At 38.8% G+C, this 144,179-nt stretch overlaps 25 non-coding genes across 25 annotated transcripts; 24 read left to right on the top strand and 1 right to left on the bottom strand.

Moving 5' to 3' along the window:
- Positions 1 to 7,744: 7,744 nt before the first annotated feature.
- On the top strand, positions 7,745 to 7,818 carry TRNAN-AUU (transfer RNA asparagine (anticodon AUU)). Its single transcript has one exon. It is a non-coding gene; the product is annotated as a tRNA-Asn (tRNA).
- A 33,130-nt stretch (positions 7,819 to 40,948) lies between these two features.
- LOC134951667 (U1 spliceosomal RNA) lies at positions 40,949 to 41,115 on the bottom strand. Its single transcript, XR_010184365.1, has one exon. It is a non-coding gene; the product is annotated as a U1 spliceosomal RNA (small nuclear RNA).
- An 11,508-nt stretch (positions 41,116 to 52,623) lies between these two features.
- On the top strand, positions 52,624 to 52,697 carry TRNAS-ACU (transfer RNA serine (anticodon ACU)). Its single transcript has one exon. It is a non-coding gene; the product is annotated as a tRNA-Ser (tRNA).
- A 6,910-nt stretch (positions 52,698 to 59,607) lies between these two features.
- TRNAS-ACU (transfer RNA serine (anticodon ACU)) lies at positions 59,608 to 59,681 on the top strand. Its single transcript has one exon. It is a non-coding gene; the product is annotated as a tRNA-Ser (tRNA).
- Positions 59,682 to 60,775: 1,094 nt separating this feature from the next.
- TRNAS-ACU (transfer RNA serine (anticodon ACU)) lies at positions 60,776 to 60,849 on the top strand. The gene has a single exon. It is a non-coding gene; the product is annotated as a tRNA-Ser (tRNA).
- A 1,096-nt stretch (positions 60,850 to 61,945) lies between these two features.
- TRNAS-ACU (transfer RNA serine (anticodon ACU)) lies at positions 61,946 to 62,019 on the top strand. Its single transcript has one exon. It is a non-coding gene; the product is annotated as a tRNA-Ser (tRNA).
- Positions 62,020 to 65,454: 3,435 nt separating this feature from the next.
- Positions 65,455 to 65,528, top strand: TRNAS-ACU (transfer RNA serine (anticodon ACU)). The gene has a single exon. It is a non-coding gene; the product is annotated as a tRNA-Ser (tRNA).
- A 3,439-nt stretch (positions 65,529 to 68,967) lies between these two features.
- TRNAS-ACU (transfer RNA serine (anticodon ACU)) lies at positions 68,968 to 69,041 on the top strand. The gene has a single exon. It is a non-coding gene; the product is annotated as a tRNA-Ser (tRNA).
- A 2,261-nt stretch (positions 69,042 to 71,302) lies between these two features.
- On the top strand, positions 71,303 to 71,376 carry TRNAS-ACU (transfer RNA serine (anticodon ACU)). Its single transcript has one exon. It is a non-coding gene; the product is annotated as a tRNA-Ser (tRNA).
- Positions 71,377 to 74,810: 3,434 nt separating this feature from the next.
- Positions 74,811 to 74,884, top strand: TRNAS-ACU (transfer RNA serine (anticodon ACU)). The gene has a single exon. It is a non-coding gene; the product is annotated as a tRNA-Ser (tRNA).
- Positions 74,885 to 75,980: 1,096 nt separating this feature from the next.
- On the top strand, positions 75,981 to 76,054 carry TRNAS-ACU (transfer RNA serine (anticodon ACU)). Its single transcript has one exon. It is a non-coding gene; the product is annotated as a tRNA-Ser (tRNA).
- Positions 76,055 to 79,488: 3,434 nt separating this feature from the next.
- TRNAS-ACU (transfer RNA serine (anticodon ACU)) lies at positions 79,489 to 79,562 on the top strand. The gene has a single exon. It is a non-coding gene; the product is annotated as a tRNA-Ser (tRNA).
- A 3,434-nt stretch (positions 79,563 to 82,996) lies between these two features.
- On the top strand, positions 82,997 to 83,070 carry TRNAS-ACU (transfer RNA serine (anticodon ACU)). Its single transcript has one exon. It is a non-coding gene; the product is annotated as a tRNA-Ser (tRNA).
- Positions 83,071 to 85,336: 2,266 nt separating this feature from the next.
- Positions 85,337 to 85,410, top strand: TRNAS-ACU (transfer RNA serine (anticodon ACU)). Its single transcript has one exon. It is a non-coding gene; the product is annotated as a tRNA-Ser (tRNA).
- Positions 85,411 to 87,676: 2,266 nt separating this feature from the next.
- Positions 87,677 to 87,750, top strand: TRNAS-ACU (transfer RNA serine (anticodon ACU)). The gene has a single exon. It is a non-coding gene; the product is annotated as a tRNA-Ser (tRNA).
- A 2,266-nt stretch (positions 87,751 to 90,016) lies between these two features.
- On the top strand, positions 90,017 to 90,090 carry TRNAS-ACU (transfer RNA serine (anticodon ACU)). Its single transcript has one exon. It is a non-coding gene; the product is annotated as a tRNA-Ser (tRNA).
- Positions 90,091 to 95,864: 5,774 nt separating this feature from the next.
- TRNAS-ACU (transfer RNA serine (anticodon ACU)) lies at positions 95,865 to 95,938 on the top strand. The gene has a single exon. It is a non-coding gene; the product is annotated as a tRNA-Ser (tRNA).
- Positions 95,939 to 98,204: 2,266 nt separating this feature from the next.
- Positions 98,205 to 98,278, top strand: TRNAS-ACU (transfer RNA serine (anticodon ACU)). The gene has a single exon. It is a non-coding gene; the product is annotated as a tRNA-Ser (tRNA).
- A 2,266-nt stretch (positions 98,279 to 100,544) lies between these two features.
- TRNAS-ACU (transfer RNA serine (anticodon ACU)) lies at positions 100,545 to 100,618 on the top strand. The gene has a single exon. It is a non-coding gene; the product is annotated as a tRNA-Ser (tRNA).
- A 2,266-nt stretch (positions 100,619 to 102,884) lies between these two features.
- Positions 102,885 to 102,958, top strand: TRNAS-ACU (transfer RNA serine (anticodon ACU)). Its single transcript has one exon. It is a non-coding gene; the product is annotated as a tRNA-Ser (tRNA).
- A 5,774-nt stretch (positions 102,959 to 108,732) lies between these two features.
- TRNAS-ACU (transfer RNA serine (anticodon ACU)) lies at positions 108,733 to 108,806 on the top strand. Its single transcript has one exon. It is a non-coding gene; the product is annotated as a tRNA-Ser (tRNA).
- Positions 108,807 to 113,412: 4,606 nt separating this feature from the next.
- On the top strand, positions 113,413 to 113,486 carry TRNAS-ACU (transfer RNA serine (anticodon ACU)). The gene has a single exon. It is a non-coding gene; the product is annotated as a tRNA-Ser (tRNA).
- A 2,266-nt stretch (positions 113,487 to 115,752) lies between these two features.
- On the top strand, positions 115,753 to 115,826 carry TRNAS-ACU (transfer RNA serine (anticodon ACU)). The gene has a single exon. It is a non-coding gene; the product is annotated as a tRNA-Ser (tRNA).
- Positions 115,827 to 119,259: 3,433 nt separating this feature from the next.
- Positions 119,260 to 119,333, top strand: TRNAS-ACU (transfer RNA serine (anticodon ACU)). Its single transcript has one exon. It is a non-coding gene; the product is annotated as a tRNA-Ser (tRNA).
- A 12,783-nt stretch (positions 119,334 to 132,116) lies between these two features.
- Positions 132,117 to 132,190, top strand: TRNAS-ACU (transfer RNA serine (anticodon ACU)). Its single transcript has one exon. It is a non-coding gene; the product is annotated as a tRNA-Ser (tRNA).
- The last annotated feature ends 11,989 nt before the right edge of the window (positions 132,191 to 144,179 follow it).

Raw genomic sequence — 144,179 nt, forward strand, 5'->3', positions numbered from 1 at the left:
CCAGGCAGGAGAGGACTCGTCAGAATTGCCAGTGACATGGCCTGCAGGACTATTGGCATTCCTGGGGAAGGAGGAAATTGACACTGAGGGAGTTGGTGGGGTGGTTTGCGTGAGCTTGGTTACAAGAGGAAGGGATTTACTGGTCAGTGGACTGCTTCCGCTGTCACCCAAAGTTTTTGAACTTGTCACTGACTTATTATGAATGCGCTGCAGGTGACGTATAAGGGAGGATGTTCCGAGGTGGTTAACGTCCTTACCCCTACTTATTACAGCTTGACAAAGGGAACACACGGCTTGACACCTGTTGTCCGCATTTCTGTTGAAATAGTTCCACACCGAAGAGCTGATTTTTTTGGTATTTTCACCAGGCATGTCAACGGCCATATTCCTCCCACGGACAACAGGTGTCTCCCCTGGTGCCTGACTTAAACAAACCACCTCACCATCAGAATCCTCCTGGTCAATTTCCTCCCCAGCGCCAGCAACACCCATATCCTCCTCATCCTGGTGTACTTCAACACTGACATCTTCAATCTGACTATCAGGAACTGGACTGCGGGTGCTCCTTCCAGCACTTGCAGGGGGCGTGCAAATGGTGGAAGGCGCATGCTCTTCACGTCCAGTGTTGGGAAGGTCAGGCATCGCAACCGACACAATTGGACTCTCCTTGTGGATTTGGGATTTCGAAGAACGCACAGTTCTTTGCGGTGCTACTGCTTTTGCCAGCTTGAGTCTTTTCATTTTTCTAGCGAGAGGCTGAGTGCCTCCATCCTCATGTGAAGCTGAACCACTAGCCATGAACATAGGCCAGGGCCTCAGCCGTTCCTTGCCACTCCGTGTGGTAAATGGCATATTGGCAAGTTTACGCTTCTCCTCCGACAATTTTATTTTAGGTTTTGGAGTCCTTTTTTTACTGATATTTGGTGTTTTGGATTTGACATGCTCTGTACTATGACATTGGGCATCGGCCTTGGCAGACGACGTTGCTGGCATTTCATCGTCTCGGCCATGACTAGTGGCAGCAGCTTCAGCACGAGGTGGAAGTGGATCTTGATCTTTCCCTAATTTTGGAACCTCAACATTTTTGTTCTCCATATTTTAATAGGCACAACTAAAAGGCACCTCAGGTAAACAATGGAGATGGATGGATACTAGTATACAATTATGGACGGACTGCCGAGTGCCGACACAGAGGTAGCTACAGCCGTGAACTACCGTACTGTGTCTGCTGCTAATATAGACTGGTTGATAAAGAGATGTCGTAGTATGTATGTATGAAGAAGAAAGAAAAAAAAACCACGGTTAGGTGGTATACAATTATGGACGGACTGCCGAGTGCCGACACAGAGGTAGCCACAGCCGTGAACTACCGTACTGTACTGTGTCTGCTGCTAATATAGACTGGTTGATAAAGAGATGTCGTAGTATGTATGTATAAAGAAGAAAGAAAAAAAAAACACGGTTAGGTGGTATACAATTATGGACGGACTGCCGAGTGCCGACACAGAGGTAGCCACAGCCGTGAACTACCGTACTGTACTGTGTCTGCTGCTAATATAGACTGGTTGATAAAGAGATGTCGTAGTATGTATGTATGAAGAAGAAAGAAAAAAAAACACGGTTAGGTGGTATACAATTATGGACGGACTGCCGAGTTCCGACACAGAGGTAGCCACAGCCGTGAACTACCGTACTGTACTGTGTCTGCTGCTAATATAGACTGGTTGATAAAGAGATGTAGTAGTATGTATGTATAAAGAAGAAAGAAAAAAAAACCACGGGTAGGTGGTATACAATTATGGATGGACTGCCGAGTGCCGACACAGAGGTAGCTACAGCCGTGAACTACCGTACTGTGTCTGCTGCGACTGGATGATAAATAATGATATAAAAAATATATATATATCACTACTGCAGCCGGACAGGTATATATATTATATAATGACGGACCTGCTGGACACTGTCTGTCAGCAGAATGAGTTTTTTATAGAATAAAAAAAAAAACACCACACAAGTGAAGTCACACGACGAGTGTTTAACTTTTTCAGGCAATCACAATATAGTATACTACTAACTATACTGGTGGTCAGTGTGGTCAGGTCACTGGTCAGTCACACTGGCAGTGGCACTCCTGCAGCAAAAGTGTGCACTGTTTAATTTTAATATAATATGTACTCCTGGCTCCTGCTATAACCTATAACTGGCACTGCAGTGCTCCCCAGTCTCCCCCACAATTATAAGCTGTGTGAGCTGAGCACAGTCAGATATATAATATATATATACATAGATGATGCAGCACACTGGGCTGAGCAGTGCACACAGATATGGTATGTGACTGTCTTGTACTCCTGGCTCCTGCTATAACCTATAACTGGCACTGCAGTGCTCCCCAGTCTCCCCCACAATTATAAGCTGTGTGAGCTGAGCACAGTCAGATATATATACATAGATGATGCAGGCATGCAGCACACTGGGCTGAGCAGTGCACACAGATATGGTATGTGACTGAGTCACTGTGTGTACCGTTTTTTTCAGGCAGAGAACGGATATATTAAATAAAACAACTGCACTGCTGGTGGTCACTGTGGTCAGTCACTAAACTCTGCACTCTCTTCTACAGTATCAGCCTCAGGTCAATCTCTCTCTCTCTCTCCTAATCTAAATGGAGAGGACGCCAGCCACGTCCTCTCCCTATCAATCTCAATGCACGTGTGAAAATGGCGGCGACGCGCGGCTCCTTATATAGAATCCGAGTCTCGCGAGAATCCTTCAGCGTCATGATGACGTTCGGGCGCGCTCGGGTTAACCGAGCAAGGCGGGAAGATCCGAGTCGCTCGGACCCGTGAAAAAAAACATGAAGTTCGTGCGGGTTCGGATTCAGAGAAACCGAACCCGCTCATCTCTACTATAAACCAAAAGGTTGGTGGTTCAATCCCACCCAGGGACGTAATTGACCTTGTTATCAGATTTTGGTGATCTTTAAGTAGACAAGTCAAAATTTCAAACCCCCTCTTATGGTGTAGGGTACCTGGCCTTCTCTGATGTAATCAGAGTTAGATTTGATTCAGTGATTTTATAAAAACAGCTAGGAAGCACAATTTAGCAGTGGGTTGCAGAGAAAAAGAAATATGCTGGCAAAAAAATCCAATTGAGTGATTAAACAGCTCTTCATTTTCTGGCTTTATTTTTATGCTAACAAATTTGTTCTCTGAAAAGTGTCCACAAAGCCAAGTCTCTGATTAACACCTTTGTAAGGATGGTTTTTCACCTATTACTAAATTAAACTTGCTTCATTGGAAAGGCAGCAAGATGCATCCTCATTTCAATGTCTACTGAAATAATACAGGTTGACACCAGGAAACATTAACGCCACTGCATCCTTGCTGCTTTCTCATGTGGAAGTCTGTTTAATGTGAAAACAAGGTGATATCTAATTAGCACACAGGTAAGGAATTAAGAAAATCTTTATTTAAGGGTGAAAATGATTCTCACAAAATCGTTGCCCCAATGCATCATTGAAATTCAAGCTGGAAAGATGATTTTAATATATCACTTGTACATTTTGTATTGCTCTTCTGGTGACAATGTAGTTTGTTTTTGTCAATTACCATTTTAATAATAGGGTAAAGAAAATTAAGTGGATTTTTAAAAGAAAACAATACTTTCAATATACTATTAAAACAAATTAAAATGGTAAAAGTTATTGTACTTTAATGAAAAATAAAAGAGCAAAAATATCAATCCCAGTTTTGGATTACTTTAATTAACAAAAAAAATGCATATAGCAGAGGATAGTTTTAATCTGCCTACCTCTGGGTTATGGGCCCAGCATGCTTCCATTGCAATACTCTGCTGCACATGTAAGTGCAAGAGATCCTGAAGCACTCACTCATCATGGGAAAGTACCAATGTGTTTCTTCGTTGGTGGATGGAAGAAACATCTTACAAAAACTCTCCAGATTATTGACTTTTTAAAGTTTTTCTAGGAAACGTTTTAGATGAATGCTTATTAGCCTTTGTCAGTATGTACTTTTGCAAAGTGTCTCTGTGGCGCAATCAGTTAGTGTGTACGGCTATAAACCAAAAGGTTGGTGGTTCAATCCCACCCAGGGACGTAATTGACCTTGTTATCAGATTTTGGTGATCTTTAAGTAGACAAGTCAAAATTTCAAATCCCTTCTTATGGTGTAGGGCAGACATTCCCAACCGCGGTCCTCAAGGCACACCAACAGTGCAGGTTTTAGTGATATCCAGGCTTCAGTACAGATGGTTAAATCAAAATAACTGAGGTACTAATTAAGTCACCTGTGCTGAAGCCTGGATATCACTAAAACCAGGACTGTTAGTGTGCCTTGAGGACCGAGGTTGGGAAACACTGGTGTAGGGTACCTGGCCTTCTCTGATGTAATCAGAGTTAGATTTGATTCAGTGATTTTATAAAAACAGCTAGGAAGCACAATTTAGCAATGGGTTGCAGAGAACAAAAATATGCTGGCAGAAAAATCCAATTGAGTGATTAAACAGCTCTTCATTTTCAGCCTTTATTTTTATGCTAACAAATTTGTTCTCTAAAAAGTGTCCACAAAGCCAAGTCTCTGATTAACACCGTTGTAGGGATGGTTTTTCACCTATAACTAAATTAAACTTGCTTCATTGGAAAGGCAGCAAGATGCATCCTCATTTCAATTTCTACTGAAATAATACAGGTTGACACCAGGAAACATTAACGCCACTGCATCCTTGCTGCTTTCTCATGTGGAAGTCTGTTTAATGTGAAAACAAGGTGATATCTAATTAGCACACAGGTAAGGAATTAAGAAAATCTTTATTTAAGGGTGAAGATGTTTCTCACAAAATCGTTGCCCCAATGCATCATTGAAATTCAAGCTGGAAAGATGATTTTAATATATCACTTGTACATTTTGTATTGCTCTTCTGGTGACAATGTAGTTTGTTTTTGTCAATTACCCTTTTAATAATAGGGTAAAGAAAATTAAGTGGATTTTTTAAAGAAAACTATACTGTCAATATACTATTAAAACAAATTAAAATGGTAAAAGTTATTGTACTTTAAGTAAAAATAAAAGAGCAAAAATATCAATCCCAGTTTTGATTACTTAAATTAACAAAAAAAAATGCATATAGCAAAGGATAGTTTCAATCTGCCTACCTCTGGGTTATGGGCCCAGCATGCTTCCATTGCAGTACTCTGCTGCACATGTAAGTGCAAGAGATCCTGAAGCACTCAGTCATCATGGGAAAGTACCAATGTGTTTCTTCGTTGGTTGATGGAAGAAACATCTTACAAAAACTCTCCAGATTATTGACTTTTTAAAGTTTTTCTAGGAAACGTTCTAGATGTATGCTTATTAGACTTTGTCAGTATGTACTTTTTGCAAAGTGTCTCTGTGGCGCAATCGGTTAGTGTGTCCGGCTACTAACCAAAAGGTTGGTGGTTCAATTCCAACCAGGGACGTAATTGACCTTGTTATCAGATTTTGGTGATCTTTAAGTAGACAAGTCAAAATTTCAAACCCCCTGTTATGGTGTAGGGTACCTGGCCTTCTCTGATGTAATCAGAGTTAGATTTGATTCAGTGATTTTATAAAAACAGCTAGGAAGCACACTTTAGCAGTGGGTTGCAGAGAAAAAGAAATATGCTGGCAAAAAAAATCCAATTGAGTGATTAAACAGCTCTTCATTTTCTGGCTTTATTTTTATGCTAACAAATTTGTTCTTTGAAAAGTGTCCACAAAGCCAAGTCTCTGATTAACACCTTTGTAGGGATGGTTTTTCACCTATTACTAAATTAAACTTGCTTCATTGGAAAGGCAGCAAGATACATCCTCATTTCAATGTCTACTGAAATAATACAGGTTGACACCAGGAAACATTAACGCCACTGTGTCCTTGCTGCTTTCTCATGTGGAAGTCTGTTTAATGTGAAAACAAGGTGATATCTAATTAGCACACAGGTAAGGAATTAAGAAAATCTTTATTTAAGGGTGAAGATGTTTCTCACAAAATCGTTGCCCCAATGCATCATTGAAATTCAAGCTGGAAAGATGATTTTAATATATCACTTGTACATTTTGTATTGCTCTTCTGGTGACAATGTAGTTTGTTTTTGTCAATTACCATTTTAATAAAAGGGTAAAGAAAATTAAGTGGATTTTTTAAAGAAAACAATACTGTCAATATACTATTAAAACAAATTAAAATGGTAAAAGTTATTGTACTTTAAGTAAAAATAAAAGAGCCAAAATATCAATCCCAGTTTTGGATTACTTTAATTAACAAAAAAAATGCATATAGCAGAGGATAGTTTCAATCTGCCTACCGCTGGGTTATGGGCCCAGCATGCTTCCATTGCAGTACTCTGCTGCACATGTAAGTGCAAGAGATCATGAAGCACTCACTCATCATGGGAAAGTACCAATGTGTTTCTTCGTTGGTTGATGGAAGAAACATCTTACAAAAACTCTCCAGATTATTGACTTTTTAAAGTTTTTCTAGGAAACGTTTTAGATGAATGCTTATTAGCCTTTGTCAGTATGGACTTTTGCAAAGTGTCACTGTGGCGCAATCAGTTAGTGTGCACGGCTATTAACCAAAAGGTTGGTGGTTCAATCCCACCCAGGGACGTAATTGACCTTGTTATCAGATTTTGGTGATCTTTAAGTAGACAAGTCAAAATTTCAAACCCCCTCTTATGGTGTAGGGTACCTGGCCTTCTCTGATGTAATCAGAGTTAGATTTGATTCAGTGATTTTATAAAAACAGATAGGAAGCACAATTTAGCAGTGGGTTGCAGAGAAAAAGAAATATGCTGGCAAAAAAAACCCAATTGAGTGATTTAAACAGCTCTTCATTTTCTGGCTTTATTTTTATGCTAACAAATTTGTTCTCTGAAAAGTGTCCACAAAGCCAAGTCTCTGATTAACACCTTTGTAGGGATGGTTTTTCACCTATTACTAAATTAAACTTGCTTCATTGGAAAGGCAGCAAGATGCATCTTCATTTCAATGTCTACTGAAATAATACAGGTTGACACCAGGAAACATTACCGCCACTGCATCCTTGCTGCTTTCTCATGTAGAAGTCTGTTTAATGTGAAAACAAGGTGATATCTAATTAGCACACAGGTAAGGGATTAAGAAAATCTTTATTTAAGGGTGAAAATGTTTCTCACAAAATCGTTGCCCCAATGCATCATTGAAATTCAAGCTGGAAAGATGATTTTAATATATCACTTGTACATTTTGTATTGCTCTTCTGGTGACAATGTAGTTTGTTTTTGTCAATTACCATTTTATTAATAGGGTAAAGAAAATTAAGTGGATTTTTTAAAGAAAACAATACTGTCAATATACTATTAAAACAAATTAAAATGGTAAAAGTTATTGTACTTTAAGTAAAAATAAAAGAACCAAAATATCAATCCCAGTTTTGGATTACTTTACTTAACAAAAAAAAAATGCATATAGCAGAGGATAGTTTCAATCTGCCTACCTCTGGGTTATGGGCCCAGCATGCTTCCATTGCAGTACTCTGCTGCACATGTAAGTGCAATAGATCATGAAGCACTCACTCATCATGGGAAAGTACCAATGTGTTTCTTCATTGGTTGATGGAAGAAACATCTTACAAAAACTCTCCAGATTATTGACTTTTTAAAGTTTTTCTAGGAAACGTTCTAGATAAATGCTTATTAGCCTTTGTCAGTATGTACTTTTTGCAAAGTGTCTCTGTGGCGCAATCGGTTAGTGTGTTTGGCTATTAACCAAAAGGTTGGTGGTTCAATCCCACCCAGGGACGTAATTGACCTTGTGGTCAGATTTTGGTGATCTTTAAGTAGACAAGTCAAAATTTCAAACCCCCTGTTATGGTGTAGGGTACCTGGCCTTCTCTGATGTAATCAGAGTTAGATTTGATTCAGTGATTTTATAAAAACAGCTAGGAAGCACAATTTAGCAGTGGGTTGCAGAGAAAAAGAAATATGCTGGCAAAAAAATCCAATTGAGTGATTAAACAGCTCTTCATTTTCTGGCTTTACTTTTATGCTAACAAAGTTGTTCTCTGAAAAGTGTCCACAAAGCCAAGTCTCTGATTAACACCTTTGTAGGGATGGTTTTTCACCTATTACTAAATTAAACTTGCTTCATTGGAAAGGCAGCAAGAAACACTAGACTAATTGGAGGTGCGCCCTAAAGCAAATTACAATGTTAGGATTAGGGGGTTCGGAAAGACCTCTAGTGTATACTGTCACGATCCGGGTATCTGGACGCCATAACTTACCTTTCAGATGCCTCCTAAGGCTGGCTCAGCGCTCCAGGACCGGATCCCATCTGTTATTCTGATGTCCCCATTCCTGCCTCCTCTCCTGTCACTCTGAGACGCTGTCACAGCGGCGCCATGTTACATCTTGAATGGCATCTCCTGCGGCCTCCGCCGCCGTCCCTGAGTTTCTGCATGCAGGATGTCAGAGTGGCGCTTATGTCAGCCGCGGCCTCCGCTGTTGCCCGCGTGGTTCAAATGTGCACTCATCAGTCTGGCGTCTCCTGTTTACTGTTGCCGGCGCCGCCATTGCTGTTAAAGTTCCCACATGGATTATCAAACCAATCTTCCCTCCAAGTGTCTGCATGGGCGCAGCCATGTTGGATTCTGTCACCTGTTCATTTCCACCAATCCGCTGTTTCCATTGTAATCTGCATAATTGCCTAGCCAATCCCTTCCTTGCTGCAGGTATAAGTATTCTGTGCCTGAGCAAGGAAGGCGTCAGTGATTTGGTTGTCAAACCTAGTTCCAGTTTGTCTCTCTCCCGTGGTTGTTTTCCAGGTTCCAGTTACCATCTCCAAACCTCCACTAAAGAGACCCGCTCTAGTCTACCACCTGCGGTGCAGCCTGACTCTCCAGTCCTCTGGGACTCATCTGTTTCCAGTTACAGATTTACCTGCTTCCAGCCTAGCTTCCAGCAGAGATCAGCTCTTCTTAAAGTGCCGGTATCATTTCCGCAGATTACCACTCACCACCGGCACTATTATTTCACCGCTCTCAAACTCCATATATCAATCATATTTCATCGCTCTCAAGCTTCATTTATTATTTGGCTGGTTCCATCCAGCAATCCACTCCGTGCTTACATCAGTCTGGTTTCAGCCAGTACCCACAGCAGCCATTTTATCCACAGCAGCCCAGCTTTTCCTGGAACACCAGCTAGTATGATCCTGGGCTATCTCCATTGCTACAGTCGGGCCTGGTAAGGACTTTCCAACTAGAAGATAATAAGAACTGTCTCATACTACCAGAGCCCTGTGGTCCTTGTCCTCCTGTAGTACCCAGGAACTGTATTATTTCTCTGCTGATTTTATGTTTCTCTTTTATTACTGCTGTGATGCATGGAGTTTGTCAAAATAAACATCATTGACTTTTATCCTGGTTGTCGTGGGCACGCCTTCGGGCAATTCTTCTACATTTAACTTACATGTCCAGGGGTCTGATACAACCTCCCAGGTTCCACTACACCTCAGCCCCTACAACTGAGGCTGCCTCCAGTCAGCTCAGGCCCTCAGTTGTGACATATACACTGTATATACATTTTAAGATAGGAAGGTACAAATTACATATTCACATTGCATCTATGGGCTGGATTCAAATGTCCCTTTCCTCCCTCAATCGTGCCCGTCAGCAGCTATTCTATTCTATATAAGGAGCCACGAGTCGCCGCCATTTTCACTTGTGCATTGGAGATGATAGGGAGAGGACGTGCAGCGTTTTCTCAGTTTCTGTGTTCAGTGTGCTGCAAATATCTGTGCTCAGTGTGCTTGCAAATATCTGTGCTCAGTGTGCTGAAAATATCTACGTTCTCTGCCTGAAAAATGCTCCATATCTGTGCTGCATTGTATTATATAGTATGAGGACAGGGCAAAATTTTGCTGACCACCAGTATATAATATATAGCAGTACGGTACAGTAGGCCACTGCTCTACCTACCTCTGTGTCGTCAAGTATACTATCCATCCATACCTGTGGTGTATTTTAGTAGTTGTGCGCAGTATATATAGTAGGAGGACAGGGCAGAATTTTGCTGACCACCAGTATATAATATATAGCAATACGGTACAATAGGCCACTGCTCTACCTACCTCTGTGTCGTCAAGTATACTATCCATCCATACCTGTGGTGTATTTTAGTAGTTGTGCGCACTATATATAGTAGGAGGACAGTGCAAAATTTTGCTGACCACCAGACTTCTACTTAAGTCCAATGGTGTAGGATGTGCAAAGCTGTTTGGCTGTGCATTTATTGATCTAAGCATGCATTTTTATCAAAGCGTGATAAAATTGACACATAACGCAGCGTTCAATCAGCGTTAATTTATCTTCAGCTGATATGGATTGTGAATTGACGTTTCTTCTCTTCTTGTCACCTACAGGTAATTACAATTGACTACAACCACCAATCTATTCTGCTGCACTATATCTATATATGCAAAGCTAATTCTGCTGGGTAATGCAAATTGAAACATTATTGCATAGTATGTGATTTTGAAGTACTTTTTTAAAGTTTTGAATGATATAGACCCAGTTTAATTTTTGTGGAATGCCTGGTTGTAGCTTTTAAGGTAATTTATTGCCTGGCATTTGAGGGGGTGGGGTGTGGTTACAGATTTAAATTATTGGTTTCACTTGTAATAGTCTTCTACTTAAGTCCAATGGTGTAGGCTGTGCAAAGCCATTTGGCTGTGCATTTATTGATCTAAGCGTGCATTTTTATAAAAGCGTGATAAAATTGACACATAACAGCAGTGTTCAATTAGCGTTCAATCGAAGTGAAAAAGAAGGAAAACAGAAGCACACCAATCTAACAAAACAAAGAAAACTGAAGAACTAATAACAAATGTGAGTCACTTACTCCTCAGATCACTCACCTCCTGATTGTTGCATCTGATTACATAGCACAGAACTACCTTACTTGGACATTTCATAAACCATCCATTTCACCTACAAATGCCTGTATCTGTATTATTGTAATTTTGTTTTTTAAGCACAGCTGCACCAATGCAATTTTACCTGCAAACACTTAAAACATCTAACATAATTACCATTGCTTCTTAAACCTCTCACAATCCTTTCATTTCTTACACTCCAAATACATTTCTGCACCCACTTTATCTACGCTTTTGACTCATTTCATACTAAATTGAGCCTACACTGCTTTTCTCACCTGCATTTCTACAATTCTTCTGCTCGGATTCCCTTACAGTCTCCTCTCCTACTTCCACTTTCCCTCAACCTATTTACCTTCTTAACACTATGTGAATGCTTTCTTATACTCCCCACATCACTCAGTGTCTACCTAATAATGTATCTTTATCCTTCCCCCCCCAGTCTCCTCCACCTCCTCCTCTGTCTCCCCTCCATCCCTCTGTTTCCTTCCCCCACCTTTCCTGTTACCCCACTTTCATTCACCTCTGCCCCATGGTCCTGCTACCCCACAACTCAGCCCTGCTCCCTCTCTCCCTTCCCTGTCACCTCCCCACACCCCCATCCACATCACACTGACCTCCCTCCCTGCCCACCTCCTGCAGTTTCCCCTCCTATCTCAGGCACCCGTACCATCACTACTCTCTCATCCCTGCCCTCAAAGTTAATCCCACCTCATCGCTACAGCAACCCTGAAAATCTAATTCACATCTCTCCCACAAACTCATACCCCCTATCCTGTGCCCTCTGGAATGCCAGATCCGTTTGTAACAAACTGGTCCCCACTCATGACCTTTTCATTTCCAACTCCCTACACCTACTAGCCATTACTGAAACTTGGATTACGCCCTCTGACACTACTTCTGCTGCTGCTCTCTCTGCTGGGGGCCTTACATTCACACACACCCCCCGACCTGGGGGTCGCCATGGGGGTGGTGTTGGGGTCCTTTTACCTTCTAGTTACTCCTACCAACTCATACCACCAGAACCATCCCTTATATTATCTACATTTGAGGTCCACTCCATATGTCTCTTCCAACCAGTCCATCTTAGAGTAGCTGTCATTTACCGCCCCCCTGGCACTGCTTCCAAATTCATCGACAACTTTGCTTCCTGGCTTCCTCACTTCCTCTCTTCTGACATTCCCACCATTATCCTAGGCGATTTCAACATCCCTATTGACATCCCCACACAATCCCCTGCCTCTAAACTCCTTAACCTCACCTCTTCACTTGGTCTCTCCCAGTGGACCTCCTCACCCTCCCATGTGAATGGGAGCTCACTGGATCTGGTCTTCACTCACCGCTGTGATATTTCTGATTTTTCCAACTCCCCATTTCCCCTCTCTGACCACCACCTGCTCTCCTTCAACCTATCTCTCTCGACTTCCCCATCTCAACCTCCTAAGGCTACCATCACTAAGCGTAACATTGAAGCTATTGACACCACATTCCTTTCCTCCCTGTTTGACTCACTTCTCTCTCCTATTCTCTCTCTCTCTCATGCCCTGAACAAGCCACTTCCACATACAATGCTTCCCTTACTTCTGCTCTTGACTCTGTTGCTCCACCAACCACTGTTCACCCTCGCAAATTAACACCTCAACCCTGGCACACCAAATGCACCAGATATCTGCAAAAATGCTCACGTACTGCTGAGCGACACTGGAGGAAATCACGCTCTAAGGCAGACTTCCTCCATTTCAAACTTATGCTCTCATCCTTCAGTGCTGCCCTTTCTCTTGCTAAACAGTCATACTTCAAGAACCTCATCTCCTCCCAGTCTTCCAACCCCCGGCGCCTCTTTGCCACTCTCAACTCACTCATCTGCCCACCTCCACCTCGTCTCCCTTCCTCACTCTCTGCTCTTGACTTTGCCACTTACTTCACATCCAAAATTGACTCCATACGTCAGGACATCACATCACACCAGACTATCAGTAACCAGCCTTCTCCCATCCCTTACCAACCCTCCCCATCCCTCGCACCAACTCTGTCATCTTTCTCCCATGCATCTGGAGAGGAAGTCATGGCCCTCATTCGTTCCTGTCCCCTCACCACCTCCCCACTTGACCCTATCCCCTCCCGCCTCCTCTGCCACATCTCTTCTTCTGCTTGTTCCCATCTTTCCCACCTTCTCAATCTCTCCCTCTCATCAGGCACTGTCCCCTCTGCCTTCAAGCACGCTCTCATCTCTCCTATTCTTAAAAAAACCTACCCTTGATCCAAACACTCTCTCCAACTACCGACCCATCTCTCTTCTCCCTTTTGCCTCCAAACTCCTTGAGCGTATTGTCTACAACCGCCTTACTTCCTTTCTTTCCTCACACTCACTGCTTGACCCATTCCAGTCTGGCTTCCGTCCTCTCCACTCCACTGAAACTGCCCTTACAAAAGTATGCAATGACCTCCATGCTGCTAAATCTAAGGGACACTACTCTCTACTTATTCTACTTGATCTCTCTGCTGCTTTTGACACTGTGGACCATCCTCTCCTACTGCAAATCCTTCACTCCATTGGTCTGCGTAACACTGCCCTCTCTTGGTTGTCGTCCTACCTTTCTGACCGTTCATTCTCTGTCTCCTCTCATGACTCCACCTCCCCCTCACTTCCACTAACTGTAGGGGTACCCCAAGGTTCTGTCCTTGGTCCTCTTCTCTCTTTATACGTCCTCACTAGGTAAGCTCATTAGTTCTTTTGGTTTCCAATATCATCTCTATGCTGATGACACTCAAATCTATCTTTCCTCTCCAGACCTCTCCCCTACTCTCCTCACTCGTATCTCCAACTGTCTCTCTGCTATCTCTTCCTGGATGTCCCAGCGCTTTCTTAAACTTAACATGTCTAAGACCGAGCTGATCATCTTCCCTCCCTCCCGCATAACCTCACCTCCTACAATCTCATTATCTATTGATGGCACTACTATCTCCTCTACCCCCCAAGTGCGCTGTCTTGGAGTAATCCTTGACTCCTCCCTCTCCTTCAAACCACACATTCAGCACCTCTCACAAACCTGCCATTTTCATCTAAAAAATATTTCCAGGATCAGACCCTTTCTGACCCAGGATGCTACTAAGACTCTTATCCACTCACTGGTCATCTCCAGACTGGACTACTGTAATCTCCTCCTGACTGGCATTCCTGACAAATACCTCTCTCCACTCCAATCTATCCTCAATGCTGCTGCCCGGCTCATTTTCCTCACCAAATGCACTACGTCCACCTCTCCTCTCTTACTAGTCCTTCACTGGCTCCCCTTCCCTTTCAGAATCCATTTCAAGCTTCTCACACTTGCTTACAAAACCCTCACCCACTCCTCTCCCATCTACATCTCTGATCTTATCTCGCTTTACACTCCCACCGGTCCTCTTCGCTCTGCTAATGCACACCGACTCTCCTGCCTACGGATTACTTCCTCCCACTCCTACCTCCAAGATTTTTCACGTGCTGCACCACTTCTCTGGAATTCCCTACCTCTCCCCCTCAGACTCTCCACCTCTCTACAAAACTTCAAATGGGCTCTCAAGACCCACTTCTTCACCAAACCCAGCCAAATCTCATCCTAAACCTCTGTTCCACGCTCTCTATGTACCCCATCTGTCTCACCCCTGTCTGTCTACCCCTCCCCTTTAGAATGTAAGCTCTCATGAGCTGGGCCCTCTTCCCTCATGTGCTTACTCTTTTCTTACTTTAATAATCTTCAGCTGCACCAAATCCAGCAGTCTTCTGCCACCTGATACTTATTCCAGTGTCATCTGCTGATGTAGCTATGTTTATTTACCCTGTACTTGTCCTATATTGTCATCAACTGTAAGTTGCTGTTTTCCTGTTTGATTATTTGTTTATGTACTCTGTAATTTGGTGCTGCGGAACCCTTGTGGCGCCATATAAATAAAGGATAATAATAATAAATAATATAATATATAGCAGTACGGTACAGTAGGCCACTGCTCTACCTACCTCTGTGTCGTCAAGTATACTATCCATCCATACCTGTGGTGCATTTTAGAAATAAAACATATCTCGGCAGAGCAATCTATGGCCCTCATTCCGAGTTGATCGGTCGCAAGGCGAATTTAGCAGAGTTACACACGCTAAGCCGCCGCCTACTGGGAGTGAATCTTAGCTTCTTAAAATTGCGACCGATGTATTCGCAATATTGCGATTACTAACTACTTAGCAGTTTCAGAGTAGCTTCAGACTTACTCTGCCTGTGCGATCAGTTCAGTGCTTGTCGTTCCTGGTTGACGTCACAAACACACCCAGCGTTCGCCCAGGCACTCCCACCGTTTCTCCGGCCACTCCTGCGTTTTTTCCGGAAACGGTAGCGTTTTCAGCCACACGCCCCTGAAACGCCGTGTTTCCGCCCAGTAACACCCATTTCCTGTCAATCACATTACGTTCGCCGGAGCGATGAAAAAGCCGTGAGTAAAATTACTTTCTACATAGCAAAGTTACTTGGCGCAGTCGCAGTGCGAACATTGCGCATGCGTACTAAGCGGATTTTCATTGCGATGCGATGAAAAATACCGAGCGAACAACTCGGAATGAGGGCCTATATATCCATCATTTTTCAGACAGCAACAGTGGGTATTGTAATAGTCACCCAATCCATCACTTTTATAGGGTTACATGCATCCACATGCTACAGCCTGTCTCAATAATTTTACTGTCACAGTGTGTGTGTTTGTGTTTTTATTTGGGTATTTTTTGTTGTTGTAGAACTACAGGTACCAGCGAGCCCGTTATTTCCCCGCCTGCTGGTACTTGAGGTTCTCCAAGTACCAGCAAGTGGGGGAGGCTTGCTGGGCCTTGTAGTTCCACAACAAAAAAACAATATTCTTTTTTTACACATATGGCTATCAGCCCGGCACCCACCACCCAGGGGTGCTGGGGACAGCCTCGGGCTTCACCCCTGGCCCTTGGGTGCCTCGAGGGGAGGAACCTCTTGATTTAAGGGATCCCCACTCCTCCAGGGAACCCCGGCCAGGGGTGACTAGTTGGAGGGGTAATGCCAGGGCCGCAGGGACCTACATAAAAGTGTCCCCTGGCTGTGGCATTATCTCTCTGGCTAGTGGAGCCCGGTGCTGGTTTTAAAAATATGGGGGACCCCTACATATTTTGTCCCACGTATTTTTGGAACCAGGACCCGTCTAAGAGCCCGGTGCTGGTTGTCTAAATACGGGGAACCTCTGTCCAATTTTTCCCCCAGTATTTAAATAACCAGGACCGGCTCAAAGAGGCTGGTTATACTAAGGAGGGGGGACCTCACACATTTTTTTTAACCCATTCAGACCCTTCTCCTTTAAGTTAATGGAAGCCCTGGACAACAAAATTGCATTCATGTCCTCCTCCCTCACCCTTCCCAGTCCCAAACACTCATTTTTTTTCTTAAAAAATTTATAATATATCACAAGAACAATGAGCAGGCAGGCAGCGGGCATTGGCGGCATCGGACTGAGATAGAAATTAGTGGTGGAGGGCTGGGTCAGTTGATTGTGGGAGAGTTTGTAAGCCATTGGCGGTGGCAGTGGGTATCGGCTCAGAGGCAGTAGCGGGCATTGGCTAAGGGTCATCGGCAGGATTCGGCGGACATTATGGCTGTAGTGCCTCACTAGCCACTGACCTCACCGCACGCCACTGTGGGACAGATGTAACATGCAGAGAGAGGTAGATTTTGGGAGAAGGAATGTCCTAGCATAACTGTTAATTGCAGTGTAATACTGTAATTCAACTGTGCAGCATTTGTGGCTAAATGTCAAAGAAGCCAGTATTTACCCTGCATGCAAAACAATAAATGTATTTGCACATACCTCCCAACTAACCCAATTTTTGCAGGACAGTCACTTTTTTTGGGAATGTCCAGCTAACCCAAATAACCCCCCCCCCCCAGTGTCCCATAGTCATGGGGAAGGGGGGGGGGGGTGGAAGGCTCCCTGTAGCTTGTTGCTCTGCAAATATGCACATTGTGGGTAATTCAGACCTGATCGCTAGGGTGTGTTTTTTGCATCCCTGTGATCAGGTGGTTGCCGCCTACAGCGGAAGGGAAAATTTGCTGTGCAGGTGTGTGATCACATGTGCACAAGAGCTGCACAGCTCAGCACTTACTCAGCCATTGAGGTGACGTCACAAATCCTCCCACAAAACGCCGGGTCCCTCCAGTGTTTTTCCGGACACTCCCTAGAAACATTCAGTTGCCACCCACACAAACACCCTCTTCTTGTCAATCTTCTTGTGCACCTACGCATTGTGGCGCATACGCATGTGCAGTGCAGACCTGATTGCCCGCTGGGTGAAAATAAATTGAAGCGATCTGGTCTGAATAAGCCCCAATGTCTATTCACGGGAGACAGAGGGGCTGGGGCATGGTCAGCAGCTCACAGAGCACCTATAATGAGAAAAATGGGAGACATGGCTCATGATCGCGATATACCTGCGAAGGTACGCCCTCTATTGATTGACAGGCAGAGGCATTCGCATTTTCTGCGGGGCACCCGGAGAAAATGTAGGCACATGCACAGGATGGACCCTGCGTATATGCCCCCATCCTCTTCATAGTTTTTGGGGTTGGAACGAGCAGTGTGAAAACATCAATCGATGGGGGTAATTCCAAGTTGATCGCAGCAGGAATTTTGTTAGCAGTTGGGCAAAACCATGTGCACTGCATTTACGAACAGATGATTTTTTATATAAATTTTAAAATGTTAGTAAATGTGTGTTTTTTTCAACCTGGAAGCCCAACATCGATTAAGATCGATCTTAAATAGACCCCTGGGTTTTAAGGATAACCATGGTTGAGTCCAATAATTAATTCACATTGACTGAAGTTCTAATTAAGTAGTGATGTGCACCGGAAATTTTTCGGGTTTTGGTTTTGGGTTCGGTTCCGCGGCCGTGTTTTGGGTTCGGACGCGTTTTGGCAAAACCTCACCGAAATTTTTTTGTCGGATTCGGGTGTGTTTTGGATTCGGGTGTTTTTTTCAAAAAACCCTAAAAAACAGCTTAAATCATAGAATTTGGGGGTCATTTTGATCCCATAGTATTATTAACCTCAATAACCATAATTTCCACTCATTTTCAGTCTTTTTTGAACACCTCACACCTCACAATATTATTTTAATTGGTATTTGGTACCGGGGACACAGTACCTCAATCAAGTCTATAGTTGGCTCTGAAATCAGCATTAAACTGGATCCACACTTAGATTATCTGTCCAATTTTTTTTCTAGTTGAAACAAAATTATGCTAATATGTGGCAGCAAATGACAATTGACCATTTGCTCCCAAACACTGGAAAACATCCAAAAATGGTCATTTAGATAAATTGGTTAAATCCATTTCATTTAGCTAATTTATCCAAACTACCTTTATTGTATCTTTGTGGGTGAATGATGTGTGGGTCAGTGTTGAGGGTGGTGGAGGAGATGGGTAATAGGCACAGCAGGGTGTGGACAGTCAAATAGTGTGCTTAGAGGTGCAGATAAATAGGGATATCTAATAATTCACCCACTATTCTATAGAATTATTAGATATCCCTATTTATCTGCATTACTCACCTAACACTCAGCATTTATCTACATGCTGATGCTATTCATAGCACTTAGCTTGCAAGTATTTTACCCATAAGGAGACACATTAGATGTTCCCTCTCTTTTCATTGTAGACGTCCCCAGCAACCATACTGTACTATACTACAACAGGAATAATTACTGTGGGGGATTATACCATTTGATCTGGAATAAAGGGAAAATATTGTGGAAAGAGTGCTGTAAGTGTATGATATGTAGAACTATTGCCAGGTTCTGACATTTGTCAAGTGAATTACTAATATACATTCAACTAATATTACATAGTGTCCAGTAATTCAGTATCAGACTAATCGATATAGTCAATTTGGATCAATAATAAAGACACAACACAGGTAGCGAACCTTGATATTAATAAATGTATTTCCATTTATTATATATGGTAATTACATTATACAAACTTATTGTACTTTATTTCGTGTTTAGACAATTTTAACAAATTTATTAAAAGTTAATTTTTAAATCATCATTTGTGCGCCAGCAAAAGAGACATTCTTTTCTCTTCTCCTTTCCTGCATAACATTACTTGTCTCTGGTAGCACCCCCGAACGTCCTACAATTAATATTTAATATAACTGATGGACATTTATTGGGGCCTCTTCATACAAATATTTAGAATTTAATAGCTGGTGCAAAACACATCCCCTTCCCCCCATTCCCTGTATATCTGGATTCACCAAGGAAATGCTGATACTGACTCCAAGAAGAAAGGGAGTCTCTTCCCTATGAAGGTGAAGCCTTGTTTGGCGACGGCCTAGTTAATTTGATCTCGGCAGCTCCCGCAGGTAAGTCAACCTTCTTGCACTATGTTCCCTCTCAACGGATAAAGACGCATCATTATCTGATGCAGTCATTTCGGCCCAATAGATATGCAAGAAGTTAAGATTCCCCTTTCTTTGCAGGTAGAGGAAGGAGAAGAGGGAAGAGGTCTGTAGCCTCTTCAAGATTGCAGGAGCAGAGATTGTCCTCTGCTTCTGCCAAATCCACTGCATGACGCTAGGGCTTTCTTGCAGGAGCCCGCACCAGTGGGGGCACGTCTAAAACTCTTCAGTCAGTTCTGGATTCATTCGGACCTGGACTCGTGGGTTTTATAAATAGTGTCCCAAGGGTACAAACTGGGGTTTTAAGACGTTCCCCCTCACCGATTGTTCAAATCAGCCTTAGTCAGCAGGGAGAAGGTTTTTATTCAAGCCGCTTCGTGGTCCCGAAGCCGGACGGCTCAGTCAGACCAATCTGAAATCTGAAATCCCTCAATTTCTACCTAAAGAAATTCAATTTCAAGATGGAATCTCTCATGGTAGTGATCTCCAGTCTGGAGGAAGGAGATTTCATGGTTTTGGTAAACTTAAAGGATGCCTACTTACATGTTCCCATTTAGCCACTGCATCAAGCTACCTGAGGTTTGCAATTCAGGATTGTCATTACTAATTTCAGACGTTGCCATTTGGTCTGTCCGCGGCTCCGAGGATTTTCACCAGGGTGATGGCGGAAATGATGGTTCTCCTTTGCAAGCAAGGAGTCACAATTATCCCGTACTTGGATGTTCTCCTGATAAAGGCGAGATCCAGGGACCAGTTGGTGCAAAACATTGCACTCTCCCTGACAGTTCTTCAACAACATGGTTGGCTCCTAAACTTGCCAAAATCGCAGTTGGTCCCAATGACGCGGTTGTTGTTTTTGGGAGTGATACTGGACACAGAAGAGGTTTTCCTCCAGTGGAAAGGCTATGGAGATCCAGAGTCTGGTCAAACAAATTCTGAAACCAGCAAGAGTGTTAATCCATCAATGCATTCGGTTGCTGGGGAAAATGGTTTTGGCCTACGAGGCCATTCAGTTTGGCAGGTTCCATGCCAGAGTGTTCCAGTGGGACCTGTTGGACAAGTGGTCCGGATCCCACTTACACATGCACCGGAGGATAATCCTGTCTTCCAAGACCAGAATCTCACTCCATTGGTGGCTGCACAGTTCTCACCTCCTAGAGGGGCGATGGTTCGGGATCCAGGACTGGATCCTAGGGACCACGGATGCAACCCTTTCGAGGTGGGGAGCAGTCACACAGGGGGAAAACGTCCAAGGAAGATGGTCAAGTCAGGAAAGTTGTCTCCACATAAATGTTCTGGAGTTAAGGGCCATTTAATAACAGCAGACACAGTACACACTGGGACGGGTGCCCAGCATCCTCTACGGACTAAGAGAAAAGGATTTACCGGTAGGTATTAAAATTCTAGTTTCTCTAATGTCCTAGAGTATGCTGGGGACTCCGTAAGGACTATGGGGATAGACGGGCTCCGCAGGAGACATGGGCACTTTAAGAAAGACTTTAGTTCTGGGTGTGCACTGGCTCCTCCCTCTATGCCCCTCCTCCATACCTCAGTTTGATACTGTGCCCAGTTGAGACTGGGTGCTTTTCAGGAGCTCTCCTGAGCTTTCTGACAGAAAGTATTTTGTTAGGTTTTTAATTTTCAGGGAGCACTGCTGGCAACAGACTCCCTGCATCGAGGGACTGAGGGGAGAGAAGCAGCCCTACTCTCTGAGTTGCAAGGTCCTGCTTCTTAGGCTACTGGACACCATTAGCTCCAGAAGGATTGGTACGCAGGATCTCACCCTCGCCGTCCGTCCCAGAGCCGCGCCGCCGTCCCCCTTGCAGATTCAGAAGATAGAAGCAGGGTGAGTATGAGAAGAAAAGAAGACTTCAGAGGCGGCAGAAGAGTTCATAATCTTCACTGAGTTAACGCACAGCACTGCAGCTGTGCACCATTGCTCCCATACACCTCACATACTCCGGTCACTGTAAGGGTGCAGGGCGCAGGGGGGGCGCCCTGGGCAGCAATATAAACCTCTTTTTGGCAAAAATATAACATATATACAGCTGGGCACTGTATATGTATGAGCCCCTGCCAATTTTACAGTTTAAGCGGGACAGAAGCCCGCCGCCGAGGGGGCGGGGCTTCTCCCTCAGCACTCACCAGCGCCATTTTTTCTCCACAGCACCGCTGAGAGGAAGCTGCCCGGACTCTCCCCTGCTTATACCATGGTAGACAAGAGGGTTGAAAAGAGAGGGGGGGCACATAATTCGGCGCAAATGACATACAGCAGCGCTACTGGACAAACATTATGTTACTGTGTTATTCCTGGGTTATATAGCGCTGGGGTGTGTGCTGGCATACTCTCTCTCTCTGTCTCTCCAATGGGCCTTGTGGGGAAACTGTCTTCAGAAAAAGCATTCCCTGTGTGTGTGTGGTGTGTCGGTACACGTGTGTCGACATGTCTGAGGAAGAAGGCTATATTAGAGAGGAGCGGGAGCAAATGAATGTGGTGTCTCCGCCGACACCTGATTGGATGGATATGTGGAATGTTTTAAATGCTAGTGTAAACTCATTGCACAAAAGATTAGACAAGGCTGAAGCTTTGGGACAGTCAGGGTCTCAACCCATCCCTGATCCTATGTCGCAGGGACTGTCAGGGTCTCATAAGTGCCCACTATCCCAGATTGTTGACACAGATACCGACACGGATTCTGACTCCAGTGTCGATTACGTTGATGCAAAGTTACAGCCAAAATTGGCAAAATCCATTCGATATAGGATTATGGCAATAAAAGATGTTTTGCACATCACAGAGGAACCCCCTGTCCCTGACAAGAGGGTACATATGTACAAGGGAAAGAAGCCTGAGGTAACCTTTCCCCCCTCACACGAGCTGAACGAGTTATGTGAAAAAGCTTGGGAATCTCCAGATAAAAGACTGCAGATTTCCAAAAGGATTCTTATGGCGTATCCTTTCCCATCAACGGATAGGTTACGATGGGAATCCTCCCCTAGGATGGACAAAGCATTAACACGCACAGCTACAGCTGGAAAATCAAATTTTTTACCTTATGTTCCCTCACAGCATAAGAAAGCTCTGCATTATCAAATGCAGTCCTTTCGGTCACAAAGAAACAAGAAAGTGCGAGGTGCGTCCTTTCTTGCCAGAGGTAGGGGCAGAGGAAAAAAGATGCACAACACAGCTAGCTCCCAGGAACAGAAGTCCTCCCCGGCCTCTACAAAATCTACTGCATGACGCTGGGGCTCCACTGGCGGAGTCCGGCCCATGTGATGTCATGCAGCCGCTCTGACCACGCCTCCTGTTTCTCCGTTGCCGACCCAATATTGAAAACCCTGCCCCCGCACCGCTCCATCTCCGACTTGGAAATGGAGTGTTGTTGACCCCCCTCCCCCCCCCCTGCACCGATTGACAGGCAGAGGCGATCGCATTATCTGCAGGCGGATGCGTATGCTCTTAGCAATTTTTGCAGTTGGATTGCTTATTGCGATTGCAATCCAACCTGAATCAGGCCCTATTACCTATCACAATGCACTGCGGGTAGTACAAAATGGGGTTAATATAGGAGAAAAACCCCCAGAGCTGTGCTCCTTAACTGTCCCTGGTGGCTAGTGGAGCAGCTGCCCAGTAATCAGTGTCCACGCCAGTGCGCACACGGCCCGCCCCCTACAGCCACGCTGGATCACGGTATAAAGTGGGCACAGAAGCCCCTTACCACCCTTTCATCAGCGGCCTCGTGATCCCGGAGGGCGGTGTGTGTGTGACTGACCTTAGGAAGAAACCGGAGCCTCCGCTGCAGTGACCCAGCAACCGGGGCACTGGAGTATACTGTGCCGCTGGGAGTGATGGAGCTGCAGTAAATATGTCTATTAGACCTAGCCTGCTGCAGCCCTTGTAGATTCTTATTAAAAAAGTTCTTCTTTTCTTGTCAAAATTAATAGCTAAGAATAGGCTGCCTGAGGCAGCCCCCTGTTAAGTGGCCTGCTACTGAAGGCACCAACTACAAACTGAGCTCCCTGTTCATGGAAGCGAGGTTATAGAGGAGGGGGCGCTGAGTATCTTGTGAACAGTCAAAAGCTTTGAGCTTGTTGGTGCCTCAGATCAAGATCCTACTCTACACCCCAATATGAATCCTTGTGGAGTCCAGTGTACCCCACAGAAGAAAAAAATGTGTCACAACCATTGGCAGCAACATAAGAATAGCTGCTGATGGGCACAATTGAGAAAGGAAGGGGGGAAAACATTTGAATCCAGCACATATATGTAATTCGAATATGTAATTTGTACCTTCCTACTTTAAAATGTAATGGATGAACCTCACCCTGTGAGAACTATCTTCATGATCAAGAGATCTCATATGCAAGATAAGTATGTGTTGGGATAGGGCTGTGGAGGGCGGCTGCTCGGGCACACCCCCGTCAAGTTAAGGAGATTCAACTGAGGAAGCACAAGGGAACTCTCATCTGGGGACAACAACTGCAGGGAGAACACATTTTCAGATGAATGTGGGAGGGCAGAAGGCTGCCTAATACTGAAGCACCCCCAAACAACAAACCAAAAGCATCAACTAGTGCAAGCATTCCTGGGGGAAGGCCTGCAGCAGATGGATCCAATAACAGCTCCAGAGTTGCTCTACAAGACAAGTAAAAGGGTGTGAGCCCTGCAGCACCACCTGTACTTTGCATACACACATATAGGACAGCATCTCTTATATGCCCCAGGGTCAATAAAATAGTATCCTTATCTAGGGTATCCATCCCCTCAGATAAGGTATCCGTCCATGCTGCTACAGCACTACACACCCAGGCCGACGCAATTGCCGGTCTGAGTAAGGTACCCGAATGTGTATAAATGGACTTCAGGGTTATCTCCTGTTTGCGGTCAGCAGACTCTTTGAGGGTAGCCGTATCCTGGGACGGGAGGGCTACCTTCTTGGATAAGCGTGTTAATGCTTTGTCCACCCTAGGGGAGGATTCCCATCTTAACCTATCCATTGATGGGAAAGGATACGCCATAAGAATCCTTTTGGAAATCTGCAGTCTTTTATCTGGAGATTCCCAGGCTTTTTCACATAACTCGTTCAGCTCGTGTGAGGGGGGAAAGGTTACCTCAGGCTTCTTTCCCTTGTACTTATGTACCCTCTTGTCAGGGACAGGGGGTTCCTCTGTGATGTGCAAAACATCTTTTATTGCCATAATCCTATATCGAATGGATTTTGCCAATTTTGGCTGTAACTTTGCATCATCGTAATCGACACTGGAGTCAGAATCCGTGTCAGTATCTGTGTCAACAATCTGGGATAGTGGGCGCTTATGAGACCCTGACAGTCCCTGCGACATAGGATCAGGCATGGGTTGAGACCCTGACTGTCCCGAAGCTTCAGCCTTGTCTAATCTTTTGTGCACTGAGTTTACACTAGCATTTAAAACATTCCACATATCCATCCAATCAGCTGTCGCAGAGACACCACATTAATTTGCTCCCGCTCCTCTCTAATATAGCCTTCTTCCTCAGACATGTCGACACACATGTACCGACACACCACACACACAGGGAATGCTTTTTCTGAAAACAGTTTCCCCACAAGGCCCTTTGGAGAGACAGAGAGAGAGAGTATGCCAGCACACACCCCAGCGCTATATAACCCAGGAATAACACAGTAACTTAATGTTTGCCCAGTAGTGCTGCTGTATGTAATTTGCGCCGAATTATGTGCCCCCCCCCTCTTTTCAACCCTCTTGTCTACCGTGGTTTCAGCAGGCGAGAGTCTGGGGAGCTGCCTCAGCGGTGCTGTGGAGAAAAAATGGCGCTGGTGAGTGCTGAGGGAGAAGCCCCGCCCCCTCGGCGGCGGGCTTCTGTCCCGCTTAAACTGTAAAATTGGCGGGGGCTCATACATATATACAGTGCTCAGCTGTATATATGTTATATTTTTGGCAAAAAGAGGTTTATATTGCTGCCCAGGGCGCCCTGCACCCTTACAGTGACCAGAGTATGTGAGGTGTATGGGAGCAATGGCGCACAGCTGCAGTGCTGTGCGTTACTTCAGTGAAGATCATGAAGTCTTCTGCCACCGCTGAAGTCTCTTTTCTTCTCATACTCACCCGGCTTCTATCTTCCGGCTCTGCGAGGGGGACGGCGGCGCGGCTCTGGGACGGACGGCGAGGGTGAGATCCTGCGTACCAATCCCGCTGGAGCTAATGGTGTCCAGTAGCCTAAGAAGCAGGACCTTGCAACTCAGAGAGTAGGGCTGCTTCTCTCCCCTCAGTCCCTCGATGCAGGGAGTCTGTTGCCAGCAGTGCTCCCTGAAAATTAAAAACCTAACAAAATACTTTCTGTCAGAAAGCTCAGGAGAGCTCCTGAAAAGCACACAGTTTCCACTGGGCACAGTATCAAACTGAGGTATGGAGGAGGGGCATAGAGGGAGGAGCCACTGCACACCCAGAACTAAAGTCTTTCTTAAAGTGCCCATGTCTCCTGCGGAGCCCGTCTATCCCCATGGTCCTTACAGAGTCCCCAGCATCCTCTAGGACGTTAGAGAAAATAGGATTTTAATACCTACCGGTAAATCCTTTTCTCTTAGTCCGTAGAGGATGCAGGGCACCCGTCCCAGTGCGTACTGTGTCTGCAGTTATTAAATGGCCCTTAACTCCAGAACATTTATGTGGAGACAACTTTCCCGACTTGACCATCTTCCTTGGATGTTTTCCCCCTGTGTGACTGCTCCCCAGCCTCGGAGGGTTGCATCCGTGGTCCCTAGGATCCAGTCCTGGATCCCGAACCATCGCCCCTCTAGGAGGTGAGAACTGTGCAGCCGCCAATGGAGTGATATTCTGGTCTTGGAAGATAGGATTATCCTCCGGTGCATGTGTAGGTGGGATCCGGACCACTTGTCCAACAGGTCCCACTGGAACACTCTAGCATGGAACCTGCCAAACTGAATGGCCTCGTAGGCCGCAACCATCTTCCCCAGCAACCGAATGCATTGATGGATTAACACTCTTGCTGGTTTCAGAATTTGTTTGACCAGACTCTGGATCTCCATAGCCTTTCCACTGGAAGAAAACCTCTTCTGTGTCCAGTATCACTCCCAAAAACAACAACCGCGTCATTGGGACCAACTGCGATTTTGGCAAGTTTAGGAGCCAACCATGTTGTTGAAGAACTGTCAGGGAGAGTGCAATGTTTTGCAACAACTGGTCCCTGGATCTCGCCTTTATCAAGAGATCATCCAAGTACGGGATAATTGTGACTCCTTGCTTGCGAAGGAGAACCATCATTTCCGCCATCACCCTGGTGAAAATCCTCGGAGCCGTGGACAGACCAAACGGCAACGTCTGAAATTGGTAATGACAATACTGAATTGCAAACCTCAGGTAGCTTGATGCAGTGGCTAAACGGAACATGTAAGTAGGCATCCTTATGTCTACCAAAACCATGAAATCTCCTTCCTCCGGACTGGAGATCCCTACCCTGAGAGATTCCATCTTGAAATTGAATTTCTTTAGGTAGAAATTGAGGGATTTCAGATTGGTCTGACTGAGCCTTCCGGCTTCGGGACCACGAAGAGGCTTGAATAAAAGCCTTCTCCCTGCTGACTAAGGCCGATTTGAACAATCGGTGAGGGGGAACGTCTTGAAACCCCAGTTTGTACCCTTGGGACACTATTTGTAAAACCCACGAGTCCAGGTCCAAATTAATCCAGAACTGACTGAAGTGTTTTAGACGTGCCCCCACTGGTGTGGGCTCCTGCAAGAGAGCCCCAGCGTCATGCAGTGGATTTGGCAGAAGCAGAGGACGATCTCTGCTCCTGCGATCTTGAAGAGGCTACAGACCTCTTCCCTCTTCTCCTTCCTCTACCTGCAAAGAAAGGGGAATCTTAACTTCTTGCATATCTATTGGGCCAAAATGACTGCGTTAGATAATGATGAGTCTTCATCCGTTGAGAGGGAACATAGGGCAAGAAGGTTGACTTACCTGCGGGAGCTGCCGAGATCAAATTAACTAGGCCGTCGCCAAACAAGGCTTCACCTTCATAGGGAAGAGACTCCCTTTCTTCTTGGAGTCAGCATCAGCATTCCCTTGGTGAATCCACAATGCCCTCCTATCCGAGACTGCCATGAAATTGGCCCGTGAACTCAAGAGTCCTATATCCCTTGCAGTCGTAAGTATGCTGCAGTGTCCTTGATATGATCCAACGTAAGGAGCATCCCATGTCTCCAGGATATCTATATCGGATGACAAGGTATTCGACCAATTCTTGAATACTACTACTCACCCATGCGCATGTAATGGCAGGTCTAAGTAATGTACCCGTGGTTACATAACTAGAAATAATGTAGCTTCCTGCATACGATCCGCTGGATTTGTGACAGGGCCCCATGCAGAACAGGGGGTGATTCCCACTTTATTCTGTCCGCGGCAGGAAATGAATAAACAACCGGAAACCTTTTGGGGATTTGAAACCATCTTGTCGAGCTGGCCCAGACTTTCTCAAACAGAGATGGAGGAACGTTACATCAGCTTTCATTATATATCTATATATACATACATATAGACCCCTTTGTCAGGAACAGCAGGGTCCTCAGTGATGTTAATATGTCCTTAATATCCACAATCATGTACTGAATGCTCCTTGCCAATATTGGATCTAATCAGGAAATATTATGGTCGACATAGGAATCAGTATCCGAGTCAGTATCAGTGTGTAGTAACTGGGCAAAATAACATTTTTGCGGGGCCTGAGGGAAAAGAAGCATAGCCATGAACATCACATCTTTTCTCTACGTCTGTGTCTGGGACACAGATTTATCCAACCTCACTCTGATATTACTGAAACTTTCACCCAGTCAGTTATTGGTGGTGCCAACAGGGCCACCATCATATGTCTGCATTCCTAATATAGTTTCCTCTTGGGAAAAACATTCAGCCACCGACATGTTGACACACATGTACCAAGTACCCACAGACACATCGGCTTATGGGGGATAGACCTACAGTAAATCTGTCAGAGGGACAGATGGGATTTTTCAGCTCACAACCCAGCATCAAAAGTACACAGTCTGGGAAATAATAAACTCTATAGTGATAGACTTGTAACGCTCTATAGATGTGCTGGTGAGGTGAGGAAGAAGCCCCGCCGCTGTAATGGCACGCTTCTGTCCCGCTCAGAAACAAATAATTAATTACGCTGGTGGGGTAAGGACAGTGCCCAGGCACTAATGTCCACTTTTGCCAGCCTTTTGTGAGGAATTTATGCTGCCCAGGGTGCCCCCCCCCCCCCAACGCCCTGCACCCTGCAGTGCCTGTGTTTGTGTGGGAACATGGCGCACAGCATTCCGCTCGCTGCGTGGTACCTCAGAATGCCATCTGTTCTTCTGCTACTCGCCTGTCTTCTGACTTCTGGCTCTGTAAGGGGGTGATGGCAGGCTACGGGAGTGGGCATCTAGGCGTACCCAGCGATCAGCACCCTCAGGAGCTAATGGTGTCCTGTCAGCCAGAAGTAGAGCCATTGAACTCACTAGAAGTTGGTCATACTTCTCTCCCCTAAGTCCCACGAAGCAGGGAGACTGTTGCCAGCAGCCTCCCTGAAAATAAGAAAAACTAACATAAGTCTTTTCAGAGAAACTCAGTAGAGCTCCCCTGTAGTGCATCCAGTCTCACTGGGCACAATTCTAAAACTGGAGTCTGGAGGAGGGGCATAGAGGGAGGAGACAGTTCACACCCTTTGAAAGTCTTAAAGTGCCCATGTCTCCTGCGGATCCCGTCTATACCCCATGGTTCTTAATGTGATCCCAGCATCCTCTAGGACGTATGAGAAAACAAATAACGCACACACGAGGAGAGAACAAAGGAAGCTATAAGGAGGGGAGGGGAGGGGGGGGTAAGGTAAGGTAGTAAAGGCATATTGGATAAACTACAACCTTATACATATTCATTAATGTACCAGTAGTTAGAAGTAGAAGAGCTCTAACAGAAACCACAAAGCTTATCTAAAGCCACACCACACTGGATATGCCCAATCTCATTTGATCTTTGAAGCAAAGCAGTATTGGACTTTGTTACTACCAAGCAGTCTCCCATCCATGTATTATCAGATTCTTTAGGTGTTTTTAAACTACCAACACCCTTTTCTTGGTACATTTAATTTTTACATGTATTCTTTTATGTACCAGAAGTTAGAAGTAGAAAAGCTCTAACAGAAACCACCAGCTCATCTACAGCCACAGCACACTGGATTTGCCCAATCTCTCCTGATCATGGAAGCTGAGCAGTGTTGGTCCTGGTTTTAGTACTTGGATGGGAGACCACCAGGAAATACCAGGAGCTGTGTGTATTTTTACAATACCAACACCGTTCTCTTGATGCATTCCATTTTGAAACATTGGGGCAGATCTATTAAGCCTGGTGAACTGATAAAGTGCAAGGTGATAAAGTACCAGCCAGTCAGCTCCTAACTGTCATTTTTCAAACCCAGCCTGTGACATGGCAATTAGGTACTTTATCACCATGCAAATTATCATTCCACCAGGTTTAATAAATCGGCCGCTTATTCATTTATGTACTAGTAGTTAGAAGTAGAAGAACTCTAACAGAAACCACTAAGCTCATCTACAGCCACACCACACTGTATATGCCCAATATCACCTGATCTTAGGCCTGGTTTGTTCTTGGATGTGAGACCACCTGGGAATACCAGGTGCTGTAGGTAGTTTTATACTACCAACACCGTTCTCTTGATGCATTCTATTTTGAAACTTATTCATTGATGTAGAAGTTAGAAACAGCAAAAATCATCTACAGCCGCATCGCACTGGATATGTCCAATCTCATCTGATGTTGGAAGCTAAGCAGTGTTGTGCCTGGTTAGTTTTTGGATTTCAGGTCCTGCCTTCTGGTTTGGCCACGGCACCTCGGAAATTCACCAAGGTCATGGCCGTGATGACGACCCTTCACCATCGGTGGACCAGGGAGGAATCTCTCCTCCCGATAAACATTCTGGAATTGCGGGCAGTGTTCAATTCATTGATACTGGCCCTGCCTCTAGTACAGAACAGGCCTGTTCAAGTACAATCGGACAACGCCACCACGGTAGTGTACACAAATCATCAAGTCGGCACTCGAAACTGCATGGCAAAGCTGGAAGTATAAAAAAATCCTCAGTTGGGTAGAACGTCATCTGCCAGCAATATCGGCAGTGTTCATTCCCGGAGTCCTCAACTGGGAAGCGGATTTCCTCAGTCGTCAGGACGTTCACGCTGGAGAGTGGAGAGGCTGCAGCAGAAATATCTGCACTGGTGTCAGTAGGTGACTGAGGCAGGGATGACTGGGAGATAGTGGGTGACTGAAGCATGTATGAGTGGGATATAGTGGGTGACTGAAGCCGGGGTGACTGGGAGATAGTGGGTGACTGATGCAGGGGTGACAGTGATAGTGGGTGACTTAGGCAGGGGTGACAGGGAGATAGTGGGTTACTGAGGGAGGGGTGATAGGAAGGGGTTGGGTAAGTATGGGAAGAAAGTGGGTGACAGGGATAATAAATGAATAAGGCAGGGATGATAGGGAGATAGTGGATGACTGTGGCAGGGGTGACAGGGACAGTAAGAGACTGAGGCAGGGGTCGCAGGTATAGTGGTTGACTGAGGCAGCGGTGACTGGGAGATAGTGGGTAACTGAGGCAGGGGTGACAGGGAAAGTGTGCGACTCAGGCAGGGGTGATAGGGAGATAGTGGGCAGCATATCTCTGCCTCACTGCAGCAGCACATTCCTGCTTCACTGACAGCAGCACATCCCTGCAACGTTGACAGCAACACATCCCTGCAACATTGACGGCAGCACATCCCTGCCTCATTGACGGCAGCACATCCCTGCCTCACTTATAGCAGCACATCCCTGCCTCGCTGACAGCAGCACATCACTGCCTCGCTGACAGCAGCACATCACTGCTTCACTGACAGCAGCACATCACTGCTTCACTGACAGCAGAACATCCCTGCCTCACTGGCAGCAGCACATCCCTGCTTTACTGACAGCTGTATATAGGGCCTAATTAAGACCTGATCCCTGCTGTGCATATTCACACAACAGGAGATCAGGTCTGAAGTGCGTGTGTGCTGGTGCCACAGTGCACCGGCACATGCCAGAGATGCGATCAGCATCTCTGCCCAGTGAGCGCCTCTGCCTGATTGACAGGTAGAGGCGGTCACTGGGCAGGAGGAGTCGGGCCAGCGGCGTTGTGCCGCCATTTTGGGAGCACAGTCAGGACAACGCAGACATGACCGGACCGTATGGGGGCGGGGCCGTGACGGCTGTGTGACCCGGACAGCAACAGGCCTTATTTACTAAAATCTCAGATAAATTTTATGGCATTTATGTGCAGTCTAGTTTGCACAGTTGATAGAGTGTTGATCTTGCACTATCAATGTAAGCCTCACATAGGTTTGATACACATGTAAGTTTGTTTTTATTTTACTACATTGTGGTTTGTGGCTCTATACCATGTAATGCATGTCTTTTAACAGTAGTCAAGTCTTCCAATGTGCTTGTTAGTGAAACCCAATACATAGCTTTATTTTATTTTGTTTCTTCAAATATTACATAGTAACATAGTAACATAGTATCTGAGGTTGAAAAAAGACAATTGTCCATCGAGTTCAACCTATTTGTGGTGTCCTATGCATGATGATTTTACTAAAATGTCTGACTGATGCTGCTGTCAGCCATTGCATTTTATCCCTATTTATAGTAATTATAATGCATGACTATGCACCATACCCCTGGATATCCTTATCCAATAGGAATTTATCTAACCCATTCTTAAAGGTGTTGACAGATTCCGCCATTACAACTCCCTCGGGCAGGGAATTCCAAACACGTATTGTCCTTACCGTGAAAAAGCCTTTACGCTGTATTGTGCGGAATCTCCTCTCCTCTAACCTGAGCGAGTGTCCACGAGTCCTCTGTGTTGATCTAACCAGAAACAGGTCCCGCGCAAGCTCTGTGTATTGTCCCCTTATATATTTGTAGATGTTGATCATATCCCCTCTTAGTCTCCGCTTTTCCAATGTAAACATGCCTAGTCTTTCAAGCCTTTCCTTGTATTCCATCATCTCCATGCCCTTAATTAGTTTGGTCGCCCTCCTCTGTACCTTTTCAAGCTCCAGGATATCCTTTTTGTAGTACGGTGCCCAGAACTGTACACAGTATTCAAGGTGTGGCCTCACTAGTGATTTATATAACGGGAGTATAATACTCTCGTCCCTAGCATCAATACCCCGTTTTATGCATGCTAATATCTTATTAGCCTTCTTTGCTGCAGTCCTACTTTGGGTACTACTGCTTAGCTTGCTATCTATGAGGACACCTAAGTCCTTTTCCAGTACAGAATCCCCTAATTTTACCCCATTTAGTAGGTAGGCATATGTCTTATAACTTTTTTTTTCAATATATAAACATTTTTATTATAAGATTTTCAATGACACAAGTACATCCAAGTTGCAGATTATGGATTGTGAAGGACAAATCAACCATATAAACAATTTAAGCAATTTAAATTGCATGCAGGTAGTAGAATATCAAACTCCTTGGATGAAAGTTGGTCGTAATAAACTAGGATAGAAAAGAATAAAGTAGAAAATAAGATTTTAAACCTACCGGTAAATCTTTTTCTCGTAGTCCGTAGAGGATGCTGGGGACTCCGTAAGGACCATGGGGATAGACGGGCTCCGCAGGAGACATGGGCACTTTAAGAAAGACTTTAGTTCTGGGTGTGCACTGGCTCCTCCCTCTATGCCCCTCTATGCCACAGTTAGAGAAACTGTGCCCAGAGGAGACTGGCAGTATGAGGAAAGGATTTTGTTAATCCAGGGCAAGATTCATACCAGCCACACCAATCACACCGTATAACTTGTGATAAACTACCCAGTTATGAGTACGAAAAAACAACATACTGTAGCATCAGTGCAGGATTGATGCAACTCTAACATAACCCTTATTGAAGCAATAACTATATACAAGTATTGCAGAAGTAGTCCGCACTTGGGACGGTCACCCAGCATCCTCTACGGACTACGAGAAAAAGATTTACCGGTAGGTTTAAAATCTTATTTTCTCTAACATCCTAGAGGATGCTGGGGACTCCGTAAGGACCATGGGGATTATACCAAAGCTCCAAAACGGGCGGGAGAGTGCGGATGACTCTGCAGCACCGATTGAGCAAACATGAGTTCCTCCTCAGCCAGGGTATCAAACTTATAGTATTTTGAAAAGGTGTTTGAACCTGACCAAGTAGCAGCTCGACACAGCTGTAGTGCCGAGACCCCTCGGGCAGCCGCCCAAGAAGAGCCCACTTTCCTCGTGGAATGAGCCTAGACCGATTTCGGTAACTGCAATCCAGCCATAGAATGCGCTTGCTGAATCGTGTTACAAATCCAGCGAGCAATAGCCTGCTTTGAAGCAGGGGCACCAATCTTGTTGGTTGCATACAGGACAAACAGCGCTTCAGTTTTCCTGACTCTAGCCGTCCTGGCCACGTAAATCTTCAAAGCCCTGACCACATCAAGTAACTCGGAATCCTCCAAGTCACGCGTAGCCAAAGGCACCACAATAGGTTGGTTCATGTGAAAAGATGAGACCACTTTTGGTAGGAATTGAGGACGGGTCCGCAATTCCGCTCTATCCACATGGTACACCAAATATGGGCTTTTATGTGACAAAGCCGCTAATTCCGACACTCGCCTAGCCGAAGCCAAGGCTAATAACATGACCACCTTCCATGTAAGATATTTTAACTCCACCGTTTTAAGTGGTTCAAACCAGTGTGATTTTAGAAAACTTAACACCACGTTAAGGTCCCAAGGTGCCACCGGAGGCACAAAAGGAGGCTGAATATGCAGCACTCCTTTTACAAAAGTCTGAACTTCTGGAAGAGAAACCAATTCTTTTTGAAAGAAAATGGATAAGGCCAAAATCTGGACCTTAATAGAGCCTAATTTTAGGCCCAAATTCACTCCAGTTTGTAGGAAGTGAAGGAAACGGCCCAGATGGAATTCTTCCGTAGGAGCATTCCTGGCCTCACACCAAGAAACATAATTTCACCATATACGGTGTAATGTTTTGACGTTACATCCTTCCTAGCCTTTATCAGCGTAGGGATGACCTCAACCGGAATGCCTTTCACTGCTAGGATCCGGCATTCAACCGCCATGCCGTCAAACGCAGCCGCGGTAAGTCTTGGAACAGACAGGGCCCCTGATGCAACAGGTCCTGTCTTAGAGGAAGAGGCCACGGATCTTCTGTGAGCATTTCCTGCAGATCCGGATACCAGGTCCTCCGTGGCCAATCTGGAACAATGAGGATTGTTCTCACTCCTCTTTGTCTTATTATCCTTAACACCTTGGGTATGAGAGGAAGAGGAGGAAATACATAGACCGGCCGGAACACCCACGGTGTCACTAGGGTGTCTACAGCTACTGCCTGAGGGTCTCTTGACCTTGCGCAATACCTCTGTAGCTTTTTGTTGAGCCGGGACGCCATCATGTCTATCTGTGGCAGTTCCCACCGACTTGTAATCTGTGCAAAGACTTCCTGATGAAGTCCCCACTCTCCCGGATGTAGGTCGTGTCTGCTGAGGAAGTCTGCTTCCCAGTTGTCCACTCCCAGAATGAACACTGCTGACAGTGCGCTTGCGTGATTCTCCACCCAGCGAAGAATTCTGGTGGCTTGTGCCATCGCCACTCTGCTCCTTGTGCCGCCTTGGCGGTTTACATGAGCCACTGCGGTGACGTTGTCTGACTGGATCAGAACCGGTTGGTCGCGAAGTAAGGTCTCCGCTTGACATAGGGCATTGTATATGGCCCCTAGTTTCAGGATGTTGATGTGAAGACAAGTCTCTTGACTTGACCAAAGACCTTGGATATTTCTTCCCTGTGTGACTGCTCCCCAACCTTGGAGGCTTGCCTCTGTGGTCACCAGGATCCAGTCCTGAATGCCGAATCTGCGTCTGCCGAATGGAATGGCTTCGTATGATGCCACCATCTTTCCCAGGACTCGAGTGCAGTGATGCACTGACACAAGTTTTGGTTTCAATAGGTTCCTGACAAGAGTCATGAGTTCCTGGGCCTTTCCTATCGGGAGATAAACTCTCTTCTGGTCTGTGTCCAGAATCATGCCCAAGAAAGACAGACGAGTCGTAGAAACCAACTGCGACTTTGGGATATTGAAAATCCAGCCGTGTTGCTGTAACACTTTCAGTGAAAGTGATACGCTGTTCAGCAACTGCTCTCTTGATTTCGCTTTTATGAGATCGCTCAAGTACGGGATAATTGTGACACCTTGCTTACGCAGGAGAACCATCATTTCCGCCATTACCTTGGTGAAAATTCTCTGGGCCGTGGAGAGACCAAACAGCAACGTCTGAAATTGGCAATGACAGTCCTGTACCGCAAATCTGAGGTACGCCTGATGAGATGGATAAATGGGGACATGAAGGTATGCATCCTGTACACAAATGCGGACAACAGGTGTCAAGCCGTGTGTTGCCTTTGTCAAGCTGTAATAAGTAGGGGTAAGGACGTTAACCACCTCAGAACATCCTCCCTTATACGTCACCTGCAGCGCATTAATCATAAGTCAGTGACAAGTTCAAAAACTTTGGATGACAGCGGAAGCAGTCCACTGACCACTAAATCCCTTCCTCTTGTAACCAAGCTCCTGCAAACCACACCACCAACTCCCTCAGTGTCAATTTCCTCCTTAGACAGGAAAGCCAATAGTCCTGTAGGCCATGTCACTGGCAAGTCTGACGAGTCCTCTCCTGCCTGGGATTCCTCCGATGCATCCTTGAGTGTAACGCCTACTGCTGCTGGCGCTGCTGTTGTTGCTGCTGGGAGTCGATCGTCATCCCAGAGGGGAAGTCGGAAGACCACTTGTACTACTTCCAGTAGGCAATTGACTGTCCAACAGTCCTTTGCGAGGAAGATGAAATATCACAGCAGTCATCCTGCTGCAAAGCGGATAACTCAGGTCTTGTCAGCCTGGGTGGTGAGAAACGTGGTTCCGGTATCCATCGTTAATTCAGAGGCAACTAGAGACTTGATTGAGGTACTGTGTCCCCGGTACCAAATGCCATCTAGGTTCCATTTCTCTAGGCAGGCGATACCGAAAATGTACACAGACCTCAGAAAAAGAGTCACCAGTGTCCTAAAAAATGCAGTTGTACCCAAGGTCCACTAGTCCACATGTCCGTGGTTAAGTGGAGCAGGGCAGACTCAGGACTATATGACTGTGACAGCCCACTGGGTAGATGTATTGCCTCCCGCAGCAAGAACAGCAGCGGCGGCACCAGTAGCAGCATCTCGCAAATGCCAACTTGTTCCTAGGCAGACTACGCTTTGTATCACCGCTTTCCATAAGAGGCACACAGCTGACAACCTCTTACGGAAACTGAGGAACATCATCGCAGAATGGCTTACCCCAATTGGACTCTCCTGGGGATTTGTGACATCGGACAATGCCACCAATATTGTGCGTGCATTACATCTGGGCAAATTCCAGCACGTCCCATGTTTTGCATATACATTGAATTTGGTGGTGCAGAATTATTTTAAAAAACGACAGGGGCGTGCAAGAGATGCTGTCGGTGGCCCGAAGAATTGCGGGCCACTTTCTGCATTCAGCCACCGCGTGCCGAAGACTGGAGCACCACCAAACATTCCTGCACCTGCCCTGCCATCCTCTGAAGCAAGAGGTGGTAACGAGGTGGAATTCAACCCTCTATATGCTTCAGAGGATGGAGGAGCAGCAAAAGGCCATTCAAGCCTATACATCTACCCACGATATAGACAAAGGAGGGGGAATGCACCTGACTCAAGCGCAGTGGAGAATGATTTCAACGTTGTGTAAGGTTCTGCAACCCTTTGAACTTGCCACACGTGAAGTCAGTTCAGACACTGCCAGGCTTTTGCAGAAGAAGCTGGAGACATTGAAGGAGGAGCTAAAACAGAGCGATTCCGCTAGGCATGTGGGACTTGTGGATGGAGCCCTTAATTCGCTTAACCAGGATTCAATCTGTTGAAATCAGAGCAATACATTTTGGCCACCGTGCTCGATCCTAGATTTAAAACCTACATTGTATCTCTCTTTCCGGCAGACACAAGTCTGCAGAGGTTCAAAGACCTGCTGGTGAGAAAATTGTCAAGTCAAGCGGAACGTGACCCGTCAACAGCTCCTTCTTCACATTCTCTCGCAACTGGGGGTGCAAGGAAAAGGCTAAGAATTCCGAGCCCACCCGCTGGCGGTGATGCAGGGCAGTTTGGAGTGAGTGCTGACATCTGGTCCGGACTGAAGGACCTGGCAACGATTACTGACATGTCGTCTACTGTCACTACATATGATTCTGTCACCTTTGAAAGAATGGTGGAGGATTATATGAGTGACCGCATCCAGGTAGGCACGTCAGACAGTCCGTATGTATACTGGCAGGAAAAAGAGGCAATTTGGAGGCCCTTGCACAAACTGGCTTTATTCTACCTAAGTTGCCCTCCCTCCAGTGTGTACTCCAAAAGAGTGTTTAGTGCAGCCGCTCACCTTGTCAGCAATCGGCGTACGAGGTTACTTCCAGAAAATGTGGAGAAGATGATGATCATCAAAATGAATTATAATCAATTCCTCCGTGGAGACATTTACCAGCAATTGCCTCCAGAAAGTACACAGGGATCTGAGATGGTGGATTCCAGTGGGGACGAATTGATAATATGTGAGGGGGGCGATGTACACAGTGAAAGGGGTGAGGAATCGGAGGATGATGAGGTGGACATCTTGCCTCTGTAGAGCCAGTTTGTGCAAGGAGAGATTGATTGCTTCTTTTTTGGTGGGGACCCAAACCAACCAGTCATTTCAGTCAGCCGTGTGGCAGACCCTGTTGCTGAAATGATGGGTTCGTCAATGTTTTTCTTTTCAATCTAAGCCCCTGCAGTTTTCTGTAAGAATCTGCTTCGCTATGATGATCAACAAGTCACAAGGGCAAACACTCAGGGCTGGAGGTGTAGATCTTAGGACCAGCTGCTACAAGCATGGCAAAGGTGTCACTATCATTGGTGACACCCAGAGAGGCAGCGAGGGAGATTGTAATGCAGTGCGCGCAGATAAGCAGCGCAATGGTAAAAAGGAGGCATGGTCTCATAGGTAGGGGTGTGGCCTGTTTTCCTGAATCTCCATTTTGTTGCTCCGGGTATCCCGGGGGTTGAGTGCTGCACCCGGGGACTAGTGTGTGAGTGGTGCTGGCTCCTGCACAGTGACAGAAACTGGGTGTTGCACGTAATGTTACAGTGAAACACCCATATTCTGTCACTGAAGAGGAGCCGGCACTTTGGTGTCACCCCCCTTGGCGGGTGACACTCGGGTGTGGGCCGCAACCCCGTTGTGATGCCACTGACCCATGGGAAGCTTTACGTGGCTTACCCATGTGTTAGTAGCCCCAAGCATCTTTTGTGTTAGTCCCTGAAGAAAAACTTCAAATATTTACAAATACATTTTGTAATCAATGGGCCTAATTCAGTAAGGATTGCAAATTCTGCTAAGTAACAGAATTTGCAATCCTTTGGTTCGCATGCTGGGGCCACCCAGCATGCCGCCTCCCTTCTTGACCACGCTGAAATTGCAGTCTCAGTGCAGTTCAGCGTGATCATAAAAAATGGGTTAGCCTCCTGTTGGTGCAGACTGTATGTGTGCGCAGGAAGCCGCCACCATTTTTGTGATCGCAGCTGCTGCATGTGATGTCATGCAGCAGCTCTGACCACGCCTCCTGTTTCTCCGTTGCCGACCCCATTTTGTAGCCCTGCCCATGCACCGCTCCATCTCCGACTTGGAAATGGATTGTTGCTGCCCCTTCCCCCCAGCACCGATTGACAGTCAGAAGCGATCGCATTATCTGCGGGGTGCCGCAGAAAATGCAGGCGCATGCGTATGCTCTTAGCAATTTTTGCAGTTGGATTGCTTATTGCGATTGCAATCCAACCTGAATCAGGCTCTATTACCTATCACAATGCACTGCGGGTAGTACAAAATGGGGTTAATATAAGAGAAAACCCCCCCAGAGCTGTGCTCCTTAACTGTCCCTGGTGGCTAGTGGAGCGGCTGCCCAGTAATCAGTGTCCACGCCAGTGCGCACATGGCCCACCCCCTACAGCCACGCTGGATCACGGTATAGTGTGGGCACAGAAGTCCCTTACCTCCCTTTCATCAGCGGCCTCGTGATCCCGGAGGGCGGTGTGTGTGTGACTGACCTTAGGAAGAAACCGGAGCCTCCGCTGCAGTGACCCAGCAACCAGGGCACGGGAGTATACTGCGCCGCTGGGAGTGATGGAGCTGTAGTAAAGATGTCTATTAGACCTAACCTGCTGCAGCCGTTGTAGATTCTTATAAAAAAAAGTTCTTCTTTTCTTGTCAAAATTAATAGCTAAGAATAGGCTGCCTGAGGCAGCCCCCTGTTAAGTGGCCTGCTACTGAAGGCACCAACTACAAACTGAGCTCCCTGTTCATGGAAGCGAGGTTATAGAGCAGGGGGCGCTGAGCATCTTGGGAACAGTCAAAAGCTTTGAGCCTGTTGGTGCCTCAGATCAAGATCCTACTCTACACCCCAATGTGAATCCTTGTGGAGTCCAGTGTACCCCACAGAAGAAATGAATGTGTCACACCCATTGGCAGCAACATTAGAATAGCTGCTGATGGGCACAATTGAGAAAGGAAGGGGGGAAAACATTTGAATCCAGCACATATATGTAATTTGAATATGTAATTTGTACCTTCCTACTTTAAAATGTAATGGATGAACCTCACCCTGTGAGAACTATCTTCATGATCAAGAGATCTCATACGCAAGAAAAGCATGTGTTGGGATAGGGCTGTGGAGGGCGGCTGCTCGAGCACACCCCCGTCAAGTTAAGGAGATTCAACTGAGGAAGCACAAGGGAACTCTTGTCTGGGGACAACAACTGCAGGGAGACCACATCTTTTCAGATGAAAATGAGAGGGCGGAAGGCTGCCTAATACTGAAGCACCCTCAAACATCAAACCATATGCAACAACTAGTACAAGCATTCCTGGGGAAAGGTCTGCAGCAGACGGATTTGCATACGGTGATGTCATCCAAGCAGTGGGCCAAAGTTGGCTGGAACCCTCATCTGCATATGAAAAGAGAAAAGGGGCGCTTGGATGACCCCTAGTTCGCATTGAACACCCCCCACCCTCCTTTGGTGTGGGGCTCATGTTGGCCATGCCCCAGCCCCTGAAGCATTCAAGCTGATTTCTTGCAGCAGCTGGGCACTGTAACAGCTCCAGAGCTGCTCTGTAAGGCAAATAAAAGGGTGTGGGCCCTGCAACACCACCTGTAGTTCGCATTGTGCGTTGGAAGGCACAAAGTAAGCAGACGGGAGAAGTCAGGATAGTGCGCAAGGGCATAGAAGGGAGGGGCTCAAGAAAAGAGAAGTGGAAACAGACAGCAAACTAGGCGGGAGAGTGACCTGAGACAATGAGATCTAAATTATACCAGAGCCAACCAGGGGAAAGCACAAATGCAGTCCCCCCCCCCTACCACAAATTATGCAGTCGAGATTCCCACATTTGGGGAAATCACAGAGGTCAGCATACCCAGAATGCAATGAATGAACCTCACCCTGGGAAAACAATCTTCATGACCATGGAATCACCTAAGCAAAATAAGTATGATTTGAGATAGGGCTGGGGAGGGCCGCTGCTCAGGCACACCTCCGTCAAGTAAAGGAGATTCAACTGAGGCAGCACAAGGGAACTCTCATCTGGGGACAACAACTGCAGGGAGAACACATTTTCAGACGAATGTGTGAGGGAAGAAGGCTGCCTAATACTGAAGCACCCCCCAAACAACAAACCAAATGCAACAACTAGTGCAAGCATTCCTGGGGGAAGGCCTGCAGCAGATGGATTCGCATATGGTGATGTCATCCAAGCAATGGGTATAGTTGGCTGCAACCCTCGTCTGCATATGAAAAGAGAAAATGGTCACGCAGGGCATGGCGGCCTTTGTGGGGTTGCGCTTGGATGACCCCTAGATCGCTTTATACACCCCCATCAGTGTGGGGCTCATGTTGGCCATGCCCCAGCCCCTGAAGCATTCAAGCTGATTTCTTGCAGCAGCTGGACCCAGTAACAGCTCCAGAGTTGCTCTAAAAGACAAGTAAAAGGGTGTGAGCCATGCAGCACCACCTGTAGTTTGCATACACACATATATAGGACAGCATCTCTTATATGCCCCAGGGGCAATAAAATAGTATCCTTATCTAGAGTATCCGTCCATGCCGCTACAGCACTACACATACACACCCAGGCTGACGCAATTGCCGGTCTGAGTAAGGTACCTGAATGTGTATAAATGGACTTCAGGGTAATCTCCTGTTTGCGGTCAGCAGACTCTTTGAGGGTAGCCGTATCCTGGGACGGGAGGGCTAACTTCTTGGATAAGCGTGTTAATGCTTTGTCCACCCAAGGGGAGGATTCCCATCGTAACCTATCCGTTGATGGGAAAGGATACGCCATAAGAATCCTTTTGGAAATCTGCAGGAGATTCCCAAGCTTTTTCACATAACTCGTTCAGCTCGTGTGAGGGGAAAAGGTTACCTCAGGCTTCTTTCCCTTGTACATATGTACCCTCTTGTCAGGGATAGGGGGCTCCTCTGTGATGTGCAAAACATCTTTTATTGCCATAATCATATATCAAATGTATTTTGCCAATTTTGGCTGTAACTTTGCATCATCGTAATCGACACTGGAGTCAGAATCCGTGTCGGTATCTGTGTCAACAATCTGGATAGTGGGCACTTATGAGACCCTGACAGTCCCTGCGACATAGGATCAGGCATGGGTTGAGACCCTGACTGTCCCAAAGCTTCAGCCTTGTCTAATCTTTTGTGCAATGAGTTTACACTAGCATTTAAAACATTCCACATATCCATCCAATCAGGTGTCGGCGGAGACACCACATTCATTTGCTCCCGCTCCTCTCTAATATAGCCTTCTTCCTCAGACATGTCGACACACGCGTACCGACACACCACACACACAGGGAATGCTTTTACTGAAGACATTTCCCCCACAAGGCCCTTTGCCAAAGCTGGCCCTAACCAATATGATGCCCTAGGCAAGATTTTGCCTGGTGCCCCCTAGCACCACCGCTGGTTCCGCCTCTGACCTTGCACCTCTTTCCCAGCACCATCAACCCTCACCCATAACAGTACTTATTTTGGTGTTTGTACCCCCTATATTTTAAACAGGAACAGTTCGCACATTTGGCGCACAGTCCAAAAAGGGGTGTGTTTTTGCTGGCAATGGGCATGTCCACACAATAGTACCCCCAATTAAAATTCCGCCACACAGTACTGCAATTTTATTCACATTTGATCACGCGATAGTGTCCATAATTCACATTACATCCCACAGTAGTATTACTTTACCTTATAAACGTTACTTCTCACAGTAGTGCTCCGTATTCACATTACATCACACTGAATTGCTCCTTATTTACATTACACCACACCCTATTGCTCTTTATTCACATTAGACGACACAGTAAATGCCCTTTCTATACGCAACGCTACATATTAGAGCACCTTATACACATAATGCCACACATTAGTAATGCATTTATACACATAATTCCACACAGTAATGCCCCTTACACATATGAGACACATCACTAATGTCCTTATAAACATAATGCGTCTTACACATTATGACAACCTTTATTAATGCCCTTTTACACATAATGGCCCTCATTCCGAGTTGTTAGCTCGCAAGCTGCTTTTAGCAGCATTGCACACGTTAAGCCGCCGCCTACTGGGAGTGAATCTTAGCTTATCAAAATTGCGAACGAAAGATTAGCAGAATTGCGAATAGACACTTCTTAGCAGTTTCTGAGTAGCTCCAGACTTACTCGACAACTGTGATCAGTTCAGTCAGTTTCGTTCCTGGTTTGACGTCACAAACACACCCAGTGTTCGCCCAGACACTCCCCCGTTTCTTCAGACACTCCCGCGTTTTACCCAGAAACGGCAGCGTTTTTTCACACACACCCATAAAACGGACAGTTTCCGCCCAGAAACACCCACTTCCTGTCAATCACACTACGATCAGCAGAACAAAGAAAAAACCTTGTAATGCCGTGAGTAAAATACCTAACTGCATAGCAAATTTACTTTGCGCAGTCGCAGAGCGAACATTGCGCATGCGCAATTAGCGGAAAATCGCTGCGATGCGAAGAAAATTACCGAGCGAACAACTCGGAATGACCACCCTTGCGCATGCGCAATTAGCGGAAAATCGCTGCGATGCGAAGAAAATTACAGAGCGAACAACTCGGAATGACCACCAATGTCCCTTACACATATGCCGCACATTATTAATGCCCTTATACACATAATGACACACATAGTGCCCCTTACACATATGTTGCACATTATTAATGCATTTTTACATGACACACATAATGCTCCTTACTCATATTCCGAACACTACTGCACAATCAACCCACTCACATGCACACAGCACTCACACTGCCACTAACACTGTGACCTCTGCCTCTGCTTGGATACAGATGTGTCCTCATAAATCTTGCCTCAATGCTAACGTTGGGGCACCTTTTTTTTATTAAAATGCATCTTATTTGCATTGCTATGTTGTTAGGATGCACACGCAGCTTCTGCCGATTAAAATGATATGCAGCACGCCTATATACTGTGTGAGACTGTGGCTGTATCTGCATATGAAATGCTACACACAGAATATAGGCATGCCGCATATCATTTTAATCAGCAGAAGTTGCTGATGCCCCTAGGCATATCAAATGCCCTAGGCAATTGCCTAGTTTGCCTATGCCTATGGCCGGCTCTGCCCTTTGGAGAGACAGAGAGAGAGTATGCCAGCACATACCCCAGCGCTATATAACCCAGGAATAGCACAGTAACTTAATGTTTGCACAGTAGCGCTGCTGTAAGTAATTTGCGCCAAATTATGTGCCCCCCCCCTCTCTTTTCAACCCTCTTGTCTACCGTGGTATAAGCAGGGGAGAGTCCGGGGAGCTTCCTCTCAGCGGTGCTGTGGAGAAAAAATGGCGCTGGTGAGTGCTGAGGGAGAAGCCCCGCCCCCTCGGCGGCGGGCTTCTGTCCTGCTTAAACTGTACAATTGGCGGGGGCTCATACATATATACAGTGCCCAGCTGTATATATGTTATATTTCTGCCAAAAAGAGGTTTATATTGCAGCCCAGGGCGCCCCCCCTGCGCCCTGCACCCTTACAGTGACCGGAGTATGTGAGGTGTATGGGAGCAATGGCGCACAGCTGCAGTGCTGTGCGTTACCTCAATGAAGATCATGAAGTCCTCTGCCGCCTCTGAAGTCTTCTTTTCTTCTCATACTCACCCGGCTTCTATCTTCCGGCTCTGCGAGCGGGACGGCGGCGCGGCTCTGGGACGGACGGCGAGGGTGAGATCCTGCGTACCAATCCCTTTGGAGCTAATCCCTTTGGAGCTAATGGTGTCCAGTAGCTTAAGAAGCAGGACCTTGCAACTCGGAGAGTAGGGCTGCTTCTCTCCCCTCAGTCCCTCGATGCAGGGAGTCTGTTGCCAGCAGTGCTCCCTGAAAATTAAAAACCTAACAAAATACTTTCTGTCAGAAAGCTCAGGAGAGCTCCTGAAAAGCACCCAGTCTCCACTGGGCACAGTATCAAACTGAGGTATGGAGGAGGGGCATAGAGGGAGGAGCCAGTGCACACCCAGAACTAAAGTCTTTCTTAAAGTGCCCATGTCTCCTGCAGAGCCGTCTATCCCCATGTTCCTTACGGAGTCCCCAGCATCCTCTAGGACGTTAGAGAAAATAGGATTTTAATACCTACAGGTAAATCCTTTTCTCTTATTCCGTAGAGGATGCTGGGCACCCGTCCCAGTGCGTACTGTGTCTGCAGTTATTAAATGGCCCTTAACTCCAGAACATTTATGTGGAGACAACTTTCCCGACTTGACCATCTTCCTTGGACGTTTTCCCCCTGTGTGACTGCTCCCCAGCCTCGGAGGGTTGCATCCATGGTCCCTAGGATCCAGTCCTGGATCCCGAACCTTCGCCCCTCTAGGAGGTGAGAACTGTGCAGCCACCAATGGAGTGAGATTCTGGTCTTGGAAGACAGGATTATCCTCCGGTGCGTGTGTAGGTGGGATCCGGACCACTTGTCCAACAGGTCCCACTGGAACACTCTGGCATGGAACCAGCCAAACTGAATGGGCTCGTAGGCCGCAACCATCTTACCCAGCAACCAAATGCATTGATGGATTAACACTCTTGCTGGTTTCAGAATTTGTTTGACCAGACTCTGGATCTCCAGAGCCTTTCCACTGGAAGAAAACCTCTTCTGTGTCCAGTATCACTCCCAAAAACAACAACCGCGTCATTGGGACCAACTGCGATTTTGGCAAGTTTAGGAGCCAACTATGTTGTTGAAGAACTGTCAGGGAGAGTGCAATGTTTTGCACTAACTGGTCCCTGGATTTCGCCTTTATCAAAAGATCATCCAAGTACGGGATAATTGTTACTCCTTGCTTGCGATCACCCTGGTGAAAATCCTCAGAGCCGTGGACAGACCAAACGGCAATGTCTGAAATTGGTAATGACAATACTGAATTGCAAACCTCAGGTAGCTTGATGCAGAGGCTAAATGGGAACATGTAAGTAGGCATCCTTTATGTCTACCAAAACCATGAAATCTCCTTCCTCCGGACTGGAGATCACTGCACTGAGAGATTCCATCTTGAAATTTAATTTCCTTACGTAGAAATTGAGGGATTTCAGATTTCAGATTGGTCTGACTGAGCTGTCCGGCTTAGGGACCACGAAGAGGCTTGAATAAAAACCTGCTCCCTGCTGACTAAAGCCGATTTGAACAATCGGTGAGGGGGAACGTCTTGAAACCCCAGTTTGTACCCTTGGGACACTATTTGTAAAACACACGAGTCCATGTCCGAATGAATCCAGAACTGACTGAAGAGTTTTAGACGTGCCCCCACTGGTGCGGGCTCCTGCAAGAGAGCCCCAGCGTCATGCGGTGGATTTGGCAGAAGCAGAGGATGATCTCTGCTCCTGCGATCTTGAAGAGGATGCAGACCTCTTCCCTCTTCTCCTTCCTCTACCTGCAAAGAAAGGGGAATCTTAACTTCTTGCATATCTATTGGGCCGAAATGACTGCATCAGATAATGATGCGTCTTCATCCGTTGGGAGGGAACATAGGGCAAGAAGGTTGACTTACCTGCGGGAGCTGCCGAGATCAAATTAACTAGGCAGTCACCAAACAACGCTTCACCTTCATAGGGAAGGGACTCCCTTTCTTCTTGGAGTCAGCATCAGCATTCTCTTGGTGAATCCACAATGCCCTCCTATCCGAGACTGCCATGAAATTGGCCCGTGAACTCAAGAGTCCTATATCCCTTGCAGTCTCACGTAAGTATGCTGCAGTGTCCTTGATATGATACAACGTAAGGAGTATCCCATCTCTCCAAGGTATCTATATCGGATGACAAGGTATTCGACCAATTCTTGAATACTACTACTCACCCATGCACATGTAATGGCAGGTCTAAGTAATGTACCCTTGGTTACATAACTAGAAATAATGTAGCTTCCTGCATACGATCCGCTGGATTTGTGACAGGGCCCCGTGCAGAACAGGGGGTGACTCCCACTTTATTCTGTCCGCGGCGGGAAATGAATAAACAACCAGAATCCTTTTGGGGATTTGAAACCATCTTGTCGAGCTGGCCCAGACTTTCTCAAACAGAGATGGAGGAACGTTACATCAGCTTTCATTATATATCTATATATACATACATATATACCCCTTTGTCAGGAACAGCAGGGTCTTCAGTGATTTTAATATGTCCTTAATATCCACAATCATGTACTGAATGCTCCTTGCCAATATTGGATCTAATCAGGAAACATTATGGTCGACATAGGAATCAGTATCCGTGTCAGTATCAGTGTGTAGTAACTGGGCAAAATAACATTTTTGCGACTCCGCGGGGCATGAGGGAAAAGAAACATAGCCATGAACATCACATCTATTCTCTACGTCTGTGTCTGGGACACAGATTTATCCAACCTTACTCTGATATTACTGAAACTTTTACCCAGTCAGTTATTGGTGGTGCCAACAGGGCCACCATCATATGTCTGCATTCCTGATATAGTTTCCTCTTGGGAAAAACATTCAGCCATCGACATGTTGACACACATGTACCAAGTACCCACAGACACATCGGCTTATGGGGGACAGACCGTCAGTAAATCTGTCAGAGGGACACAGAGGATTTTTCAGCTCACAATCCAGCGCCAAAAGTACACAGTCTGGGAAATAATAAACTCTATAGTGATAGACTTGTAATGCTCTAAAGATGTTCTGGTGAGGTGAGGAAGAAGCCCCGCTACTGTAATGGCGCGTATCTGTCCTGCTCAGAAATAATTAATTACGCTAGCGGGGTAAGGACAGTGCCCAGGCACTAATGTCCACTTTTTCCAGCCTTTTGTGAGGAATTTATGCTGCCCAGGGTGCCCCCCCCCCCCCGTGCCCTGCACCCTGCAGTGCCTGTGTTTGTGTGGGAGCATGGCGCGCAGCGTTCCGCTCGCTGCTCGGTACCTCAGAATGCCATCACTGGAGAAGAAGTCTTCTGTTCTTCTGCTACTCACCTGTCTTCTGGCTCTGTAAGGGGGTGACGGCAGGCTGCGGGAGTGTGCATCTAGGCGTACCCAGCGATCATCACCCTCAGGAGCTAATGGTGTCCTGTCAGCCTGAAGCAGAGCTATTGAACTCACTAGAAGTTGGTCATACTTCTCTCCCCTAAGTCCCACGAAGCAGGGAGACTGTTGCCAGCAGCCTCCCTGAAAATAAAAAAAACTAACAAGTCTTTTCAGAGAAACTCAGTAGAGCTCCCCTGTAGTGCATCCAGTATCACTGCGCACAATACTAAAACTGGAGTCTGGAGGAGGGGCATAGAGGGAGGAGACAGTTCACACCCTTTGAAAGTCTTAAAGTGCCCATGTCTCCTGTGGATCCAGTCTATACCCCAAGGTTCTTAATGTGACCCCAGCATCATCTAGGACGTATGAGAAAACAAATAACGCACACATGAGGAGGAGAGAACTAAGGAAGCTATAAGGAGAAGAGGGGAGGGGGGGTTGAAAGGTAAGGTAGTAAAGGCATATTGGATAAACTACAACCTTATACATATTCATTAATGTACCAGTAGTTAGAAGTAGAAGAGCTCTAACAGAAACCACAAAGCTTATCTAAAGCCACACCACACTGGATATGCCCAATCTCATTTGATTTTTGAAGCAAAGCAGTATTGGACTTTGTTAATACATGGATGGGAGACTGCTTGGTAGTATCAGATTCTTTAGGTGTTTTTAAACTACCAACACCATTTTCTTGGTACATTCAATTTTTACATGTATTCTTTTATGTACCAGAAGTTAGAAGTAGAAGAGCTGTAATAAAAACCACCAGCTCATCTACAGCCACAGCACACTGGATTTGCCCAATCTCTCCTGATCATGGAAGCTGAGCAGTGTTGGTCCTGGTTTTAGTACTTGGATGGGAGACCACCAGGAAATACCAGGAGCTGTGTGTATTTTTACAATACTAACACCGTTCTCTTGATGCATTCCATTTTGAAACATTGGGGCAGATCTATTAAGCCTGGTGAACTGATAAAGTGCAAGGTGATAAAGTACCAGCCAGTCAGCTCCTAACTGTCATTTTTCAAACCCAGCCTGTGACATGGCAATTAGGAGCTGATTGGCTGGTACTTTATCACCATGCAAATTATCATTTCACCAGGTTTAATAAATCGTCCGCTTACTCATTTATGTACGAGTAGTTAGAAGTAGAAGAACTCTAACAGAAACCACTAAGCTCATCTACAGCCACACCACACTGTATATGCCCAATATCACCTGATTTTAGGCCTGGTTTGTTCTTGGATGTGAGACCACCTGGGAATACCAGGTGCTGTAGGTAGTTTTATACTACCAACAACGTTCTCTTGATGCATTCTATTTTGAAACTTATTCATTGATGTACCAGTAGTTAGAAGTAGAAGTTAGAAACAGCAAAAATCATCTACAGCCGCATCACACTGGATATGTCCAATCTCATCTGATGTTGGAAGCTAAGCAGTGTTGTGCCTGGTTAGTTTTTGGATTTCAGGTCCTGCCTTCTGGTTTGGCCACGGCACCTCGGAAATTCACCAAGGTCATGGCCGTGATGACGACCCTTCACCATCGGTGGACCAGGGAGGAATCTCTCCTCCCGATAAACATTCTGGAATTGCAGGCAGTGTTCAATTCATTGACACTGGCCCTGCCTCTAGTACAGAACAGGCCTGTTCAAGTACAATCGGACAACGCCACCACGGTAGTGTACACAAATCATCAAGGCGGCACTCGAAATTGCATAGCAAAGCTGGAAGTATCAAAAATCCTCAGTTGGGTAGAACGTCATCTGCCAGCAATATCGGCAGTGTTCATTCCCGGAGTCCTCAACTGGGAAGCGGATTTCCTCAGTCGTCAGGACGTTCACGCTGGAGAGTGGAGAGGCCGCAGCAGAAATGTCTGCACTGGTGTCAGTAGGTGACTGAGGCAGGGATGACTGGGAGATAGTGGGTGACTGAAGCATGTATGAGTGGGAGATAGTGGGTGACTGAGGCCGGGGTGACAGAGATAGTGGGTGACTAAAGCAGGGGTGACTGGTATAGTGGGTGACTGAGGCAGGGGTCGCAGGTATAGTGGTTAACTGAGGCAGCGGTGACTGGGAGATAGTGGGTAACTGGGGCAGGGGTGACAGGGAAAGTGTGTGACTCAGGCAGGGGTGATAGGGAGATAGTGGGCAGCAGATCACTGCCTTGCTGACAGCAGCACATCCCTGCTTCACTGACAGCAGCACATCCCTGCCTCACTTATAGCAGCACATCCCTGCCTTACTGACAGCAGCAGATCACTGCCTCACTGACAGCAGCAGATCACTGCTTCACTGACAGCAGCACATCCCTGTCTCACTGGCAGCAGCAGATCCCTGCCTCACTGGCAGCAGCAGATCCCTGCCTCACTGGCAGCAGCAGATCCCTGCCTTACTGACAGCTGTATATAGGGCCTAATTCAGACCTGATCTCTGCTGTGCATATTCACACAACAGGAGATCAGGTCTGAAGTGTGTGTGTGTGCTGGTGCCGCAGTGCACCGGCACATGCCAGAGATGCGATCAGCATCTCTGCCCAGTGAGCGCCTCTGCCAACACATACTTATCTTGCATATGAGATCTCTTGATCATAAAGATAGTTCTCACAGGGTGAGGTTCATCCATTATATTTTAAAGTAGGAAGGTACAAATTACATATTCAAATTACATATATGTGCTGGATTCAAATGTTTTCCCCCCTTCCTTTCTCAATTGTGCCCATCAGCAGCTATTCTAATGTTGCTGCCAATGGGTGTGACACATTCATTTCTTCTGTGGGGTACACTGGACTCCACAAGGATTCACATTGGGGTGTAGAGTAGGATCTTGATCTGAGGCACCAACAGGCTCAAAGCTTTTGACTGTTCCCAAGATGCTCAGCGCCCCCTGCTCTATAACCTCGCTTCCATGAACAGGGAGCTCAGTTTGTAGTTGGTGCCTTCAGTAGCAGGCCACTTAACAGGGGGCTGCCTCAGGCAGCCTATTCTTAGCTATTAATTTTGACAAGAAAAGAAGAACTTTTTTTATAAGAATCTCCAAGGGCTGCAGCAGGCTAGGTCTAATAGACATCTTTACTGCAGCTCCATCACTCCCAGCGGCGCAGTATACTCCCGTGCCCTGGTTGCTGGGTCACTGCAGCGGAGGCTCCGGTTTCTTCCTAAGGTCAGTCACACACACACCGCCCTCCGGGATCACGAGGCCGCTGATGAAAGGGAGGTAAGGGGCTTCTGTGCCCACACTATACCGAGATCCAGCGTGGCTGTAGGGGGCGGGCCGTGTGCGCACTGGCGTGGACACTGATTACTGGGCAGCCGCTCCACTAGCCACCAGGGACAGTTAAGGAGCACAGCTCTGGGGGTTTTTCTCCTATATTAACCCCATTTTGTACTACCTGCACTGCATTGTGATAGGTAATAGAGCCTGATTCAGGTTGGATTGTAATCGCAAAGAGCTGCGCATTGGAAAATTCAGGGCTATGCCGTGTAGATGATGGCCTAACAGGAGGCTTTAAAATTTTCTTTCTAGTGTCCTTCGTTTGGTATTTTAAAGCCTCCTGTTAGGCCATCATCTACACGGCATAGCCCTGAATTTTCCAATGCGCAGCTCTTTGCAAAAGAGAGATATTGGCAAGGAAAAGCTGTCTTGTACCTTTGCATTTTTCTCCCAAACGAAGGACACTAGAAAGAAAATTTTAAAGCCTCCTGTTAGGCCATCATCTACACGGCATAGCCCTGAATTTTCCAATGCGCAGCTCTTTGCAAAAGAGAGATATTGGCAAGGAAAAGCTGTCTTGTACCATTGGATTTTTCTCCCAAACGAAGGACACTAGAAAGAAAATTTTAAAGCCTCCTGTTAGTGCTTCATCTACACGGTATAGCCCTGAATTTTCCAATGCGTAGCTCTTTGCAAAAGAGAGATATTGGCAAGGAAAAGCTGTCTTGTACCTTTGCATTTTTCTCCCAAACAAATGTAGTTTGTTTTTGTCAATTACCATTTTAATAATAGGGTAAAAAAAATTAAGTAGATTTTTGAAAGAAAACAATACTGTCAATATACTATTAAAACAAATTAAAATGGTAAAAGTTATTGTACTTTAAGAAAACATAAAAGAGCTAACATATCAATCCCAGTTTTGGATTACTTTAATTAACAAAAAAAATGCATATAGCAGAGGATAGTTTCAATCTGCCTACCTCTGGGTAATGGGCCCAGCATGCTTCCATTGCAGTACTCTGCTGCACATGTAAGTGCAAGAGATCCTAAAGCACTCACTCATCATGGGAAAGTACCAATGTGTTTCTTCGTTGGTTGATGGAAGAAACATCTTAAAAAAACTCTCCAGATTATTGACTTTTTAAAGTTTTTCTAGGAAAAGTTTTAGATGTATGCTTATTAGCCTTTGTCAGTAGGTACTTTTTGCGAAGTGTCTCTGTGGCGCAATCGGTTAGTGTGTCCGGCTACTAACCAAAAGGTTGGTGGTTCAATCCCACCCAGGGACGTAATTGACCTTGTTATCAGATTTTGGTGATCTTTAAGTAGACAAGTCAAAATTTCAAACCCCCTGTTATGGTGTAGGGTACCTGGCCTTTTCTGATGTAATCAGAGTTAGATTTGATTCAGTGATTTAATAAAAACAGCTAGGAAGCACAATTTAGCAGTGGGTTGCAGAGAAAAAGAAATATGCTGGCAAAAAAAATCCAATTGAGTGATTAAACAGCTCTTCATTTTCTGGCTTTATTTTTATACTAACAAATTTGTTCTCTGAAAAGTGTCCACAAAGCCAAGTCTCTGATTAACACCTTTGTAGGGATGGTTTTTCACCTATTACTAAATTAAATTTGCTTCATTGGAAAGGCAGCAAGATGCATCCTCATTTCAATGTCTACTGAAATAATACGGGTTGACACCAGGAAACATTAACGCCACTGCATCCTTGCTGCTTTCTCATGTAGAAGTCTGTTTAATGTGAAAACAAGGTGATATCTAATTAGCACACAGGTAAGGAATTAAGAAAATCTTTATTTAAGGGTGAAGATGTTTCTCACAAAATCGTTGCCCCAATGCATCATTGAAATTCAAGCTGGAAAGATGATTTTAATATATCACTTGTACATTTTGTATTGCTCTTCTGGTGACAATGTAGTTTGTTTTTGTCAATTACCCTTTTAATAATAGGGTAAAGAAAATGAAGTGGATTTTTTAAAGAAAACTATACTGTCAATATACTATTAAAACAAATTAAAATGGTAAAAGTTATTGTACTTTAAGTAAAAATAAAAGAGCAAAAATATCAATCCCAGTTTTGATTACTTAAATTAACAAAAAAAAATGCATATAGCAAAGGATAGTTTCAATCTGCCTACCTCTGGGTTATGGGCCCAGCATGCTTCCATTGCAGTACTCTGCTGCACATGTAAGTGCAAGAGATCCTGAAGCACTCACTCATCATGGGAAAGTACCAATGTGTTTCTTCATTGGTTGATGGAAGAAACATCTTACAAAAACTCTCCAGATTATTGACTTTTTAAAGTTTTTCTAGGAAACGTTCTAGATGTATGCTTATTAGACTTTGTCAGTATATACTTTTTGCAAAGTGTCTCTGTGGCGCAATCGGTTAGTGTGTCCGGCTACTAACCAAAAGGTTAGTGGTTCAATCCCAACCAGGGATGTAATTGACCTTGTTTACAGGTTTTGGTGATCTTTAAGTAGACAAGTCAAAATTTCAAACCCCCTGTTATGGTGTAGGGTACCTGGCCTTCTCTGATGTAATCAGAGTTAGATTTGATTCAGTGATTTTATAAAAACAGCTAGGAAGCACAATTTAGCAGTGGGTTGCAGAGAAAAAGAAATATGCTGGCAAAAAAAATCCAATTGAGTGATTAAACAGCTCTTCATTTTCTGGCTTTATTTTTATGCTAACAAATTTGTTCTTTGAAAAGTGTCCACAAAGCCAAGTCTCTGATTAACACCTTTGTAGGGATGGTTTTTCACCTATTACTAAATTAAACTTGCTTCATTGGAAAGGCAGCAAGATGCATCCTCATTTCAATGTCTACTGAAATAATACAGGTTGACACCAGGAAACATTAACGCCACTGTATCCTTGCTGCTTTCTCATGTGGAAGTCTGTTTAATGTGAAAACAAGGTGATATCTAATTAGCACACAGGTAAGGAATTAAGAAAATCTTTATTTAAGGGTGAAGATGTTTCTCACAAAATCGTTGCCCCAATGCATCATTGAAATTCAAGCTGGAAAGATGATTTTAATATATCACTTGTACATTTTGTATTGCTCTTCTGGTGACAATGTAGTTTATTTTTGTCAATTACCATTTTAATAATAGGGTAAAGAAAATTAAGTGGATTTTTGAAAGAAAACAATACTGTCAATATACTATTAAAACAAATTAAAATGGTAAAAGTTATTGTACTTTAAGTAAAAATAAAAGAGCCAAAATATCAATCCCAGTTTTGGATTACTTTAATTAACAACAAAAAAATGCATATAGCAGAGGATAGTTTCAATCTGTCTACCGCTGGGTTATGGGCCCAGCATGCTTCCATTGCTGTACTCTGCTGCACATGTAAGTGCAAGAGATCCTGAAGCACTCACTCATCATGGGAAAGTACCAATGTGTTTCTTCGTTGGTTGATGGAAGAAACATCTTACAAAAACTCTCCAGATTATTGACTTTTTAAAGTTTTTCTAGGAAACGTTTTAGATGAATGCTTATTAGCCTTTGTCAGTATGGACTTTTGCAAAGTGTCTCTGTGGCGCAATCAGTTAGTGTGCACGGCTATTAACCAAAAGGTTGGTGGTTCAATCACACCCAGGGACGTAATTGACCTTGTTATCAGATTTTGGTGATCTTTAAGTAGACAAGTCAAAATTTCAAACCCCCTGTTCTGGTGTAGGGTACCTGGCCTTCTCTGATGTAATCAGAGTTAGATTTGATTCAGTGATTTTATAAAAACAGCTAGGAAGCACAATTTAGCAGTGGGTTGCAGAGAAAAAGAAATATGCTGGCAAAAAAAATCCAATTGAGTGATTAAACAGCTCTTAATTTTCTAGCTTTATTTTTATGCTAACAAATTTGTTCTCTGAAAAGTGTCCACAAAGCCAAGTCTCTGATTAACACCTTTGTAGGGATGGTTTTTCACCTATTACTAAATTAAATTTGCTTCATTGGAAAGGCAGCAAGATGCATCCTCATTTCAATGTCTACTGAAATAATACGGGTTGACACCAGGAAACATTAACGCCACTGCATCCTTGCTGCTTTCTCATGTGGAAGTCTGTTTAATGTGAAAACAAGGTGATATCTAATTAGCACACAGGTAAGGAATTAAGAAAATCTTTATTTAAGGGTGAAGATGTTTCTCACAAAATCGTTGCCCCAATGCATCATTGAAATTCAAGCTGGAAAGATGATTTTAATATATCACTTGTACATTTTGTATTGCTCTTCTGGTGACAATGTAGTTTGTTTTTGTCAATTACCCTTTTAATAATAGGGTAAAGAAAATTAAGTGGATTTAAACAAATTAAAATGGTAAAAGTTATTGTACTTCAAGTAAAAATAAAAGAGCAAAAATATCAATCCCAGTTTTGATTACTTAAATTAACAAAAAAAATGCATATAGCAAAGGATAGTTTCAATCTGCCTACCTCTGGGTTATGGGCCCAGCATGCTTCCATTGCAGTACTCTGCTGCACATGTAAGTGCAAGAGATCCTGAAGCACTCACTCATCATGGGAAAGTACCAATGTGTTTCTTCGTTGGTTGATGGAAGAAACATTTTACAAAAACTCTCCAGATTATTGACTTTTTAAAGTTTTTCTAGGAAACGTTCTAGATGTATGCTTATTAGCCTTTGTCAGTAGGGACTTTTTGTGAAGTATCTCTGTGGCGCAATGGGTTAGTGTGTCCGGCTATTAACCAAAAGGTTGGTGGTTCAATCCCACCCAGGGACGTAATTGACCTTGTGATCAGATTTTGGTGATCTTTAAGTAGACAAGTCAAAATTTCAAACCCCCTGTTATGGTGTAGGGTACTTGGCCTTTTCTGATGTAATCAGAGTTAGATTTGATTCAGTGATTTAATAAAAACAGCTAGGAAGCACAATTTAGCAGTGGGTTGCAGAGAAAAAGAAATATGCTGGCAAAAAAAATCCAATTGAGTGATTAAACAGCTCTTCATTTTCTGGCTTTATTTTTATGCTAACAAATTTGTTCTCTGAAAAGTGTCCACAAAGCCAAGTCTCTGATTAACACCTTTGTAGGGATGGTTTTTCACCTATTACTAAATTAAACTTGCTTCATTGGAAAGGCAGCAAGATACATCCTCATTTCAATGTCTACTGAAATAATACAGGTTGACACCAGGAAACATTAACGCCACTGCATCCTTGCTGCTTTCTCATGTAGAAGTCTGTTTAATGTGAAAACAAGGTGATATCTAATTAGCACACAGGTAAGGAATTAAGAAAATCTTTATTTAAGGGTGAAGATGTTTCTCACAAAATCGTTGCCCCAATGCATCATTGAAATTCAAGCTGGAAAGATGATTTTAATATATCACTTGTACATTTTGTATTGCTCTTCTGGTGACAATGTAGTTTGTTTTTGTCAATTACCCTTTTAATAATAGGGTAAAGAAAATTAAGTGGATTTTTTAAAGAAAACTATACTGTCAATATACTATTAAAACAAATTAAAATGGTAAAAGTTATTGTACTTTAAGTAAAAATAAAAGAGCAAAAATATCAATCCCAGTTTTGATTACTTAAATTAACAAAAAAAAATGCATATAGCAAAGGATAGTTTCAATCTGCCTACCTCTGGGTTATGGGCCCAGTATGCTTCCATTGCAGTACTCTGCTGCACATGTAAGTGCAAGAGATCCTGAAGCACTCACTCATCATGGGAAAGTACCAATGTGTTTCTTCTTTGGTTGATGGAAGAAACATCTTACAAAAACTCTCCAGATTATTGACTTTTTAAAGTTTTTCTAGGAAACGTTTTAGATGAATGCTTATTAGCCTTTGTCAGTATGGACTTTTGCAAAGTGTCTCTGTGGCGCAATCAGTTAGTGTGTATGGCTATTAACCAAAAGGTTGGTGGTTCAATCCCACCCAGGGACGTAATTGACCTTGTTATCAGATTTTGGTGATCTTTAAGTAGACAAGTCAAAATATCAAACCCCCTCTTATGGTGTAGGGTACCTGGCCTTCTCTGATGTAATCAGAGTTAGATTTGATTCAGTGATTTTATAAAAACAGCTAGGAAGCACAATTTAGCAGTGGGTTGCAGAGAAAAAGAAATATGCTGGCAAAAAAATCCAATTGAGTGATTAAACAGCTCTTCATTTTCTGGCTTTATTTTTATGCTAACAAATTTGTTCTCTGAAAAGTGTCCACAAAGCCAAGTCTCTGATTAACACCTTTGTAAGGATGGTTTTTCACCTATTACTAAATTAAACTTGCTTCATTGGAAAGGCAGCAAGATGCATCCTCATTTCAATGTCTACTGAAATAATACAGGTTGACACCAGGAAACATTAACGCCACTGCATCCTTGCTGCTTTCTCATGTGGAAGTCTGTTTAATGTGAAAACAAGGTGATATCTAATTAGCACACAGGTAAGGAATTAAGAAAATCTTTATTTAAGGGTGAAAATGTTTCTCACAAAATCGTTGCCCCAATGCATCATTGAAATTCAAGCTGGAAAGATGATTTTAATATATCACTTGTACATTTTGTATTGCTCTTCTGGTGACAATGTAGTTTGTTTTTGTCAATTACCATTTTAATAATAGGGTAAAGAAAATTAAGTGGATTTTTAAAAGAAAACAATACTTTCAATATACTATTAAAACAAATTAAAATGGTAAAAGTTATTGTACTTTAATGAAAAATAAAAGAGCAAAAATATCAATCCCAGTTTTGGATTACTTTAATTAACAAAAAAAATGCATATAGCAGAGGATAGTTTTAATCTGCCTACCTCTGGGTTATGGGCCCAGCATGCTTCCATTGCAGTACTCTGCTGCACATGTAAGTGCAAGAGATCCTGAAGCACTCACTCATCATGGGAAAGTACCAATGTGTTTCTTCGTTGGTGGATGGAAGAAACATCTTACAAAAACTCTCCAGATTATTGACTTTTTAAAGTTTTTCTAGGAAATGTTTTAGATGAATGCTTATTAGCCTTTGTCAGTATGTACTTTTGCAAAGTGTCTCTGTGGTGCAATCAGTTAGTGTGTACGGCTATAAACCAGAAGGTTGGTGGTTCAATCCCACCCAGGGACGTAATTGACCTTGTGATCAGATTTTGGTGATCTTTAAGTAGACAAGTCAAAATTTCAAATCCCCTCTTATGGTGTAGGGTACCTGGCCTTCTCTGATGTAATCAGAGTTAGATTTGATTCAGTGATTTTATAAAAACAGCTAGGAAGCACAATTTAGCAGTGGGTTGCAGAGAAAAAGAAATATGCTGGCAAAAAAATCCAATTGAGTGATTAAACAGCTCTTCATTTTCTGGCTTTATTTTTATGCTAACAAATTTGTTCTCTGAAAAGTGTCCACAAAGCCAAGTCTCTGATTAACACCTTTGTAGGGATGGTTTTTCACCTATTACTAAATTAAACTTGCTTCATTGGAAAGGCAGCAAGATGCATCCTCATTTCAATGTCTACTGAAATAATACAGGTTGACACCAGGAAACATTAACGCCAATGCATCCTTGCTGCTTTCTCATGTGGAAGTCTGTTTAATGTGAAAACAAGGTGATATCTAATTAGCACACAGGTAAGGAATTAAGAAAATCTTTATTTAAGGGTGAAGATGTTTCTCACAAAATCGTTGCCCCAATGCATCATTGGAATTCAAGCTGGAAAGATGATTTTAATATATCACTTGTACATTTTGTATTGCTCTTCTGGTGACAATGTAGTTTGTTTTTGTCAATTACCATTTTAATAATAGGGTAAAGAAAATTAAGTGGATTTTTGAAAGAAAACAATACTGTCAATATACTATTAAAACAAATTAAAATGGTAAAAGTTATTGTACTTTAAGTAAACATAAAATAGCTAACATATCAATCCCAGTTTTGGATTACTTTAATTAACAAAAAAAATGCATATAGCAGAGGATAGTTTCAATCTGCCTACCTCTGGGTAATGGGCCCAGCATGCTTCCATTGCAGTACTCTGCTGCACATGTAAGTGCAAGAGATCCTGAAGCACTCATCTCATCATGGGAAAGTACCAATGTGTTTCTTCGTTGGTTGAGTTAAGAAAATTCCTACAAAAACTCTCCAGATTATTGACTTTTTAAAGTTTTTCTAGGAAACGTTCTAGATGAATGCTTATTAGCCTTTGTCAGTATGTACTTTTTGCAAAGTGTCTCTGTGGCGCAATCGGTTAGTGTGTCTGACTACTAACCAAAAGGTTGGTGGTTCAATCCCACCCAGGGACATAATTGACCTTGTGATCAGGTTTTGGTGATATTTAAGTAGACAAGTCAAAATTTCAAACCCCCTCTTATGGTGTAGGGTACCTGGCCTTCTCTGATGTAATCAGAGTTAGATTTGATTCAGTGATTTTATAAAAAACAGCTAGGAAGCACAATTTAGCAATGGGTTGCAGAGAAAAAAAATATGCTGGCAGAAAAATCCAATTGAGTGATTAAACAGCTCTTCATTTTCTGCCTTTATTTTTATGCTAACAAATTTGTTCTCTAAAAAGTATCCACAAAGCCAAGTCTCTGATTAACACCTTTGTAGGGATGGTTTTTCACCTATAACTAAATTAAACTTGCTTCATTGGAAAGGCAGCAAGATGCATCCTCATTTCAATGTCTACTGAAATAATACAGGTTGACACCAGGAAACATTAACACCACTGCATCCTTGCTGCTTTCTCATGTAGAAGTCTGTTTAATGTGAAAACAAGGTGATAGCTAATTAGCACACAGGTAAGGAATTAAGAAAATCTTTATTTAAGGGTGAAGATGTTTCTCACAAAATCGTTGCCCCAATGCATCATTGAAATTCAAGCTGGAAAGATGATTTTAATATATCACTTGTACATTTTGTATTGCTCTTCTGGTGACAATGTAGTTTGTTTTTGTCAATTACCCTTTTAATAATAGGGTAAAGAAAATTAAGTGGATTTTTTAAAGAAAACTATACTGTCAATATACTATTAAAACAAATTAAAATGGTAAAAGTTATTGTACTTTAAGTAAAAATAAAAGAGCAAAAATATCAATCCCAGTTTTGATTACTTAAATTAACAAAAAAAATGCATATAGCAAAGGATAGTTTCAATCTGCCTACCTCTGGGTTATGGGCCCAGCATGCTTCCATTGCAGTACTCTGCTGCACATGTAAGTGCAAGAGATCCTGAAGCACTCACTCATCATGGGAAAGTACCAATGTGTTTCTTCGTTGGTTGATGGAAGAAACATCTTACAAAAACTCTCCAGCTTATTAACTTTTTAAAGTTTTTCTAGGAAACGTTCTAGATGTATGCTTATTAGCCTTTGTCAGTACGTACTTTTTACAAAGTGTCTCTGTGGCGCAATCGGTTAGTGTGTCTGGCTACTAACCAAAAGGTTGGTGGTTCAATCCCACCCAGGGACGTAATTGAACTTGTTATCAGATTTTGGTGATCTTTAAGTAGACAAGTCAAAATTTCAAACCCCCTCTTATGGTGTAGGGTACCTGGCCTTCTCTGATGTAATCAGAGTTAGATTTGATTCAGTGATTTTATAAAAACAGCTAGGAAGCACAATTTAGCAGTGGGTTGCAGAGAAAAAGAAATATGCTGGCAAAAAAATCCAATTGAGTGATTAAACAGCTCTTCATTTTCTGGCTTTATTTTTATGCTAACAAATTTGTTCTCTGAAAAGTGTCCACAAAGCCAAGTCTCTGATTAACACCTTTGTAGGGATGGTTTTTCACCTATTACTAAATTAAACTTGCTTCATTGGAAAGGCAGTAAGATGCATCCTCATTTCAATGTCTACTGAAATAATACAGGTTGACACCAGGAAACATTAACGCCAATGCATCCTTGCTGCTTTCTCATGTGGAAGTCTGTTTAATGTGAAAACAAGGTGATATCTAATTAGCACACAGGTAAGGAATTAAGAAAATCTTTATTTAAGGGTGAAGATGTTTCTCACAAAATCGTTGCCCCAATGCATCATTGGAATTCAAGCTGGAAAGATGATTTTAATATATCACTTGTACATTTTGTATTGCTCTTCTGGTGACAATGTAGTTTGTTTTTGTCAATTACCATTTTAATAATAGGGTAAAGAAAATTAAGTGGATTTTTGAAAGAAAACAATACTGTCAATATACTATTAAAACAAATTAAAATGGTAAAAGTTATTGTACTTTAAGTAAACATAAAATAGCTAACATATCAATCCCAGTTTTGGATTACTTTAATTAACAAAAAAAATGCATATAGCAGAGGATAGTTTCAATCTGCCTACCTCTGGGTAATGGGCCCAGCATGCTTCCATTGCAGTACTCTGCTGCACATGTAAGTGCAAGAGATCCTGAAGCACTCATCTCATCATGGGAAAGTACCAATGTGTTTCTTCGTTGGTTGAGTTAAGAAAATTCCTACAAAAACTCTCCAGATTATTGACTTTTTAAAGTTTTTCTAGGAAACGTTCTAGATGAATGCTTATTAGCCTTTGTCAGTATGTACTTTTTGCAAAGTGTCTCTGTGGCGCAATCGGTTAGTGTGTCTGGCTACTAACCAAAAGGTTGGTGGTTCAATCCCACCCAGGGACATAATTGACCTTGTGATCAGGTTTTGGTGATATTTAAGTAGACAAGTCAAAATTTCAAACCCCCTCTTATGGTGTAGGGAACCTGGCCTTCTCTGATGTAATCAGAGTTAGATTTGATTCAGTGGTTTTATAAAAAAACAGCTAGGAAGCACAATTTAGCAATGGGTTGCAGAGAAAAAAAATATGCTGGCAGAAAAATCCAATTGAGTGATTAAACAGCTCTTCATTTTCTGCCTTTATTTTTATGCTAACAAATTTGTTCTCTAAAAAGTATCCACAAAGCCAAGTCTCTGATTAACACCTTTGTAGGGATGGTTTTTCACCTATAACTAAATTAAACTTGCTTCATTGGAAAGGCAGCAAGATGCATCCTCATTTCAATGTCTACTGAAATAATACAGGTTGACACCAGGAAACATTAACACCACTGCATCCTTGCTGCTTTCTCATGTAGAAGTCTGTTTAATGTGAAAACAAGGTGATATCTAATTAGCACACAGGTAAGGAATTAAGAAAATCTTTATTTAAGGGTGAAGATGTTTCTCACAAAATCGTTGCCCCAATGCATCATTGAAATTCAAGCTGGAAAGATGATTTTAATATATCACTTGTACATTTTGTATTGCTCTTCTGGTGACAATGTAGTTTGTTTTTGTCAATTACCCTTTTAATAATAGGGTAAAGAAAATTAAGTGGATTTTTTAAAGAAAACTATACTGTCAATATACTATTAAAACAAATTAAAATGGTAAAAGTTATTGTACTTTAAGTAAAAATAAAAGAGCAAAAATATCAATCCCAGTTTTGATTACTAAAATTAACAAAAAAAATGCATATAGCAAAGGATAGTTTCAATCTGCCTACCTCTGGGTTATGGGCCCAGCATGCTTCCATTGCAGTACTCTGCTGCACATGTAAGTGCAAGAGATCCTGAAGCACTCACTCATCATGGGAAAGTACCAATGTGTTTCTTCTTTGGTTGATGGAAGAAACATCTTACAAAAACTCTCCAGATTATTGACTTTTTAAAGTTTTTCTAGGAAACGTTCTAGATGTATGCTTATTAGCCTTTGTCAGTACGTACTTTTTACAAAGTGTCTCTGTGGCGCAATCGGTTAGTGTGTCTGGTTACTAACCAAAAAGTTGGTGGTTCAATCCCACCCAGGGACGTAATTGACCTTGTTATCAGATTTTGGTGATCTTTAAGTAGACAAGTCAAAATTTCAAACCCCCTGTTATGGTGTAGGGTACCTGGCCTTCTCTGATGTAATCAGAGTTAGATTTGATTCAGTGATTTTATAAAAACAGATAGGAAGCACAATTTAGCAGTGGGTTGCAGAGAAAAAGAAATATGCTGGGGAAAAAAATCCAATTGAGTGATTAAACAGCTCTTCATTTTCTGGCTTTATTTTTATGCTAACAAATTTGTTCTCTGAAAAGTGTCCACAAAGCCAAGTCTCTGATTAACACCTTTGTAGGGATGGTTTTTCACCTATTACTAAATTAAACTTGCTTCATTGGAAAGGCAGCAAGATGCATCCTCATTTCAATTTCTACTGAAATAATACAGGTTGACACCAGGAAACATTAACGCCACTGCATCCTTGCTGCTTTCTCATGTGGAAGTCTGTTTAATGTGAAAACAAGGTGATATCTAATTAGCACACAGGTAAGGAATTAAGAAAATCTTTATTTAAGGGTGAAGATGTTTCTCACAAAATCGTTGCCCCAATGCATCATTGAAATTCAAGCTGGAAAGATGATTTTAATATATCACTTGTACATTTTGTATTGCTCTTCTGGTGACAATGTAGTTTGTTTTTGTCAATTACCCTTTTAATAATAGGGTAAAGAAAATTAAGTTGATTTTTTAAAGAAAACTATACTGTCAATATACTATTCAAACAAATTAAAATGGTAAAAGTTATTGTACTTCAAGTAAAAATAAAAGAGCAAAAATATCAATCCCAGTTTTGATTACTTAAATTAACAAAAAAAATGCATATAGCAAAGGATAGTTTCAATCTGCCTACCTCTGGGTTATGGGCCCAGCATGCTTCCATTGCAGTACTCTGCTGCACATGTAAGTGCAAGAGATCCTGAAGCACTCACTCATCATGGGAAAGTACCAATGTGTTTCTTCGTTGGTTGATGGAAGAAACATTTTACAAAAATTCTCCATATTATTGACTTTTTAAAGTTTTTCAAGGAAACGTTCTAGATGTATGCTTATTAGCCTTTGTCAGGATGTACTTTTTGCGAAGTGTCTCTGTGGCGCAATCGGTTAGTGTGTCCGGCTACTAACCAAAAGGTTGGTGTTTCAATCCCACCCAGGGACGTAATTGACCTTGTTATCAAATTTTGGTGATCTTTAAGTAGACAAGTCAAAATTTCAAACCCCCTGTTATGGTGTAGGGTACCTGGCCTTTTCTGATGTAATCAGAGTTAGATTTGATTCAGTGATTTAATAAAAACAGCTAGGAAGCACAATTTAGCAGTGGGTTGCAGAGAAAAAGAAATATGCTGGCAAAAAAAATCCAATTGAGTGATTAAACAGCTCTTCATTTTCTGGCTTTATTTTTATGCTAACAAATTTGTTCTCTGAAAAGTGTCCACAAAGCCAAGTCTCTGATTAACACCTTTGTAGGGATGGTTTTTCACCTATTACTAAATTAAACTTGCTTCATTGGAAAGGCAGCAAGATGCATCTTCATTTCAATGTCTACTGAAATAATACAGGTTGACACCAGGAAACATTACCGCCACTGCATCCTTGCTGCTTTCTCATGTAGAAGTCTGTTTAATGTGAAAACAAGGTGATATCTAATTAGCACACAGGTAAGGAATTAAGAAAATCTTTATTTAAGGGTGAAGATGTTTCTCACAAAATCGTTGACCCAATGCATTATTGAAATTCAAGCTGGAAAGATGATTTTAATATATCACTTGTACATTTTGTATTGCTCTTCTGGTGACAATGTAGTTTGTTTTTGTCAATTACCATTTTAATAATAGGGTAAAGAAAATTAAGTGGATTTTTGAAAGAAAACAATACTGTCAATATACTATTAAAACAAATTAAAATGGTAAAAGTTATTGTACTTTAAGTAAAAATAAAAGAGCCAAAATATCAATCCCAGTTTTGGATTACTTTAATTAACAAAAAAAAATGCATATAGCAGAGGATAGTTTCAATCTGCTTACCTCTGGGTTATGTGCCCAGCATGCTTCCATTGCTGTACTCTGCTGCACATGTAAGTGCAGTAGATCCTGAAGCACTCACTCATCATGGGAAAGTACCAATGTGTTTCTTCGTTGGTTGATGGAAGAAACATCTTACAAAAACTCTCCAGATTATTGACTTTTTAAAGTTTTTCTAGGAAACGTTCTAGATGAATGCTTATTAGCCTTTGTCAGTATGTACTTTTTGCAAAGTGTCTCTGTGGCGCAATCGGTTAGTGTGTCTGGCTACTAACCAAAAGGTTGGTGGTTCAATCCCACCCAGGGACATAATTGACCTTGTGATCAGGTTTTGGTGATATTTAAGTAGACAAGTCAAAATTTCAAACCCCCTCTTATGGTGTAGGGTACCTGGCCTTCTCTGATGTAATCAGAGTTAGATTTGATTCAGTGATTTTATAAAAAACAGCTAGGAAGCACAATTTAGCAATGGGTTGCAGAGAAAAAAAATATGCTGGCAGAAAAATCCAATTGAGTGATTAAACAGCTCTTCATTTTCTGCCTTTATTTTTATGCTAACAAATTTGTTCTCTAAAAAGTATCCACAAAGCCAAGTCTCTGATTAACACCTTTGTAGGGATGGTTTTTCACCTATAACTAAATTAAACTTGCTTCATTGGAAAGGCAGCAAGATGCATCCTCATTTCAATGTCTACTGAAATAATACAGGTTGACACCAGGAAACATTAACACCACTGCATCCTTGCTGCTTTCTCATGTAGAAGTCTGTTTAATGTGAAAACAAGGTGATATCTAATTAGCACACAGGTAAGGAATTAAGAAAATCTTTATTTAAGGGTGAAGATGTTTCTCACAAAATCGTTGCCCCAATGCATCATTGAAATTCAAGCTGGAAAGATGATTTTAATATATCACTTGTACATTTTGTATTGCTCTTCTGGTGACAATGTAGTTTGTTTTTGTCAATTACCCTTTTAATAATAGGGTAAAGAAAATTAAGTGGATTTTTGAAAGAAAACTATACTGTCAATATACTATTAAAACAAATTAAAATGGTAAAAGTTATTGTACTTTAAGTAAACATAAAATAGCTAACATATCAATCCCAGTTTTGGATTACTTTAATTAACAAAAAAAATGCATATAGCAGAGGATAGTTTCAATCTGCCTACCTCTGGGTAATGGGCCCAGCATGCTTCCATTGCAGTACTCTGCTGCACATGTAAGTGCAAGAGATCCTGAAGCACTCACTCATCATGGGAAAGTACCAATTTGTTTCTTCGTTGGTTGATTTAAGAAAATTCTTACAAAAACTCTCCAGATTATTGACTTTTTAAAGTTTTTCTAGGAAATGTTCTAGATGAATGCTTATTAGCCTTTGTCAGTATGTACTTTTTGCAAAGTGTCACTGTGGCGCAATCGGTTAGTGTGTCCGGCTACTAACCAAAAGGTTGGTGGTTCAATCCCACCCAGGGACATAATTGACCTTGTGATCAGGTTTTGGTGATATTTAAGTAGACAAGTCAAAATTGCAAACCCCCTCTTATGGTGTAGGGTACCTGGCCTTCTCTGATGTAATCAGAGTTAGATTTGATTCAGTGATTTTATAAAAAACAGCTAGGAAGCACAATTTAGCAATGGGTTGCAGAGAAAAAAAATATGCTGGCAGAAAAATCCAATTGAGTGATTAAACAGCTCTTCATTTTCTGCCTTTATTTTTATGCTAACAAATTTGTTCTCTAAAAAGTGTCCACAAAGCCAAGTCTCTGATTAACACCTTTGTAGGGATGGTTTTTCACCTATAACTAAATTAAACTTGCTTCATTGGAAAGGCAGCAAGATGCATCCTCATTTCAATGTCTACTGAAATAATACAGGTTGACACCAGGAAACATTAACGCCACTGCATCCTTGCTGCTTTCTCATGTAGAAGTCTGTTTAATGTGAAAACAAGGTGATATCTAATTAGCACACTGGTAAGGAATTAAGAAAATCTTTATTTAAGGGTGAAGATGTTTCTCACAAAATCGTTGCCCCAATGCATCATTGAAATTCAAGCTGGAAAGATGATTTTAATATATCACTTGTACATTTTGTATTGCTCTTCTGGTGACAATGTAGTTTGTTTTTGTCAATTACCCTTTTAATAATAGGGTAAAGAAAATTAAGTGGATTTTGTAAAGAAAACTATACTGTCAATATACTATTAAAACAAATTAAAATGGTAAAAGTTATTGTACTTTAAGTAAAAATAAAAGAGCAAAAATATCAATCCCAGTCTTGATTACTTAAATTAACAAAAAAAAAAAAAATGCATATAGCAAAGGATAGTTTCAATCTGCCTACCTCTGGGTTATGGGCCCAGCATGCTTCCATTGCAGTACTCTGCTGCACATGTAAGTGCAAGAGATCCTGAAGCACTCACTCATCATGGGAAAGTACCAATGTGTTTCTTCGTTGGTTGATGGAAGAAACATCTTACAAAAACTCTCCAGATTATTGACTTTTTAAAGCTTTTCTAGGAAACGTTCTAGATGTATGCTTATTAGCCTTTGTCAGTATATACCTTTCGCAAAGTGTCTCTGTGGCGCAATCGGTTAGTGTGTCCAGCTACTAACCAAAAGGTTGGTGGTTCAATCCCACCCAGGGACGTAATTGAACTTGTTATCAGATTTTGGTGATCTTTAAGTAGACAAGTCAAAATTTCAAACCCCCTCTTATGGTGTAGGGTACCTGGCCTTCTCTGATGTAATCAGAGTTAGATTTGATTCAGTGATTTTATAAAAACAGCTAGGAAGCACAATTTAGCAGTGGGTTGCAGAGAAAAAGAAATATGCTGGCAAAAAAATCCAATTGAGTGATTAAACAGCTCTTCATTTTCTGGCTTTATTTTTATGCTAACAAATTTGTTCTCTGAAAAGTGTCCACAAAGCCAAGTCTCTGATTAACACCTTTGTAGGGATGGTTTTTCACCTATTACTAAATTAAACTTGCTTCATTGGAAAGGCAGTAAGATGCATCCTCATTTCAATGTCTACTGAAATAATACAGGTTGACACCAGGAAACATTAACGCCAATGCATCCTTGCTGCTTTCTCATGTGGAAGTCTGTTTAATGTGAAAACAAGGTGATATCTAATTAGCACACAGGTAAGGAATTAAGAAAATCTTTATTTAAGGGTGAAGATGTTTCTCACAAAATCGTTGCCCCAATGCATCATTGGAATTCAAGCTGGAAAGATGATTTTAATATATCACTTGTACATTTTGTATTGCTCTTCTGGTGACAATGTAGTTTGTTTTTGTCAATTACCATTTTAATAATAGGGTAAAGAAAATTAAGTGGATTTTTGAAAGAAAACAATACTGTCAATATACTATTAAAACAAATTAAAATGGTAAAAGTTATTGTACTTTAAGTAAACATAAAATAGCTAACATATCAATCCCAGTTTTGGATTACTTTAATTAACAAAAAAAATGCATATAGCAGAGGATAGTTTCAATCTGCCTACCTCTGGGTAATGGGCCCAGCATGCTTCCATTGCAGTACTCTGCTGCACATGTAAGTGCAAGAGATCCTGAAGCACTCATCTCATCATGGGAAAGTACCAATGTGTTTCTTCGTTGGTTGAGTTAAGAAAATTCCTACAAAAACTCTCCAGATTATTGACTTTTTAAAGTTTTTCTAGGAAACGTTCTAGATAAATGCTTATTAGCCTTTGTCAGTATGTACTTTTTGCAAAGTGTCTCTGTGGCGCAATCGGTTAGTGTGTCTGGCTACTAACCAAAAGGTTGGTGGTTCAATCCCACCCAGGGACATAATTGACCTTGTGATCAGGTTTTGGTGATATTTAAGTAGACAAGTCAAAATTTCAAACCCCCTCTTATGGTGTAGGGTACCTGGCCTTCTCTGATGTAATCAGAGTTAGATTTGATTCAGTGATTTTATAAAAAACAGCTAGGAAGCACAATTTAGCAATGGGTTGCAGAGAAAAAAAATATGCTGGCAGAAAAATCCAATTGAGTGATTAAACAGCTCTTCATTTTCTGCCTTTATTTTTATGCTAACAAATTTGTTCTCTAAAAAGTATCCACAAAGCCAAGTCTCTGATTAACACCTTTGTAGGGATGGTTTTTCACCTATAACTAAATTAAACTTGCTTCATTGGAAAGGCAGCAAGATGCATCCTCATTTCAATGTCTACTGAAATAATACAGGTTGACACCAGGAAACATTAACACCACTGCATCCTTGCTGCTTTCTCATGTAGAAGTCTGTTTAATGTGAAAACAAGGTGATATCTAATTAGCACACAGGTAAGGAATTAAGAAAATCTTTATTTAAGGGTGAAGATGTTTCTCACAAAATCGTTGCCCCAATGCATCATTGAAATTCAAGCTGGAAAGATGATTTTAATATATCACTTGTACATTTTGTATTGCTCTTCTGGTGACAATGTAGTTTGTTTTTGTCAATTACCCTTTTAATAATAGGGTAAAGAAAATTAAGTGGATTTTTTAAAGAAAACTATACTGTCAATATACTATTAAAACAAATTAAAATGGTAAAAGTTATTGTACTTTAAGTAAAAATAAAAGAGCAAAAATATCAATCCCAGTTTTGATTACTAAAATTAACAAAAAAAATGCATATAGCAAAGGATAGTTTCAATCTGCCTACCTCTGGGTTATGGGCCCAGCATGCTTCCATTGCAGTACTCTGCTGCACATGTAAGTGCAAGAGATCCTGAAGCACTCACTCATCATGGGAAAGTACCAATGTGTTTCTTCTTTGGTTGATGGAAGAAACATCTTACAAAAACTCTCCAGATTATTGACTTTTTAAAGTTTTTCTAGGAAACGTTCTAGATGTATGCTTATTAGCCTTTGTCAGTATGTACTTTTGCAAAGTGTCTCTGTGGCGCAATCAGTTAGTGTGTATGGCTATTAACCAAAAGGTTGGTGGTTCAATCCCACCCAGGGACGTAATTGACCTTGTTATCAGATTTTGGTGATCTTTAAGTAGACAAGTCAAAATTTCAAACCCCCTCTTATGGTGTAGGGTACCTGGCCTTCTCTGATGTAATCAGAGTTAGATTTGATTCAGTGATTTTATAAAAACAGCTAGGAAGCACAATTTAGCAGTGGGTTGCAGAGAAAAAGAAATATGCTGGCAAAAAAATCCAATTGAGTGATTAAACAGCTCTTCATTTTCTGGCTTTATTTTTATGCTAACAAATTTGTTCTCTGAAAAGTGTCCACAAAGCCAAGTCTCTGATTAACACCTTTGTAAGGATGGTTTTTCACCTATTACTAAATTAAACTTGCTTCATTGGAAAGGCAGTAAGATGCATCCTCATTTCAATGTCTACTGAAATAATACAGGTTGACACCAGGAAACATTAACGCCACTGCATCCTTGCTGCTTTCTCATGTAGAAGTCTGTTTAATGTGAAAACAAGGTGATATCTAATTAGCACACAGGTAAGGAATTAAGAAAATCTTTATTTAAGGGTGAAGATGTTTCTCACAAAATCGTTGCCCCAATGCATCATTGAAATTCAAGCTGGAAAGATGATTTTAATATATCACTTGTACATTTTGTATTGCTCTTCTGGTGACAATGTAGTTTGTTTTTGTTAATTACCCTTTTAATAATAGGGTAAAGAAAATTAAGTGGATTTTTTAAAGAAAACTATACTGTCAATATACTATTAAAACAAATTAAAATGGTAAAAGTTATTGTACTTTAAGTAAAAATAAAAGAGCAAAAATATCAATCCCAGTTTTGATTACTTAAATTAACAAAAAAAATGCATATAGCAAAGGATAGTTTCAATCTGCCTACCTCTGGGTTATGGGCCCAGCATGCTTCCATTGCAGTACTCTGCTGCACATGTAAGTGCAAGAGATCCTGAAGCACTCACTCATCATAGGAAAGTACCAATGTGTTTCTTCGTTGGTTGATGGAAGAAACATCTTACAAAAACTCTCCAGATTATTGACTTTTTAAAGTTTTTCTAGGAAACGTTCTAGATGTATGCTTATTAGCCTTTGTCAGTACGTACTTTTTACAAAGTGTCTCTGTGGCGCAATCGGTTAGTGTGTCTGGTTACTAACCAAAAGGTTGGTGGTTCAATCCCACCCAGGGACGTAATTGACCTTGTTATCAGATTTTGGTGATCTTTAAGTAGACAAGTCAAAATTTCAAACCCCCTGTTATGGTGTAGGGTACCTGGCCTTCTCTGATGTAATCAGAGTTAGATTTGATTCAGTGATTTTATAAAAACAGATAGGAAGCACAATTTAGCAGTGGGTTGCAGAGAAAAAGAAATATGCTGGGGAAAAAAATCCAATTGAGTGATTAAACAGCTCTTCATTTTCTGGCTTTATTTTTATGCTAACAAATTTGTTCTCTGAAAAGTGTCCACAAAGCCAAGTCTCTGATTAACACCTTTGTAGGGATGGTTTTTCACCTATTACTAAATTAAACTTGCTTCATTGGAAAGGCAGCAAGATGCATCCTCATTTCAATGTCTACTGAAATAATACAGGTTGACACCAGGAAACATTAACGCCACTGCATCCTTGCTGCTTTCTCATGTAGAAGTCTGTTTAATGTGAAAACAAGGTGATATCTAATTAGCACACAGGTAAGGAATTAAGAAAATCTTTATGTAAGGGTGAAGATGTTTCTCACAAAATCGTTGCCCCAATGCATCATTGAAATTCAAGCTGGAAAGATGATTTTAATATATCACTTGTACATTTTGTATTGCTCTTCTGGTGACAATGTAGTTTGTTTTTGTCAATTACCCTTTTAATAATAGGGTAAAGAAAATTAAGTGGATTTTTTAAAGAAAACTATACTGTCAATATACTATTAAAACAAATTAAAATGGTAAAAGTTATTGTACTTTAAGTAAAAATAAAAGAGCAAAAATATCAATCCCAGTTTTGATTACTTAAATTAACAAAAAAAAATGCATATAGCAAAGGATAGTTTCAATCTGCCTACCTCTGGGTTATGGGCCCAGCATGCTTCCATTGCAGTACTCTGCTGCACATGTAAGTGCAAGAGATCCTGAAGCACTCACTCATCATGGGAAAGTACCAATGTGTTTCTTCGTTGGTTGATGGAAGAAACATCTTACAAAAACTCTCCAGATTATTGACTTTTTAAAGCTTTTCTAGGAAACGTTCTAGATGTATGCTTATTAGCCTTTGTCAGTATATACTTTTTGCAAAGTGTCTCTGTGGCGCAATCGGTTAGTGTGTCCAGCTACTAACCAAAAGGTTGGTGGTTCAATCCCACCCAGGGACGTAATTGAACTTGTTATCAGATTTTGGTGATCTTTAAGTAGACAAGTCAAAATTTCAAACCCCCTCTTATGGTGTAGGGTACCTGGCCTTCTCTGATGTAATCAGAGTTAGATTTGATTCAGTGATTTTATAAAAACAGCTAGGAAGCACAATTTAGCAGTGGGTTGCAGAGAAAAAGAAATATGCTGGCAAAAAAATCCAATTGAGTGATTAAACAGCTCTTCATTTTCTGGCTTTATTTTTATGCTAACAAATTTGTTCTCTGAAAAGTGTCCACAAAGCCAAGTCTCTGATTAACACCTTTGTAGGGATGGTTTTTCACCTATTACTAAATTAAACTTGCTTCATTGGAAAGGCAGCAAGATGCATCCTCATTTCAATTTCTACTGAAATAATACAGGTTGACACCAGGAAACATTAACGCCACTGCATCCTTGCTGCTTTCTCATGTGGAAGTCTGTTTAATGTGAAAACAAGGTGATATCTAATTAGCACACAGGTAAGGAATTAAGAAAATCTTTATTTAAGGGTGAAGATGTTTCTCACAAAATCGTTGCCCCAATGCATCATTGAAATTCAAGCTGGAAAGATGATTTTAATATATCACTTGTACATTTTGTATTGCTCTTCTGGTGACAATGTAGTTTGTTTTTGTCAATTACCCTTTTAATAATAGGGTAAAGAAAATTAAGTTGATTTTTTAAAGAAAACTATACTGTCAATATACTATTCAAACAAATTAAAATGGTAAAAGTTATTGTACTTCAAGTAAAAATAAAAGAGCAAAAATATCAATCCCAGTTTTGATTACTTAAATTAACAAAAAAAATGCATATAGCAAAGGATAGTTTCAATCTGCCTACCTCTGGGTTATGGGCCCAGCATGCTTCCATTGCAGTACTCTGCTGCACATGTAAGTGCAAGAGATCCTGAAGCACTCACTCATCATGGGAAAGTACCAATGTGTTTCTTCGTTGGTTGATGGAAGAAACATTTTACAAAAATTCTCCATATTATTGACTTTTTAAAGTTTTTCTAGGAAACGTTCTAGATGTATGCTTATTAGCCTTTGTCAGGATGTACTTTTTGCGAAGTGTCTCTGTGGCGCAATCGGTTAGTGTGTCCGGCTACTAACCAAAAGGTTGGTGTTTCAATCCCACCCAGGAACGTAATTGACCTTGTTATCAAATTTTGGTGATCTTTAAGTAGACAAGTCAAAATTTCAAACCCCCTGTTATGGTGTAGGGTACCTGGCCTTTTCTGATGTAATCAGAGTTAGATTTGATTCAGTGATTTAATAAAAACAGCTAGGAAGCATAATTTAGCAGTGGGTTGCAGAGAAAAAGAAATATGCTGGCAAAAAAAATCCAATTGAGTGATTAAACAGCTCTTCATTTTCTGGCTTTATTTTTATGCTAACAAATTTGTTCTCTGAAAAGTGTCCACAAAGCCAAGTCTCTGATTAACACCTTTGTAGGGATGGTTTTTCACCTATTACTAAATTAAACTTGCTTCATTGGAAAGGCAGCAAGATGCATCTTCATTTCAATGTCTACTGAAATAATACAGGTTGACACCAGGAAACATTACCGCCACTGCATCCTTGCTGCTTTCTCATGTAGAAGTCTGTTTAATGTGAAAACAAGGTGATATCTAATTAGCACACAGGTAAGGAATTAAGAAAATCTTTATTTAAGGGTGAAGATGTTTCTCACAAAATCGTTGCCCCAATGCATCATTGAAATTCAAGCTGGAAAGATGATTTTAATATATCACTTGTACATTTTGTATTGCTCTTCTGGTGACAATGTAGTTTTTTTTTTGTCAATTACCATTTTAATAATAGGGTAAAGAAAATTAAGTGGATTTTTGAAAGAAAACAATACTGTCAATATACTATTAAAACAAATTAAAATGGTAAAAGTTATTGTACTTTAAGTAAAAATAAAAGAGCAAAAATATCAATCCCAGTTTTGATTACTTAAATTAACAAAAAAAATGCATATAGCAAAGGATAGTTTCAATCTGCCTACCTCTGGGTTATGGGCCCAGCATGCTTCCATTGCAGTACTCTGCTGCACATGTAAGTGCAAGAGATCCTGAAGCACTCACTCATCATAGGAAAGTACCAATGTGTTTCTTCGTTGGTTGATGGAAGAAACATCTTACAAAAACTCTCCAGATTATTGACTTTTTAAAGTTTTTCTAGGAAACGTTCTAGATGTATGCTTATTAGCCTTTGTCAGTATGTACTTTTTGCGAAGTGTCTCTGTGGCGCAATCGGTTAGTGTGTCCGGCTACTAACCAAAAGGTTGGTGGTTCAATCCCACCCAGGGACGTAATTGACCTTGTTATCAGATTTTGGTGATCTTTAAGTAGACAAGTCAAAATTTCAAACCCCCTGTTATGGTGTAGGGTACCTGGCCTTTTCTGATGTAATCAGAGTTAGATTTGATTCAGTGATTTAATAAAAACAGCTAGGAAGCACAATTTAGCAGTGGGTTGCAGAGAAAAAGAAATATGCTGGCAAAAAAAATCCAATTGAGTGATTAAACAGCTCTTCATTTTCTGGCTTTATTTTTATGCTAACAAATTTGTTCTCTGAAAAGTGTCCACAAAGCCAAGTCTCTGATTAACACCTTTGTAGGGATGGTTTTTCACCTATTACTAAATTAAACTTGCTTCATTGGAAAGGCAGCAAGATGCATCTTCATTTCAATGTCTACTGAAATAATACAGGTTGACACCAGGAAACATTACCGCCACTGCATCCTTGCTGCTTTCTCATGTAGAAGTCTGTTTAATGTGAAAACAAGGTGATATCTAATTAGCACACAGGTAAGGAATTAAGAAAATCTTTATTTAAGGGTGAAGATGTTTCTCACAAAATCGTTGCCCCAATGCATCATTGAAATTCAAGCTGGAAAGATGATTTTAATATATCACTTGTACATTTTGTATTGCTCTTCTGGTGACAATGTAGTTTTTTTTTTGTCAATTACCATTTTAATAATAGGGTAAAGAAAATTAAGTGGATTTTTGAAAGAAAACAATACTGTCAATATACTATTAAAACAAATTAAAATGGTAAAAGTTATTGTACTTTAAGTAAAAATAAAAGAGCAAAAATATCAATCCCAGTTTTGATTACTTAAATTAACAAAAAAAATGCATATAGCAAAGGATAGTTTCAATCTGCCTACCTCTGGGTTATGGGCCCAGCATGCTTCCATTGCAGTACTCTGCTGCACATGTAAGTGCAAGAGATCCTGAAGCACTCACTCATCATAGGAAAGTACCAATGTGTTTCTTCGTTGGTTGATGGAAGAAACATCTTACAAAAACTCTCCAGATTATTGACTTTTTAAAGTTTTTCTAGGAAACGTTCTAGATGTATGCTTATTAGCCTTTGTCAGTATGTACTTTTTGCGAAGTGTCTCTGTGGCGCAATCGGTTAGTGTGTCCGGCTACTAACCAAAAGGTTGGTGGTTCAATCCCACCCAGGGACGTAATTGACCTTGTTATCAGATTTTGGTGATCTTTAAGTAGACAAGTCAAAATTTCAAACCCCCTGTTATGGTGTAGGGTACCTGGCCTTTTCTGATGTAATCAGAGTTAGATTTGATTCAGTGATTTAATAAAAACAGCTAGGAAGCACAATTTAGCAGTGGGTTGCAGAGAAAAAGAAATATGCTGGCAAAAAAAATCCAATTGAGTGATTAAACAGCTCTTCATTTTCTGGCTTTATTTTTATGCTAACAAATTTGTTCTCTGAAAAGTGTCCACAAAGCCAAGTCTCTGATTAACACCTTTGTAGGGATGGTTTTTCACCTATTACTAAATTAAACTTGCTTCATTGGAAAGGCAGCAAGATGCATCTTCATTTCAATGTCTACTGAAATAATACAGGTTGACACCAGGAAACATTACCGCCACTGCATCCTTGCTGCTTTCTCATGTAGAAGTCTGTTTAATGTGAAAACAAGGTGATATCTAATTAGCACACAGGTAAGGAATTAAGAAAATCTTTATTTAAGGGTGAAGATGTTTCTCACAAAATCGTTGCCCCAATGCATCATTGAAATTCAAGCTGGAAAGATGATTTTAATATATCACTTGTACATTTTGTATTGCTCTTCTGGTGACAATGTAGTTTGTTTTTGTCAATTACCCTTTTAATAATAGGGTAAAGAAAATTAAGTGGATTTTTTAAAGAAAACTATACTGTCAATATACTATTAAAACAAATTAAAATGGTAAAAGTTATTGTACTTTAAGTAAAAATAAAAGAGCAAAAATATCAATCCCAGTTTTGATTACTTAAATTAACAAAAAAAAATGCATATAGCAAAGGATAGTTTCAATCTGCCTACCTCTGGGTTATGGGCCCAGCATGCTTCCATTGCAGTACTCTGCTGCACATGTAAGTGCAAGAGATCCTGAAGCACTCACTCATCATGGGAAAGTACCAATGTGTTTCTTCGTTGGTTGATGGAAGAAACATCTTACAAAAACTCTCCAGATTATTGACTTTTTAAAGCTTTTCTAGGAAACGTTCTAGATGTATGCTTATTAGCCTTTGTCAGTATATACTTTTTGCAAAGTGTCTCTGTGGCGCAATCGGTTAGTGTGTCCAGCTACTAACCAAAAGGTTGGTGGTTCAATCCCACCCAGGGACGTAATTGAACTTGTTATCAGATTTTGGTGATCTTTAAGTAGACAAGTCAAAATTTCAAACCCCCTCTTATGGTGTAGGGTACCTGGCCTTCTCTGATGTAATCAGAGTTAGATTTGATTCAGTGATTTTATAAAAACAGCTAGGAAGCACAATTTAGCAGTGGGTTGCAGAGAAAAAGAAATATGCTGGCAAAAAAATCCAATTGAGTGATTAAACAGCTCTTCATTTTCTGGCTTTATTTTTATGCTAACAAATTTGTTCTCTGAAAAGTGTCCACAAAGCCAAGTCTCTGATTAACACCTTTGTAGGGATGGTTTTTCACCTATTACTAAATTAAACTTGCTTCATTGGAAAGGCAGCAAGATGCATCCTCATTTCAATTTCTACTGAAATAATACAGGTTGACACCAGGAAACATTAACGCCACTGCATCCTTGCTGCTTTCTCATGTGGAAGTCTGTTTAATGTGAAAACAAGGTGATATCTAATTAGCACACAGGTAAGGAATTAAGAAAATCTTTATTTAAGGGTGAAGATGTTTCTCACAAAATCGTTGCCCCAATGCATCATTGAAATTCAAGCTGGAAAGATGATTTTAATATATCACTTGTACATTTTGTATTGCTCTTCTGGTGACAATGTAGTTTGTTTTTGTCAATTACCCTTTTAATAATAGGGTAAAGAAAATTAAGTTGATTTTTTAAAGAAAACTATACTGTCAATATACTATTCAAACAAATTAAAATGGTAAAAGTTATTGTACTTCAAGTAAAAATAAAAGAGCAAAAATATCAATCCCAGTTTTGATTACTTAAATTAACAAAAAAAATGCATATAGCAAAGGATAGTTTCAATCTGCCTACCTCTGGGTTATGGGCCCAGCATGCTTCCATTGCAGTACTCTGCTGCACATGTAAGTGCAAGAGATCCTGAAGCACTCACTCATCATGGGAAAGTACCAATGTGTTTCTTCGTTGGTTGATGGAAGAAACATTTTACAAAAATTCTCCATATTATTGACTTTTTAAAGTTTTTCTAGGAAACGTTCTAGATGTATGCTTATTAGCCTTTGTCAGGATGTACTTTTTGCGAAGTGTCTCTGTGGCGCAATCGGTTAGTGTGTCCGGCTACTAACCAAAAGGTTGGTGTTTCAATCCCACCCAGGGACGTAATTGACCTTGTTATCAAATTTTGGTGATCTTTAAGTAGACAAGTCAAAATTTCAAACCCCCTGTTATGGTGTAGGGTACCTGGCCTTTTCTGATGTAATCAGAGTTAGATTTGATTCAGTGATTTAATAAAAACAGCTAGGAAGCATAATTTAGCAGTGGGTTGCAGAGAAAAAGAAATATGCTGGCAAAAAAAATCCAATTGAGTGATTAAACAGCTCTTCATTTTCTGGCTTTATTTTTATGCTAACAAATTTGTTCTCTGAAAAGTGTCCACAAAGCCAAGTCTCTGATTAACACCTTTGTAGGGATGGTTTTTCACCTATTACTAAATTAAACTTGCTTCATTGGAAAGGCAGCAAGATGCATCTTCATTTCAATGTCTACTGAAATAATACAGGTTGACACCAGGAAACATTACCGCCACTGCATCCTTGCTGCTTTCTCATGTAGAAGTCTGTTTAATGTGAAAACAAGGTGATATCTAATTAGCACACAGGTAAGGAATTAAGAAAATCTTTATTTAAGGGTGAAGATGTTTCTCACAAAATCGTTGCCCCAATGCATCATTGAAATTCAAGCTGGAAAGATGATTTTAATATATCACTTGTACATTTTGTATTGCTCTTCTGGTGACAATGTAGTTTTTTTTTTGTCAATTACCATTTTAATAATAGGGTAAAGAAAATTAAGTGGATTTTTGAAAGAAAACAATACTGTCAATATACTATTAAAACAAATTAAAATGGTAAAAGTTATTGTACTTTAAGTAAAAATAAAAGAGCAAAAATATCAATCCCAGTTTTGATTACTTAAATTAACAAAAAAAATGCATATAGCAAAGGATAGTTTCAATCTGCCTACCTCTGGGTTATGGGCCCAGCATGCTTCCATTGCAGTACTCTGCTGCACATGTAAGTGCAAGAGATCCTGAAGCACTCACTCATCATAGGAAAGTACCAATGTGTTTCTTCGTTGGTTGATGGAAGAAACATCTTACAAAAACTCTCCAGATTATTGACTTTTTAAAGTTTTTCTAGGAAACGTTCTAGATGTATGCTTATTAGCCTTTGTCAGTATGTACTTTTTGCGAAGTGTCTCTGTGGCGCAATCGGTTAGTGTGTCCGGCTACTAACCAAAAGGTTGGTGGTTCAATCCCACCCAGGGACGTAATTGACCTTGTTATCAGATTTTGGTGATCTTTAAGTAGACAAGTCAAAATTTCAAACCCCCTGTTATGGTGTAGGGTACCTGGCCTTTTCTGATGTAATCAGAGTTAGATTTGATTCAGTGATTTAATAAAAACAGCTAGGAAGCACAATTTAGCAGTGGGTTGCAGAGAAAAAGAAATATGCTGGCAAAAAAAATCCAATTGAGTGATTAAACAGCTCTTCATTTTCTGGCTTTATTTTTATGCTAACAAATTTGTTCTCTGAAAAGTGTCCACAAAGCCAAGTCTCTGATTAACACCTTTGTAGGGATGGTTTTTCACCTATTACTAAATTAAACTTGCTTCATTGGAAAGGCAGCAAGATGCATCTTCATTTCAATGTCTACTGAAATAATACAGGTTGACACCAGGAAACATTACCGCCACTGCATCCTTGCTGCTTTCTCATGTAGAAGTCTGTTTAATGTGAAAACAAGGTGATATCTAATTAGCACACAGGTAAGGAATTAAGAAAATCTTTATTTAAGGGTGAAGATGTTTCTCACAAAATCGTTGCCCCAATGCATCATTGAAATTCAAGCTGGAAAGATGATTTTAATATATCACTTGTACATTTTGTATTGCTCTTCTGGTGACAATGTAGTTTGTTTTTGTCAATTACCATTTTAATAATAGGGTAAAGAAAATTAAGTGGATTTTTGAAAGAAAACAATACTGTCAATATACTATTAAAACAAATTAAAATGGTAAAAGTTGTTGTACTTGAAGTAAAAATAAAAGAGCAAAAATATCAATCCCAGTTTTGGATTACTTTAATTAACAAAAAAAAATGCATATAGCAGAGGATAGTTTCAATCTGCTTACCTCTGGGTTATGTGCCCAGCATGCTTCCATTGCTGTACTCTGCTGCACATGTAAGTGCAGTAGATCCTGAAGCACTCACTCATCATGGGAAAGTACCAATGTGTTTCTTCGTTGGTTGATGGAAGAAACATCTTACAAAAACTCTCCAGATTATTGACTTTTTAAAGTTTTTCTAGGAAACGTTTTAGATGAATGCTTATTAGCCTTTGTCAGTATGTACTTTTGCAAGGTGTCTCTGTGGCGCAATCAGTTAGTGTGTATGGCTATTAACCAAAAGGTTGGTGGTTCAATCCCACCCAGGGACGTAATTGACCTTGTTATCAGATTTTGGTGATCTTTAAGTAGACAAGTCAAAATTTCAAACCCCCTCTTATGGTGTAGGGTACCTGGCCTTCTCTGATGTAATCAGAGTTAGATTTGATTCAGTGATTTTATAAAAACAGCTAGGAAGCACAATTTAGCAGTGGGTTGCAGAGAAAAAGAAATATGCTGGCAAAAAAATCCAATTGAGTGATTAAACAGCTCTTCATTTTCTGGCTTTATTTTTATGCTAACAAATTTGTTCTCTGAAAAGTGTCCACAAAGCCAAGTCTCTGATTAACACCTTTGTAAGGATGGTTTTTCACCTATTACTAAATTAAACTTGCTTCATTGGAAAGGCAGCAAGATGCATCCTCATTTCAATGTCTACTGAAATAATACAGGTTGACACCAGGAAACATTATCGCCACTGCATCCTTGCTGCTTTCTCATGTGGAAGTCTGTTTAATGTGAAAACAAGGTGATATCTAATTAGCACACAGGTAAGGAATTAAGAAAATCTTTATTTAAGGGTGAAGATGTTTCTCACAAAATCGTTGCCCCAATGCATCATTGAAATTCAAGCTGGAAAGATGATTTTAATATATCACTTGTACATTTTGTATTGCTCTTCTGGTGACAATGTAGTTTGTTTTTGTCAATTACCATTTTAATAATAGGGTAAAGAAAATTAAGTGGATTTTTTAAAGAAAATAATACTTTCAATATACTATTAAAACAAATTAAAATGGTAAAAGTTATTGTACTTTAATGAAAAATAAAAGAGCAAAAATATCAATCCCAGTTTTGGATTACTTTAATTAACAAAAAAATATGCATATAGCAGAGGATAGTTTTAATCTGCCTACCTCTGGGTTATGGGCCCAGCATGCTTCCATTGCAGTACTTTGCTGCACATGTAAGTGCAAGAGATCCTGAAGCACTCACTCATCATGGGAAAGTACCAATGTGTTTCTTCGTTGGTGGATAGAAGAAACATCTTACAAAAACTCTCCAGATTATTGACTTTTTAAAGTTTTTCTAGGAAACGTTTTAGATGAATGCTTATTAGCCTTTGTCAGTATATACTTTTGCAAAGTGTCTCTGTGGTGCAATCAGTTAGTGTGAACGGCTATAAACCAAAAGGTTGGTGATTCAATCCCACCCAGGGACGTAATTGACCTTGTGATCAGATTTTGGTGATCTTTAAGTAGACAAGTCAACATTTCAAACCCCCTCTTATGGTGTAGGGTACCTGGCCTTCTCTGATGTAATCAGAGTTAGATTTGATTCAGTGATTTTATAAAAACAGCTAGGAAGCACAATTTAGCAGTGGGTTGCAGAGAAAAAGAAATATGCTGGCAAAAAAATCCAATTGAGTGATTAAACAGCTCTTCATTTTCTGGCTTTATTTTTATGCTAACAAATTTGTTCTCTGAAAAGTGTCCACAAAGCCAAGTCTCTGATTAACACCTTTGTAAGGATGGTTTTTCACCTATTACTAAATTAAATTTGCTTCATTGGAAAGGCAGCAAGATGCATCCTCATTTCAATGTCTACTGAAATAATACGGGTTGACACCAGGAAACATTAACGCCACTGCATCCTTGCTGCTTTCTCATGTGGAAGTCTGTTTAATGTGAAAACAAGGTGATATCTAATTAGCACACAGGTAAGGAATTAAGAAAATCTTTATTTAAGGGTGAAGATGTTTCTCACAAAATCGTTGCCCCAATGCATCATTGAAATTCAAGCTGGAAAGATGATTTTAATATATCACTTGTACATTTTGTATTGCTCTTCTGGTGACAATGTAGTTTTTTTTTTGTCAATTACCATTTTAATAATAGGGTAAAGAAAATTAAGTGGATTTTTGAAAGAAAACAATACTGTCAATATACTATTAAAACAAATTAAAATGGTAAAAGTTATTGTACTTTAAGTAAAAATAAAAGAGCAAAAATATCAATCCCAGTTTTGATTACTTAAATTAACAAAAAAAATGCATATAGCAAAGGATAGTTTCAATCTGCCTACCTCTGGGTTATGGGCCCAGCATGCTTCCATTGCAGTACTCTGCTGCACATGTAAGTGCAAGAGATCCTGAAGCACTCACTCATCATAGGAAAGTACCAATGTGTTTCTTCGTTGGTTGATGGAAGAAACATCTTACAAAAACTCTCCAGATTATTGACTTTTTAAAGTTTTTCTAGGAAACGTTCTAGATGTATGCTTATTAGCCTTTGTCAGTATGTACTTTTTGCGAAGTGTCTCTGTGGCGCAATCGGTTAGTGTGTCCGGCTACTAACCAAAAGGTTGGTGGTTCAATCCCACCCAGGGACGTAATTGACCTTGTTATCAGATTTTGGTGATCTTTAAGTAGACAAGTCAAAATTTCAAACCCCCTGTTATGGTGTAGGGTACCTGGCCTTTTCTGATGTAATCAGAGTTAGATTTGATTCAGTGATTTAATAAAAACAGCTAGGAAGCACAATTTAGCAGTGGGTTGCAGAGAAAAAGAAATATGCTGGCAAAAAAAATCCAATTGAGTGATTAAACAGCTCTTCATTTTCTGGCTTTATTTTTATGCTAACAAATTTGTTCTCTGAAAAGTGTCCACAAAGCCAAGTCTCTGATTAACACCTTTGTAGGGATGGTTTTTCACCTATTACTAAATTAAACTTGCTTCATTGGAAAGGCAGCAAGATGCATCTTCATTTCAATGTCTACTGAAATAATACAGGTTGACACCAGGAAACATTACCGCCACTGCATCCTTGCTGCTTTCTCATGTAGAAGTCTGTTTAATGTGAAAACAAGGTGATATCTAATTAGCACACAGGTAAGGAATTAAGAAAATCTTTATTTAAGGGTGAAGATGTTTCTCACAAAATCGTTGCCCCAATGCATCATTGAAATTCAAGCTGGAAAGATGATTTTAATATATCACTTGTACATTTTGTATTGCTCTTCTGGTGACAATGTAGTTTGTTTTTGTCAATTACCATTTTAATAATAGGGTAAAGAAAATTAAGTGGATTTTTGAAAGAAAACAATACTGTCAATATACTATTAAAACAAATTAAAATGGTAAAAGTTGTTGTACTTTAAGTAAAAATAAAAGAGCAAAAATATCAATCCCAGTTTTGGATTACTTTAATTAACAAAAAAAAATGCATATAGCAGAGGATAGTTTCAATCTGCTTACCTCTGGGTTATGTGCCCAGCATGCTTCCATTGCTGTACTCTGCTGCACATGTAAGTGCAGTAGATCCTGAAGCACTCACTCATCATGGGAAAGTACCAATGTGTTTCTTCGTTGGTTGATGGAAGAAACATCTTACAAAAACTCTCCAGATTATTGACTTTTTAAAGTTTTTCTAGGAAACGTTTTAGATGAATGCTTATTAGCCTTTGTCAGTATGTACTTTTGCAAGGTGTCTCTGTGGCGCAATCAGTTAGTGTGTATGGCTATTAACCAAAAGGTTGGTGGTTCAATCCCACCCAGGGACGTAATTGACCTTGTTATCAGATTTTGGTGATCTTTAAGTAGACAAGTCAAAATTTCAAACCCCCTCTTATGGTGTAGGGTACCTGGCCTTCTCTGATGTAATCAGAGTTAGATTTGATTCAGTGATTTTATAAAAACAGCTAGGAAGCACAATTTAGCAGTGGGTTGCAGAGAAAAAGAAATATGCTGGCAAAAAAATCCAATTGAGTGATTAAACAGCTCTTCATTTTCTGGCTTTATTTTTATGCTAACAAATTTGTTCTCTGAAAAGTGTCCACAAAGCCAAGTCTCTGATTAACACCTTTGTAAGGATGGTTTTTCACCTATTACTAAATTAAACTTGCTTCATTGGAAAGGCAGCAAGATGCATCCTCATTTCAATGTCTACTGAAATAATACAGGTTGACACCAGGAGACATTATCGCCACTGCATCCTTGCTGCTTTCTCATGTGGAAGTCTGTTTAATGTGAAAACAAGGTGATATCTAATTAGCACACAGGTAAGGAATTAAGAAAATCTTTATTTAAGGGTGAAGATGTTTCTCACAAAATCGTTGCCCCAATGCATCATTGAAATTCAAGCTGGAAAGATGATTTTAATATATCACTTGTACATTTTGTATTGCTCTTCTGGTGACAATGTAGTTTGTTTTTGTCAATTACCATTTTAATAATAGGGTAAAGAAAATTAAGTGGATTTTTTAAAGAAAATAATACTTTCAATATACTATTAAAACAAATTAAAATGGTAAAAGTTATTGTACTTTAATGAAAAATAAAAGAGCAAAAATATCAATCCCAGTTTTGGATTACTTTAATTAACAAAAAAATATGCATATAGCAGAGGATAGTTTTAATCTGCCTACCTCTGGGTTATGGGCCCAGCATGCTTCCATTGCAGTACTTTGCTGCACATGTAAGTGCAAGAGATCCTGAAGCACTCACTCATCATGGGAAAGTACCAATGTGTTTCTTCGTTGGTTGATGGAAGAAACATCTTACAAAAACTCTCCAGATTATTGACTTTTTAAAGTTTTTCTAGGAAACGTTCTAGATGTATGCTTATTAGCCTTTGTCAGTATGTACTTTTTGCAAAGTGTCTCTGTGGCGCAATCGGTTAGTGTGTCCGGCTACTAACCAAAAGGTTGGTGGTTCAATCCCACCCAGGGACGTAATTGACCTTGTTATCAGATTTTGGTGATCTTTAAGTAGACAAGTCAAAATTTCAAACCCCCTGTTATGGTGTAGGGTACCTGGCCTTTTCTGATGTAATCAGAGTTAGATTTGATTCAGTGATTTAATAAAAACAGCTAGGAAGCACAATTTAGCAGTGGGTTGCAGAGAAAAAGAAATATGCTGGCAAAAAAAATCCAATTGAGTGATTAAACAGCTCTTCATTTTCTGGCTTTATTTTTATGCTAACAAATTTGTTCTCTGAAAAGTGTCCACAAAGCCAAGTCTCTGATTAACACCTTTGTAGGGATGGTTTTTCACCTATTACTAAATTAAACTTGCTTCATTGGAAAGGCAGCAAGATGCATCTTCATTTCAATGTCTACTGAAATAATACAGGTTGACACCAGGAAACATTACCGCCACTGCATCCTTGCTGCTTTCTCATGTAGAAGTCTGTTTAATGTGAAAACAAGGTGATATCTAATTAGCACACAGGTAAGGAATTAAGAAAATCTTTATTTAAGGGTGAAGATGTTTCTCACAAAATCGTTGCCCCAATGCATCATTGAAATTCAAGCTGGAAAGATGATTTTAATATATCACTTGTACATTTTGTATTGCTCTTCTGGTGACAATGTAGTTTGTTTTTGTCAATTACCATTTTAATAATAGGGTAAAGAAAATTAAGTGGATTTTTGAAAGAAAACAATACTGTCAATATACTATTAAAACAAATTAAAATGGTAAAAGTTGTTGTACTTTAAGTAAAAATAAAAGAGCAAAAATATCAATCCCAGTTTTGGATTACTTTAATTAACAAAAAAAAATGCATATAGCAGAGGATAGTTTCAATCTGCTTACCTCTGGGTTATGTGCCCAGCATGCTTCCATTGCTGTACTCTGCTGCACATGTAAGTGCAGTAGATCCTGAAGCACTCACTCATCATGGGAAAGTACCAATGTGTTTCTTCGTTGGTTGATGGAAGAAACATCTTACAAAAACTCTCCAGATTATTGACTTTTTAAAGTTTTTCTAGGAAACGTTTTAGATGAATGCTTATTAGCCTTTGTCAGTATGTACTTTTGCAAAGTGTCTCTGTGGCGCAATCAGTTAGTGTGTATGGCTATTAACCAAAAGGTTGGTGGTTCAATCCCACCCAGGGACGTAATTGACCTTGTTATCAGATTTTGGTGATCTTTAAGTAGACAAGTCAAAATTTCAAACCCCCTCTTATGGTGTAGGGTACCTGGCCTTCTCTGATGTAATCAGAGTTAGATTTGATTCAGTGATTTTATAAAAACAGCTAGGAAGCACAATTTAGCAGTGGGTTGCAGAGAAAAAGAAATATGCTGGCAAAAAAATCCAATTGAGTGATTAAACAGCTCTTCATTTTCTGGCTTTATTTTTATGCTAACAAATTTGTTCTCTGAAAAGTGTCCACAAAGCCAAGTCTCTGATTAACACCTTTGTAAGGATGGTTTTTCACCTATTACTAAATTAAACTTGCTTCATTGGAAAGGCAGCAAGATGCATCCTCATTTCAATGTCTACTGAAATAATACAGGTTGACACCAGGAGACATTATCGCCACTGCATCCTTGCTGCTTTCTCATGTGGAAGTCTGTTTAATGTGAAAACAAGGTGATATCTAATTAGCACACAGGTAAGGAATTAAGAAAATCTTTATTTAAGGGTGAAGATGTTTCTCACAAAATCGTTGCCCCAATGCATCATTGAAATTCAAGCTGGAAAGATGATTTTAATATATCACTTGTACATTTTGTATTGCTCTTCTGGTGACAATGTAGTTTGTTTTTGTCAATTACCATTTTAATAATAGGGTAAAGAAAATTAAGTGGATTTTTTAAAGAAAATAATACTTTCAATATACTATTAAAACAAATTAAAATGGTAAAAGTTATTGTACTTTAATGAAAAATAAAAGAGCAAAAATATCAATCCCAGTTTTGGATTACTTTAATTAACAAAAAAATATGCATATAGCAGAGGATAGTTTTAATCTGCCTACCTCTGGGTTATGGGCCCAGCATGCTTCCATTGCAGTACTTTGCTGCACATGTAAGTGCAAGAGATCCTGAAGCACTCACTCATCATGGGAAAGTACCAATGTGTTTCTTCGTTGGTTGATGGAAGAAACATCTTACAAAAACTCTCCAGATTATTGACTTTTTAAAGTTTTTCTAGGAAACGTTCTAGATGTATGCTTATTAGCCTTTGTCAGTATGTACTTTTTGCAAAGTGTCTCTGTGGCGCAATCGGTTAGTGTGTCCGGCTACTAACCAAAAGGTTGGTGGTTCAATCCCACCCAGGGACGTAATTGACCTTGTTATCAGATTTTGGTGATCTTTAAGTAGACAAGTCAAAATTTCAAACCACCTGTTATGGTGTAGGGTACCTGGCCTTTTCTGATGTAATCAGAGTTAGATTTGATTCAGTGATTTAATAAAAACAGCTAGGAAGCACAATTTAGCAGTGGGTTGCAGAGAAAAAGAAATATGCTGGCAAAAAAAATCCAATTGAGTGATTAAACAGCTCTTCATTTTCTGGCTTTATTTTTATGCTAACAAATTTGTTCTCTGAAAAGTGTCCACAAAGCCAAGTCTCTGATTAACACCTTTGTAGGGATGGTTTTTCACCTATTACTAAATTAAACTTGCTTCATTGGAAAGGCAGCAAGATGCATCTTCATTTCAATGTCTACTGAAATAATACAGGTTGACACCAGGAAACATTACCGCCACTGCATCCTTGCTGCTTTCTCATGTAGAAGTCTGTTTAATGTGAAAACAAGGTGATATCTAATTAGCACACAGGTAAGGAATTAAGAAAATCTTTATTTAAGGGTGAAGATGTTTCTCACAAAATCGTTGCCCCAATGCATCATTGAAATTCAAGCTGGAAAGATGATTTTAATATATCACTTGTACATTTTGTATTGCTCTTCTGGTGACAATGTAGTTTGTTTTTGTCAATTACCATTTTAATAATAGGGTAAAGAAAATTAAGTGGATTTTTGAAAGAAAACAATACTGTCAATATACTATTAAAACAAATTAAAATGGTAAAAGTTGTTGTACTTTAAGTAAAAATAAAAGAGCAAAAATATCAATCCCAGTTTTGGATTACTTTAATTAACAAAAAAAAATGCATATAGCAGAGGATAGTTTCAATCTGCTTACCTCTGGGTTATGTGCCCAGCATGCTTCCATTGCTGTACTCTGCTGCACATGTAAGTGCAGTAGATCCTGAAGCACTCACTCATCATGGGAAAGTACCAATGTGTTTCTTCGTTGGTTGATGGAAGAAACATCTTACAAAAACTCTCCAGATTATTGACTTTTTAAAGTTTTTCTAGGAAACGTTTTAGATGAATGCTTATTAGCCTTTGTCAGTATGTACTTTTGCAAAGTGTCTCTGTGGCGCAATCAGTTAGTTTGTATGGCTATTAACCAAAAAGTTGGTGGTTCAATCCCACCCAGGGACGTAATTGACATTGTTATCAGATTTTGGTGATCTTTAAGTAGACAAGTCAAAATTTCAAACCCCCTCTTATGGTGTAGGGTACCTGGCCTTCTCTGATGTAATCAGAGTTAGATTTGATTCAGTGATTTTATAAAAACAGCTAGGAAGCACAATTTAGCAGTGGGTTGCAGAGAAAAAGAAATATGCTGGCAAAAAAATGCAATTGAGTGATTAAACAGCTCTTCATTTTCTGGCTTTATTTTTATGCTAACAAATTTGTTCTCTGAAAAGTGTCCACAAAGCCAAGTCTCTGATTAACACCTTTGTAAGGATGGTTTTTCACCTATTACTAAATTAAACTTGCTTCATTGGAAAGGCAGCAAGATGCATCCTCATTTCAATGTCTACTGAAATAATACAGGTTGACACCAGGAGACATTATCGCCACTGCATCCTTGCTGCTTTCTCATGTGGAAGTCTGTTTAATGTGAAAACAAGGTGATATCTAATTAGCACACAGGTAAGGAATTAAGAAAATCTTTATTTAAGGGTGAAGATGTTTCTCACAAAATCGTTGCCCCAATGCATCATTGAAATTCAAGCTGGAAAGATGATTTTAATATATCACTTGTACATTTTGTATTGCTCTTCTGGTGACAATGTAGTTTGTTTTTGTCAATTACCATTTTAATAATAGGGTAAAGAAAATTAAGTGGATTTTTTAAAGAAAATAATACTTTCAATATACTATTAAAACAAATTAAAATGGTAAAAGTTATTGTACTTTAATGAAAAATAAAAGAGCAAAAATATCAATCCCAGTTTTGGATTACTTTAATTAACAAAAAAATATGCATATAGCAGAGGATAGTTTTAATCTGCCTACCTCTGGGTTATGGGCCCAGCATGCTTCCATTGCAGTACTTTGCTGCACATGTAAGTGCAAGAGATCCTGAAGCACTCACTCATCATGGGAAAGTACCAATGTGTTTCTTCGTTGGTTGATGGAAGAAACATCTTACAAAAACTCTCCAGATTATTGACTTTTTAAAGTTTTTCTAGGAAACGTTCTAGATGTATGCTTATTAGCCTTTGTCAGTATGTACTTTTTGCAAAGTGTCTCTGTGGCGCAATCGGTTAGTGTGTCCGGCTACTAACCAAAAGGTTGGTGGTTCAATCCCACCCAGGGACGTAATTGACCTTGTGATCAGATTTTGGTGATCTTTAAGTAGACAAGTCAAAATTTCAAACCCCCTGTTATGGTGTAGGGTACCTGGCCTTTTCTGATGTAATCAGAGTTAGATTTGATTCAGTGATTTAATAAAAACAGCTAGGAAGCACAATTTAGCAGTGGGTTGCAGAGAAAAAGAAATATGCTGGCAAAAAAAATCCAATTGAGTGATTAAACAGCTCTTCATTTTCTGGCTTTATTTTTATGCTAACAAATTTGTTCTCTGAAAAGTGTCCACAAAGCCAAGTCTCTGATTAACACCTTTGTAGGGATGGTTTTTCACCTATTACTAAATTAAACTTGCTTCATTGGAAAGGCAGCAAGATGCATCTTCATTTCAATGTCTACTGAAATAATACAGGTTGACACCAGGAAACATTACCGCCACTGCATCCTTGCTGCTTTCTCATGTAGAAGTCTGTTTAATGTGAAAACAAGGTGATATCTAATTAGCACACAGGTAAGGAATTAAGAAAATCTTTATTTAAGGGTGAAGATGTTTCTCACAAAATCGTTGCCCCAATGCATCATTGAAATTCAAGCTGGAAAGATGATTTTAATATATCACTTGTACATTTTGTATTGCTCTTCTGGTGACAATGTAGTTTGTTTTTGTCAATTACCATTTTAATAATAGGGTAAAGAAAATTAAGTGGATTTTTTAAAGAAAATAATACTTTCAATATACTATTAAAACAAATTAAAATGGTAAAAGTTATTGTACTTTAATGAAAAATAAAAGAGCAAAAATATCAATCCCAGTTTTGGATTACTTTAATTAACAAAAAAATATGCATATAGCAGAGGATAGTTTTAATCTGCCTACCTCTGGGTTATGGGCCCAGCATGCTTCCATTGCAGTACTTTGCTGCACATGTAAGTGCAAGAGATCCTGAAGCACTCACTCATCATGGGAAAGTACCAATGTGTTTCTTCGTTGGTGGATGGAAGAAACATCTTACAAAAACTCTCCAGATTATTGACTTTTTAAAGTTTTTCTAGGAAACGTTTTAGATGAATGCTTATTAGCCTTTGTCAGTATATACTTTTGCAAAGTGTCTCTGTGGTGCAATCAGTTAGTGTGAACGGCTATAAACCAAAAGGTTGGTGATTCAATCCCACCCAGGGACGTAATTGACCTTGTGATCAGATTTTGGTGATCTTTAAGTAGACAAGTCAACATTTCAAACCCCCTCTTATGGTGTAGGGTACCTGGCCTTCTCTGATGTAATCAGAGTTAGATTTGATTCAGTGATTTTATAAAAACAGCTAGGAAGCACAATTTAGCAGTGGGTTGCAGAGAAAAAGAAATATGCTGGCAAAAAAATCCAATTGAGTGATTAAACAGCTCTTCATTTTCTGGCTTTATTTTTATGCTAACAAATTTGTTCTCTGAAAAGTGTCCACAAAGCCAAGTCTCTGATTAACACCTTTGTAAGGATGGTTTTTCACCTATTACTAAATTAAATTTGCTTCATTGGAAAGGCAGCAAGATGCATCCTCATTTCAATGTCTACTGAAATAATACGGGTTGACACCAGGAAACATTAACGCCACTGCATCCTTGCTGCTTTCTCATGTGGAAGTCTGTTTAATGTGAAAACAAGGTGATATCTAATTAGCACACAGGTAAGGAATTAAGAAAATCTTTATTTAAGGGTGAAGATGTTTCTCACAAAATCGTTGCCCCAATGCATCATTGAAATTCAAGCTGGAAAGATGATTTTAATATATCACTTGTACATTTTGTATTGCTCTTCTGGTGACAATGTAGTTTGTTTTTGTCAATTACCATTTTAATAATAGGGTAAAGAAAATTAAGTGGATTTTTGAAAGAAAACAATACTGTCAATATACTATTAAAACAAATTAAAATGGTAAAAGTTATTGTACTTTAAGTAAAAATAAAAGAGCAAAAATATCAATCCCAGTTTTGATTACTTAAATTACCAAAAAAAATGCATATAGCAAAGGATAGTTTCAATCTGCCTACCTCTGGGTTATGGGCCCAGCATGCTTCCATTGCAGTACTCTGCTGCACATGTAAGTGCAAGAGATCCTGAAGCACTCACTCATCATAGGAAAGTACCAATGTGTTTCTTCGTTGGTTGATGGAAGAAACATCTTACAAAAACTCTCCAGATTATTGACTTTTTAAAGTTTTTCTAGGAAACGTTCTAGATGTATGCTTATTAGCCTTTGTCAGTATGTACTTTTTGCGAAGTGTCTCTGTGGCGCAATCGGTTAGTGTGTCCGGCTACTAACCTAAAGGTTGGTGGTTCAATCCCACCCAGGGACGTAATTGACCTTGTTATCAGATTTTGGTGATCTTTAAGTAGACAAGTCAAAATTTCAAACCCCCTGTTATGGTGTAGGGTACCTGGCCTTTTCTGATGTAATCAGAGTTAGATTTGATTCAGTGATTTAATAAAAACAGCTAGGAAGCACAATTTAGCAGTGGGTTGCAGAGAAAAAGAAATATGCTGGCAAAAAAAATCCAATTGAGTGATTAAACAGCTCTTCATTTTCTGGCTTTATTTTTATGCTAACAAATTTGTTCTCTGAAAAGTGTCCACAAAGCCAAGTCTCTGATTAACACCTTTGTAGGGATGGTTTTTCACCTATTACTAAATTAAACTTGCTTCATTGGAAAGGCAGCAAGATGCATCTTCATTTCAATGTCTACTGAAATAATACAGGTTGACACCAGGAAACATTACCGCCACTGCATCCTTGCTGCTTTCTCATGTAGAAGTCTGTTTAATGTGAAAACAAGGTGATATCTAATTAGCACACAGGTAAGGAATTAAGAAAATCTTTATTTAAGGGTGAAGATGTTTCTCACAAAATCGTTGCCCCAATGCATCATTGAAATTCAAGCTGGAAAGATGATTTTAATATATCACTTGTACATTTTGTATTGCTCTTCTGGTGACAATGTAGTTTGTTTTTGTCAATTACCATTTTAATAATAGGGTAAAGAAAATTAAGTGGATTTTTGAAAGAAAACAATACTGTCAATATACTATTAAAACAAATTAAAATGGTAAAAGTTGTTGTACTTTAAGTAAAAATAAAAGAGCAAAAATATCAATCCCAGTTTTGGATTACTTTAATTAACAAAAAAAAATGCATATAGCAGAGGATAGTTTCAATCTGCTTACCAATGGGTTATGTGCCCAGCATGCTTCCATTGCTGTACTCTGCTGCACATGTAAGTGCAGTAGATCCTGAAGCACTCACTCATCATGGGAAAGTACCAATGTGTTTCTTCGTTGGTTGATGGAAGAAACATCTTACAAAAACTCTCCAGATTATTGACTTTTTAAAGTTTTTCTAGGAAACGTTTTAGATGAATGCTTATTAGCCTTTGTCAGTATGTAATTTTGCAAAGTGTCTCTGTGGCGCAATCAGTTAGTGTGTCCGGCTATTAACCAAAAGGTTGGTGGTTCAATCCCACCCAGGGACGTAATTGACCTTGTTATCAGATTTTGGTGATCTTTAAGTAGACAAGTCAAAATTTCAAACCCCCTGTTATGGTGTAGGGTACCTGGCCTTTTCTGATGTAATCAGAGTTAGATTTGATTCAGTGATTTAATAAAAACAGCTAGGAAGCACAATTTAGCAGTGGGTTGCAGAGAAAAAGAAATATGCTGGCAAAAAAAATCCAATTGAGTGATTAAACAGCTCTTCATTTTCTGGCTTTATTTTTATGCTAACAAATTTGTTCTCTGAAAAGTGTCCACAAAGCCAAGTCTCTGATTAACACCTTTGTAGGGATGGTTTTTCACCTATTACTAAATTAAACTTGCTTCATTGGAAAGGCAGCAAGATGCATCTTCATTTCAATGTCTACTGAAATAATACAGGTTGACACCAGGAAACATTACCGCCACTGCATCCTTGCTGCTTTCTCATGTAGAAGTCTGTTTAATGTGAAAACAAGGTGATATCTAATTAGCACACAGGTAAGGAATTAAGAAAATCTTTATTTAAGGGTGAAGATGTTTCTCACAAAATCGTTGCCCCAATGCATCATTGAAATTCAAGCTGGAAAAATGATTTTAATATATCACTTGTACATTTTGTATTGCTCTTCTGGTGACAATGTAGTTTGTTTTTGTCAATTACCATTTTAATAATAGGGTAAAGAAAATTAAGTGGATTTTTTAAAGAAAATAATACTTTCAATATACTATTAAAACAAATTAAAATGGTAAAAGTTATTGTACTTTAATGAAAAATAAAAGAGCAAAAATATCAATCCCAGTTTTGAATTACTTTAATTAACAAAAAAATATGCATATAGCAGAGGATAGTTTTAATCTGCCTACCTCTGGGTTATGGGCCCAGCATGCTTCCATTGCAGTACTTTGCTGCACATGTAAGTGCAAGAGATCCTGAAGCACTCACTCATCATGGGAAAGTACCAATGTGTTTCTTCGTTGGTGGATGGAAGAAACATCTTACAAAAACTCTCCAGATTATTGACTTTTTAAAGTTTTTCTAGGAAACGTTTTAGATGAATGCTTATTAGCCTTTGTCAGTATATACTTTTGCAAAGTGTCTCTGTGGTGCAATCAGTTAGTGTGAACGGCTATAAACCAAAAGGTTGGTGATTCAATCCCACCCAGGGACGTAATTGACCTTGTGATCAGATTTTGGTGATCTTTAAGTAGACAAGTCAACATTTCAAACCCCCTCTTATGGTGTAGGGTACCTGGCCTTCTCTGATGTAATCAGAGTTAGATTTGATTCAGTGATTTTATAAAAACAGCTAGGAAGCACAATTTAGCAGTGGGTTGCAGAGAAAAAGAAATATGCTGGCAAAAAAAATCCAATTGAGTGATTAAACAGCTCTTCATTTTCTGGCTTTATTTTTATGCTAACAAATTTGTTCTCTGAAAAGTGTCCACAAAGCCAAGTCTCTGATTAACACCTTTGTAAGGATGGTTTTTCACCTATTACTAAATTAAATTTGCTTCATTGGAAAGGCAGCAAGATGCATCCTCATTTCAATGTCTACTGAAATAATACGGGTTGACACCAGGAAACATTAACGCCACTGCATCCTTGCTGCTTTCTCATGTGGAAGTCTGTTTAATGTGAAAACAAGGTGATATCTAATTAGCACACAGGTAAGGAATTAAGAAAATCTTTATTTAAGGGTGAAGATGTTTCTCACAAAATTGTTGCCCCAATGCATCATTGAAATTCAAGCTGGAAAGATGATTTTAATATATCACTTGTACATTTTGTATTGCTCTTCTGGTGACAATGTAGTTTTTTTTTTGTCAATTACCATTTTAATAATAGGGTAAAGAAAATTAAGTGGATTTTTGAAAGAAAACAATACTGTCAATATACTATTAAAACAAATTAAAATGGTAAAAGTTATTGTACTTTAAGTAAAAATAAAAGAGCAAAAATATCAATCCCAGTTTTGATTACTTAAATTAACAAAAAAAATGCATATAGCAAAGGATAGTTTCAATCTGCCTACCTCTGGGTTATGGGCCCAGCATGCTTCCATTGCAGTACTCTGCTGCACATGTAAGTGCAAGAGATCCTGAAGCACTCACTCATCATAGGAAAGTACCAATGTGTTTCTTCGTTGGTTGATGGAAGAAACATCTTACAAAAACTCTCCAGATTATTGACTTTTTAAAGTTTTTCTAGGAAACGTTCTAGATGTATGCTTATTAGCCTTTGTCAGTATGTACTTTTTGCGAAGTGTCTCTGTGGCGCAATCGGTTAGTGTGTCCGGCTACTAACCAAAAGGTTGGTGGTTCAATCCCACCCAGGGACGTAATTGACCTTGTTATCAGATTTTGGTGATCTTTAAGTAGACAAGTCAAAATTTCAAACCCCCTGTTATGGTGTAGGGTACCTGGCCTTTTCTGATGTAATCAGAGTTAGATTTGATTCAGTGATTTAATAAAAACAGCTAGGAAGCACAATTTAGCAGTGGGTTGCAGAGAAAAAGAAATATGCTGGCAAAAAAAATCCAATTGAGTGATTAAACAGCTCTTCATTTTCTGGCTTTATTTTTATGCTAACAAATTTGTTCTCTGAAAAGTGTCCACAAAGCCAAGTCTCTGATTAACACCTTTGCAGGGATGGTTTTTCACCTATTACTAAATTAAACTTGCTTCATTGGAAAGGCAGCAAGATGCATCTTCATTTCAATGTCTACTGAAATAATACAGGTTGACACCAGGAAACATTACCGCCACTGCATCCTTGCTGCTTTCTCATGTAGAAGTCTGTTTAATGTGAAAACAAGGTGATATCTAATTAGCACACAGGTAAGGAATTAAGAAAATCTTTATTTAAGGGTGAAGATGTTTCTCACAAAATCGTTGCCCCAATGCATCATTGAAATTCAAGCTGGAAAGATGATTTTAATATATCACTTGTACATTTTGTATTGCTCTTCTGGTGACAATGTAGTTTGTTTTTGTCAATTACCATTTTAATAATAGGGTAAAGAAAATTAAGTGGATTTTTGAAAGAAAACAATACTGTCAATATACTATTAAAACAAATTAAAATGGTAAAAGTTGTTGTACTTTAAGTAAAAATAAAAGAGCAAAAATATCAATCCCAGTTTTGGATTACTTTAATTAACAAAAAAAAATGCATATAGCAGAGGATAGTTTCAATCTGCTTACCTCTGGGTTATGTGCCCAGCATGCTTCCATTGCTGTACTCTGCTGCACATGTAAGTGCAGTAGATCCTGAAGCACTCACTCATCATGGGAAAGTACCAATGTGTTTCTTCGTTGGTTGATGGAAGAAACATCTTACAAAAACTCTCCAGATTATTGACTTTTTAAAGTTTTTCTAGGAAACGTTTTAGATGAATGCTTATTAGCCTTTGTCAGTATGTAATTTTGCAAAGTGTCTCTGTGGCGCAATCAGTTAGTGTGTATGGCTATTAACCAAAAGGTTGGTGGTTCAATCCCACCCAGGGACGTAATTGACCTTGTTATCAGATTTTGGTGATCTTTAAGTAGACAAGTCAAAATTTCAAACTCCCTCTTATGGTGTAGGGTACCTGGCCTTCTCTGATGTAATCAGAGTTAGATTTGATTCAGTGATTTTATAAAAACAGCTAGGAAGCACAATTTAGCAGTGGGTTGCAGAGAAAAAGAAATATGCTGGCAAAAAAATCCAATTGAGTGATTAAACAGCTCTTCATTTTCTGGCTTTATTTTTATGCTAACAAATTTGTTCTCTGAAAAGTGTCCACAAAGCCAAGTCTCTGATTAACACCTTTGTAAGGATGGTTTTTCACCTATTACTAAATTAAACTTGCTTCATTGGAAAGGCAGCAAGATGCATCCTCATTTCAATGTCTACTGAAATAATACAGGTTGACACCAGGAGACATTATCGCCACTGCATCCTTGCTGCTTTCTCATGTGGAAGTCTGTTTAATGTGAAAACAAGGTGATATCTAATTAGCACACAGGTAAGGAATTAAGAAAATCTTTATTTAAGGGTGAAGATGTTTCTCACAAAATCGTTGCCCCAATGCATCATTGAAATTCAAGCTGGAAAGATGATTTTAATATATCACTTGTACATTTTGTATTGCTCTTCTGGTGACAATGTAGTTTGTTTTTGTCAATTACCATTTTAATAATAGGGTAAAGAAAATTAAGTGGATTTTTTAAAGAAAATAATACTTTCAATATACTATTAAAACAAATTAAAATGGTAAAAGTTATTGTACTTTAATGAAAAATAAAAGAGCAAAAATATCAATCCCAGTTTTGGATTACTTTAATTAACAAAAAAATATGCATATAGCAGAGGATAGTTTTAATCTGCCTACCTCTGGGTTATGGGCCCAGCATGCTTCCATTGCAGTACTTTGCTGCACATGTAAGTGCAAGAGATCCTGAAGCACTCACTCATCATGGGAAAGTACCAATGTGTTTCTTCGTTGGTTGATGGAAGAAACATCTTACAAAAACTCTCCAGATTATTGACTTTTTAAAGTTTTTCTAGGAAACGTTCTAGATGTATGCTTATTAGCCTTTGTCAGTATGTACTTTTTGCAAAGTGTCTCTGTGGCGCAATCGGTTAGTGTGTCCGGCTACTAACCAAAAGGTTGGTGGTTCAATCCCACCCAGGGACGTAATTGACCTTGTTATCAGATTTTGGTGATCTTTAAGTAGACAAGTCAAAATTTCAAACCCCCTGTTATGGTGTAGGGTACCTGGCCTTTTCTGATGTAATCAGAGTTAGATTTGATTCAGTGATTTAATAAAAACAGCTAGGAAGCACAATTTAGCAGTGGGTTGCAGAGAAAAAGAAATATGCTGGCAAAAAAAATCCAATTGAGTGATTAAACAGCTCTTCATTTTCTGGCTTTATTTTTATGCTAACAAATTTGTTCTCTGAAAAGTGTCCACAAAGCCAAGTCTCTGATTAACACCTTTGTAGGGATGGTTTTTCACCTATTACTAAATTAAACTTGCTTCATTGGAAAGGCAGCAAGATGCATCTTCATTTCAATGTCTACTGAAATAATACAGGTTGACACCAGGAAACATTACCGCCACTGCATCCTTGCTGCTTTCTCATGTAGAAGTCTGTTTAATGTGAAAACAAGGTGATATCTAATTAGCACACAGGTAAGGAATTAAGAAAATCTTTATTTAAGGGTGAAGATGTTTCTCACAAAATCGTTGCCCCAATGCATCATTGAAATTCAAGCTGGAAAGATGATTTTAATATATCACTTGTACATTTTGTATTGCTCTTCTGGTGACAATGTAGTTTGTTTTTGTCAATTACCATTTTAATAATAGGGTAAAGAAAATTAAGTGGATTTTTGAAAGAAAACAATACTGTCAATATACTATTAAAACAAATTAAAATGGTAAAAGTTGTTGTACTTTAAGTAAAAATAAAAGAGCAAAAATATCAATCCCAGTTTTGGATTACTTTAATTAACAAAAAAAAATGCATATAGCAGAGGATAGTTTCAATCTGCTTACCTCTGGGTTATGTGCCCAGCATGCTTCCATTGCTGTACTCTGCTGCACATGTAAGTGCAGTAGATCCTGAAGCACTCACTCATCATGGGAAAGTACCAATGTGTTTCTTCGTTGGTTGATGGAAGAAACATCTTACAAAAACTCTCCAGATTATTGACTTTTTAAAGTTTTTCTAGGAAACGTTTTAGATGAATGCTTATTAGCCTTTGTCAGTATGTACTTTTGCAAAGTGTCTCTGTGGCGCAATCAGTTAGTGTGTATGGCTATTAACCAAAAGGTTGGTGGTTCAATCCCACCCAGGGACGTAATTGACCTTGTTATCAGATTTTGGTGATCTTTAAGTAGACAAGTCAAAATTTCAAACCCCCTCTTATGGTGTAGGGTACCTGGCCTTCTCTGATGTAATCAGAGTTAGATTTGATTCAGTGATTTTATAAAAACAGCTAGGAAGCACAATTTAGCAGTGGGTTGCAGAGAAAAAGAAATATGCTGGCAAAAAAATCCAATTGAGTGATTAAACAGCTCTTCATTTTCTGGCTTTATTTTTATGCTAACAAATTTGTTCTCTGAAAAGTGTCCACAAAGCCAAGTCTCTGATTAACACCTTTGTAAGGATGGTTTTTCACCTATTACTAAATTAAACTTGCTTCATTGGAAAGGCAGCAAGATGCATCCTCATTTCAATGTCTACTGAAATAATACAGGTTGACACCAGGAGACATTATCGCCACTGCATCCTTGCTGCTTTCTCATGTGGAAGTCTGTTTAATGTGAAAACAAGGTGATATCTAATTAGCACACAGGTAAGGAATTAAGAAAATCTTTATTTAAGGGTGAAGATGTTTCTCACAAAATCGTTGCCCCAATGCATCATTGAAATTCAAGCTGGAAAGATGATTTTAATATATCACTTGTACATTTTGTATTGCTCTTCTGGTGACAATGTAGTTTGTTTTTGTCAATTACCATTTTAATAATAGGGTAAAGAAAATTAAGTGGATTTTTTAAAGAAAATAATACTTTCAATATACTATTAAAACAAATTAAAATGGTAAAAGTTATTGTACTTTAATGAAAAATAAAAGAGCAAAAATATCAATCCCAGTTTTGGATTACTTTAATTAACAAAAAAATATGCATATAGCAGAGGATAGTTTTAATCTGCCTACCTCTGGGTTATGGGCCCAGCATGCTTCCATTGCAGTACTTTGCTGCACATGTAAGTGCAAGAGATCCTGAAGCACTCACTCATCATGGGAAAGTACCAATGTGTTTCTTCGTTGGTTGATGGAAGAAACATCTTACAAAAACTCTCCAGATTATTGACTTTTTAAAGTTTTTCTAGGAAACGTTCTAGATGTATGCTTATTAGCCTTTGTCAGTATGTACTTTTTGCAAAGTGTCTCTGTGGCGCAATCGGTTAGTGTGTCCGGCTACTAACCAAAAGGTTGGTGGTTCAATCCCACCCAGGGACGTAATTGACCTTGTTATCAGATTTTGGTGATCTTTAAGTAGACAAGTCAAAATTTCAAACCCCCTGTTATGGTGTAGGGTACCTGGCCTTTTCTGATGTAATCAGAGTTAGATTTGATTCAGTGATTTAATAAAAACAGCTAGGAAGCACAATTTAGCAGTGGGTTGCAGAGAAAAAGAAATATGCTGGCAAAAAAAATCCAATTGAGTGATTAAACAGCTCTTCATTTTCTGGCTTTATTTTTATGCTAACAAATTTGTTCTCTGAAAAGTGTCCACAAAGCCAAGTCTCTGATTAACACCTTTGTAGGGATGGTTTTTCACCTATTACTAAATTAAACTTGCTTCATTGGAAAGGCAGCAAGATGCATCTTCATTTCAATGTCTACTGAAATAATACAGGTTGACACCAGGAAACATTACCGCCACTGCATCCTTGCTGCTTTCTCATGTAGAAGTCTGTTTAATGTGAAAACAAGGTGATATCTAATTAGCACACAGGTAAGGAATTAAGAAAATCTTTATTTAAGGGTGAAGATGTTTCTCACAAAATCGTTGCCCCAATGCATCATTGAAATTCAAGCTGGAAAGATGATTTTAATATATCACTTGTACATTTTGTATTGCTCTTCTGGTGACAATGTAGTTTGTTTTTGTCAATTACCATTTTAATAATAGGGTAAAGAAAATTAAGTGGATTTTTGAAAGAAAACAATACTGTCAATATACTATTAAAACAAATTAAAATGGTAAAAGTTGTTGTACTTTAAGTAAAAATAAAAGAGCAAAAATATCAATCCCAGTTTTGGATTACTTTAATTAACAAAAAAAAATGCATATAGCAGAGGATAGTTTCAATCTGCTTACCTCTGGGTTATGTGCCCAGCATGCTTCCATTGCTGTACTCTGCTGCACATGTAAGTGCAGTAGATCCTGAAGCACTCACTCATCATGGGAAAGTACCAATGTGTTTCTTCGTTGGTTGATGGAAGAAACATCTTACAAAAACTCTCCAGATTATTGACTTTTTAAAGTTTTTCTAGGAAACGTTTTAGATGAATGCTTATTAGCCTTTGTCAGTATGTACTTTTGCAAAGTGTCTCTGTGGCGCAATCAGTTAGTTTGTATGGCTATTAACCAAAAAGTTGGTGGTTCAATCCCACCCAGGGACGTAATTGACATTGTTATCAGATTTTGGTGATCTTTAAGTAGACAAGTCAAAATTTCAAACCCCCTCTTATGGTGTAGGGTACCTGGCCTTCTCTGATGTAATCAGAGTTAGATTTGATTCAGTGATTTTATAAAAACAGCTAGGAAGCACAATTTAGCAGTGGGTTGCAGAGAAAAAGAAATATGCTGGCAAAAAAATGCAATTGAGTGATTAAACAGCTCTTCATTTTCTGGCTTTATTTTTATGCTAACAAATTTGTTCTCTGAAAAGTGTCCACAAAGCCAAGTCTCTGATTAACACCTTTGTAAGGATGGTTTTTCACCTATTACTAAATTAAACTTGCTTCATTGGAAAGGCAGCAAGATGCATCCTCATTTCAATGTCTACTGAAATAATACAGGTTGACACCAGGAGACATTATCGCCACTGCATCCTTGCTGCTTTCTCATGTGGAAGTCTGTTTAATGTGAAAACAAGGTGATATCTAATTAGCACACAGGTAAGGAATTAAGAAAATCTTTATTTAAGGGTGAAGATGTTTCTCACAAAATCGTTGCCCCAATGCATCATTGAAATTCAAGCTGGAAAGATGATTTTAATATATCACTTGTACATTTTGTATTGCTCTTCTGGTGACAATGTAGTTTGTTTTTGTCAATTACCATTTTAATAATAGGGTAAAGAAAATTAAGTGGATTTTTTAAAGAAAATAATACTTTCAATATACTATTAAAACAAATTAAAATGGTAAAAGTTATTGTACTTTAATGAAAAATAAAAGAGCAAAAATATCAATCCCAGTTTTGGATTACTTTAATTAACAAAAAAATATGCATATAGCAGAGGATAGTTTTAATCTGCCTACCTCTGGGTTATGGGCCCAGCATGCTTCCATTGCAGTACTTTGCTGCACATGTAAGTGCAAGAGATCCTGAAGCACTCACTCATCATGGGAAAGTACCAATGTGTTTCTTCGTTGGTTGATGGAAGAAACATCTTACAAAAACTCTCCAGATTATTGACTTTTTAAAGTTTTTCTAGGAAACGTTCTAGATGTATGCTTATTAGCCTTTGTCAGTATGTACTTTTTGCAAAGTGTCTCTGTGGCGCAATCGGTTAGTGTGTCCGGCTACTAACCAAAAGGTTGGTGGTTCAATCCCACCCAGGGACGTAATTGACCTTGTGATCAGATTTTGGTGATCTTTAAGTAGACAAGTCAAAATTTCAAACCCCCTGTTATGGTGTAGGGTACCTGGCCTTTTCTGATGTAATCAGAGTTAGATTTGATTCAGTGATTTAATAAAAACAGCTAGGAAGCACAATTTAGCAGTGGGTTGCAGAGAAAAAGAAATATGCTGGCAAAAAAAATCCAATTGAGTGATTAAACAGCTCTTCATTTTCTGGCTTTATTTTTATGCTAACAAATTTGTTCTCTGAAAAGTGTCCACAAAGCCAAGTCTCTGATTAACACCTTTGTAGGGATGGTTTTTCACCTATTACTAAATTAAACTTGCTTCATTGGAAAGGCAGCAAGATGCATCTTCATTTCAATGTCTACTGAAATAATACAGGTTGACACCAGGAAACATTACCGCCACTGCATCCTTGCTGCTTTCTCATGTAGAAGTCTGTTTAATGTGAAAACAAGGTGATATCTAATTAGCACACAGGTAAGGAATTAAGAAAATCTTTATTTAAGGGTGAAGATGTTTCTCACAAAATCGTTGCCCCAATGCATCATTGAAATTCAAGCTGGAAAGATGATTTTAATATATCACTTGTACATTTTGTATTGCTCTTCTGGTGACAATGTAGTTTGTTTTTGTCAATTACCATTTTAATAATAGGGTAAAGAAAATTAAGTGGATTTTTTAAAGAAAATAATACTTTCAATATACTATTAAAACAAATTAAAATGGTAAAAGTTATTGTACTTTAATGAAAAATAAAAGAGCAAAAATATCAATCCCAGTTTTGGATTACTTTAATTAACAAAAAAATATGCATATAGCAGAGGATAGTTTTAATCTGCCTACCTCTGGGTTATGGGCCCAGCATGCTTCCATTGCAGTACTTTGCTGCACATGTAAGTGCAAGAGATCCTGAAGCACTCACTCATCATGGGAAAGTACCAATGTGTTTCTTCGTTGGTGGATGGAAGAAACATCTTACAAAAACTCTCCAGATTATTGACTTTTTAAAGTTTTTCTAGGAAACGTTTTAGATGAATGCTTATTAGCCTTTGTCAGTATATACTTTTGCAAAGTGTCTCTGTGGTGCAATCAGTTAGTGTGAACGGCTATAAACCAAAAGGTTGGTGATTCAATCCCACCCAGGGACGTAATTGACCTTGTGATCAGATTTTGGTGATCTTTAAGTAGACAAGTCAACATTTCAAACCCCCTCTTATGGTGTAGGGTACCTGGCCTTCTCTGATGTAATCAGAGTTAGATTTGATTCAGTGATTTTATAAAAACAGCTAGGAAGCACAATTTAGCAGTGGGTTGCAGAGAAAAAGAAATATGCTGGCAAAAAAATCCAATTGAGTGATTAAACAGCTCTTCATTTTCTGGCTTTATTTTTATGCTAACAAATTTGTTCTCTGAAAAGTGTCCACAAAGCCAAGTCTCTGATTAACACCTTTGTAAGGATGGTTTTTCACCTATTACTAAATTAAATTTGCTTCATTGGAAAGGCAGCAAGATGCATCCTCATTTCAATGTCTACTGAAATAATACGGGTTGACACCAGGAAACATTAACGCCACTGCATCCTTGCTGCTTTCTCATGTGGAAGTCTGTTTAATGTGAAAACAAGGTGATATCTAATTAGCACACAGGTAAGGAATTAAGAAAATCTTTATTTAAGGGTGAAGATGTTTCTCACAAAATCGTTGCCCCAATGCATCATTGAAATTCAAGCTGGAAAGATGATTTTAATATATCACTTGTACATTTTGTATTGCTCTTCTGGTGACAATGTAGTTTGTTTTTGTCAATTACCATTTTAATAATAGGGTAAAGAAAATTAAGTGGATTTTTGAAAGAAAACAATACTGTCAATATACTATTAAAACAAATTAAAATGGTAAAAGTTATTGTACTTTAAGTAAAAATAAAAGAGCAAAAATATCAATCCCAGTTTTGATTACTTAAATTACCAAAAAAAATGCATATAGCAAAGGATAGTTTCAATCTGCCTACCTCTGGGTTATGGGCCCAGCATGCTTCCATTGCAGTACTCTGCTGCACATGTAAGTGCAAGAGATCCTGAAGCACTCACTCATCATAGGAAAGTACCAATGTGTTTCTTCGTTGGTTGATGGAAGAAACATCTTACAAAAACTCTCCAGATTATTGACTTTTTAAAGTTTTTCTAGGAAACGTTCTAGATGTATGCTTATTAGCCTTTGTCAGTATGTACTTTTTGCGAAGTGTCTCTGTGGCGCAATCGGTTAGTGTGTCCGGCTACTAACCTAAAGGTTGGTGGTTCAATCCCACCCAGGGACGTAATTGACCTTGTTATCAGATTTTGGTGATCTTTAAGTAGACAAGTCAAAATTTCAAACCCCCTGTTATGGTGTAGGGTACCTGGCCTTTTCTGATGTAATCAGAGTTAGATTTGATTCAGTGATTTAATAAAAACAGCTAGGAAGCACAATTTAGCAGTGGGTTGCAGAGAAAAAGAAATATGCTGGCAAAAAAAATCCAATTGAGTGATTAAACAGCTCTTCATTTTCTGGCTTTATTTTTATGCTAACAAATTTGTTCTCTGAAAAGTGTCCACAAAGCCAAGTCTCTGATTAACACCTTTGTAGGGATGGTTTTTCACCTATTACTAAATTAAACTTGCTTCATTGGAAAGGCAGCAAGATGCATCTTCATTTCAATGTCTACTGAAATAATACAGGTTGACACCAGGAAACATTACCGCCACTGCATCCTTGCTGCTTTCTCATGTAGAAGTCTGTTTAATGTGAAAACAAGGTGATATCTAATTAGCACACAGGTAAGGAATTAAGAAAATCTTTATTTAAGGGTGAAGATGTTTCTCACAAAATCGTTGCCCCAATGCATCATTGAAATTCAAGCTGGAAAGATGATTTTAATATATCACTTGTACATTTTGTATTGCTCTTCTGGTGACAATGTAGTTTGTTTTTGTCAATTACCATTTTAATAATAGGGTAAAGAAAATTAAGTGGATTTTTGAAAGAAAACAATACTGTCAATATACTATTAAAACAAATTAAAATGGTAAAAGTTGTTGTACTTTAAGTAAAAATAAAAGAGCAAAAATATCAATCCCAGTTTTGGATTACTTTAATTAACAAAAAAAAATGCATATAGCAGAGGATAGTTTCAATCTGCTTACCAATGGGTTATGTGCCCAGCATGCTTCCATTGCTGTACTCTGCTGCACATGTAAGTGCAGTAGATCCTGAAGCACTCACTCATCATGGGAAAGTACCAATGTGTTTCTTCGTTGGTTGATGGAAGAAACATCTTACAAAAACTCTCCAGATTATTGACTTTTTAAAGTTTTTCTAGGAAACGTTTTAGATGAATGCTTATTAGCCTTTGTCAGTATGTAATTTTGCAAAGTGTCTCTGTGGCGCAATCAGTTAGTGTGTCCGGCTATTAACCAAAAGGTTGGTGGTTCAATCCCACCCAGGGACGTAATTGACCTTGTTATCAGATTTTGGTGATCTTTAAGTAGACAAGTCAAAATTTCAAACCCCCTGTTATGGTGTAGGGTACCTGGCCTTTTCTGATGTAATCAGAGTTAGATTTGATTCAGTGATTTAATAAAAACAGCTAGGAAGCACAATTTAGCAGTGGGTTGCAGAGAAAAAGAAATATGCTGGCAAAAAAAATCCAATTGAGTGATTAAACAGCTCTTCATTTTCTGGCTTTATTTTTATGCTAACAAATTTGTTCTCTGAAAAGTGTCCACAAAGCCAAGTCTCTGATTAACACCTTTGTAGGGATGGTTTTTCACCTATTACTAAATTAAACTTGCTTCATTGGAAAGGCAGCAAGATGCATCTTCATTTCAATGTCTACTGAAATAATACAGGTTGACACCAGGAAACATTACCGCCACTGCATCCTTGCTGCTTTCTCATGTAGAAGTCTGTTTAATGTGAAAACAAGGTGATATCTAATTAGCACACAGGTAAGGAATTAAGAAAATCTTTATTTAAGGGTGAAGATGTTTCTCACAAAATCGTTGCCCCAATGCATCATTGAAATTCAAGCTGGAAAAATGATTTTAATATATCACTTGTACATTTTGTATTGCTCTTCTGGTGACAATGTAGTTTGTTTTTGTCAATTACCATTTTAATAATAGGGTAAAGAAAATTAAGTGGATTTTTTAAAGAAAATAATACTTTCAATATACTATTAAAACAAATTAAAATGGTAAAAGTTATTGTACTTTAATGAAAAATAAAAGAGCAAAAATATCAATCCCAGTTTTGGATTACTTTAATTAACAAAAAAATATGCATATAGCAGAGGATAGTTTTAATCTGCCTACCTCTGGGTTATGGGCCCAGCATGCTTCCATTGCAGTACTTTGCTGCACATGTAAGTGCAAGAGATCCTGAAGCACTCACTCATCATGGGAAAGTACCAATGTGTTTCTTCGTTGGTGGATGGAAGAAACATCTTACAAAAACTCTCCAGATTATTGACTTTTTAAAGTTTTTCTAGGAAACGTTTTAGATGAATGCTTATTAGCCTTTGTCAGTATATACTTTTGCAAAGTGTCTCTGTGGTGCAATCAGTTAGTGTGAACGGCTATAAACCAAAAGGTTGGTGATTCAATCCCACCCAGGGACGTAATTGACCTTGTGATCAGATTTTGGTGATCTTTAAGTAGACAAGTCAACATTTCAAACCCCCTCTTATGGTGTAGGGTACCTGGCCTTCTCTGATGTAATCAGAGTTAGATTTGATTCAGTGATTTTATAAAAACAGCTAGGAAGCACAATTTAGCAGTGGGTTGCAGAGAAAAAGAAATATGCTGGCAAAAAAAATCCAATTGAGTGATTAAACAGCTCTTCATTTTCTGGCTTTATTTTTATGCTAACAAATTTGTTCTCTGAAAAGTGTCCACAAAGCCAAGTCTCTGATTAACACCTTTGTAAGGATGGTTTTTCACCTATTACTAAATTAAATTTGCTTCATTGGAAAGGCAGCAAGATGCATCCTCATTTCAATGTCTACTGAAATAATACGGGTTGACACCAGGAAACATTAACGCCACTGCATCCTTGCTGCTTTCTCATGTGGAAGTCTGTTTAATGTGAAAACAAGGTGATATCTAATTAGCACACAGGTAAGGAATTAAGAAAATCTTTATTTAAGGGTGAAGATGTTTCTCACAAAATTGTTGCCCCAATGCATCATTGAAATTCAAGCTGGAAAGATGATTTTAATATATCACTTGTACATTTTGTATTGCTCTTCTGGTGACAATGTAGTTTTTTTTTTGTCAATTACCATTTTAATAATAGGGTAAAGAAAATTAAGTGGATTTTTGAAAGAAAACAATACTGTCAATATACTATTAAAACAAATTAAAATGGTAAAAGTTATTGTACTTTAAGTAAAAATAAAAGAGCAAAAATATCAATCCCAGTTTTGATTACTTAAATTAACAAAAAAAATGCATATAGCAAAGGATAGTTTCAATCTGCCTACCTCTGGGTTATGGGCCCAGCATGCTTCCATTGCAGTACTCTGCTGCACATGTAAGTGCAAGAGATCCTGAAGCACTCACTCATCATAGGAAAGTACCAATGTGTTTCTTCGTTGGTTGATGGAAGAAACATCTTACAAAAACTCTCCAGATTATTGACTTTTTAAAGTTTTTCTAGGAAACGTTCTAGATGTATGCTTATTAGCCTTTGTCAGTATGTACTTTTTGCGAAGTGTCTCTGTGGCGCAATCGGTTAGTGTGTCCGGCTACTAACCAAAAGGTTGGTGGTTCAATCCCACCCAGGGACGTAATTGACCTTGTTATCAGATTTTGGTGATCTTTAAGTAGACAAGTCAAAATTTCAAACCCCCTGTTATGGTGTAGGGTACCTGGCCTTTTCTGATGTAATCAGAGTTAGATTTGATTCAGTGATTTAATAAAAACAGCTAGGAAGCACAATTTAGCAGTGGGTTGCAGAGAAAAAGAAATATGCTGGCAAAAAAAATCCAATTGAGTGATTAAACAGCTCTTCATTTTCTGGCTTTATTTTTATGCTAACAAATTTGTTCTCTGAAAAGTGTCCACAAAGCCAAGTCTCTGATTAACACCTTTGCAGGGATGGTTTTTCACCTATTACTAAATTAAACTTGCTTCATTGGAAAGGCAGCAAGATGCATCTTCATTTCAATGTCTACTGAAATAATACAGGTTGACACCAGGAAACATTACCGCCACTGCATCCTTGCTGCTTTCTCATGTAGAAGTCTGTTTAATGTGAAAACAAGGTGATATCTAATTAGCACACAGGTAAGGAATTAAGAAAATCTTTATTTAAGGGTGAAGATGTTTCTCACAAAATCGTTGCCCCAATGCATCATTGAAATTCAAGCTGGAAAGATGATTTTAATATATCACTTGTACATTTTGTATTGCTCTTCTGGTGACAATGTAGTTTGTTTTTGTCAATTACCATTTTAATAATAGGGTAAAGAAAATTAAGTGGATTTTTGAAAGAAAACAATACTGTCAATATACTATTAAAACAAATTAAAATGGTAAAAGTTGTTGTACTTTAAGTAAAAATAAAAGAGCAAAAATATCAATCCCAGTTTTGGATTACTTTAATTAACAAAAAAAAATGCATATAGCAGAGGATAGTTTCAATCTGCTTACCTCTGGGTTATGTGCCCAGCATGCTTCCATTGCTGTACTCTGCTGCACATGTAAGTGCAGTAGATCCTGAAGCACTCACTCATCATGGGAAAGTACCAATGTGTTTCTTCGTTGGTTGATGGAAGAAACATCTTACAAAAACTCTCCAGATTATTGACTTTTTAAAGTTTTTCTAGGAAACGTTTTAGATGAATGCTTATTAGCCTTTGTCAGTATGTAATTTTGCAAAGTGTCTCTGTGGCGCAATCAGTTAGTGTGTATGGCTATTAACCAAAAGGTTGGTGGTTCAATCCCACCCAGGGACGTAATTGACCTTGTTATCAGATTTTGGTGATCTTTAAGTAGACAAGTCAAAATTTCAAACTCCCTCTTATGGTGTAGGGTACCTGGCCTTCTCTGATGTAATCAGAGTTAGATTTGATTCAGTGATTTTATAAAAACAGCTAGGAAGCACAATTTAGCAGTGGGTTGCAGAGAAAAAGAAATATGCTGGCAAAAAAATCCAATTGAGTGATTAAACAGCTCTTCATTTTCTGGCTTTATTTTTATGCTAACAAATTTGTTCTCTGAAAAGTGTCCACAAAGCCAAGTCTCTGATTAACACCTTTGTAAGGATGGTTTTTCACCTATTACTAAATTAAACTTGCTTCATTGGAAAGGCAGCAAGATGCATCCTCATTTCAATGTCTACTGAAATAATACAGGTTGACACCAGGAGACATTATCGCCACTGCATCCTTGCTGCTTTCTCATGTGGAAGTCTGTTTAATGTGAAAACAAGGTGATATCTAATTAGCACACAGGTAAGGAATTAAGAAAATCTTTATTTAAGGGTGAAGATGTTTCTCACAAAATCGTTGCCCCAATGCATCATTGAAATTCAAGCTGGAAAGATGATTTTAATATATCACTTGTACATTTTGTATTGCTCTTCTGGTGACAATGTAGTTTGTTTTTGTCAATTACCATTTTAATAATAGGGTAAAGAAAATTAAGTGGATTTTTTAAAGAAAATAATACTTTCAATATACTATTAAAACAAATTAAAATGGTAAAAGTTATTGTACTTTAATGAAAAATAAAAGAGCAAAAATATCAATCCCAGTTTTGGATTACTTTAATTAACAAAAAAATATGCATATAGCAGAGGATAGTTTTAATCTGCCTACCTCTGGGTTATGGGCCCAGCATGCTTCCATTGCAGTACTTTGCTGCACATGTAAGTGCAAGAGATCCTGAAGCACTCACTCATCATGGGAAAGTACCAATGTGTTTCTTCGTTGGTTGATGGAAGAAACATCTTACAAAAACTCTCCAGATTATTGACTTTTTAAAGTTTTTCTAGGAAACGTTCTAGATGTATGCTTATTAGCCTTTGTCAGTATGTACTTTTTGCAAAGTGTCTCTGTGGCGCAATCGGTTAGTGTGTCCGGCTATTAACCAAAAGGTTGGTGGTTCAATCCCACCCAGGGACGTAATTGACCTTGTGATCAGATTTTGGTGATCTTTAAGTAGACAAGTCAAAATTTCAAACCCCCTGTTATGGTGTAGGGTACCTGGCCTTTTCTGATGTAATCAGAGTTAGATTTGATTCAGTGATTTAATAAAAACAGCTAGGAAGCACAATTTAGCAGTGGGTTGCAGAGAAAAAGAAATATGCTGGCAAAAAAAATCCAATTGAGTGATTAAACAGCTCTTCATTTTCTGGCTTTATTTTTATGCTAACAAATTTGTTCTCTGAAAAGTGTCCACAAAGCCAAGTCTCTGATTAACACCTTTGTAGGGATGGTTTTTCACCTATTACTAAATTAAACTTGCTTCATTGGAAAGGCAGCAAGATGCATCTTCATTTCAATGTCTACTGAAATAATACAGGTTGACACCAGGAAACATTACCGCCACTGCATCCTTGCTGCTTTCTCATGTAGAAGTCTGTTTAATGTGAAAACAAGGTGATATCTAATTAGCACACAGGTAAGGAATTAAGAAAATCTTTATTTAAGGGTGAAGATGTTTCTCACAAAATCGTTGCCCCAATGCATCATTGAAATTCAAGCTGGAAAAATGATTTTAATATATCACTTGTACATTTTGTATTGCTCTTCTGGTGACAATGTAGTTTGTTTTTGTCAATTACCATTTTAATAATAGGGTAAAGAAAATTAAGTGGATTTTTTAAAGAAAATAATACTTTCAATATACTATTAAAACAAATTAAAATGGTAAAAGTTATTGTACTTTAATGAAAAATAAAAGAGCAAAAATATCAATCCCAGTTTTGGATTACTTTAATTAACAAAAAAATATGCATATAGCAGAGGATAGTTTTAATCTGCCTACCTCTGGGTTATGGGCCCAGCATGCTTCCATTGCAGTACTTTGCTGCACATGTAAGTGCAAGAGATCCTGAAGCACTCACTCATCATGGGAAAGTACCAATGTGTTTCTTCGTTGGTGGATGGAAGAAACATCTTACAAAAACTCTCCAGATTATTGACTTTTTAAAGTTTTTCTAGGAAACGTTTTAGATGAATGCTTATTAGCCTTTGTCAGTATATACTTTTGCAAAGTGTCTCTGTGGTGCAATCAGTTAGTGTGAACGGCTATAAACCAAAAGGTTGGTGATTCAATCCCACCCAGGGACGTAATTGACCTTGTGATCAGATTTTGGTGATCTTTAAGTAGACAAGTCAACATTTCAAACCCCCTCTTATGGTGTAGGGTACCTGGCCTTCTCTGATGTAATCAGAGTTAGATTTGATTCAGTGATTTTATAAAAACAGCTAGGAAGCACAATTTAGCAGTGGGTTGCAGAGAAAAAGAAATATGCTGGCAAAAAAAATCCAATTGAGTGATTAAACAGCTCTTCATTTTCTGGCTTTATTTTTATGCTAACAAATTTGTTCTCTGAAAAGTGTCCACAAAGCCAAGTCTCTGATTAACACCTTTGTAAGGATGGTTTTTCACCTATTACTAAATTAAATTTGCTTCATTGGAAAGGCAGCAAGATGCATCCTCATTTCAATGTCTACTGAAATAATACGGGTTGACACCAGGAAACATTAACGCCACTGCATCCTTGCTGCTTTCTCATGTGGAAGTCTGTTTAATGTGAAAACAAGGTGATATCTAATTAGCACACAGGTAAGGAATTAAGAAAATCTTTATTTAAGGGTGAAGATGTTTCTCACAAAATTGTTGCCCCAATGCATCATTGAAATTCAAGCTGGAAAGATGATTTTAATATATCACTTGTACATTTTGTATTGCTCTTCTGGTGACAATGTAGTTTTTTTTTTGTCAATTACCATTTTAATAATAGGGTAAAGAAAATTAAGTGGATTTTTGAAAGAAAACAATACTGTCAATATACTATTAAAACAAATTAAAATGGTAAAAGTTATTGTACTTTAAGTAAAAATAAAAGAGCAAAAATATCAATCCCAGTTTTGATTACTTAAATTAACAAAAAAAATGCATATAGCAAAGGATAGTTTCAATCTGCCTACCTCTGGGTTATGGGCCCAGCATGCTTCCATTGCAGTACTCTGCTGCACATGTAAGTGCAAGAGATCCTGAAGCACTCACTCATCATAGGAAAGTACCAATGTGTTTCTTCGTTGGTTGATGGAAGAAACATCTTACAAAAACTCTCCAGATTATTGACTTTTTAAAGTTTTTCTAGGAAACGTTCTAGATGTATGCTTATTAGCCTTTGTCAGTATGTACTTTTTGCGAAGTGTCTCTGTGGCGCAATCGGTTAGTGTGTCCGGCTACTAACCAAAAGGTTGGTGGTTCAATCCCACCCAGGGACGTAATTGACCTTGTTATCAGATTTTGGTGATCTTTAAGTAGACAAGTCAAAATTTCAAACCCCCTGTTATGGTGTAGGGTACCTGGCCTTTTCTGATGTAATCAGAGTTAGATTTGATTCAGTGATTTAATAAAAACAGCTAGGAAGCACAATTTAGCAGTGGGTTGCAGAGAAAAAGAAATATGCTGGCAAAAAAAATCCAATTGAGTGATTAAACAGCTCTTCATTTTCTGGCTTTATTTTTATGCTAACAAATTTGTTCTCTGAAAAGTGTCCACAAAGCCAAGTCTCTGATTAACACCTTTGCAGGGATGGTTTTTCACCTATTACTAAATTAAACTTGCTTCATTGGAAAGGCAGCAAGATGCATCTTCATTTCAATGTCTACTGAAATAATACAGGTTGACACCAGGAAACATTACCGCCACTGCATCCTTGCTGCTTTCTCATGTAGAAGTCTGTTTAATGTGAAAACAAGGTGATATCTAATTAGCACACAGGTAAGGAATTAAGAAAATCTTTATTTAAGGGTGAAGATGTTTCTCACAAAATCGTTGCCCCAATGCATCATTGAAATTCAAGCTGGAAAGATGATTTTAATATATCACTTGTACATTTTGTATTGCTCTTCTGGTGACAATGTAGTTTGTTTTTGTCAATTACCATTTTAATAATAGGGTAAAGAAAATTAAGTGGATTTTTGAAAGAAAACAATACTGTCAATATACTATTAAAACAAATTAAAATGGTAAAAGTTGTTGTACTTTAAGTAAAAATAAAAGAGCAAAAATATCAATCCCAGTTTTGGATTACTTTAATTAACAAAAAAAAATGCATATAGCAGAGGATAGTTTCAATCTGCTTACCTCTGGGTTATGTGCCCAGCATGCTTCCATTGCTGTACTCTGCTGCACATGTAAGTGCAGTAGATCCTGAAGCACTCACTCATCATGGGAAAGTACCAATGTGTTTCTTCGTTGGTTGATGGAAGAAACATCTTACAAAAACTCTCCAGATTATTGACTTTTTAAAGTTTTTCTAGGAAACGTTTTAGATGAATGCTTATTAGCCTTTGTCAGTATATACTTTTGCAAAGTGTCTCTGTGGCGCAATCAGTTAGTGTGTATGGCTATTAACCAAAAGGTTGGTGGTTCAATCCCACCCAGGGACGTAATTGACCTTGTTATCAGATTTTGGTGATCTTTAAGTAGACAAGTCAAAATTTCAAACCCCCTCTTATGGTGTAGGGTACCTGGCCTTCTCTGATGTTATCAGAGTTAGATTTGATTCAGTGATTTTATAAAAACAGCTAGGAAGCACAATTTAGCAGTGGGTTGCAGAGAAAAAGAAATATGCTGGCAAAAAAATCCAATTGAGTGATTAAACAGCTCTTCATTTTCTGGCTTTATTTTTATGCTAACAAATTTGTTCTCTGAAAAGTGTCCACAAAGCCAAGTCTCTGATTAACACCTTTGTAAGGATGGTTTTTCACCTATTACTAAATTAAACTTGCTTCATTGGAAAGGCAGCAAGATGCATCCTCATTTCAATGTCTACTGAAATAATACAGGTTGACACCAGGAGACATTATCGCCACTGCATCCTTGCTGCTTTCTCATGTGGAAGTCTGTTTAATGTGAAAACAAGGTGATATCTAATTAGCACACAGGTAAGGAATTAAGAAAATCTTTATTTAAGGGTGAAGATGTTTCTCACAAAATCGTTGCCCCAATGCATCATTGAAATTCAAGCTGGAAAGATGATTTTAATATATCACTTGTACATTTTGTATTGCTCTTCTGGTGACAATGTAGTTTGTTTTTGTCAATTACCATTTTAATAATAGGGTAAAGAAAATTAAGTGGATTTTTTAAAGAAAATAATACTTTCAATATACTATTAAAACAAATTAAAATGGTAAAAGTTATTGTACTTTAATGAAAAATAAAAGAGCAAAAATATCAATCCCAGTTTTGGATTACTTTAATTAACAAAAAAATATGCATATAGCAGAGGATAGTTTTAATCTGCCTACCTCTGGGTTATGGGCCCAGCATGCTTCCATTGCAGTACTTTGCTGCACATGTAAGTGCAAGAGATCCTGAAGCACTCACTCATCATGGGAAAGTACCAATGTGTTTCTTCGTTGGTTGATGGAAGAAACATCTTACAAAAACTCTCCAGATTATTGACTTTTTAAAGTTTTTCTAGGAAACGTTCTAGATGTATGCTTATTAGCCTTTGTCAGGATGTACTTTTTGCAAAGTGTCTCTGTGGCGCAATCGGTTAGTGTGTCCGGCTACTAACCAAAAGGTTGGTGGTTCAATCCCACCCAGGGACGAAATTGACCTTGTGATCAGATTTTGGTGATCTTTAAGTAGACAAGTCAAAATTTCAAACCCCCTGTTATGGTGTAGGGTACCTGGCCTTTTCTGATGTAATCAGAGTTAGATTTGATTCAGTGATTTAATAAAAACAGCTAGGAAGCACAATTTAGCAGTGGGTTGCAGAGAAAAAGAAATATGCTGGCAAAAAAAATCCAATTGAGTGATTAAACAGCTCTTCATTTTCTGGCTTTATTTTTATGCTAACAAATTTGTTCTCTGAAAAGTGTCCACAAAGCCAAGTCTCTGATTAACACCTTTGTAGGGATGGTTTTTCACCTATTACTAAATTAAACTTGCTTCATTGGAAAGGCAGCAAGATGCATCTTCATTTCAATGTCTACTGAAATAATACAGGTTGACACCAGGAAACATTACCGCCACTGCATCCTTGCTGCTTTCTCATGTAGAAGTCTGTTTAATGTGAAAACAAGGTGATATCTAATTAGCACACAGGTAAGGAATTAAGAAAATCTTTATTTAAGGGTGAAGATGTTTCTCACAAAATCGTTGCCCCAATGCATCATTGAAATTCAAGCTGGAAAGATGATTTTAATATATCACTTGTACATTTTGTATTGCTCTTCTGGTGACAATGTAGTTTGTTTTTGTCAATTACCATTTTAATAATAGGGTAAAGAAAATTAAGTGGATTTTTTAAAGAAAATAATACTTTCAATATACTATTAAAACAAATTAAAATGGTAAAAGTTATTGTACTTTAATGAAAAATAAAAGAGCAAAAATATCAATCCCAGTTTTGGATTACTTTAATTAACAAAAAAATATGCATATAGCAGAGGATAGTTTTAATCTGCCTACCTCTGGGTTATGGGCCCAGCATGCTTCCATTGCAGTACTTTGCTGCACATGTAAGTGCAAGAGATCCTGAAGCACTCACTCATCATGGGAAAGTACCAATGTGTTTCTTCGTTGGTGGATGGAAGAAACATCTTACAAAAACTCTCCAGATTATTGACTTTTTAAAGTTTTTCTAGGAAACGTTTTAGATGAATGCTTATTAGCCTTTGTCAGTATATACTTTTGCAAAGTGTCTCTGTGGTGCAATCAGTTAGTGTGAACGGCTATAAACCAAAAGGTTGGTGATTCAATCCCACCCAGGGACGTAATTGACCTTGTGATCAGATTTTGGTGATCTTTAAGTAGACAAGTCAACATTTCAAACCCCCTCTTATGGTGTAGGGTACCTGGCCTTCTCTGATGTAATCAGAGTTAGATTTGATTCAGTGATTTTATAAAAACAGCTAGGAAGCACAATTTAGCAGTGGGTTGCAGAGAAAAAGAAATATGCTGGCAAAAAAATCCAATTGAGTGATTAAACAGCTCTTCATTTTCTGGCTTTATTTTTATGCTAACAAATTTGTTCTCTGAAAAGTGTCCACAAAGCCAAGTCTCTGATGAACACCTTTGTAAGGATGGTTTTTCACCTATTACTAAATTAAACTTGCTTCATTGGAAAGGCAGCAAGATGCATCCTCATTTCAATGTCTACTGAAATAATACAGGTTGACACCAGGAAACATTATCGCCACTGCATCCTTGCTGCTTTCTCATGTGGAAGTCTGTTTAATGTGAAAACAAGGTGATATCTAATTAGCACACAGGTAAGGAATTAAGAAAATCTTTATTTAAGGGTGAAGATGTTTCTCACAAAATCGTTGCCCCAATGCATCATTGAAATTCAAGCTGGAAAGATGATTTTAATATATCACTTGTACATTTTGTATTGCTCTTCTGGTGACAATGTAGTTTGTTTTTGTCAATTACCATTTTAATAATAGGGTAAAGAAAATTAAGTGGATTTTTTAAAGAAAATAATACTTTCAATATACTATTAAAACAAATTAAAATGGTAAAAGTTATTGTACTTTAATGAAAAATAAAAGAGCAAAAATATCAATCCCAGTTTTGGATTACTTTAATTAACAAAAAAATATGCATATAGCAGAGGATAGTTTTAATCTGCCTACCTCTGGGTTATGGGCCCAGCATGCTTCCATTGCAGTACTTTGCTGCACATGTAAGTGCAAGAGATCCTGAAGCACTCACTCATCATGGGAAAGTACCAATGTGTTTCTTCGTTGGTGGATGGAAGAAACATCTTACAAAAACTCTCCAGATTATTGACTTTTTAAAGTTTTTCTAGGAAACGTTTTAGATGAATGCTTATTAGCCTTTGTCAGTATATACTTTTGCAAAGTGTCTCTGTGGCGCAATCAGTTAGTGTGAACGGCTATAAACCAAAAGGTTGGTGGTTCAATCCCACCCAGGGACGTAATTGACCTTGTGATCAGATTTTGGTGATCTTTAAGTAGACAAGTCAACATTTCAAACCCCCTCTTATGTTGTAGGGTACCTGGCCTTCTCTGATGTAATCAGAGTTAGATTTGATTCAGTGATTTTATAAAAACAGCTAGGAAGCACAATTTAGCAGTGGGTTGCAGAGAAAAAGAAATATGCTGGCAAAAAAATCCAATTGAGTGATTAAACAGCTCTTAATTTTCTGGCTTTATTTTTATGCTAACAAATTTGTTCTCTGAAAAGTGTCCACAAAGCCAAGTCTCTGATTAACACCTTTGTAGGGATGGTTTTTCACCTATTACTAAATTAAATTTGCTTCATTGGAAAGGCAGCAAGATGCATCCTCATTTCAATGTCTACTGAAATAATACGGGTTGACACCAGGAAACATTAACGCCACTGCATCCTTGCTGCTTTCTCATGTGGAAGTCTGTTTAATGTGAAAACAAGGTGATATCTAATTAGCACACAGGTAAGGAATTAAGAAAATCTTTATTTAAGGGTGAAGATGTTTCTAACAAAATCGTTGCCCCAATGCATCATTGAAATTCAAGCTGGAAAGATGATTTTAATATATCACTTGTACATTTTGTATTGCTCTTCTGATGACAATGTAGTTTGTTTTTGTCAATTACCATTTTAATAATAGGGTAAAGAAAATTAAGTGGATTTTTGAAAGAAAACAATACTGTCAATATACTATTAAAACAAATTAAAATGGTAAAAGTTATTGTACTTTAAGTAAAAATAAAAGAGCAAAAATATCAATCCCAGTTTTGTTTACTTAAATTAACAAAAAAAATGCATATAGCAAAGGATAGTTTCAATCTGCCTACCTCTGGGTTATGGGCCCAGCACGCTTCCATTGCAGTACTCTGCTGCACATGTAAGTGCAAGAGATCCTGAAGCACTCACTCATCATAGGAAAGTACCAATGTGTTTCTTCGTTGGTTGATGGAAGAAACATCTTACAAAAACTCTCCAGATTATTGACTTTTTAAAGTTTTTCTAGGAAACGTTCTAGATGTATGCTTATTAGCCTTTGTCAGTACGTACTTTTTACAAAGTGTCTCTGTGGCGCAATCGGTTAGTGTGTCTGGTTACTAACCAAAAGGTTGGTGGTTCAATCCCACCCAGGGACGTAATTGACCTTGTTATCAGATTTTGGTGATCTTTAAGTAGACAAGTCAAAATTTCAAACCCCCTGTTATGGTGTAGGGTACCTGGCCTTCTCTGATGTAATCAGAGTTAGATTTGATTCAGTGATTTTATAAAAACAGATAGGAAGCACAATTTAGCAGTGGGTTGCAGAGAAAAAGAAATATGCTGGAAAAAAAATCCAATTGAGTGATTAAACAGCTCTTCATTTTCTGGCTTTATTTTTATGCTAACAAATTTGTTCTCTGAAAAGTGTCCACAAAGCCAAGTCTCTGATTAACACCTTTGTAGGGATGGTTTTTCACCTATTACTAAATTAAACTTGCTTCATTGGAAAGGCAGCAAGATGCATCCTCATTTCAATTTCTACTGAAATAATACAGGTTGACACCAGGAAACATTAACGCCACTGCATCCTTGCTGCTTTCTCATGTGGAAGTCTGTTTAATGTGAAAACAAGGTGATATCTAATTAGCACACAGGTAAGGAATTAAGAAAATCTTTATTTAAGGGTGAAGATGTTTCTCACAAAATCGTTGCCCCAATGCATCATTGAAATTCAAGCTGGAAAGATGATTTTAATATATCACTTGTACATTTTGTATTGCTCTTCTGGTGACAATGTAGTTTGTTTTTGTCAATTACCCTTTTAATAATAGGGTAAAGAAAATTAAGTGGATTTTTTAAAGAAAACTATACTGTCAATATACTATTAAAACAAATTAAAATGGTAAAAGTTATTGTACTTTAAGTAAAAATAAAAGAGCAAAAATATCAATCCCAGTTTTGATTACTTAAATTAACAAAAAAAATGCATATAGCAAAGGATAGTTTCAATCTGCCTACCTCTGGGTTATGGGCCCAGCATGCTTCCATTGCAGTACACTGCTGCACATGTAAGTGCAAGAGATCCTGAAGCACTCAGTCATCATGGGAAAGTACCAATGTGTTTCTTTGTTGGTTGATGGAAGAAACATCTTACAAAAACTCTCCAGATAATTTTTTTAAAGTTTTTCTAGGAAACGTTCTAGATGTATGCTTATTAGCCTTTGTCAGTATGTACTTTTTGCAAAGTGTCTCTGTGGCGCAATCAGTTAGTGTGTCCGGCTACTAACCAAAAGGTTGGTGGTTCAATCCCAACCAGGGACGTAATTGACCTTGTTATCAGATTTTGGTGATCTTTAAGTAGACAAGTCAAAATTTCAAACCCCCTGTTATGGTGTAGGGTACCTGGCCTTCTCTGATGTAATCAGAGTTAGATTTGATTCATTGATTTTATAAAAAAAGCTAGGAAGCACAATTTAGCAGTGGGTTGCAGAGAAAAAGAAATATGCTGGCAAAAAAAAATCCAATTGAGTGATTAAACAGCTCTTCATTTTCTGGCTTTATTTTTATGCTAACAAATTTGTTCTCTGAAAAGTGTCCACAAAGCCAAGTCTCTGATTAACACCTTTGTAGGGATGGTTTTTCACCTATTACTAAATTAAACTTGCTTCATTGGAAAGGCAGCAAGATGCATCCTCATTTCAATGTCTACTGAAATAATACAGGTTGACACCAGGAAACATTAACGCCACTGCATCCTTGCTGCTTTCTCATGTAGAAGTCTGTTTAATGTGAAAACAAGGTGATATCTAATTAGCACACAGGTAAGGAATTAAGAAAATCTGTATTTAAGGGTGAAGATGTTTCTCACAAAATTGTTGCCCCAATGCATCATTGAAATTCAAGCTGGAAAGATGATTTTAATATATCACTTGTACATTTTGTATTGCTCTTCTGGTGACAATGTAGTTTGTTTTTGTCAATTACCCTTTTAATAATAGGGTAAAGAAAATTAAGTGGATTTTTTAAAGAAAACTATACTGTCAATATACTATTAAAACAAATTAAAATGGTAAAAGTTATTGTACTTTAAGTAAAAATAAAAGAGCAAAAATATCAATCCCAGTTTTGATTACTTAAATTAACAAAAAAAATGCATATAGCAAAGGATAGTTTCAATCTGCCTACCTCTGGGTTATGGGCCCAGCATGCTTCCATTGCAGTACACTGCTGCACATGTAAGTGCAAGAGATCCTGAAGCACTCAGTCATCATGGGAAAGTACCAATGTGTTTCTTTGTTGGTTGATGGAAGAAACATCTTACAAAAACTCTCCAGATAATTTTTTTAAAGTTTTTCTAGGAAACGTTCTAGATGTATGCTTATTAGCCTTTGTCAGTATGTACTTTTTGCAAAGTGTCTCTGTGGTGCAATCGGTTAGTGTGTCCGGCTACTAACCAAAAGGTTGGTGGTTCAATCCCAACCAGGGATGTAATTGACCTTGTTATCAGATTTTGGTGATCTTTAAGTAGACAAGTCAAAATTTCAAACCCCCTGTTATGGTGTAGGGTACCTGGCCTTCTCTGATGTAATCAGAGTTAGATTTGATTCATTGATTTTATAAAAAAAGCTAGGAAGCACAATTTAGCAGTGGGTTGCAGAGAAAAAGAAATATGCTGGCAAAAAAAAATCCAATTGAGTGATTAAACAGCTCTTCATTTTCTGGCTTTATTTTTATGCTAACAAATTTGTTCTCTGAAAAGTGTCCACAAAGCCAAGTCTCTGATTAACACCTTTGTAGGGATGGTTTTTCACCTATTACTAAATTAAACTTGCTTCATTGGAAAGGCAGCAAGATGCATCCTCATTTCAATGTCTACTGAAATAATACAGGTTGACACCAGGAAACATTAACGCCACTGCATCCTTGCTGCTTTCTCATGTAGAAGTCTGTTTAATGTGAAAACAAGGTGATATCTAATTAGCACACAGGTAAGGAATTAAGAAAATCTTTATTTAAGGGTGAAGATGTTTCTCACAAAATTGTTGCCCCAATGCATCATTGAAATTCAAGCTGGAAAGATGATTTTAATATATCACTTGTACATTTTGTATTGCTCTTCTGGTGACAATGTAGTTTGTTTTTGTCAATTACCATTTTAATAATAGGGTAAAGAAAATTAAGTGGATTTTTTAAAGAAAACTATACTGTCAATATACTATTAAAACAAATTAAAATGGTAAAAGTTATTGTACTTTAAGTAAAAATAAAAGAGCAAAAATATCAATCCCAGTTTTGATTACTTAAATTAACAAAAAAAATGCATATAGCAAAGGATAGTTTCAATCTGCCTACCGCTGGGTTATGGGCCCAGCATGCTTCCATTGCTGTACTCTGCTGCACATGTAAGTGCAAGAGATCCCGAAGCACTCACTCATCATGGGAAAGTACCAATGTGTTTCTTCGTTGGTTGATGGAAGAAACATTTTACAAAAACTCTCCAGATTATTGACTTTTTAAAGTTTTTCTAGGAAACGTTTTAGATGAATGCTTATTAGCCTTTGTCAGTATATACTTTTGCAAAGTGTCTTTGTGGCGCAATCAGTTAGTGTGCACGGCTAATAACCAAAAGGTTGGTGGTTCAATCCCACCCAGGGACGTAATTGACCTTGTTATCAGATTTTGGTGATCTTTAAGTAGACAAGTCAAAATTTCAAATCCCCTCTTATGGTGTAGGGTACCTGGCCTTCTCTGATGTAATCAGAGTTAGATTTGATTCAGTGATTTTATAAAAACAGCTAGGAAGCACAATTTAGCAGTGGGTTGCAGAGAAAAAGAAATATGCTGGCAAAAAAAATCCAATTGAGTGATTAAACAGCTCTTCATTTTCTGGCTTTATTTTTATGCTAACAAATTTGTTCTCTGAAAAGTGTCCACAAAGCCAAGTCTCTGATTAACACCTTTGTAGGGATGGTTTTTCACCTATTACTAAATTAAACTTGCTTCATTGGAAAGGCAGCAAGATGCATCCTCATTTCAATGTCTACTGAAATAATACAGGTTGACACCAGGAAACATTAACGCCACTGCATCCTTGCTGCTTTCTCATGTAGAAGTCTGTTTAATGTGAAAACAAGGTGATATCTAATTAGCACACAGGTAAGGAATTAAGAAAATCTTTATTTAAGGGTGAAGATGTTTCTCACAAAATTGTTGCCCCAATGCATCATTGAAATTCAAGCTGGAAAGATGATTTTAATATATCACTTGTACATTTTGTATTGCTCTTCTGGTGACAATGTAGTTTGTTTTTGTCAATTACCCTTTTAATAATAGGGTAAAGAAAATTAAGTGGATTTTTTAAAGAAAACTATACTATCAATATACTATTAAAACAAATTAAAATGGTAAAAGTTATTGTACTTTAAGTAAAAATAAAAGAGCAAAAATATCAATCCCAGTTTTGATTACTTAAATTAACAAAAAAAAATGCATATAGCAAAGGATAGTTTCAATCTGCCTACCTCTGGGTTATGGGCCCAGCATGCTTCCATTGCAGTACTCTGCTGCACATGTAAGTGCAAGAGATCCTGAAGCACTCAGTCATCATGGGAAAGTACCAATGTGTTTCTTCGTTGGTGGATGGAAGAAACATCTTACAAAAACTCTCCAGATTATTGACTTTTTAAAGTTTTTCTAGGAAACGTTCTAGATGTATGTTTATTAGCCTTTGTCAGTATGTGCTTTTTGCAAAGTGTCTCTGTGGCGCAATCGGTTAGTGTGTCCGGCTACTAACCAAATGGTTGGTGGTTCAATCCCAACCAGGGACGTAATTGACCTTGTTATCAGATTTTGGTGATCTTTAAGTAGACAAGTCAAAATTTCAAACCCCCTGTTCTGGTGTAGGGTACCTGGCCTTCTCTGATGTAATCAGAGTTAGATTTGATTCATTGATTTTATAAAAACAGCTAGGAAGCACAATTTAGCAGTGGGTTGCAGAGAAAAAGAAATATGCTGGCAAAAAAAATCCAATTGAGTGATTAAACAGCTCTTCATTTTCTGCCTTTATTTTTATGCTAACAAATTTGTTCTCTGAAAAGTGTCCACAAAGCCAAGTCTCTGATTAACACCTTTGTAGGGATGGTTTTTCACCTATTACTGAATTAAACTTGCTTCATTGGAAAGGCAGCAAGATGCATCCTCATTTCAATGTCTACTGAAATAATACAGGTTGACACCAGGAAACATTAACGCCACTGCATCCTTGCTGCTTTCTCATGTAGAAGTCTGTTTAATGTGAAAACAAGGTGATATCTAATTAGCACACAGGTAAGGAATTAAGAAAATCTTTATTTAAGGGTGAAGATGTTTCTCACAAAATCGTTGCCCCAATGCATCATTGAAATTCAAGCTGGAAAGATGATTTTAATATATCACTTGTACATTTTGTATTGCTCTTCTGGTGACAATGTAGTTTGTTTTTGTCAATTACCCTTTTAATAATAGGGTAAAGAAAATTAAGTGGATTTTTTAAAGAAAACTATACTGTCAATATACTATTCAAACAAATTAAAATGGTAAAAGTTATTGTACTTCAAGTAAAAATAAAAGAGCAAAAATATCAATCCCAGTTTTGATTACTTAAATTAACAAAAAAAATGCATATAGCAAAGGATAGTTTCAATCTGCCTACCTCTGGGTTATGGGCCCAGCATGCTTCCATTGCAGTACTCTGCTGCACATGTAAGTGCAAGAGATCCTGAAGCACTCACTCATCATGGGAAAGTACCAATGTGTTTCTTCGTTGGTTGATGGAAGAAACATCTTACAAAAACTCTCCAGATTATTGACTTTTTAAAGTTTTTCTAGGAAACGTTCTAGATGTATGCTTATTAGCCTTTGTCAGTATGTAATTTTTACAAAGTGTCTCTGTGGCGCAATCAGTTAGTGTGTATGGCTACTAACCAAAAGGTTGGTGGTTTAATCCCACCCAGGGACGTAATTGACCTTGTTATCAGATTTTGGTGATCTTTAAGTAGACAAGTCAAAATTTCAAACCCCCTGTTATGGTGTAGGGTACCTGGCCTTCTCTGATGTAATCAGAGTTAGATTTGATTCAGTGATTTTATAAAAACAGATAGGAAGCACAATTTAGCAGTGGGTTGCAGAGAAAAAGAAATATGCTGGCAAAAAAAATCCAATTGAGTGATTAAACAGCTCTTCATTTTCTGGCTTTATTTTTATGCTAACAAATTTGTTCTCTGAAAAGTGTCCACAAAGCCAAGTCTCTGATTAACACCTTTGTAGGGATGGTTTTTCACCTATTACTAAATTAAACTTGCTTCATTGGAAAGGCAGCAAGATGCATCCTCATTTCAATTTCTACTGAAATAATACAGGTTGACACCAGGAAACATTAACGCCACTGCATCCTTGCTGCTTTCTCATGTGGAAGTCTGTTTAATGTGAAAACAAGGTGATATCTAATTAGCACACAGGTAAGGAATTAAGAAAATCTTTATTTAAGGGTGAAAATGTTTCTCACAAAATCGTTGCCCCAATGCATCATTGAAATTCAAGCTGGAAAGATGATTTTAATATATCACTTGTACATTTTGTATTGCTCTTCTGGTGACAATGTAGTTTGTTTTTGTCAATTACCATTTTAATAATAGGGTAAAGAAAATTAAGTGGATTTTTAAAAGAAAACAATACTTTCAATATACTATTAAAACAAATTAAAATGGTAAAAGTTATTGTACTTTAATGAAAAATAAATGAGCAAAAATATCAATCCCAGTTTTGGATTACTTTAATTAACAAAAAAAATGCATATAGCAGAGAATAGTTTTAATCTGCCTACCTCTGGGTTATGGGCCCAGCATGCTTCCATTGCAGTACTCTGCTGCACATGTAAGTGCAAGAGATCCTGAAGCACTCAGTCATCATGGGAAAGTACCAATGTGTTTCTTCGTTGGTGGATGGAAGAAACATCTTACAAAAACTCTCCAGATTATTGACTTTTTAAAGTTTTTCTAGGAAACGTTCTAGATGTATGTTTATTAGCCTTTGTCAGTATGTGCTTTTTGCAAAGTGTCTCTGTGGCGCAATCGGTTAGTGTGTCCGGCTACTAACCAAATGGTTGGTGGTTCAATCCCAACCAGGGACGTAATTGACCTTGTTATCAGATTTTGGTGATCTTTAAGTAGACAAGTCAAAATTTCAAACCCCCTGTTCTGGTGTAGGGTACCTGGCCTTCTCTGATGTAATCAGAGTTAGATTTGATTCATTGATTTTATAAAAACAGCTAGGAAGCACAATTTAGCAGTGGGTTGCAGAGAAAAAGAAATATGCTGGCAAAAAAAATCCAATTGAGTGATTAAACAGCTCTTCATTTTCTGCCTTTATTTTTATGCTAACAAATTTGTTCTCTGAAAAGTGTCCACAAAGCCAAGTCTCTGATTAACACCTTTGTAGGGATGGTTTTTCACCTATTACTGAATTAAACTTGCTTCATTGGAAAGGCAGCAAGATGCATCCTCATTTCAATGTCTACTGAAATAATACAGGTTGACACCAGGAAACATTAACGCCACTGCATCCTTGCTGCTTTCTCATGTAGAAGTCTGTTTAATGTGAAAACAAGGTGATATCTAATTAGCACACAGGTAAGGAATTAAGAAAATCTTTATTTAAGGGTGAAGATGTTTCTCACAAAATCGTTGCCCCAATGCATCATTGAAATTCAAGCTGGAAAGATGATTTTAATATATCACTTGTACATTTTGTATTGCTCTTCTGGTGACAATGTAGTTTGTTTTTGTCAATTACCCTTTTAATAATAGGGTAAAGAAAATTAAGTGGATTTTTTAAAGAAAACTATACTGTCAATATACTATTCAAACAAATTAAAATGGTAAAAGTTATTGTACTTCAAGTAAAAATAAAAGAGCAAAAATATCAATCCCAGTTTTGATTACTTAAATTAACAAAAAAAATGCATATAGCAAAGGATAGTTTCAATCTGCCTACCTCTGGGTTATGGGCCCAGCATGCTTCCATTGCAGTACTCTGCTGCACATGTAAGTGCAAGAGATCCTGAAGCACTCACTCATCATGGGAAAGTACCAATGTGTTTCTTCGTTGGTTGATGGAAGAAACATCTTACAAAAACTCTCCAGATTATTGACTTTTTAAAGTTTTTCTAGGAAACGTTCTAGATGTATGCTTATTAGCCTTTGTCAGTATGTAATTTTTACAAAGTGTCTCTGTGGCGCAATCAGTTAGTGTGTATGGCTACTAACCAAAAGGTTGGTGGTTTAATCCCACCCAGGGACGTAATTGACCTTGTTATCAGATTTTGGTGATCTTTAAGTAGACAAGTCAAAATTTCAAACCCCCTGTTATGGTGTAGGGTACCTGGCCTTCTCTGATGTAATCAGAGTTAGATTTGATTCAGTGATTTTATAAAAACAGATAGGAAGCACAATTTAGCAGTGGGTTGCAGAGAAAAAGAAATATGCTGGCAAAAAAAATCCAATTGAGTGATTAAACAGCTCTTCATTTTCTGGCTTTATTTTTATGCTAACAAATTTGTTCTCTGAAAAGTGTCCACAAAGCCAAGTCTCTGATTAACACCTTTGTAGGGATGGTTTTTCACCTATTACTAAATTAAACTTGCTTCATTGGAAAGGCAGCAAGATGCATCCTCATTTCAATTTCTACTGAAATAATACAGGTTGACACCAGGAAACATTAACGCCACTGCATCCTTGCTGCTTTCTCATGTGGAAGTCTGTTTAATGTGAAAACAAGGTGATATCTAATTAGCACACAGGTAAGGAATTAAGAAAATCTTTATTTAAGGGTGAAAATGTTTCTCACAAAATCGTTGCCCCAATGCATCATTGAAATTCAAGCTGGAAAGATAATTTTAATATATCACTTGTACATTTTGTATTGCTCTTCTGGTGACAATGTAGTTTGTTTTTGTCAATTACCATTTTAATAATAGGGTAAAGAAAATTAAGTGGATTTTTAAAAGAAAACAATACTTTCAATATACTATTAAAACAAATTAAAATGGTAAAAGTTATTGTACTTTAATGAAAAATAAATGAGCAAAAATATCAATCCCAGTTTTGGATTACTTTAATTAACAAAAAAAATGCATATAGCAGAGAATAGTTTTAATCTGCCTACCTCTGGGTTATGGGCCCAGCATGCTTCCATTGCAGTACTCTGCTGCACATGTAAGTGCAAGAGATCCTGAAGCACTCACTCATCATGGGAAAGTACCAATGTGTTTCTTCGTTGGTTGATGGAAGAAACATTTTACAAAAACTCTCCAGATTATTGACTTTTTAAAGTTTTTCTAGGAAACGTTCTAGATGTATGCTTATTAGCATTTGTCAGTATGTGGTTTTTGCAAAGTGTCTCTGTGGCGCAATCGGTTAGTGTGTCTGGCTACTAACCAAATGGTTGGTGGTTCAATCCCAACCAGGGACGTAATTGACCTTGTTATCAGATTTTGGTGATCTTTAAGTAGACAAGTCAAAATTTCAAACCCCCTGTTCTGGTGTAGGGTACCTGGCCTTCTCTGATGTAATCAGAGTTAGATTTGATTCATTGATTTTATAAAAACAGCTAGGAAGCACAATTTAGCAGTGGGTTGCAGAGAAAAAGAAATATGCTGGCAAAAAAAATCCAATTGAGTGATTAAACAGCTCTTCATTTTCTGCCTTTATTTTTATGCTAACAAATTTGTTCTCTGAAAAGTGTCCACAAAGCCAAGTCTCTGATTAACACCTTTGTAGGGATGGTTTTTCACCTATTACTGAATTAAACTTGCTTCATTGGAAAGGCAGCAAGATGCATCCTCATTTCAATGTCTACTGAAATAATACAGGTTGACACCAGGAAACATTAACGCCACTGCATCCTTGCTGCTTTCTCATGTAGAAGTCTGTTTAATGTGAAAACAAGGTGATATCTAATTAGCACACAGGTAAGGAATTAAGAAAATCTTTATTTAAGGGTGAAGATGTTTCTCACAAAATCGTTGCCCCAATGCATCATTGAAATTCAAGCTGGAAAGATGATTTTAATATATCACTTGTACATTTTGTATTGCTCTTCTGGTGACAATGTAGTTTGTTTTTGTCAATTACCCTTTTAATAATAGGGTAAAGAAAATTAAGTGGATTTTTTAAAGAAAACTATACTGTCAATATACTATTCAAACAAATTAAAATGGTAAAAGTTATTGTACTTCAAGTAAAAATAAAAGAGCAAAAATATCAATCCCAGTTTTGATTACTTAAATTAACAAAAAAAATGCATATAGCAAAGGATAGTTTCAATCTGCCTACCTCTGGGTTATGGGCCCAGCATGCTTCCATTGCAGTACTCTGCTGCACATGTAAGTGCAAGAGATCCTGAAGCACTCACTCATCATGGGAAAGTACCAATGTGTTTCTTCGTTGGTTGATGGAAGAAACATCTTACAAAAACTCTCCAGATTATTGACTTTTTAAAGTTTTTCTAGGAAACGTTCTAGATGTATGCTTATTAGCCTTTGTCAGTATGTAATTTTTACAAAGTGTCTCTGTGGCGCAATCAGTTAGTGTGTATGGCTACTAACCAAAAGGTTGGTGGTTTAATCCCACCCAGGGACGTAATTGACCTTGTTATCAGATTTTGGTGATCTTTAAGTAGACAAGTCAAAATTTCAAACCCCCTGTTATGGTGTAGGGTACCTGGCCTTCTCTGATGTAATCAGAGTTAGATTTGATTCAGTGATTTTATAAAAACAGATAGGAAGCACAATTTAGCAGTGGGTTGCAGAGAAAAAGAAATATGCTGGCAAAAAAAATCCAATTGAGTGATTAAACAGCTCTTCATTTTCTGGCTTTATTTTTATGCTAACAAATTTGTTCTCTGAAAAGTGTCCACAAAGCCAAGTCTCTGATTAACACCTTTGTAGGGATGGTTTTTCACCTATTACTAAATTAAACTTGCTTCATTGGAAAGGCAGCAAGATGCATCCTCATTTCAATTTCTACTGAAATAATACAGGTTGACACCAGGAAACATTAACGCCACTGCATCCTTGCTGCTTTCTCATGTGGAAGTCTGTTTAATGTGAAAACAAGGTGATATCTAATTAGCACACAGGTAAGGAATTAAGAAAATCTTTATTTAAGGGTGAAAATGTTTCTCACAAAATCGTTGCCCCAATGCATCATTGAAATTCAAGCTGGAAAGATAATTTTAATATATCACTTGTACATTTTGTATTGCTCTTCTGGTGACAATGTAGTTTGTTTTTGTCAATTACCATTTTAATAATAGGGTAAAGAAAATTAAGTGGATTTTTAAAAGAAAACAATACTTTCAATATACTATTAAAACAAATTAAAATGGTAAAAGTTATTGTACTTTAATGAAAAATAAATGAGCAAAAATATCAATCCCAGTTTTGGATTACTTTAATTAACAAAAAAAATGCATATAGCAGAGAATAGTTTTAATCTGCCTACCTCTGGGTTATGGGCCCAGCATGCTTCCATTGCAGTACTCTGCTGCACATGTAAGTGCAAGAGATCCTGAAGCACTCACTCATCATGGGAAAGTACCAATGTGTTTCTTCGTTGGTTGATGGAAGAAACATTTTACAAAAACTCTCCAGATTATTGACTTTTTAAAGTTTTTCTAGGAAACGTTCTAGATGTATGCTTATTAGCATTTGTCAGTATGTGGTTTTTGCAAAGTGTCTCTGTGGCGCAATCGGTTAGTGTGTCTGGCTACTAACCAAATGGTTGGTGGTTCAATCCCAACCAGGGACGTAATTGACCTTGTTATCAGATTTTGGTGATCTTTAAGTAGACAAGTCAAAATTTCAAACCCCCTGTTCTGGTGTAGGGTACCTGGCCTTCTCTGATGTAATCAGAGTTAGATTTGATTCATTGATTTTATAAAAACAGCTAGGAAGCACAATTTAGCAGTGGGTTGCAGAGAAAAAGAAATATGCTGGCAAAAAAAATCCAATTGAGTGATTAAACAGCTATTCATTTTCTGGCTTTATTTTTATGCTAACAAATTTGTTCTCTGAAAAGTGTCCACAAAGCCAAGTCTCTGATTAACATCTTTGTAGGGATGGTTTTTCACCTATTACTAAATTAAACTTGCTTCATTGGAAAGGCAGCAAGATGCATCCTCATTTCAATGTCTACTGAAATAATACAGGTTGACACCAGGAAACATTAACGCCACTGCATCCTTGCTGCTTTCTCATGTAGAAGTCTGTTTAATGTGAAAACAAGGTGATATCTAATTAGCACACAGGTAAGGAATTTAGAAAATCTTTATTTAAGGGTGAAGATGTTTCTCACAAAATCGTTGCCCCAATGCATCATTGAAATTCAAGCTGGAAAGATGATTTTAATATATCACTTGTACATTTTGTATTGCTCTTCTGGTGACAATGTAGTTTGTTTTTGTCAATTACCCTTTTAATAATAGGGTAAAGAAAATTAAGTGGATTTTTTAAAGAAAACTATACTGTCAATATACTATTAAAACAAATTAAAATGGTAAAAGTTATTGTACTTTAAGTAAAAATAAAAGAGCAAAAATATCAATCCCAGTTTTGATTACTTAAATTAACAAAAAAAATGCATATAGCAAAGGATAGTTTCAATCTGCCTACCTCTGGGTTATGGGCCCAGCATGCTTCCATTGCAGTACTCTGCTGCACATGTAAGTGCAAGAGATCCTGAAGCACTCACTCATCATGGGAAAGTACCAATGTGTTTCTTCGTTGGTTGATGGAAGAAACATCTTACAAAAACTCTCCAGATTATTGACTTTTTAAAGTTTTTCTAGGAAACGTTCTAGATGTATGCTTATTAGCCTTTGTCAGTATGTAATTTTTACAAAGTGTCTCTGTGGCGCAATCGGTTAGTGTGTCTGGCTACTAACCAAAAGGTTGGTGGTTCAATCCCATCCAGGGACGTAATTGACCTTGTTATCAGATTTTGGTGATCTTTAAGTAGACAAGTCAAAATTTCAAACCCCCTGTTATGGTGTAGGGTACCTGGCCTTCTCTAATGTAATCAGAGTTAGATTTGATTCAGTGATTTTATAAAAACAGATAGGAAGCACAATTTAGCAGTGGGTTGCAGAGAAAAAGAAATATGCTGGCAAAAAAAAATCCAATTGAGTGATTAAACAGCTCTTCATTTTCTGGCTTTATTTTTATGCTAACAAATTTGTTCTCTGAAAAGTGTCCACAAAGCCAAGTCTCTGATTAACACCTTTGTAGGGATGGTTTTTCACCTATTACTAAATTAAACTTGCTTCATTGGAAAGGCAGCAAGATGCATCCTCATTTCAATTTCTACTGAAATAATACAGGTTGACACCAGGAAACATTAACGCCACTGCATCCTTGCTGCTTTCTCATGTGGAAGTCTGTTTAATGTGAAAACAAGGTGATATCTAATTAGCACACAGGTAAGGAATTAAGAAAATCTTTATTTAAGGGTGAAGATGTTTCTCACAAAATCTATGCCCCAATGCATCATTGAAATTCAAGCTGGAAAGATGATTTTAATATATCACTTGTACATTTTGTATTGCTCTTCTGGTGACAATGTAGTTTGTTTTTGTCAATTACCCTTTTAATAATAGGGTAAAGAAAATTAAGTGGATTTTTTAAAGAAAACTATACTGTCAATATACTATTCAAACAAATTAAAATGGTAAAAGTTATTGTACTTCAAGTAAAAATAAAAGAGCAAAAATATCAATCCCAGTTTTGATTACTTAAATTAACAAAAAAAATGCATATAGCAAAGGATAGTTTCAATCTGCCTACCGCTGGGTTATGGGCCCAGCATGCTTCCATTGCTGTACTCTGCTGCACATGTAAGTGCAAGAGATCCTGAAGCACTCAGTCATCATGGGAAAGTACCAATGTGTTTCTTCGTTGGTTGATGGAAGAAACATCTTACAAAAACTCTCCAGATTATTGACTTTTTAAAGTTTTTCAAGGAAACGTTTTAGATGAATGCTTATTAGCCTTTGTCAGTATGGACTTTTGCAAAGTGTCTCTGTGGCGCAATCAGTTAGTGTGTATGGCTATTAACCAAAAGGTTGGTGGTTCAATCCCACCCAGGGACGTAATTGACCTTGTTATCAGATTTTGGTGATCTTTAAGTAGACAAGTCAAAATTTCAAACCCCCTCTTATGGTGTAGGGTACCTGGCCTTCTCTGATGTAATCAGAGTTAGATTTGATTCAGTGATTTTATAAAAACAGCTAGGAAGCACAATTTAGCAGTGGGTTGCAGAGAAAAAGAAATATGATGGCAAAAAAATCCAATTGAGTGATTAAACAGCTCTTCATTTTCTGGCTTTATTTTTATGCTAACAAATTTGTTCTCTGAAAAGTTTCCACAAAGCCAAGTCTCTGATTAACACCTTTGTAAGGATGGTTTTTCACCTATTACTAAATTAAACTTGCTTCATTGGAAAGGCAGCAAGATGCATCCTCATTTCAATGTCTACTGAAATAATACAGGTTGACACCAGGAAACATTAACGCCACTGCATCCTTGCTGCTTTCTCATGTGGAAGTCTGTTTAATGTGAAAACAAGGTGATATCTAATTAGCACACAGGTAAGGAATTAAGAAAATCTTTAATTAAGGGTGAAAATATTTCTCACAAAATCGTTGCCCCAATGCATCATTGAAATTCAAGCTGGAAAGATGATTTTAATATATCACTTGTACATTTTGTATTGCTCTTCTGGTGACAATGTAGTTTGTTTTTGTCAATTACCATTTTAATAATAGGGTAAAGAAAATTAAGTGGATTTTTAAAAGAAAACAATACTTTCAATATACTATTAAAACAAATTAAAATGGTAAAAGTTATTGTACTTTAATGAAAAATAAATGAGCAAAAATATCAATCCCAGTTTTGGATTACTTTAATTAACAAAAAAAATGCATATAGCAGAGGATAGTTTTAATCTGCCTACCTCTGGGTTATGGGCCCAGCATGCTTCCATTGCAGTACTCTGCTGCACATGTAAGTGCAAGAGATCCTGAAGCACTCAGTCATCATGGGAAAGTACCAATGTGTTTCTTCGTTGGTGGATGGAAGAAACATCTTACAAAAACTCTCCAGATTATTGACTTTTTAAAGTTTTTCTAGGAAACGTTCTAGATGTATGTTTATTAGCCTTTGTCAGTATGGGCTTTTTGCAAAGTGTCTCTGTGGCGCAATCGGTTAGTGTGTCCGGCTACTAACCAAATGGTTGGTGGTTCAATCCCAACCAGGGACGTAATTGACCTTGTTATCAGATTTTGGTGATCTTTAAGTAGACAAGTCAAAATTTCAAACCCCCTGTTCTGGTGTAGGGTACCTGGCCTTCTCTGATGTAATCAGAGTTAGATTTGATTCATTGATTTTATAAAAACAGCTAGGAAGCACAATTTAGCAGTGGGTTGCAGAGAAAAAGAAATATGCTGGCAAAAAAAATCCAATTGAGTGATTAAACAGCTCTTCATTTTCTGCCTTTATTTTTATGCTAACAAATTTGTTCTCTGAAAAGTGTCCACAAAGCCAAGTCTCTGATTAACACCTTTGTAGGGATGGTTTTTCACCTATTACTGAATTAAACTTGCTTCATTGGAAAGGCAGCAAGATGCATCCTCATTTCAATGTCTACTGAAATAATACAGGTTGACACCAGGAAACATTAACGCCACTGCATCCTTGCTGCTTTCTCATGTAGAAGTCTGTTTAATGTGAAAACAAGGTGATATCTAATTAGCACACAGGTAAGGAATTAAGAAAATCTTTATTTAAGGGTGAAGATGTTTCTCACAAAATCGTTGCCCCAATGCATCATTGAAATTCAAGCTGGAAAGATGATTTTAATATATCACTTGTACATTTTGTATTGCTCTTCTGGTGACAATGTAGTTTGTTTTTGTCAATTACCCTTTTAATAATAGGGTAAAGAAAATTAAGTGGATTTTTTAAAGAAAACTATACTGTCAATATACTATTCAAACAAATTAAAATGGTAAAAGTTATTGTACTTCAAGTAAAAATAAAAGAGCAAAAATATCAATCCCAGTTTTGATTACTTAAATTAACAAAAAAAATGCATATAGCAAAGGATAGTTTCAATCTGCCTACCTCTGGGTTATGGGCCCAGCATGCTTCCATTGCAGTACTCTGCTGCACATGTAAGTGCAAGAGATCCTGAAGCACTCACTCATCATGGGAAAGTACCAATGTGTTTCTTCGTTGGTTGATGGAAGAAACATTTTACAAAAACTCTCCAGATTATTGACTTTTTAAAGTTTTTCTAGGAAACGTTCTAGATGTATGCTTATTAGCATTTGTCAGTATGTGGTTTTTGCAAAGTGTCTCTGTGGCGCAATCGGTTAGTGTGTCTGGCTACTAACCAAATGGTTGGTGGTTCAATCCCAACCAGGGACGTAATTGACCTTGTTATCAGATTTTGGTGATCTTTAAGTAGACAAGTCAAAATTTCAAACCCCCTGTTCTGGTGTAGGGTACCTGGCCTTCTCTGATGTAATCAGAGTTAGATTTGATTCATTGATTTTATAAAAACAGCTAGGAAGCACAATTTAGCAGTGGGTTGCAGAGAAAAAGAAATATGCTGGCAAAAAAAATCCAATTGAGTGATTAAACAGCTATTCATTTTCTGGCTTTATTTTTATGCTAACAAATTTGTTCTCTGAAAAGTGTCCACAAAGCCAAGTCTCTGATTAACATCTTTGTAGGGATGGTTTTTCACCTATTACTAAATTAAACTTGCTTCATTGGAAAGGCAGCAAGATGCATCCTCATTTCAATGTCTACTGAAATAATACAGGTTGACACCAGGAAACATTAACGCCACTGCATCCTTGCTGCTTTCTCATGTAGAAGTCTGTTTAATGTGAAAACAAGGTGATATCTAATTAGCACACAGGTAAGGAATTTAGAAAATCTTTATTTAAGGGTGAAGATGTTTCTCACAAAATCGTTGCCCCAATGCATCATTGAAATTCAAGCTGGAAAGATGATTTTAATATATCACTTGTACATTTTGTATTGCTCTTCTGGTGACAATGTAGTTTGTTTTTGTCAATTACCATTTTAATAATAGGGTAAAGAAAATTAAGTGGATTTTTTAAAGAAAACTATACTGTCAATATACTATTAAAACAAATTAAAATGGTAAAAGTTATTGTACTTTAAGTAAAAATAAAAGAGCAAAAATATCAATCCCAGTTTTGATTACTTAAATTAACAAAAAAAAATGCATATAGCAAAGGATAGTTTCAATCTGCCTACCTCTGGGTTATGGGCCCAGCATGCTTCCATTGCAGTACTCTGCTGCACATGTAAGTGCAAGAGATCCTGAAGCACTCACTCATCATGGGAAAGTACCAATGTGTTTCTTCGTTGGTTGATGGAAGAAACATCTTACAAAAACTCTCCAGATTATTGACTTTTTAAAGTTTTTCTAGGAAACGTTCTAGATGTATGCTTATTAGCCTTTGTCAGTATGTAATTTTTACAAAGTGTCTCTGTGGCGCAATCGGTTAGTGTGTCTGGCTACTAACCAAAAGGTTGGTGGTTCAATCCCATCCAGGGGCGTAATTGACCTTGTTATCAGATTTTGGTGATCTTTAAGTAGACAAGTCAAAATTTCAAACCCCCTGTTATGGTGTAGGGTACCTGGCCTTCTCTGATGTAATCAGAGTTAGATTTGATTCAGTGATTTTATAAAAACAGATAGGAAGCACAATTTAGCAGTGGGTTGCAGAGAAAAAGAAATATGCTGGCAAAAAAAAATCCAATTGAGTGATTAAACAGCTCTTCATTTTCTTGCTTTATTTTTATGCTAACAAATTTGTTCTCTGAAAAGTGTCCACAAAGCCAAGTCTCTGATTAACACCTTTGTAGGGATGGTTTTTCACCTATTACTAAATTAAACTTGCTTCATTGGAAAGGCAGCAAGATGCATCCTCATTTCAATTTCTACTGAAATAATACAGGTTGACACCAGGAAACATTAACGCCACTGCATCCTTGCTGCTTTCTCATGTGGAAGTCTGTTTAATGTGAAAACAAGGTGATATCTAATTAGCACACAGGTAAGGAATTAAGAAAATCTTTATTTAAGGGTGAAGATGTTTCTCACAAAATAGTTGCCCCAATGCATCATTGAAATTCAAGCTGGAAAGATGATTTTAATATATCACTTGTACATTTTGTATTGCTCTTCTGGTGACAATGTAGTTTGTTTTTGTCAATTACCCTTTTAATAATAGGGTAAAGAAAATTAAGTGGATTTTTTAAAGAAAACTATACTGTCAATATACTATTCAAACAAATTAAAATGGTAAAAGTTATTGTACTTCAAGTAAAAATAAAAGAGCAAAAATATCAATCCCAGTTTTGATTACTTAAATTAACAAAAAAAATGCATATAGCAAAGGATAGTTTCAATCTGCCTACCGCTGGGTTATGGGCCCAGCATGCTTCCATTGCTGTACTCTGCTGCACATGTAAGTGCAAGAGATCCTGAAGCACTCAGTCATCATGGGAAAGTACCAATGTGTTTCTTCGTTGGTTGATGGAAGAAACATCTTACAAAAACTCTCCAGATTATTGACTTTTTAAAGTTTTTCAAGGAAACGTTTTAGATGAATGCTTATTAGCCTTTGTCAGTATGGACTATTGCAAAGTGTCTCTGTGGCGCAATCAGTTAGTGGGTATGGCTATTAACCAAAAGGTTGGTGGTTCAATCCCACCCAGGGACGTAATTGACCTTGTTATCAGATTTTGGTGATCTTTAAGTAGACAAGTCAAAATTTCAAGCCCCCTGTTCTGGTGTAGGGTACCTGGCCTTCTCTGATGTAGTTAGATTTGATTCATTGATTTTATAAAAACAGCTAGGAAGCACAATTTAGCAGTGGGTTGCAGAGAAAAAGAAATATGCTGGCAAAAAAAATCCAATTGAGTGATTAAACAGCTCTTCATTTTCTGGCTTTATTTTTATGCTAACAAATTTGTTCTCTGAAAAGTGTCCACAAAGCCAAGTCTCTGATTAACACCTTTGTAAGGATGGTTTTTAACCTATTACTAAATTAAACTTGCTTCATTGGAAAGGCAGCAAGATGCATCCTCATTTCAATTTCTACTGAAATAATACAGGTTGACACCAGGAAACATTAACGCCACTGCATCCTTGCTGCTTTCTCATGTGGAAGTCTGTTTAATGTGAAAACAAGGTGATATCTAATTAGCACACAGGTAAGGAATTAAGAAAATCTTTATTTAAGGGTGAAAATGTTTCTCACAAAATCGTTGCCCCAATGCATCATTGAAATTCAAGCTGGAAAGATGATTTTAATATATCACTTGTACATTTTGTATTGCTCTTCTGGTGACAATGTAGTTTGTTTTTGTCAATTACCATTTTAATAATACGGTAAAGAAAATTAAGTGGATTTTTGAAAGAAAACAATACTGTCTATATACTATTAAAACAAATTAAAATGGTAAAAGTTATTGTACTGTAAGTAAAAATAAAAGAGCCAACATATCAATCCCAGTTTTGGATTACTTTAATTAACAAAAAAAATGCATATAGCAGAGGCTAGTTTCAATCTGCCTACCTCTGGGTTATGTGCCCAGCATGCTTCCATTGCTGTACTCTGCTGCACATGAAAGTGCAATAGATCCTGAAGCACTCACTCATCATGGGAAAGTACCAATGTGTGTCTTCATTGGTTGATGGAAGAAACATCTTACAAAAACTCTCCAGATTATTGACTTTTTAAAGTTTTTCTAGGAAACGTTCTAGATGTATGCTTATTAGACTTTGTCAGTATGTACTTTTTGCAAAGTGTCTCTGTGGCGCAATCGGTTAGTGTGTCCGGCTACTAACCAAAAGGTTAGTGGTTCAATCCCAACCAGGGACGTAATTGACCTCGTTATCAGATTTTGGTGATCTTTAAGTAGACAAGTCAAAATTTCAAACCCCCTGTTATGGTCTAGGGTACCTGGCCTTCTCTGGTGTAATCAGAGTTAGATTTGATTCAGTGATTTTATAAAAACAGCTAGGAAGCACAATTTAGCAGTGGGTTGCAGAGAAAAAGAAATATGCTGGCAAAAAAAAATCCAATTGAGTGATTAAACAGCTCTTAATTTTCTAGCTTTATTTTTATGCTAACAAATTTGTTCTCTGAAAAGTGTCCACAAAGCCAAGTCTCTGATTAACACCTTTGTAAGGATGGTTTTTAACCTATTACTAAATTAAACTTGCTTCATTGGAAAGGCAGCAAGATGCATCCTCATTTCAATGTCTACTGAAATAATACAGGTTGACACCAGGAAACATTAACGCCACTGCATCCTTGCTGCTTTCTCATGTGGAAGTCTGTTTAATGTGAAAACAAGGTGATATCTAATTAGCACACAGGTAAGGAATTAAGAAAATCTTTATTTAAGGGTGAAAATGTTTCTCACAAAATCGTTGCCCCAATGCATCATTGAAATTCAAGCTGGAAAGATGATTTTAATATATCACTTGTACATTTTGTATTGCTCTTCTGGTGACAATGTAGTTTGTTTTTGTCAATTACCATTTTAATAATAGGGTAAAGAAAATTAAGTGGATTTTTGAAAGAAAACTATACTGTCAATATACTATTAAAACAAATTAAAATGGTAAAAGATATTGTACTTTAAGTAAAAATAAAAGAGCAAAAATATCAATCCCAGTTTTGATTACTTAAATTAACAAAAAAAAATGCATATAGCAAAGGATAGTTTCAATCTGCCTACCTCTGGGTTATGGGCCCAGCATGCTTCCATTGCAGTACTCTGCTGCACATGTAAGTGCAAGAGATCCTGAAGCACTCACTCATCATGGGAAAGTACCAATGTGTTTCTTCGTTGGTTGATGGAAGAAACATCTTACAAAAACTCTCCAGATTATTGACTTTTTAAAGTTTTTCTAGGAAACGTTCTAGATGTATGCTTATTAGCCTTTGTCAGTATGTAATTTTTACAAAGTGTCTCTGTGGCGCAATCAGTTAGTGTGTCTGGCTACTAACCAAAAGGTTGGTGGTTTAATCCCACCCAGGGACGTAATTGACCTTGTTATCAGATTTTGGTGATCTTTAAGTAGACAAGTCAAAATTTCAAATCCCCTGTTCTGGTGTAGGGTACCTGGCCTTCTCTGATGTAATCAGAGTTAGATTTGATTCAGTGATTTTATAAAAACAGATAGGAAGCACAATTTAGCAGTGGGTTGCAGAGAAAAAGAAATATGCTGGCAAAAAAAATCCAATTGAGTGATTAAACAGCTCTTCATTTTCTGGCTTTATTTTTATGCTAACAAATTTGTTCTCTGAAAAGTGTCCACAAAGCCAAGTCTCTGATTAACACCTTTGTAGGGATGGTTTTTCACCTATTACTAAATTAAACTTGCTTCATTGGAAAGGCAGCAAGATGCATCCTCATTTCAATTTCTACTGAAATAATACAGGTTGACACCAGGAAACATTAACGCCACTGCATCCTTGCTGCTTTCTCATGTGGAAGTCTGTTTAATGTGAAAACAAGGTGATATCTAATTAGCACACAGGTAAGGAATTAAGAAAATCTTTATTTAAGGGTGAAAATGTTTCTCACAAAATCGTTGCCCCAATGCATCATTGAAATTCAAGCTGGAAAGATGATTTTAATATATCACTTGTACATTTTGTATTGCTCTTCTGGTTACAATGTAGTTTGTTTTTGTCAATTACCATTTTAATAATAGGGTAAAGAAAATTAAGTGGATTTTTAAAAGAAAACAATACTTTCAATATACTATTAAAACAAATTAAAATGGTAAAAGTTATTGTACTTTAATGAAAAATAAATGAGCAAAAATATCAATCCCAGTTTTGGATTACTTTAATTAACAAAAAAAATGCATATAGCAGAGGATAGTTTTAATCTGCCTACCTCTGGGTTATGGGCCCAGCATGCTTCCATTGCAGTACTCTGCTGCACATGTAAGTGCAAGAGATCCTGAAGCACTCAGTCATCATGGGAAAGTACCAATGTGTTTCTTCGTTGGTGGATGGAAGAAACATCTTACAAAAACTCTCCAGATTATTGACTTTTTAAAGTTTTTCTAGGAAACGTTCTAGATGTATGTTTATTAGCCTTTGTCAGTATGTACTTTTTGCAAAGTGTCTCTGTGGCGCAATCAGTTAGTGTGTATGGCTATTAACCAAAAGGTTGGTGGTTCAATCCCACCCAGGGACGTAATTGACCTTGTTATCAGATTTTGGTGATCTTTAAGTAGACAAGTCAAAATTTCAAACCCCCTCTTATGGTGTAGGGTACCTGGCCTTCTCTGATGTAATCAGAGTTAGATTTGATTCAGTGATTTTATAAAAACAGCTAGGAAGCACAATTTAGCAGTGGGTTGCAGAGAAAAAGAAATATGATGGCAAAAAAATCCAATTGAGTGATTAAACAGCTCTTCATTTTCTGGCTTTATTTTTATGCTAACAAATTTGTTCTCTGAAAAGTTTCCACAAAGCCAAGTCTCTGATTAACACCTTTGTAAGGATGGTTTTTCACCTATTACTAAATTAAACTTGCTTCATTGGAAAGGCAGCAAGATGCATCCTCATTTCAATGTCTACTGAAATAATACAGGTTGACACCAGGAAACATTAACGCCACTGCATCCTTGCTGCTTTCTCATGTGGAAGTCTGTTTAATGTGAAAACAAGGTGATATCTAATTAGCACACAGGTAAGGAATTAAGAAAATCTTTAATTAAGGGTGAAAATGTTTCTCACAAAATCGTTGCCCCAATGCATCATTGAAATTCAAGCTGGAAAGATGATTTTAATATATCACTTGTACATTTTGTATTGCTCTTCTGGTGACAATGTAGTTTGTTTTTGTCAATTACCATTTTAATAATAGGGTAAAGAAAATTAAGTGGATTTTTAAAAGAAAACAATACTTTCAATATACTATTAAAACAAATTAAAATGGTAAAAGTTATTGTACTTTAATGAAAAATAAATGAGCAAAAATATCAATCCCAGTTTTGGATTACTTTAATTAACAAAAAAAATGCATATAGCAGAGGATAGTTTTAATCTGCCTACCTCTGGGTTATGGGCCCAGCATGCTTCCATTGCAGTACTCTGCTGCACATGTAAGTGCAAGAGATCCTGAATCACTCAGTCATCATGGGAAAGTACCAATGTGTTTCTTCGTTGGTGGATGGAAGAAACATCTTACAAAAACTCTCCAGATTATTGACTTTTTAAAGTTTTTCTAGGAAACGTTCTAGATGTATGTTTATTAGCCTTTGTCAGTATATGCTTTTTGCAAAGTGTCTCTGTGGCGCAATCGGTTAGTGTGTCCGGCTACTAACCAAATGGTTGGTGGTTCAATCCCAACCAGGGACGTAATTGACCTTGTTATCAGATTTTGGTGATCTTTAAGTAGACAAGTCAAAATTTCAAACCCCCTGTTCTGGTGTAGGGTACCTGGCCTTCTCTGATGTAATCAGAGTTAGATTTGATTCATTGATTTTATAAAAACAGCTAGGAAGCACAATTTAGCAGTGGGTTGCAGAGAAAAAGAAATATGCTGGCAAAAAAAATCCAATTGAGTGATTAAACAGCTCTTCATTTTCTGCCTTTATTTTTATGCTAACAAATTTGTTCTCTGAAAAGTGTCCACAAAGCCAAGTCTCTGATTAACACCTTTGTAGGGATGGTTTTTCACCTATTACTGAATTAAACTTGCTTCATTGGAAAGGCAGCAAGATGCATCCTCATTTCAATGTCTACTGAAATAATACAGGTTGACACCAGGAAACATTAACGCCACTGCATCCTTGCTGCTTTCTCATGTAGAAGTCTGTTTAATGTGAAAACAAGGTGATATCTAATTAGCACACAGGTAAGGAATTAAGAAAATCTTTATTTAAGGGTGAAGATGTTTCTCACAAAATCGTTGCCCCAATGCATCATTAAAATTCAAGCTGGAAAGATGATTTTAATATATCACTTGTACATTTTGTATTGCTCTTCTGGTGACAATGTAGTTTGTTTTTGTCAATTACCCTTTTAATAATAGGGTAAAGAAAATTAAGTGGATTTTTTAAAGAAAACTATACTGTCAATATACTATTCAAACAAATTAAAATGGTAAAAGTTATTGTACTTCAAGTAAAAATAAAAGAGCAAAAATATCAATCCCAGTTTTGATTACTTAAATTAACAAAAAAAATGCATATAGCAAAGGATAGTTTCAATCTGCCTACCTCTGGGTTATGGGCCCAGCATGCTTCCATTGCAGTACTCTGCTGCACATGTAAGTGCAAGAGATCCTGAAGCACTCACTCATCATGGGAAAGTACCAATGTGTTTCTTCGTTGGTTGATGGAAGAAACATTTTACAAAAACTCTCCAGATTATTGACTTTTTAAAGTTTTTCTAGGAAACGTTCTAGATGTATGCTTATTAGCATTTGTCAGTATGTGGTTTTTGCAAAGTGTCTCTGTGGCGCAATCGGTTAGTGTGTCTGGCTACTAACCAAATGGTTGGTGGTTCAATCCCAACCAGGGACGTAATTGACCTTGTTATCAGATTTTGGTGATCTTTAAGTAGACAAGTCAAAATTTCAAACCCCCTGTTCTGGTGTAGGGTACCTGGCCTTCTCTGATGTAATCAGAGTTAGATTTGATTCATTGATTTTATAAAAACAGCTAGGAAGCACAATTTAGCAGTGGGTTGCAGAGAAAAAGAAATATGCTGGCAAAAAAAATCCAATTGAGTGATTAAACAGCTATTCATTTTCTGGCTTTATTTTTATGCTAACAAATTTGTTCTCTGAAAAGTGTCCACAAAGCCAAGTCTCTGATTAACAT

The sequence above is a fragment of the Pseudophryne corroboree genome, chromosome 8 (genome assembly GCF_028390025.1).
Source record: "Pseudophryne corroboree isolate aPseCor3 chromosome 8, aPseCor3.hap2, whole genome shotgun sequence".
NCBI classification, from domain to species: domain Eukaryota; kingdom Metazoa; phylum Chordata; class Amphibia; order Anura; family Myobatrachidae; genus Pseudophryne; species Pseudophryne corroboree.